The following is a 101,033-nucleotide window of genomic DNA, read 5'->3' as shown; positions in this document are numbered from 1 at the left end:
CAATAGACCGACCCTGCTGGCTATAAGATTTAACATCCTTGTGTTAATCTTTCATCATTGATATAATGTAGATCCAATATTAATTTATCATGATATTTACTAATACTAATCACACACTAATTACTTCATAATTATTATTCCAGTTTCAATAATTCAAGACTAATCATGATGTACTTTATGGAGTACGTAATGACAATTTGCATCATGATCATATAGCAATAGCCCTCGATTAAAACATGTTAATATGCCCTAATAACATGTTAATTTCTATCTTTGAGTAATTACCCTATGATAATTTGAAACTTGTAAATAAGTGCTTAAGTAGGGTTCATGTGAACTTTCATGATTTTGAAATTGATCCATACAAATGAAAATGATTGGGGTGTTACCTTGTTTTTTCCTTTAATAATCATAATCCCTTTGATTTGATCTTAAATTTGGATTAAGAGCATTCACCTAGTTTTCTCAGCAAGAGCACACATACATGACTTTAGGAAGTGTTTTTTTTAATTAAACGAACTGAAACAGGGCATCAATAAGGTTAATTAGGTAGTTAAATGAGGTCAGCGTGGTACACATAGCATATGAACTTGTAGGTAAGCCTTGGAATTTTGAAATAACCTCTAAAGTTAGTACGTTGGAATTTTGAAATAACCCATAACTTATGAATGAATTGTCTTTTAACTTTGCAAACTCATAATTTGCTCATTGTTTTACCAATTAAGTTGATTCATTTTTCATTGTTTAGTATTATACGTCCTCTTTCAATTTCAACCTTGTTTGTTCCTTAACACCTTCATTTGATTAGCCTCCCATTGCTCCAAATTTAATACTTTCATTATTTCAAGTAAATTTTAATTTTTCACAATTCTTCTCATTTTACCCTCATTTCCATGAAACTCATTTCTAATAAATTATACGACTTATAATAATAACATATATAAAGGTAATAACAATCATACTTTCTTATTTTTGTCGCTTTTGACCAAATTACACTTTTTGTAGTATTACACATATATAAGACTAGAATTTTCATTCCATTTCATATTAACCATTTATGACACAACTAGAACATAACCTGTTTTTTGGTGCGGTAGGGTTTTTTTTGGTGCGGTGGTAGCCTAAAACTTTTTGGTGTGATAGGGTTTTTTTTGGTGCCGTTGTAGCTAAACCGTACTAGTAAACGAATTTTGCATCAGTACACCAACCAACCACACCATTTAAAGCATTTATCGTTGCCGTTCCTATAACCGCAATAAAAAGCATTAAAAGCGTATTTATTGGTGCATTAGATCTATATCACACCATTTTATCATAGAAACCGCACCAAAAAATCATGTAATCATCCCTCTAAAAGTTTCATTCAAAACTTTCATTTCGCGCTAGTTCCCTCCGTATGTATAGATAGCATTCCCAAATCTTCCCTCTTAATTCTAATATTTCATTCAAGCTTAGGCAGACAAGCTCTAGTCACCACGACCATTCGTTTACCAACATTTGAAGCACCATCACTACCACCCTCATCACTATATTCTGTCTGGTTCATGTTGTAAGTTAGTTGTTTTTTTTTATATCTGTGTACTGAATTAAGTCTTACACTTTGGTTAAACATAAGATGGGAAGCGTTTTAGCATTTTTCGAGTTATAACCCAACAATATTGTTAATGATCCAGAAGTCGGGGAACCAAATGAAATCCTTTATTATGTCTATCTTTTCGTTACTAGTTTTTTGTGGTTCAAAATTTTATCATATGAACTAATGTTTTGGAGGTGAAAATGATGGATCCAGTGTAGGAGCATATTCAAAGCCAAAAGAGTCACCGGCTAGTAATGATGTCCTTTCTCATTTGGGTGGTAAAAGTAAAACACCCATAAAACATGAAACATATTCGAGTAGCCACCTCTCCTGCATTGATCTAAGGTCAAACACAATGACGCCATTCTAAATCTTTTGAGATCTTGAAGAGTATCGTCTATGGAGGCTTAATGGAGGTGATTGCAAGTTTAATTGGTGCGGTTATAAAAGGTGTGGTTCCATACTCACACTAGTTAATCATGTTAACCACATAAACAAATGCTTTCTGTAATAGTGCAGCTAACTTTTACAAAAAGAAAAAAAAAACAAAAAAAAGCTATTTCTCCAGCTAACTAGCTAGCTAACCAACAGACTAATTTTCCTTTATCTTCGCTTTTGGCTCCTTCGCCCTTGGTCTATGGAAATGAATGTATATGAAGGGAGGATTTTAAAAAAGATTTATTGAAATGCGAGTTTGAGTAACTCTTTAAAAACCTAGCTTATAAACTAGTTTGTAAGATTTTTTTTGACATTGCGAAAATAACAATTAAAAATAAAAAGTCGAATTGTGACGTGTCAAAAAGAACCTTCATATGTCATCTTTGTCCTACTAGTTTTTAGCAAGCCTTTCACAATAATATTCGTTAAAAATGAACAAAAATAATAAAGTTTATCAATATTGGTAAAACTCAGTCGAAGTTTAAAGTTCCAAATAATCGAACATGCATCTTCATATGATTTGATAATCCAAAATAATACCTCCAATGTATGGAACCAATACTATGTAAATGAGAATCAACAATAATTAGTAAAAATATTGATATTAAGACAACATCACCAAGATTTTTTTAGAAAGCCCAAAGCATGAAGACCATGGGCAGAGTAAATTAATCATCAAGAGATTCAAAAATCATATATGATATTTACGGTCCAAAGAAAATGGAGAAATACAAGCGTTTAAGGCCTGATTTTGATGGAATTGAATTTTAAGTGAAAAATGGTCTTAAATCCCTGTGACTGCCTATAACGCGAATTGGAAGGTCGTGATGATGTCGTGCCGATGAGATTGTGGAATGTGGATCACACGAGGAAGCCGCACAGTATATCTATCTGGAGGAGTCTGTGTGTTCAGTTCAGCGAAATTGGGCGCTTGATTGAAATCGTGTGGCTGTCTTATCGCAGAAGAAATGTAGTATTAACTATATAGAAAAAGATGTGAAATAAACACCATTTTTGAACACTTGTGAGATCGATGTAGAAAGTTTGAAGTATGTGATTTTGAGCACCTTATAATAGTACATTAATAAAGGAAGGTGGCATATGGATATATACATAAACAATTTTGAATGATGTTCTTTATTGCTATGTTAATAGTCAAAATAGTGTTGGTTATCGTACAATTTGGAGTCTGCTTTACAAATACTTAGGTTTCATGGTGGTTTCTACTGTACAAAATTATGTATATGTTATTAAATACAATGCAAAATTCTGGGTCATAATGAGCAGATCCGGCCAGATGCAAGTTGAATGAAGACATCCTCACGACATGGAATTGTGAGGCCACCCATTGGATGATCATAACCAAATTCTTCCTCTGATTGACGTAGCAGATCTTGGAATGAAGGCTGGTCTAATAACGATAAAGGAACAACCAATCGTCTTTTTTCTTGATCACCAACATAAACTGCAAAATGTCCTTTGGGGATGATGTCTACCGATGATGATGATGAGCGGATTCCATTGGAGAATGATCGACAGAGAACTTTTTTGGCCTGAATGATTCGAGGCATACGAATGGCCATTTTTATATGAAGGCTACGGTCTCTTTCTTCTGAAAGGATTTCTTTTATGTGAAAGATGTTGTGATGGATTTTGGTAGGAGTTGTGCTTCATATCAGCCCAATTGTATCCATTTTATAGGTCTATGAAGATTTCAATGAAGATCAAATAATAGTAGGAATTTCAAAGAAGAGATGGTGACACATTCTACCAAAAAGAAAAATCACATGGTTTTGTCTTCCAACTTGTTATTGGCCCCAACGAATTATATATGTACAATGAAGTATGCCACAAAATTTCAGTAATGCTGAGTGGCCAAGCTTGAGCTACACTATGGGCCCATGTACAAGTGAGTCTTATGGACACACATCATTATTTCTCACATGGCCATGTTTGTAAAAAATATCAGAAGGTTAGGCATCTTTTTTTCAAGTGCAACAAGTCCACAATTTCAGGTCCTGAAATCAATAAAACATCCAAAAAAAATCAATGCTCATATCTAATCTGATATATGAATTAAACACATAGTATGCACTTAAATATTTTGCTTTTCCCTCCTGAAGAAAATCAGATATATATCTTCTGAAGGTTGTTCTGTTATCAATGATCGATACAAAAGGATCCGCTATTTGACTTTAACTGATAGCCGATTGGCTGTTTGCTTTTCCGTAACTCTGATATCAACTAATTAAGTGACCCATTGTGTTTTTATATTATTCATTTATTGATTACAAGCAGTAACTTGTGATGTTGAAAACTTGATATATATAGGTCCATGTATTGTGGGGTCTTTCTAACTATTTTGGTAGGTTGTCAGTGATTGCCATGTTGCTTGAGTAATTAAGATTTGTAGCGGAATAAATCTCTTGGGAAGAAAGTAGGATGTGATGATGTTTAGGATGTTCCAAGAGGGGTCTCTGTTGGAATTCTTTTGTGATTATAATATTTGAAACTCAATGCCTTGCCTTTTTCCTTAGTTTTCATGATATCTATACAAGAGTTGTAGCTAGACTTTATATTGAAACCTTCCTAATTAGTAATATGGTCATGATCTAATACAAATATGCCTAATAGTTTGCCATCAGAAGAAGCTAAGTACCATGGTATTCGCAATATGAGTTCTTTTCTTTAAACTTCCGAGCTTCCTCAAGAAAGACATTAGCATGCCCTTTACAAAGTCGTTCCCTTGAGTTAATACACTAACATGTGAGATCCTACCATGAATTTTTATCTAACTATTGATCATTGGTCATCGGCCGATTTCTCTTCACCAATCAGTCCCTATCATAACAGGTTAGAGGAAAAGAACAATAACTGATAGCACTTGGGTAGGTGGTGTTATAGAAACAACTGATCCAGGCCTTAAGGCTATAGTATATGGAGAAAGATGTGGCATACACACTTTTTTTGAACAGATTGAAAATACAAGCTAAAGAACAAAAGTAAGTACGTGGTTCTGGTGGGCTTAGAGGACATTGATAAAGAAAGCCCTAATGGCATAGACATAAACACCATAAGTTGAACTATGCTCGTCATTAATGTATTAATGCTGAAACTAAATTTTGTTATCATACAATTACTTTGGAAACCACATTACTCCCTCTGATTTACAAGTAATTAATCATCATGGTGATTTTGACTGTACAAAACTGTTAGCAAACACGATGCATGCCAAGCTCTTCATCATAACGAGTTAAGGCGGCAGGCAACATCAATGAACACTTCCTCACGGCACGGAATTGTGAGGCCGCCCATTGGATGATCAAATCCAAATTCTTCCTCTGCTTGATGTAGCAAGTCTTGGAAAGAAGGCTGGTTTAATAATGATAAAGGAACAACAAATCGTCTTTTCTCTTGATTACCAACATAAACTGCAAAATGTCCTTTAGGGATGATTTCTGTAGATGACCATGGACGGCTTCCGTTGGACAATGATCGACCAATAACTTTCTTTGCTTGAATGATCTGAGGCATACGAATAGCCATGTATATATGAAGGGTAAGGTCACTTAATTTGTTATGGTAAAGAAATGCAATATGAAAGGATTTCGTTTTTGTGATAGGTGCTGTGGAGAGTTGTGCTTGATATCTGCACAATTGGATGCGTTATATAGGTGTAAGAAGATTTCAATAAGATTGGGTAATAGTAGGAATTTTAGCGAAGAGATTGTGACACATTCTAGCAAAATGCAAGATCACATGGTTTTGTCTTCCAATTTGTTATTGGACCCAAAGGATTAGACGTTGAATGAAGTATGCCACATATTTTCTGCAATGTAAGCGGAAAAGAGTGAGCAAAACTATGGCCCATATGTATATTTTCACATGGCTATGTTTCATTAAAAATCGTAATATTTTGCATCTTTATAATTAATTTATTTTTTGAAGTACATGTTGAATGTGAAGCCACAATTGTTGAATGTGAAGTTTTTTCAAAGGTTGGCTGAAGACCCGGTTGTGTTTTTTGACTACTTCTGATTTCCATCTCTATATAAGAGATTCATCTGTATTTGTAAAACTTGTATCTAGAGTAACACAGAAAGAGTGCAGATTAGCACCAAGAAATATAAATTCCTAGTTACCGGTGGACGTAGGTCAGAGAAGGACCGAACCACGTTAAATCCCTCGTGTTCATCCTTGTGTTCTTGTTTTTCGTGAGCTGTGTGTGTGTTTAGAGTCGTGTGTTAAGTGTCTCGATCCTAACAAGTGGTATCAGAGCCTTGGTTTAGCTCCAGAGGGTGATTTTCTGTTTTTTGGTCGAAATTTTTTTTCGTCAAAAACGATTTTGGTGTATACCGTTGGAAAGGTCTCGTTCCGAAGATTCCGAAAATATTTTTTTCTAAATTTTTTGACCACCGGAAGACGTCCAAATCGCCGGTCAAAGGTTTGCCGGAATAGTGACCGGGAAAGCCAGTTCGCCAGAGAAGACGACACTGTAGCACCAGACACTGTAGCAGTCCGCCGAGAAGACGACACTGTAGCAGGCACTGTAGCACGACGTCAGCGGTGACATCAGCAGCACTGTAGCAGGCACTGTAGCACGACGTCAGCAGTGACGTCAGCAGACACTGTAGCAACACTGTAGCAGATTTGAAAATTTGCAATTTGGCCCCTGAATTTCCAGAAAATTGCAAGATAGGTCATTGTTCTTTCAGAAAATGGCAGAAAGCAGTAAGCATCAGATTGAGAAGTTTGATGGGAAAGATTTTGGTTGGTGGAACATGCAAATTGAAGATTTGCTCGTGCAGAAAGACTTGGACGCAGTTTTAGGTGAAAAACCGGAGGCGATGACACAAGCAAACTGGGAGACTTTGGATAAGAAGGCCAAGGCATTTATTAGACTGACGTTGTCAAAGGATGTTGCCTTCAATATTTTGAAGGAGACCTCGGCAAAGGGAATCATGGAGGCATTGTCTAATATGTACGAGAAGCCGTCGGCAGCAAATAAAGTCTTCCTGATTCGGGAACTAGTCAACACGAGGATGAGGGAAGGAAGTTCAGTTACAGTACACATCAACAATTTGAACTCGATTTTATCCAGACTTGGGTCAGTGGGAATAAAATTTGAGGACGAAGTTCAAGCTTTACTACTGTTATCATCATTACCTGACAGTTGGTCCGGAACAGTTACAGCCGTTACTAGTTCCGCAGGATCGAAAGAGCTCACTTTTGAGGGCATTTGGGATTTATATCTAGGCGAAGACGTCAGACGAAGAAATTCCGGGGAATCATCAAGTGAACAATTGAATGCGGTCAGAGGTAGAAGAAATAACAGAGGTAGTGGGAGCGGGAAAAGGAGAAGGAGTCAGTCGAGGACTCGAAATGATGTGACTTGTTGGAACTGTAAAGAGGTTGGACATTTCAGGAATCAATGTCCAAAAGACAAGAAAGAAGTTAACGTTGCAGTAGACCATTCAGATGATGATGTTTTGATCTGTAGTGTGGAGAACAATGTGGATTCCTGGGTTATGGATTCGGGTGCTTCATTTCACGCTACCCACATCCGTGAAGCACTGCGGAATCTGAAAGAAGGGGATTTTGGTAAGGTAAGACTGGCGAACGATGAGGTTCTTGATGTGATGAGCATAGGTGACTTAGATCTGAAGACTCCAGTCGGTCCATGGACTTTTAAGGATGTCCGGGTAATTCCAAGTCTGAAGAAACAGTTGATTTCTGTTGGGCAGTTGGATGAACAGGGACACGAGGTTAAATTCAGGAATGGGCAGTGGAAGGTTGTCAATGGAAATCTTGTGATAGCTCGTGGACATAAGAGGGGTTCATTATATATGGTCAGTTTACCGTCTGAGGGAGTAACCGTCCCAGTTCAGAAGAAAAACAAAATCCGGTTCATAGAGTCTCGTGGACAGAAGAAGGTTTGCTTTGCAGATGGCAAACCCAGAGTCATAGGTCAGATTCAGGTTGAACGTGTTTGGAACGGTTCAGAAAAACCAGTCAAGGGCATTCATAGCAGTGGGAGCATGGGCTTTGTTTCAGCTAGAATACCCGGAACACAGTGGGTTAAGAGAACCAGTATTCCATCTGTAAAAGTCTCTCCAGATTATCTGCTTCACATGGAGAGTGTCGTTTGTTCTCAGGATGTTCCAGGATCGGGCAGTTCATTTCAGTGGGAGCCGGTGGAGACAGCGAACAGGTAAATTGAAGAGAAGGCCGGGTAACTAGGAAGGAGTTAAGATCAAATTTTTTAAAATACAGATGCACAGTTGAAGCACAGGTGAAGATTGTTCCGTGGCTTCAAGTGGGATATTGTTGAATGTGAAGCCACAATTGTTGAATGTGAAGCCACAATTGTTGAATGTGAAGTTTTTTCAAAGGTTGGCTGAAGACCCGGTTGTGTTTTTTGACTACTTCTGATTTCCATCTCTATATAAGAGATTCATCTGTATTTGTAAAACTTGTATTTAGAGTAACACAGAAAGAGTGCAGATTAGCACCAAGAAATATAAATTCCTAGTTACCGGTGGACGTAGGTCAGAGAATGACCGAACCACGTTAAATCCCTCGTGTTCATCCTTGTGTTCTTGTTTTTCGTGAGCTGTGTGTGTTTTTAGAGTCGTGTGTTAAGTGTCTCGATCCTAACAGTACAACCATTCCACCATTTTAGGTGGTGAAGTGGTTAACACTATCAAAAATGAAAAGGGATCAAATCTAATTAGGAATATTAATAAACCACCTACTAATATGCTTTTGAAGAAAATGTTCCACTCTAACTAAATGGGAATCGAGAGTGTCATTGGATGTATTTATGGGGAATTTGGCCATTCAAGAAGAAAATGTCGTTTCTTTCATCTAACCTGAAAAAGGAAGAGTTGTTTGAACGTGGTTTATTTTTATATTTTTTATTTCTTGTAGATGCTGAACAGAAAGAAAATGTTAATCTTAATTTGGTAGCTTAGGTTAAAAATCTTGTTATCTCTCAAAACTCCATGTAACTATTATAGCTGGCATATTTGTTAGCCCATTTCGGTTTGTATATCTATGTACTTATACATACCCGGCCCATTAATGTTGACATACGGCTTATGTATGTTTTACAAGTATATATTCTTTTTCTTTAATGAGAATTGGGACAGGTTTTTCCTGATCATCTCACTTCAGCCTCCAATCCATATCTTCTCCTTTTCTTCTTGTTAGTCTTCATTCTCGGTACAACCATAGTCACCACCTTCTCTTCTCACCGATGTCTTGAACTTTTTGAGACCGACCGCATCTTGTTTTGCGTCGTTGATCATCTCTTGACCATCCCGACAGAACCCCACAGAGCAATGAAAAAAAATGACTCTCTTCTCAAGTTTTAGATTTATGCTGAAAGACGGGAAAAGTCTTCATATTGAGACCGTGAACGTTTTGATATTGAAAAATCCCAAAATTTTGATTTTCTCTTTCTCAATATACCAACTTGCACTTTAGTCGATCGATGTTGACTTTGGTACCTTTTGACGAAGGACGTTCTAATTGATATCCCAATTTGGTTTCCCTCTCGACTCTTTTATTATGAGGTTATTATATCATAGTTATTAATTTTTTGGCTTTCAAACTAACTGCGTGGGCAAGACGTATCCAACCTTCGATTTGCATAGCTATAAGTTCGAAATTTCAATGGTTTTTGAAACGATTTATAATATCCAAATAAAAACTCTTTGAGATTGTTATTATTATTATTATTTTAAGATTCTATTTACGGTGTGGTTGAATTAAAGTTTTTGTCCCATTTTTTTTCTTTTATTTTTAACTTTGTGACTTCCCTAATTGATAAAGTTGCTAGAAATTTTCGGTGTTTGTCAATAAAATTATAAAAATGTTAGAATTAATATTGTCATTTTAGCAAATAACCTTATATTTTAATACAAGTATACCTTTTAACCGATTGATGTGGATTCAAATAAGATTATTTACCATTTCATTCGTTGATGTTGTTATGTTGTGAATCTTTCTTTCGTTCTTAACTTTTGATGTTTATGTGGTGTGAATCGATTTTTTGTTATCTTGTTGTATCTCAAATTGTTCTTTTGAAAACTACAATACCTTGCCAAGGAAGATGCTTATAGGATAACACAAGAGCCCTTCATCATCTATAATTACCGGTTTGGAAAACTTTGTGTTTAGAAACTTTTGCTCTTAAATTGCCTTTCCTTTTTAATTCATAAAGACACAATAAATGTGCTTGATTATGTCATGATTAATTCAATTTGGTTACCATCATATGTTAAACATATGTAAATGGTGTTTAATTTAAGTAATTGAATATATTGGTGATTAAATATAGTTACATTTATATATTGTTGTTTGAAAAAAAATTTAATTTATACATCTATTATGTTGACGATTTGATATTTATCATCATTCCCAATTATACAGGTAAAATCATCATCTACTTATATCCAGACAGTTGAATAAGTTAATAAGACAGTTGAATAAGTTAATAAAATAGACATTCTTAATGTATATGACACTTTATCCACACTCGTTTGTGAGAGTTCAAACCCTAAAAATGGCATATGCATTTTGGATTGTGTCTTTTTTTTTGTATTTTCTTTTATTATAAAGTTGTCTTGCTCTTTTATTAAAAAAAATTATAAATGTGCTGGGCCTGTCATAAGGTACAAACATAGGGGCTTTTTTTTCTTATCTTGTTGTAGGCATGGAATACCAATAGACCGACCCTGCTGGCTATAAGATTTAACATCCTTGTGTTAATGTTTCATCATTGATATAATGTAGATCCAATATTAATTTATCATGATATTTACTAATACTAATCACACACTAATTACTTCATAATTATTATTCCAGTTTCAATAATTCAAGACTAATCATGATGTACTTTATGGAGTAGGTAATGACAATTTGCATCATGATCATATAGCAATAGCCCTCGATTAAAACATGTTAATATGCCCTAATAACATGTTAATTTCTATCTTTGAGTAATTATCCTATGATAATTTGAAACTTGTAAATAAGTGCTTAAGTAGGGTTCATGTGAACTTTCATGATTTTGAAATTGATCCATACAAATGAAAATGATTGGGGTGTTACCTTGTTTTTTCCTTTAATAATCATAATCCCTTTGATTTGATCTTAAATTTGGATTAAGAGCATTCACCTAGTTTTCTCAGCAAGAGCACACATACATGACTTTAGGAAGTGTTTTTTTTAATTAAACGAACTGAAACCGGGCAGCAATAAGGTTAATTAGGTAGTTAAATGAGGTCAGCGTGGTACACATAGCATATGAACATGTAGGTAAGCCTTGGAATTTTGAAATAACCTCTAAAGTTAGCACCTTGGAATTTTGAAATAACCCATAACTTATGAATGAATTGTCTTTTAACTTTGCAAACTCATAATTTGCTCATTGTTTTACCAATTAAGTTGATTCATTTTTCATTGTTTAGTATTATACGTCCTCTTTCAATTTCAACCTTGTTTGTTCCTTAACACCTTCGTTTGATTAGCCTCCCATTGCTCCAAATTTAATACTTTCATTATTTCAAGTAAATTTTAATTTTTCACAATTCTTCTCATTTTACCCTCATTTCCATGAAACTCATTTCTAATAAATTATATGACTTATAATAACATATATAAAGGTAATAACAATCATACTTTCTTATTTTTGTCGCTTTTGACCAAATTACACTTTTTGTAGTATTACACATATATAAGACTAGAATTTTCATTCCATTTCATATCAACCATTTATGACACCACTAGAACATAACCTATTTTTTGGTGCGGTAGGGTTTTTTTGGTGCGGTGGTAGCCTAAAACTTTTTGGTGTGATAGGGTTTTTTTTGGTGCCGTTGTAGCTAAACCGTACTAGTAAACGAATTTTGCATCAGTACACCAACCAACCACACCATTTAAAGCATTTATCGTTGCCGTTCCTATAACCGCAATAAAAAGCATTAAAAGCGTATTTATTGGTGCATTAGATCATTATCACACCATTTTATCATAGAAACCGCACCAAAAAATCATGTAATCATCCCTCTAAAAGTTTCATTCAAAACTTTCATTTCGCGCTAGTTCCCTCCGTATGTATAGATAGCATTCCCAAATCTTCCCTCTTAATTCTAATATTTCATTCAAGCTTAGGCAGACAAGCTCTAGTCACCACGACCATTCGTTTACCAACATTTGAAGCACCATCACTACCACCCTCATCACTATATTCCGTCTGGTTCATGTTGTAAGTTAGTTGTTTTTTTTATATCTGTCTACTGAATTAAGTCTTACACTTTGGTTAAATGTAAGATGGGAAGTGTTTTAGCATTTTTCGAGTTATAACCCAACAATATTGTTAATGATCCAGAAGTCGGGGAACCAAATGAAATCCTTTATTATGTCTATCTTTTCGTTACTAGTTTTTTGTGGTTAAAAATCTTATCATATGAACTAATGTTTTGGAGGTGAAAATGATGGATCCAGTGTAGGAGCATATTCAAAGCCAAAAGAGTCACCGGCTAGTAATGATGTCCTTTCTCATTTGGGTGGTAAAAGTAAAACATCCATAAAACATGAAACATATTCGAGTAGCCACCTCTGTTGCATTGATCTAAGGTCAAACACAATGACGCCATTCTAAATCTTTTGAGATCGTGAAGAGTATCGTCTATGGAGGCTTAATGGAGGTGATTGCAAGTTTAATTGGTGCGGTTATAAAAGGTGTGGTTCCATACTCACACTAGTTAATCATGTTAACCACATAAACAAATGCTTTCTGTAATAGTGCAGCTAACTTTTACAAAAAGAAAAAAAAAACAAAAAAAAGCTATTTCTCCAGCTAACTAGCTAGCTAACTTTTACAAAAAGAAAAAAAAAACAAAAAAAAGCTATTTATTGAAATGCGAGTTTGAGTAGCTCTTTAAAAACCTAGCTTATAAACTAGTTTGTAAGATTTTTTTTGACATTGAGAAAATAACAATTAAAAATAAAAAGTCGAATTGTGACGTGTCAAAAAGAACCTTCGTATGTCATCTTTGTCCTACTAGTTTTTAGCAAGCCTTTCACAATAATATTCGTTAAAAATGAACAAAAATAATAACGTTTATCAATATTGGTAAAACTCAGTCGAAGTTTAAAGTTCCAAATAATCGAACATGCATCTTCATATGGTTTGATAATCCAAAATAATACCTCCAATGTATGGAACCAATACTATGTAAATGAGAATCAACAATAATTAGTAAAAATATTGATATTAAGACAACATCACCAAGATTTTTTTAGAAAGCCCAAAGCATGAAGACCATGGGCAGAGTAAATTAATCATCAAGAGATTCAAAAATCATATATGATATTTACGATCCAAAGAAAATGGAGAAATACAAGCGTTTAAGGCCTGATTTTGATGGAATTGAATTTTAAGTGAAAAATGGTCTTAAATCCCTGTGACTGCCTATAACGCGAATTGAAAGGTCGTGATGATGTCGTGCCGATGAGATTGTGGAATGTAGATCACACGAGGAAGCCGTACAGTATATCTATATGGAGGAGTCTTTGTGTTCAGTTTAGCGAAATTGGGCGCTTGATTGAAATCGTGTGGCTGTCTTATCGCAGAAGAAATGTAGTATTATATATATAGAAAAAGATGTGAAATAAACACCATTTTTGAACACTTGTGAGATCGATGTAGAAAGTTTGAAGTATGTGATTTTGAGCACCTTATAATAGTACATTAATAAACGAAGGTGGTATTATAATTACAAAAGAATGGATGCCTTTCACTGATAATCAAGGGAACCCATGAGAACTTTTTCGCGAACGAAATGGATGTCGATCTCAATATGCTTCTTGCGTTGGTGCTGAACCGGGTTTTGAGTAAGATATACAGCTGAAATGTTGTCACAATAAATAATCATTGCCTGGCGAAGCGGAAGATGGAGCTCGAGGAGTAAGTTGCGTAGCCATGTAGTTTCAGCTGCGGCGTTGGCAACGCCTTTATACTCGGCTTCGGCACTGGACCGGGAGATAGTTGGTTGTCGTTTGGACGACCATGAAACGAGATTATCACCGAGAAATACACAGTAGCCGGATGTGGACCGTCGAGATTCGGGATATCCCCTCCAATCTGCGTCGGAGTATGCAGTGAGTTTTGTAGATTTGGAGGGAGAAATATGGAGTCCATGATGACGGGTGCCTTGGAGGTATCGTAGAATACGTTTCAGAAAGTTAAAATGTGGATCGCGAGGGGCATGCATAAAGAGGTATACTTGTTGGACAGCATACGCAATGTCGGGGCGAGTGAAGGTTAAGTACTGTAATGCTCCAGCGAGGCTGCGATATAGAGTCGTGTCTGGCATTAGGTCGCCGGCAGGTGTGCTGAGTTTAGAGTTAGTGTCGACAGGAGTGGCATAAGGTTTACATTGTTGCATGTTCGCCCGGTGAACAATATCATCCACATATTGTTCTTGGGTAAGAAATAATCCTCCATTTTGATGTTTCACTTGGATGCCGAGGAAGTGATGAAGTGGCCCAAGGTCCGACATAACAAACTCTTTGGATAATAGAGTGATGAAGTGTCGAAGAGTTGCGTCGTCAGAAGCGGTCAAGACGATGTCATCCACATAAAGAAGAAGATATGCCATTTTTGTGCCTCGTTGGAAGACAAAAAGAGAGGTATCACTTTTGGTGCTTTTAAAACCGCATGTGTGAATGAATGTTGCAAAGCGATGATACCAAGCTCTCGGGGCTTGTTTAAGCCCGTATAAAGATTTTCGTAACCGACAAACATGTGTTGGGTGTTGTGGGTCCGTGTAACCAGGGGGTTGGAACATATACACGGTCTCGTTGAGATTCCCATGTAAGAATGCATTCTTTACATCTAGTTGGTGTATAGGCCATGATCGGGAAACGGCAAGACTAAGAACTGTGCGGATTGTGGAAGGTTTTACTACGGGACTGAATGTTTCATCGCAGTCTACTCCGACTTGTTGGCATTTTCCATTAATCACTAAGCGTGCTTTATATCGTGCAAGCGTCCCGTTTGCATGAAATTTGTGCCGGTATATCCACATACAACGTATGACATGAGCCTCGGGGGGACGAGGTACAAGTTCCCATGTGTTGTTATCTATTAGAGCTCTATGTTCATCGGTCATGGCGGAGTACCAGTTTGGATCAGATAGGGCATGTTTGTGGGATTTGGGAAGAGGTGAGATGGTGGAGGTGTTGGTGTTGGTGTTGGTGTGAAGGTTGAGTGGTGGGTTTGGTTTGGTGATTCCAGCTTTGGAGCGGGTGGTCATGGGATGACAGGATGTAGGTGGGGGTGGCGGAGGTAGAGGGGTTGGTTGGGTTCGCCGGGAGTAAGTAAATGGGTAGTATGAGGGTGGGGGAGGGGTAGGTTGGGACGAAGTGGTGCCGGGGGTTTGGTTGGAAGAGGGAGAGGAAAAAGTGGTTTCGGTGGGAGCGGAGATTGATGTGGTTGGTGGGTGGAAGAAGAGAGGAGAGGGTTCTGTTTCAAGGAAAGAGTAATTGTGTGGTGGGTTTAGTGTGTGAGATGCATAAGGAAAAGAAGTTTCATCAAAGGTTACATGTCGGGAGAGAATGACTTTACCCGTGGACATGTCAAGGCATCTATATCCTCGGTATTGGGCTGGGTAACCTAGAAAAAGACAAGGTGTAGACCGAGGTGCTAGTTTGTGTTTGCGGGTGGCGGTTAGGTTGGGAAAGCAGGCACAACCAAAGGTTCGTAGGTGGTTGTAAGTTGGATGTTTGAGGTAGAGGACGGAGGTAGGAGTTCGGTTGTCAAGTAATGGAGTAGGACGTATGTTGTGCAAGTAGGTAGCAGTATGAAGGGCCTCGACCCAAAAGGAAGGTGGTAAAGAAGCATGGGTAAGTAAGGACAACATGATTTCGTTTATGCGACGGATCATTCGTTCTGCTGTGCCATTTTGTTGAGAGGTGTGTGGGCACGAGAAGCAAATGTGAAGACCGGTGGTGGAAGCAAAATTATGGAAGTGGTGATTGTCGAATTCACCGCCCTTGTCACATTGGAAAGTTTTGAGGGTGATATTGAATTGAGTGTGGATATATTTGCAGAAGGCTTTGATTTTGGGAAAAGTTTCTGATTTGTATTTTAAGGGAAACACCCATGTAAAATGGCTGAAATCGTCAATGATGATGAGGTAGTATTTAAAATTAGTTTTGCTGTGGATGGGTGAGGTCCAAAGGTCAGCGTGAACTAGATCAAATGGTTTGAGAGTGAAAGATGTGGAGTGTTTGAATGGTAGGCGTTTGTGTTTAGCAAGTTGGCAAGAATGACAAACTGATAAACGATCATTTTTATTGCAAGAAATATTTTTATTTTGACTAATAAAATTTATTACATGATGACCCGGATGACCGAGTCTAAAATGCCAAAGAGGCGAACTAGAAGAAACATAAAAGGATGAAGCTGTAGTGTTGACTTGTTTGGTGAAGGGGTAGAGATTGTCGGAACTTTCGTGTCTAGAGAGGTGCTTCTTGGTCTTGTAATCCTTTATAAAAAAACCAAAGGAGTCAAATTCAACAGAAAATGAATTATCATGACAAAATTTACGAACATATATAAGATCTTTAACGGTATGAGGTGTGTGGAGTATATCTTTCAGATGAATAGGTTTGGATGGATGGGGTAATGTTGTATGACCTGATCCAATAACTGGTACTTGATTTCCATTTGCCACAAACACATATTTAATAGAAGACAAACTATGGACCGAGATTTTACCTTCGTTGGCTGTGAGATGAGATGTAGATCCGGTGTCCATGTACCAATCATTTTCTTGGTCCAGAGTCATAGCTAAAAAGGCAGCCCCGAGTTCCGAATGTTCAAGTGGGTTTACTTCTGTAAGATTGGCTTCAGCTAGTGGTTGCCGTGGTTGCTGCTGGGCAGAAGAGGTAGGCCAGGGAGAAGCCCATCCAGCTTGAGTGGGATATGGACAAGGTGGTGGTGAAGCCCAATATGGGTGGGCCCAGAATGGTGGTGGGTATCCGGCCCAGGTAGGGCGTGTTTGATTGGACATAGGGCTTCTGCGATTATTTGACTGGGTTTGTGTTGGCCGACCAGAAGACGTATAACCAGGTCGAGAAGGAGATGCAGATACAGGTGCTCGACGATTTGTGTTGCGTTGCTGGTTAGGGCGGCCTCTGTTTCCAGATTCGCCACGTCGGAAATTAGAGTTTGCTGGTGGGTTGTGTTCAACAGCAGCAACGATCTCTGTGGATGAGTGTGAGTCTCGAGCACGTTGTCGCTGGGTTTCAAGTTGAAGCATGGAGCACGTGGTATCCCATGGAGGTAGGGTCTGATTGATGTAGGCGCCGACTGTGTCAAATTCAGATGGCAACCCGCGGATAAGTTGAAGAACCAAACGTTTCTCGTTGACAGGGCAATCGACGTCATTTAGTTGACTTGCCAGATCTTTGAGACGTTGGCAATAAGCTTCAAGGGACGACATTGCTCGAAGGGTAAGGTTTGTGAACTCGTGTTCAAGAGCAGCAGCACGAGATCCTTTGTTGTTGAGGAAGATATTCTGAATTTTGAACCAGGCTTCATATGCTGTAGAGTCCGGTTCAAGTACTCGCGCAAGGAGATCATCTGAAATCGTTCCATAAATCCATTGGAGGACGATGGCATCAATCTCTGACCAGTTTTCATAGGTCGGGTCAGTCTTGGATGGAGGGTCGGAACCATCGATATGGGCAAGGACTCTGTAACCTCTAGCATGAAGTTTGAACAAGCGAACCCATGAAGAGTATGATACCTTGGTACCATCAAGGGTGCGGATCTTGTTCTGTATGTTCGTGACCGTGTAGACGGGATGGAGGGCTTTGACAGGAGTTGGGTCTTGTTTGTCTGACATCGTGAATAGAGAGGATGATCAGAAACAAAGTAAAGATGTCCAGCTGTAGCTGCGATGGCAGGGAGAGATTTTGGGGTAAGGAGCACTTGGCTCTGATACCATATAATTACAAAAGAATCGATGCCTTTCACTGATAAAGGAGGGGATTAAATACCCAATGTACAGAGAGATTACAGGAGGAAATTGGGGAAAATCTAGGCTAAATAAGGAAGTAGTAATCTACATTAATTACACAGTAAATATAAGATCGGAAATATACAGAAGGTGTATATTTTGGTTAATAGGTATATGGATTAATGGATATATAGATAAAAAAAATTTAAATGTGGTGGGATGTCAAGTCCACCAAGCAAATTACACCCTTTGTTTGCAAATAAAACGTAATATAATGGTAAAAAGGGGTATCGATCCTCGGGGAAATGGTTGTATTCAATCACCAATGCAATCTAAAAGAACTATTGTAAATAAACTAACTAACTACAATTAAACTAAAAGGGGGGGGGGGGTGTTATGATTGCTTGAAAACTAAAAGACTTGAATAACTAAAGACTTGCAATTAAGCAAGATAGTGAGATGCTCAAATGTTGGGAACAATTGGTCAACCAAGGCAATTCAACACAATGAACATTTGTGTGCTTATCATTAGGATCCAACATGAAGCTTATCATTCATCCCAAATTGGTTATAGCAATCATGAAGCATGATATGCCAAGATTCCTCTTAGGTAGTATGGAGGTTGGGGAAGCCCACAACACACCTTCTTAATCAAGATCAAGGGTTTAATTGAAGCAATTGAACCCAAAAAGTTAATTAGCCTTAAGAGAGAAGGAATCCCCAATTCCTAGAGGATGTCAATGCTTACACGTCCATAAAGGAGCTATGATTCATAAACTAGAGATGATTTTTACCATCATAAAGCCCTTGTTCTAAGTTAATTCAATGATTCGATGCAAAACCAAAGAAATAAACCAACAATAGCTCATTCAAGTGCCAAGCTCATGATCAAAGCATTAAACAAGCATAAGAAATATGATCTAGAACCATAAACATAAGATAATTGATAATCTAGCATGAATCCTTCAAAAACCCACAAACATTCAAAGGTTTTAACCAAAGTTAACCAATATAAAGAGTTTAACCACTCATGGCAATAGAACAACAATCACAAAAGTCTAATTGCATAAAGAAACTACCAAAAATCTTGGAAAGATGAAGAGAAATGAGTCTTCAGCTTCAAAAATCGCCTCTCTCAGCTCTCCAATGGTGTCAAATCAAAGTTATGGCTGCTAGATCTGATCCCCCAAGGTTATGGCAAGCCAAATGACCAAAATGCCCAAAATGGGCAGTTGCACGGGTACCCGCGCGACGAAAATTCCACCCGCACAAATGTTGTTGTGATGCTATTGGTCCTTCATTCCACCACTCCACCCTTCCACTACCAAAGATTCCTTTGGTCCCCTCTATATCCATGAGATTTAAATCAACCAATCATCTTTTAGCTTCAAATATGGATGCTCCAAACCCAAATTAGTTATCCATGATCCATCTTCACAAGTCCACTTCATCCAAGCCTTCAATTCTTTAAGGCCCAATTCTTCTCTTATCGATCCGCCAAGCCCAATAGCGCCTCGAGAACCCACAAATCCGTCTTCACTGTAATCCACAATCGCAATAAGCTCCAAAACCCTGCAGAATTCCTCATGCAGCATAAAAAGCACCCGGTACGATCCATACTAAAGAAAATAAAGAATATACAATGCAATACTAATAAAAAGAGCTAAAAAATCTAAAATAAACTAATAAAAATAAGGAAATAAAATAAGCTATCAAATCACCCCAAGCTTAAACCTAACTTGTCCTCAAGTTAGAACAAGACTAAAATGAGCTCGGGATGAGCTAAACTAAAAAGGAAAAAGAAAGGTACCATAGAACTTGGTCAACATCAGTCAACATGGTCAGAATTAGTCCTTCATGGACCCTACGCATCTTCAAAATGTTCCCCGCTTTACAGCCATAAACCACATTCTCAACCACTTGATGGGCGAATAGATCACGGCTGGATGTAGTCGCGGTGTGCAAGACAAAGGAAACAGAGATGCGCCCAGTGGGGGCACTTTAAATCACCAATGCAGATCATAATGCACGAAGGAAAGGCGCCTCTTCACACACTATGATTCCTACATTTGTCAGGCTAAAGTGTATAGTACGAAATAGGGCTTTGCAGCGCGGCCTCCGGGCAAACATCCGGTTTCAGAGGTTTCTCCCTTGTACTGTCCTTTACAGTCTACTGTCTCATCGTCAAGGCCTTTTCTCACCAAAAATAAAAAAAATTAAATAAAATAATAAAAAATTCTACTTAACCTAAACTTAAACCTAACAGCTTAAATCTTCAATCTTGAACTTCTGTTATTTGGTCTTCAGCCTCTTTGTTGTTTGATATTCAACCCTTTTTTTTTGAACTAAAGCCTTGAACTTGGATTCTTGTTCTTCTTTTTGTGTTGCTCTTTTTCTTCATTTTTTTCTTCTTTGATTTTGTTGCTTTTCTTTAATTTTTTTTTTTCACTTTTCCAATTTCTTCATTTTTTTTGTGTTTTCTTCTTTGAAGGTCTAAGGAATTTCACCATGTAACATAGGATGGAGGCTAACATGAACACCTAATGATCATTGACAATGTGCCAAGATCAACTAAAAATGGTGGGGAATGACTCAAAAAATGGGTGTTATCGAAAAGACTTGGTCCCAAAAAATGTGAATTGGGGGACCCACTTCAAAGTTCATCAAGCACCTCAATGCAAGGTGTGATAAACAAAATCTATCTAACTATCTACTCTAGACTCCTAAAAAAAATAACCTATCTTAAAAAGGTGGTAAGAATCTAACTAAGTAAGGCTCAGACGAGACTCGGGAGTACTATGGGGTACTCCCCCCAAAACCAAGATGCGAGTCTTCAATATCTTCAATGTACCTTACCGGGCTAATCTTTGCTCGCACACATCGGTTTGACCAACCACATCCCTCCGCACCTAGACCCAATCAAGCTACCTGCATCTGACCCCCACACAAGCGGTCTTAAAATGGTCTGTGAGGCTCAAAACGTGTCCCACTTATCAAATACAAGGAATTCCATATCAAGACCCGGGACCAATCTATGATTCAATACTTATGACTCGGTGCTCTGGTACCTGTTAAGATGAGAAGACAAGAGAGAACAAAAATGCATGAACTTAAACTAGAATGCATCTAAAAAGTATGAAAATTAGAAAAGAAAGAAACAAAATATGCAATATTTTTGAAATTTTTATGCAATTTTTATGAATGACCTAAATGAGTTACTCTAAATGCAACTATATACAACCTAAATGCAATAAAAATAAAAATATAAGAATACCTCACCCCAAGCTTAAAATTAAGCATTGTCCTCAATGCTTAGGATGAGAGTAAGGAAGGATCATACCAGGATCAAGGTGGAGGAGGCCCACGAGGGGGGTAACCGTCGTCGGGCCGAAAATGATACCAAAGATCCTCCATATAGTTGTTGGCGCGGGCTTGCTGCTCCTCGATGCGGCGAATGGCCGCTGTATTCCGATTGCCCTGGAGGCGCAAGGAAGCAAGCTGACTGTAGATATCAAGAGGAAACTCATGTTCGGGATCGGGATCATTGTGCTGCGGTTGAGAGTGGTACTCATGTTGTGGCTCAAAATGTGCTCCCGAAGGCTGACCATAAAGGGGTGGTGGCAATTGTTGGATCGGGAGGTCATAATGGTCTTCGGTTTCAAATGGACTACCAGCATTGGAATGGTCGACCTGCATTTCATCATCATCGTCTAACTCGCCAGGTAAGAACCAAGTTTCAGGGTCGCTGGTGGAAAAGGCGGAGATGCTAGGGTTAGGTAAGATGTAAACTGGGTCTTTTACATGATTGAGCCAAGAATAATGGTTAGGACGGGTAGGATGAGGTGTCAATAATTCCATCCGGGTGAGAGTGATGTAGTCAAGGAGATAGAGAGGTGGGTCATCCACTGGCACATACTCAGACTCGGGAAATTGAAGGCCCACACCCAAACCAATTAGGGTAATGAGACCTTCAATGCAAATGTCGCCAGTGGTCTTCATGCGAATGCTGTCACATTTATCCAGAAAAAAGGTGGTGAAACCGGGCAAAGACCAACGCCGATGGCTCATGCAATAGAGGAAATAGAGCTCGACTGTGTTGATTTGTCCCGGCTCGTGACGGGCAAAGATGGAAGTTGAGAGGATCCGGTGGGCAATTCTCCAACAAGGATGGATGATGTAAGTATCTTTTTGTCGACTTGGATTAAAGTTTGGAAGACTTGTGATTTGAGTCCAAAACTCTATTTTGGGCGAGCTCTTGAATTGAGTCCATTGATAGCTATAGATGTCGGTGTTGTAGTTATCGTATGTGCCCATGATAGTGTTTAGGGTGTCGTATGTGAGTCGGTGCTGTCGACCCTGGAGTTTAAATGTGAGCACCCCTGCCGTGTCATCCCGTGCATAAGTGGAAAGGAACTCTAGTGTGGGTTGTTTGTATGTACGCGCGGAAAGAGCGAGGAACTCGTGCCAACCGATGTTGAAGAACAGCTGTTTCAGGCAATCGTCAAGGCCAAGGTACGTCATTGAGTCTTGGTGGTAAAATTTGGTGGCTCGAATTGCACGTTTTTGGAGGTTTGACTTGAATTGTTTGATTTGCGCGCTAGTGAGGACAAGGTTGCCCTCACGATCGGTATTCTCGGTTGACGCTTTTTGTGTGGATCGTGAGGATGAAGCCGCACGGGAAGAACCATGAGAGGCGTGAATGGTTTTGTCCCTTGCCATTGTACCTGTTAATAAACCTAGCAAACACAAAAACTTGGCCAAAATTATCCCTCAAACTCGCCTCACACCAATCCAAACAAACTAAATAATAAGAATATAAACCGGGCAAATATTCCAAATCTGCAATTTGGTACAATTCAATGCAATTCGATCAATTCAAAGCAAACTAAGTCCAATTCAAATCAATCTAATGCATAGCACAAGCTAATTGGAATTAGAAGTTGAATGCAATAAAATTAAAGAAATGTACCGAATTCGTGTGTTGAAACCCAAAAAGAAATTCGCTAAAATCGCAGCCCAAGCTTGAAGTTGACCCGAAAGATTGAATCTTTTGAATCTCCGGTGAGAAACAAAAATTTTGAAATTTTTGGTCAAAACGAGTGGCGGCGGCGACAGACGGCGGCCGGCGGCGGAGCGTGGATTCCGGCGACGAGATTGTCCCGAATTAAAAGTAGATCGGTGTGTGGTGGAGTGTTTGGTTAATAATGCCCCAAGAAATTTTGGATTTGACTGAGATTTGGCTTCGGAATCGGGTTTTGAATGATTTTCCGGCGAGGGGATAATGGTGGCTGCGGTTGGCTGTTCTCGGAGTTAAAAGGGTGGGGTTTAGTCGGAATTAGGTGGGGAATGTGGTGGTGGGGGAGCACCGGCGAAGGGAGCAGCGGTGAGTTTCGCTTTTCCGACGACGAGAGTTGGACGAGATCGGGCTGCCGACGGTTGCTGGAGGGAAGCGCTGGCCGGCGGAACTTGCTGGACGGAGGCGCTGACCGATGGCGCTGATTGATTGCGGCGGCGACAGACGGGATCGTCGGTGGTGCAGGGGGGTTTCGTTGACGGGAGGCAAAAGGGGGGGGGGGGGAAGGGGTCAGACGGGTTAAGTGGGGGTATAAGGTGGGGTTAAGGAAGAATGGGTCGGGTTTTCGGGTCGGAAGCGGGTGTGGATCGGACTGGAGCGGGTCGGGGGCGGTCTTCCGGGTGCAGTTATAAGGGGGGGGGGGTCGCGCAACTTGAAAGCGGAATTTTCTTCTTAGCCGCGCAAACATCTGCGAGGGTGGATTTCGGTTGCGCTCAACTCACAGTTTGCATCCCATGTTGGTGCAATTTGGAACTCGGAACTTGCGCGGCTGGGGGTCGGTCACGCAGAGGTTGCGCGGGTACCCTCGCAAAAGTCAAATTTTTTTGAATTTTTCAAACTTCACCAAAATCACTGGAAGACTTCTATATGCTTATTTTTAGGCCAACTTCAAGTTTAGAAACACCCAAAACTTCAAGCGGAGATTATTTATTCACAATGCATTTATTTAACATCTTTGCCAAGACATAGCCCCGTCTCCGTCAATCTTCGTAATTCGGGTTTTCCAATGTTACTTTGTCGAATTCTCCCGTGTCGAAGCCTTCATAGAACGGTTTCAAGCGGTGCCCATTCACTTTGAATATTTGATTTGTGTCCAAACTCTTTATTTCAACCGCACCGTGATCAAACACTTTTATAACAATAAAAGGTCCGTGCCATCGAGATCGCAGCTTTCCCGGGAATAGCTTTAAGCGTGAATGATAAAGAAGGACTTTTTGGCCCGGAATAAAATGCTTACGAGTGATGTGTTTGTCGTGAAACGCTTTGGTCTTATCTTTGTAGATGCTTGCATTTTCATAAGACTCGTTCCTCAACTCCTCGATTTCTTGAAGTTGCATTTTTCGGTGCTTTCCACTTTCTTCAAGATTGAAATTGCACTTTTTAACCGCCCAATATGCCTTGTGTTCCAATTCCACCGGTAAATGACAAGACTTTCCATAGACGAGGCGGAATGGAGACATACCAATTGGAGTTTTGTAGGCGGTCCGATACGCCCACAATGCATCTTCTAACTTCAAGCTCCAATCTTTTCGTGTAGTGTTGACCGTCTTCTCGAGAATTTGTTTGACTTCTCGATTTGACACTTCGGCTTGGCCGTTTGTTGGTGGATGATAAGCGGTCGATATCCGGTGTGTGACACCATATCTCTTTGTCATGGCTTCCATCATTTTATTGCAAAAATGAGTGCCCCTATCACTCACCAAAGCTCTTGGTACACCATATCTTGCGAAAATGTTGGACTTCAAGAAGTTAATTACCGTTTTAGAATCATCATGCCTTGTTGCCTTTGCTTCCACCCACTTTGAGACGTAATCAACCGCCAAGAGTATATAAGTATATCCAAAAGAAACGGGGAAGGGGCCCATGAAATCGATTCCCCATACATCAAAGATCTCACAAATGAGGATGGGATTTTGAATCATTTCGTTTTTCATGGATATGGTGCCCATTCTTTGACATCTATCACAACTCTTGCAAAATAGATAAGTATCTCTTGACATTGTTGGCCAATAGAGTCCACATTCGACCACCTTTCGCATGGTTTTGTTTTGACCAAAATGTCCTCCGCATGCATACTCATGGCAAAACTTCAAGATAGACTCGACCTCATTTTAGTGAACACACCTCCGTATTAGTTGATCCGGACAATGCTTCCAAAGATAAGGGTCGTCCCATACGTAGTATTTGGAATCACTCTTTAACTTGGCCTTTTGGTGCTTGCTAAACGCGTGGGGAATTTCTTTCGTAACCAAGTAATTCACAATATCCGCATACCATGGAATAGTGTTTGAAATGTAGAGGAGGTGTTCATCCGGGAATTCATCAAGGATGGGAGAAGAAGATTCACCAATATTCAACCGACTTAAGTGGTCCGCAACTAGATTTTCGGCACCACTTTTGTCCTTTATCTCAAGATCGAATTCTTGTAAAAGAAGAATCCACCGAATCAACCGTGGTTTGGCATCTTTATTGGTCATGAGATACTTCAATGCGGCATGGTCGGAGTATACAATCACTTTTGTCCCGAGAAGGTATTGCCGGAATTTCTCCAAGGCGAATACAATGGCTAGAAGTTCCTTCTCGGTGGTTGAGTAATTGGCTTGAGCATTATCCAAGGTTTTGGAGGCATAGTAGATGACATGTGATGCTTTGCCTTCCTTTTGACCTAAGACCGCTCCAATTGCAAAATTGCTTGCATCACACATTATTTCAAAGGGAAGCACCCAATTTGGAGGTTGGATTATTGGAGCGGAAGTGAGCAAGGCTTTGAGTTTATCAAAGGCTTCTTGACATGCAACATTGAAGTCAAAATCAACATCTTTTTGGAGAAGGAGGCACATTGGACGCGTAATCTTCGAGAAATCTTTGATAAATCTTCTATAGAATCCCGCATGGCCCAAGAAAGATCTTACTTCTCTAACACATGTTGGGTAAGGGAGGGTTTGGATGACATCAATTTTGGCTTTATCAACTTCAATTCCCCTTTTGGAGACAATATGACCCAAGATGATGCCTTGATTGACCATAAAGTGACACTTCTCAAAGTTTAACACCAACTTTTTCTCAATACATCTTTTCAAAATCTTTTCAAGATTATTCAAGCATTCATCAAACGAATTGCCATACACTGTGAAGTCATCCATGAATACTTCAATGATATTCTCAACATACTCGGAGAAAATGCTCACCATGCATCTTTGGAATGTGGCGGGGGCATTGCATAATCCAAATGGCATCCGCTTATAAGTAAACGTGCCAAAAGGGCATGTGAAGGTTGTCTTGTCTTGATCTTCGGGGGCAATGGGTATTTGATGAAAACTCGAGTATCCATCGAGACAAAAATAGTGTGACTTACCCGCCAATCTCTCGAGCATTTGGTCGATGAAAGGAAGACGAAAGTGATCTTTTCTTGTGCTTGAATTCAACTTTCGATAATCAATGCATACCCTCCATCCATTTTGAACTCGAGTGGGTACCATTATCCCTTTGTTATTCTCAACAACCGTGATTCCCGTTTTCTTGGGAACCACTTGAACCGGACTAACCCACTTTGAGTCGGAAATCGGGTAAATCATATCAGCATCAAGGAGTTTGATTATCTCTTTCTTGACAACTTCCATCATGGGAGGATTTAATCGTCTTTGAGCTTCCCTCCTAGGCTTACAATCGTCTTCCATGAGTATCTTGTGAGTGCATACATTAGGGCTTATTCCCTTAATGTCTGCTATTGTCCACCCCATGGCCTCTTTATGATCTTTCAAGACTTCAATCAATTGGTTTTCTTCAAAGTCTTTTAATTGAGAAGAGATGATCACCGATAGAGTTTCATCTTGACCTAGATAAGCATATTTCAAATGGCTAGGTAAGACTTTCAATTCAAGTGTGGGTGGGTGGATTATGGAAGGTGGCATTTTGTTTGGAGAATGAGATAAGGCAACTTGAGAAACATCCTTTTTTGTTGAGTTGTTAAGTTCTAAAGTCTTCACAATCTCTTCAACTTCGGAGTCCAATGTATACATGTCCAATGTTTTCTTCAAACTTTCAACATCAAAACTCATGTTGAGCACCATCTTCAAAAGATCCCCATGTGATAACTCGAATAATTCTTGGGTGATTGGTTCAATCACATCAACCCGATATAAAGGAGAAATGTTGCTAGGGTATCTCATGGCTTCAAAGATGTTGAAATGAATGATCTCTCCATCAAATTCCATTGTGATCTTCCCATTATGGACATCAATAATTGTGTGAGCGGTATTCATGAAAGGTCTTCCAAGAAGGATCATAGATGACTTGGAAGGGGTCTTCTCTTCAAGGTCAATGACATAGAAGTCCGCGGGAAATACTAGTTGATTGACTTGAACTAGTACATCCTCCAACACGCCTCTTGGAAATACACTTGACTTGTCCGCTAATTGAATGATGACTCCGGTTTCTTCCAAAGGTCCAACATTAAGAGATTGAAAAACCGAGTAAGGCATTACATTGATTGAGGCTCCAAGACCTAACATGGCACTTTCAACATGTAAGTCACCAATGGTACAAGGAATAGCAAACATGCCCGGATCCTTTGCATTTGGGTGGAAGCTTCTTTTGGATAACCGCGGACACATTGGCATTGACTTGGATCTTTTCATTCGCCTTAAACTTCCTCTTATTAGTGCACAAATCCTTAAGAAATTAGGCATAGCGCGGAATTTGCTCTATGGCATCCAATAGTGAAATGTTGATTTGAACTTTGCGGAAAGTCTCAAGAAATTCTTTTTCTTCCTCTTGTTTCTTTGAGGAAGCCAACCGAGATGGGAAAGGTGGTGGTATGACCAATGGCTTGATGTTCTTGTTGGAAGAGTCGGGTTGATCAATGTTTGGAACAACCGGTTCCTTTGGAGGAACTACAACCTTCGGGGGATCAACAATGATAACTTCATCTTCTTCTTCTCTTGAAACTCTTTTGGGGTTGCTTTCTCCAAGGGTTTTCCCACTTCTTAAGGTTATGGCACTCACATTGGGATTCTTCTCGGTTTGAGATGGAAGTTTTCCCATTTGTTCCATCTTGTTGAGAGCGGTGGCCAAGTCTCCAATTTGTGCTTGAATGTTTGAGAAAGTGTTCTTGGTCTCTTGTTGAAATTGGGTTTGGCTTTGAGCAAGAGAAGTGACAAGTTTTTGAAGGCTCATTTGGTGGGTACCACTTGATTGGCCTTGTTGATGAGGTTGTTGGTAATTTGGAGGGAGGTGAGATGTTTGTGGATATGGAGGTTTTTGTGATGGATATTGCGGATGTTGAGGTCTCATCAAAATGTTTGGTGGATTTTGCTTTGGTGGGTATGGATTGTTTGGGTTATTCCTCCAATTTGGGTTGAAATTGTTTTGAAATCCCGTGGGTCTTGGTTGACCTTGATATCCGCCCATTGCATTCACATCCTCCGGTTCACTTCCAAGTATGGGGCATTTATCTGTATAATTCCCCGTCATGGCACAAATACCGCATACCATCAATTGTTGACCACTTCCCACCACCATTTGACTTAGCACATTAGTCAAATCCAAGAGCTTTGATTCCAAGTGTTGAGTGTTGCTAACTTCACCAACCACTTGTGGAGAATTTCTCTTCATTTCATTCCGAGTCCCAAAGTTCCTTTGATTTTGAGAAATGGTTCCAAAAAGTGATCTTATCTCTTGAGGGGTTTTGTTGAAGATGTCACCACCACTTGAAGCATCAATCATCCTTCGATCTTTTTCATTCATACCCTCATAAAATTGTTGAAGAAGTAGTTGTTCGGGAATGTTGTGTTGAGGACAACTTGTACATAAGTTGTTGAATCGCTCCCAAAAATCATGAAAAGTCTCATTCTCCCCTTGACGAATCCCCAAAATGTCACTTCTTTGGCTTGAAATTCGGGAGGTGGGATAGAACTTGCTATTGAAGGCCTTGAGTAACTCTTCCCATGTGTGGATAGATCTCGGTGGTAAGTTGAATAACCACTCTCTAGCTTTATCTTCCAAGGTGAGCGGGAAGGCGGTTAGCTTGAAATCATCCAATGTCACATTTTCGGGCAACATGCTAACACATATCATGTGAAAGGACTTCAAATGCCTTTGAGGATCTTCTCTATCCAAACCATGGAACTTGGTGAGTTGATGTATGAAACTTGACTTCAATTCAATCCCTCGGCGGTTTGCGGGATAAACAATACCAAGAGGTGTGTGAGTAACATCTGTCTTCATCATTTGTCGAAGTGTCAACTCTTGAGGGGGGTTGGGTGGATTGGGGTTATTGGGATAATGTTGCAAGTAATTGGGTGGTTGTTGGTAAGGTGGGTATGGGTAGTGTTGGGGATTGTAGATCGGTGGTGGATAAGGTTGGTAGTTAGGGTATTGGTTGTAGGGAGGTTGTTGTTGGGGGTACATTGGGTTTTGATACATTGGAGGGTGTTGGTAATTGGGTTGATTTGGGTAATGTACTCGTTGTTGAACTTGAAAAGCATTGTTTTGAGGTTGGTTGTTTTGGTGGAATTGTTGGTTTTGTGGTTGTTGATAATTGGGTTGGTTTTGAGGAGGGGCTTGATTCCAAGGTGGCATATCAATGAGAGGTTCTTGTTGTTGTCTTGGTTGTTGGGGTGGTGTATTGGCATCTTGATTGTTTGGGTTGGGATTGTGAGGTGGAGTGTGATTCATGGCTATGTAGTTTTCAAACGGAATATCTTCAAAGGAATGACCAACAATTGGAGAACTCGGCTCGGTGTCGGTATCACTTGAAGTATGAACTTGATCTTCTATGTTGATTAGTGGAGAAGATGAAGAAGCTTGAACTAGTTGTTGTTGCTTTGCTTGTTTAGCTAACTTTTTCAACCTTTTTGCTTCTTTTTCAATTTCCGGATTGTAGAGTAGTTCACCGGTTCTTGTAGACCTAGGCATAAACAATCAAATAACAATAACCAAGTTCCCCGGCAACGGCGCCAAAACTTGGTGGGATGTCAAGTCCACCAAGCAAATTACACCCTTTGTTTGCAAATAAAACGTAATATAATGGTAAAAAGGGGTATCGATCCTCGGGGAAATGGTTGTATTCAATCACCAATGCAATCTAAAAGAACTATTGTAAATAAACTAACTAACTACAATTAAACTAAAAGGGGGGGTGTTATGATTGCTTGAAAACTAAAAGACTTGAATAACTAAAGACTTGCAATTAAGCAAGATAGTGAGATGCTCAAATGTTGGGAACAATTGGTTAACCAAGGCAATTCAACACAATGAACATTTGTGTGCTTATCATTAGGATCCAACATGAAGCTTATCATTCATTCCAAATTGGTTATAGCAATCATGAAGCATGATATGCCAAGATTCCTCTTAGGTAGTATGGAGGTTGGGGAAGCCCACAACACACCTTCTTAATCAAGATCAAGGGTTGAATTGAAGCAATTGAACCCAAGAAGTTAATTAGCCTTAAGAGAGAAGGAATCCCCAATTCCTAGAGGATGTCAATGCTTACACATCCATAAAGGAGCTATGATTCATAAACTAGAGATGATTTTTACCATCATAAAGCCCTTGTTCTAAGTTAATTCAATGATTCAATGCAAAACCAAAGAAATAAACCAACAATAGCTCATTCAAGTGCCAAGCTCATGATCAAAGCATTAAACAAGCATAAGAAATATGATCTAGAACCATAAACATAAGATAATTGATAATCTAGCATGAATCCTTCAAAAACCCACAAAAATTTAAAGGTTTTAACCAAAGTTAACCAATATAAAGAGTTTAGCCACTCATGGCAATAGAACAACAATCACAAAAGTCTCATTGCATAAAGAAACTACCAAAAATCTTGGAAAGATGAAGAGAAATGAGTCTTGAGCTTCAAAAATCGCCTCTCTCGGCTCTCCAATGGTGTCAAATCAAAGTTATGGCTGTTAGATCTGATCCCCCAAGGTTATGGCAAGCCAAATGACCAAAATGCCCAAAATGGGCAGTTGTGCGGGTACCCGCGCGACGAAAATTCCACCCGCGCAAATGTTGCTGTGATGCTATTGGTCCTTCATTCCACCACTCCACCCTTCCACTACCAAAGATTCCTTTGGTCCCCTCCATATCCATGAGATTTAAATCAACCAATTATCTTTTAGCTTCAAATGTGGATGCTCCAAACCCAAATTAATTATCCATGATCCATCTTCACAAGTCCACTTCATCCAAGCCTTCAATTCTTTAAGGCCCAATTCTTCTCTTATCGATCCGCCAAGCCCAATAGCGCCTCGAGAGCCCACAAATCCGTCTTCACTGTAATCCACAATCGCAATAAGCTCCAAAACCCTGCAAAATTCCTCATGCAACATAAAAAGCACCCGGTACGATCCATACTAAAGAAAATAAAGAATATACAATGCAATACTAATAAAAAGAGCTAAAAAATCTAAAATAAACTAATAAAAATAAGGAAATAAAATAAGCTATCAAAATGAAGTTCTTCATTGATATGTTAATAGTCAAAATAGTGTTGGTTATCGTATAATTTGGAGACTGCTTTACAAATACTTAGGTTTCATGGTGGTTTCTACTGTATAAAATTATGTATAGGTTAACAAATACAATGCAAAATTCTGGGTCATAATGAGCAGATCAGGCCAGATGCAAGTTGAATGAAGACATCCTCACGACAAGGAATTGTGAGGCCACCCATTGGATGATCATAACCAAATTCCTCCACTGATTGACCTAGCAGATCTTGGAATGAAAGCTGGTCTAATAACGATAAAGGAACAACAAATCGTCTTTTTTCTTGATCACCAACATAAACTGCAAAATGTCCTTTGGGGATGATTTCTACAGATGATGATGATGAGCGGCTTCCATTGGAGAATGATCGACCGAGAACCTTTTTGGCCTGAATGATTTGAGGCATACGAATGCCATTTTTATATGAAGGCTACGGTCTCTTTCTTCTGAAAGGATTTCTTTTATGTGAAAGATGCAATGATGGATTTTGGGAGGAGTTGTGCTTCATATTATCCCAATTGTATCCATTTTATAGGTGTATGAAGATTTCAATGAAGATCGATTAATAGTAGGAATTTCAAAGAAGAGATGGTGACACATTCTACCAAAAAGAAAAATCACATGATTTTGTCTTCCAACTTGTTATTGCCCCAAAGAATTATATATGTACAATGAAGTATGCAACAAAATTTCAGTGTAATACTGAGTGGCCAAGCTTCAGCTACACTATGGACCCATGTACAAGTGAGTCTTATGGATACACATCATTAATTATTTCTCACATGGCCATGTTTGTCAAAAATATCAGAAGGTTAGGCATCTTTATTTCAAGTGCAACAAGTCCACAATTTCAGGTCCTGAAATCAACAAAACATCCAAAAAGAAATCAATGCTCATATCTAATCTGATATATGAATTAAACACATAGTATGCACTTAAATATTTTCTTTTTCCCTCCCGAAGAAAATCAGATATATATCTTCTGAAGGTTGTTCTGTTATCAATGATCGATACAAATTAAAGGATCCGCTATTTGACTTTAACTGATAGCCGATTGGCTGTTTGCTTTTCCGTAACTCTGATATCAACTAATTAAGTGACCCATTGTGTTTTTATATTATTAATTTATTGATTACAAGCAGTAACTTGTGATGTTGAAAACTTGATATATATAGGTCCATGTATTGTGGGGTCTTTCTAACTATTTTGGTAGGTTGTTAGTGATTGCCATGTTGCTTGAGTAATTAAGATTTGTAGCGGAATAAATCTCTTGGGAAGAAAGTAGGATGTGATGATGTTTAGGATATTCCAAGAGGGGTTTCTGTTGGAATTCTTTTGTGATTATAATATTTGAAACTCAATGCCTTGCCTTTTTCCTTAGTTTTCATGATATCTATACAAGAGTTGTAGCTAGACTTTATATTGAAACCTTCCTAATTAGTAATATGGTCATGATCTAATATAAATATGCCTAATAGTTTGCCATCAGAAGAAGCTAAGTACCATGGTATTCGCAATATGAGTTCTTTTCTTTAAACTTCCGAGCTTCCTCAAGAAAGACATTACAATGCCCTTTACAAAGTCGTTCCCTTGAGTTAATACACTAACATGTGTGATCCTACCATGAATTTTTATCTAACTATTAATCATTGGTCATCAGCCGATTTCTCTTCACCAATCAGTCCCTATCATAACAGGTTAGAGGAAAAGAACAATAACTGATAGCTCTTGGGTAGGTGGTGTTATAGAAACAACTGATCCAGGCCTTAAGGCTATAGTATATGGAGAAAGATGTGGCATACACACTTTTTTTTAACAGATTGAAAATACAAGCTAAAGAACAAAAGTAAGTACGTGGTTCTGGTGGGCTTAGAGGACATTGATAAAGAAAGCCCTAATGGCATAGACATGAACACCATAAGTTGAACTATGCTCGTCATTAATGTATTAATGCTGAAACTAAATTTTGTTATCATACAATTAATTTGGAGACCACATTATTAATCATCATGGTGATTATAGGAAAGACTAGGATCCGGCCCCTAGAAATTATAGGAAAGACTAGGATCCGGCCCCTGACACTTGTATGTAAGAGCAAGGTATGTAAGAGCGGGATTTGTCCCATGGCAGGAAGTGACTATAAGACTATGATTTGACCCATAGCATTTTCTTATGGTTGGAAAAGACCCGTTAGTTGTGTATGTATGTTACATATGTTATATGCATGTTGTTAGGTCGACGCTAGAGCTGAACTCTTGTGTGGATGCATTGTATATATGATGAAATATTTGTTTTACTGGCGAACTCACTAAGCCTTATGATTACAATTATGGATTAAATATTTCTGCAGGCCATTCGTGAGGAGAAATCGGCGGGACTATACACACGCATTGAACATATTTGCTTCCCCGGTTTTGTAAACTTAACTCTGATAATGTATGGTTCCAATCAAATGAATGTTACTTAATGGTTTTTGAAATAAAGGTTTTAAATGGTTATTATATTTTAAAATTGAAAAATCTCTTGAAATTTTTGGGACATTATAGGAGGGGCATTTCGGTAGAGATTGCAAGCAGAGCAGGAGGGTTTGTTTCTATCACGACTAGGAGGGCCACATTAGAGCTCATTGCCCCCTTCTTGTGTTTGGTGAAGTGCAGAATCCAACACCTTTGGCATGGCAGATGCCAGATGGACGTCAAGGGAAGACTGAGGTGCCTAGGGCAGAAGAAAGAGCATACCAGTTTCTTATAGAGGATCCAAGAGTGGAAACCATGTCAATTGCGGGTATTTGTTCAATTTATTTATTTATATCTTGCATTTATGAATTAAGTTTTTCTTTTAGAAATTGTGTTGAAATATCTTGAAATATGTTTTCATGTTCATGAAATTATGTTGGTCTTGTCTCAAGGTCTTCGGTGGGCGGTATTGTTAGGGTGGCTTAGACGCATGGATATCTTCTCCTTTTCGGTAATTTCCTTAGGGAATGAATAAGTAGTGCCTCGGTTGGTTCGATATGGAGCCTTAGTCTAGTATAGGGTTGCATTAAGGTGATTGGTATATTTCAAGTGGGGGAGAGTGGAGATTTCATAGCAGAGGGACTTCGTGCCAAAATGTGGTGTTCAACCGGATTGTTCAATTTCAAGACGTGCGTGCAATTGCTTAATCTTCTGATTTTCACGCCGGGGTCATCGCTAGTTGTTGAATTCCTTTGTGGTTGTCTTAGTTAAAGTTGTATTAGTATCCCATATGGCATCTTCGTGTTTAGGGTCCTAGGATGTTAGGAGCTCAGGTTGAGGGTTGTGAGGAGGACTTCCATGTCAGTTCTTGTTTGATAGGGACTTGGAGGTCCGAGTGACGACCCAAAGGTCTGATATTGATATTAGGACAAAATCACCAAGATTTTTGTAGAAAGCCCAAAGCATGAAGACCATGGGCTAAGTAAATTAATCATCAACAGATACAAAAATCATATATGATATTTACAGTCCAAAGAAAATGGAGAAATACAAGTGCTTAAGGCCTGATTTTGATGGAATCGAATTTTAAGTGAAAAATGGTATTAAATCCCTGTCACTGCCTATAACGCGAATTGGAAGGTCGTGATGATGTCGTGCCGATGAGATTGTGGAATGTGGATCACATGAGGAAGCCGCACAATATATCTATCTATCTAGAGGAGTCTTTGTGTTCAGTTCAGCGAAAATGGGCGCTTGATTGAAGTCATGTGGCTGTCTTCTCGCAGAAGAAATGTAGTATTAACTATATAGAAAAAGATGTGAAATAAACACCATTTTTTAACACTTGTGAGATCTATGTAGAAAGTTAGAAGGTCGTGATTTTAAGCGCCTTACAAGAGTACATTAATAAAGGAAGGTGGCATATGGATATATACCAAAATTTGAATGATGTTCTTCATTGCAATGTTAATGGTCAAACTAGTGTTGGTTATCGTACAATTTGGAGACTGCATTACAAATACTTAGGTTTCATGGTGGTTTCTACTCAACAAAATTATGTATATGTTATCAAATTGAATGCAAACTTCTTGGTCATAATGAGCAGATCAGGCCAGATGCAAGTTGAAAGAAGACATCCTCACGACATGGAATTGTGAGGCCACCCATTGGATGATCATAACCAAAATTTTCCTCTGATTGACGTAGCAGATCTTGGAATGAAGCCTGGTCTAATAATGATAAAGGAACAACACATGTCTTTTTTCTTGATCACCAACATAAACTGCAAAATGTCCTTTGGGGATGATGTCTACCGATGATGATGATGAGCGGCTTCCATTGGAGAAAGACATTAGCAAAGCCATTAGCAAAGCCCTTTACAAAGTCGTTCCCTTGAGTTCATACACTAACATGTGTGATCCTACCATGAATTTTTAGCTAACAATTGATGATCATTGGTCATCGGCCAATTTCTCTTCACCAATCAGTCCCTATCATAACAGGTTAGAGGAAAAGAACAATAACTGATAACTCTTGGGTAGGTGGTGTTGAAGAAACAACTGATCCAGGCCTTAAAGCTATAGTCACATTCAGTATATGGAGAAAGATGTGGCATACACACTTTTTTTGAACAGATTGAAAATACAAGCTAAAGAACAAAAGTAAGTACGTGGTTCTGGTGGGCTTAGAGGACATTGATAAAGAAAGCCCTAATTGCATAGACATGAACACCATAAGTTGAACTATGCTCGTCATTAATGTATTAATGCTGAAACTAAATTTTGTTATCATACAATTAATTTGGAGACCACATTATTAATCATCATGGTGATTTTGACTGTACAAAACTGTTAGCAAACACGATGCATGCCTAGCTCTTCATCATAACGAGCAAAGGCGGCAGGCAACATCAATGAACACTTCCTCACGACACGGAATTGTGAGGCCGCCCATTGGATGATCAAATCCAAATTCTTCCTCTGCTTGATGTAGCAAGTCTTGGAACGAAGGCTGGTTTAATAATGATAAAGGAACAACAAATCGTCTTTTCTCTTGATTACCAACATAAACTGCAAAATGTCCTTTAGGGATGATTTCTGTAGATGACCATGGACGGCTTCCGTTGGACAATGATCGACCAAGAACTTTCTTTGCTTGAATGATCCGAGGCATACGAATAGCCATGTATATATGAAGGGTAAGGTCACTTAATTTGTTTTGGTAAAGAAATGCAATATGAAAGGATTTCGTTTTTGTGACAGGTGCTGTGGAGGAGTTGTGCTTGATATCTGCACAATTGGATGCGTTATATAGGTGTAAGAAGATTTCATTAAGATTGGGTAATAGTAGGAATTTTAGTGAAGAGATTGTGACACATTCTAGCAAAATGCAAGATCACATGGTTTTGTCTTCCAATTTGTTATTGGACCCAAAGGATTAGACGTTGAATGAAGTATGCCACATATTTTCTGCAATGTAAGTGGAAAAGAGTGAGCAAAACTATGGCCCATATGTATATTGGATTCTGAAGGACATGCACCATTATTATTCACATGGCTATGTTTCATTAAAAATCGTAGTATTTTGGATCTTTATAATTAATTTATTTTTTGAAGTACAACCATTCCACCATTTTAGGTGGTGAAGTGGTTAACACTATCAAAAATGAAAAGGGATCAAATCTAATTAGGAATATTAATAAACCACCTACTAATATGCTTTTGAAGAAAATGTTCCACTCTAACGGGAAGTGATTTTTCCACAGCAGATTTTACTCCATCCACTGAAATATATTTGTATTGTCAAATATGCCCTTCATTTAAATTTGTAGATATTAATGCGAGAGAACGATTCCAAGGTTATTTCCAAACGACAATGACGCTCTTTCCTTATTCTTACTTCCACATCGAGTCATCGGTGATGCCTTTTCAATATCTGATTCTCAAACAGCTTCATTGCTATAGAATGAATTGTCAATTTTTGATCGATTAAACCTATTGAATGTATGACACCGTAGATCATATGAAGTTTCAATTTCCTATGGCTTACACAGCAGTCGAACAATTACAATCCGCTAAAAACTCACTCAAATGGCTCACCGACTACTTCATCAATGCTCATACTGAACCTAATGTGCTCTACATTCAGATCGGTGATCCAGATCTTGACCACAAAATTTGGGATCAATCTGAATATATACTAAAAAAGATCTGTGATACAAATAAATGTATCTTCCCCAGGATCAGAAGTTGCAGCTACAATTGATGTAGCAATGGAAGCTGCTTCACTGGTGTTTAAGTCTACTAACTCTGTTTATTCAAGCTCGCTTCTTAAACATGCTAATTAAAGAGTAGTTTTTACATTTGCGGATCAACATAGAGGTCTTCACAGTATAAACCTTTACTTGATCAACACAGGAAAAAGAACCAAAAAAAATGTGGGAGATTGCAGTCCATAACCCTATACGATTACCAACCTTATGAAATACAACACACATCAAAAACACATATGACTGCAAACTAGCATACACCAAGGATACCGAAGCTCACTAAAATTGATACTGAAGCTCTCCAAACAACGATGGATGACTGCAAACTAAAATTAACCCAAACCCAAACCATTTGAATGTTTTTCTTACTTCTAACTACAACTATGGATGACAGCTTAAAAGTTTCAGGCAACTTTCATGGAATCTTATTAAGTGCAACATCCTAATGGGATCGAGCAGGCTGACAATTCGAAACTGAGAAGCTGCATGGAATTGGTTAATAACACTGCAATAAAAACACATGTCTGAGATTGAGCCTTCCCCAATAGTCCCAGGAGGAAGCAAGATGCGTCGTTGTTTGAGAATCAGAAAAAGCAATGCAGTTGTCATATGTGTGTTTGGTGTGTGTTGTATTTCATAAGGTTGGAAATCATATAGGGTTATGGATTGCAATCTCCCATGTTTCTTTCTTTGGGTGCTTTTTCCTGTACATGTTGATCAGGTAAATGTTCATACTTGATTGTGTGTGTTTTCCTCTTGGGTTATTAACTAAATCAATGCAGGTTTCACTTTAAGATCATCAATCAGTTTCAGTCTCATTTGGTTGCTGTTAAAATCTCAGCTTCTATCAACATATTGGAAAACTCCAGCTCTTATTAATATAGTAAAAGGTAAAGCAGGCCTAGCCTTTCAAGTTATAAAACCGCAAGACAAGATCTTTTGGAGCAGTGCAGACACAAAGTTATTAGTTTCAAGCCTTATTTTAAGTATTAAAATGGCTAAATGAGTGTCGATCTTTGGTTCAAAAAAAAGAATTAAGTATAAAAATGAGAATGGTGTATAGAATAACACACAAGAAAAAAAAGAAGCTAGTTTTAATTTTGGCTTGGGTGTAGAAAAAAGAGGTGGACCATGCGTGTTCTCTCTCTTTCAATATTAAATGAGGGGCATAATTGGTAATAGATATAAATTTCAGTGTATGGATCAAAATTTTGATGTGGAAGAATCACCTCCCCTAACTAAATGGGAATCGAGAGTGTCATTGGATGTATTTATGGGGAATTGGCCATTCAAGAAGAAAATGTTGTTTCTTTCACCTAACCTGAAAAAGGAAGAGCTGTTTGAATGTGGTTTATTTTTATATTTATTTTTTTGTAGATGTTGAATAGAAAGAAAAATGTTAATTTTAATTTGCTAGCTTGGGTTAAAAATCTTGTTGTCTCTCAAAACTCCATGTAACTATTATAGCTGGCATATTTGTTAGCCCATTTCGGTATATATCTATGTATTTATACATACCCGACCCATTAATGTTGACATTCGGCCTATGTATGTTTTACAAGTATATATTCTTTTTCTTTAATGAGAATTGGGATTGACGTGGAAACACATTTTAATATAATATCGAATTATGGAACAGATTTTTCCTGATTATCTCACTTCAGCCTCCAATCCATATCTTCTCCTTTTCTTCTTGTTAGTCTTCATTCTCGGTACAACCATAGTCACCACCTTCTCTTCTCACCGATGTCTTGAACTTTTTGAGACCGACCTCATCATGTGTAGCGTCGTTGATCATCTCTTGACCATCCCGACAGAACCCCACAGACCAATGAAAAAAATTGACTCTTTTCTCAAGTTTTAGATTTATGCTGAAAGACTGGAAAAGTCTTCATATTGAGACTGTGAACGTTTTGATATTGAAAAATCCCAAAATTTTGATTTTCTCTTTCTCAATATACCAACTTGGACTTTAGTCGATCGATGTTGACTTTGGTACCTTGTGATGAAGGACGTTCTAATTGATATCCCAATTTGGTTTCCCTCTGGACTCTTTTATTATGAAGTTGTTATATCATAATTATTAATTTTTTTGGCTTTGAAACCAACTGTGTGGGCAAGAAGTATTCAACCTTCAATTTGCATAGCTATAAGTTAGAAATTTTAATGGTTTTTGAAATGATATATAATATCCAAATAAAAACTCTTTGAGATTGTTATTTTTTTTAAGAATCTATTTACGGTGTGGTTGAATTAAGGTTTTTTTTCCTCTTTTATTTTATTTTATTTTTAACTTTGTGACTTCCTTAATTGATAAAGTAGCTAGAAATTTTCGGTGTTTGTCAATAAAATTATAAAAATGTTAGAATTAATACATTATATTTTAATACAAGTATACCTTTTAACCGATTGATGTGGATTCAAATAAGATTATTTACCATTTCATGTGTTGATGTTGTTGTGTTGTGAATCTTTCTTTCGTTCTTAACTTTTGATGTTTAATTATGTGGTGTGAATCGATTTTTTGTTATCTTCTTGTATCTCAATGTTGAATGTGAAGCCACAATTGTTGAATGTGAAGCCACAATTGTTGAATGTGAAGTTTTTTCAGAGGTTGGCTGAAGACCCGGTTGTGTTTTTTGACTACTTCTGATTTCCATCTCTATAAAAGAGATTCATCTGTATTTGTAAAACTTGTATCTAGAGTAACACAGAAAGAGTGCAGATTAGCACCAAGAAATATAAATTCCTAGTTACAGGTGGACGTAGGTCAGAGAAGGACCGAACCACGTTAAATCCCTCGTGTTCATCCTTGTATTCTTGTTTTTCGTGAGCTGTGTGTGTGTTTAGAGTCGTGTGTTAAGTGTCTCGATCCTAACAAGTGGTATCAGAGCCTTGGTTTAGCTACAGAGGGTGATTTTCTGTTTTTGGTTGAAATTTTTTTTTCTCAAAAACGAATTTGGTGTAGACTGTTGGAAAGGTCTCGTTCCGCAGATTCCGAAAATAATTTTTTTGAAATTTTTTTTTCTCAAAAACGAATTTGGTGTGGACTGTAGCTGACGGATTCACTGTAGCAGTTTGCCGGAGAAGACGACACTGTAGCACCAGACACTGTAGCAGTCCAACGGAGAAGACGACACTGTAGCAGGAACTGTAGCACGACGTCAGCAGTGACGTCAGCAGACACTGTAGTAGGCACTGTAGCAGATTTGAAAATTTGCAATTTGGCCCCTGAATTTCCAGAAAATTGCAAGATAGGTCATTGTTCTCTCAGAAAATGGCAGAAAGCAGTAAGCTTCAGATTGAGAAGTTTGATGGGAAAGATTTTGGTTGGTGGAAGATGCAAATTGAAGATTTGCTCGTGCAGAAAGACTTGGACGCAGTTTTAGGTGAAAAACCGGAGGCGATGACACAGGCAAACTGGGAGACTTTGGATAAGAAGGCCAAGACATTTATTAGACTGACGTTGTCAAAGGATGTTGCCTTCAATATTTTGAAGGAGACCTCGGCAAAGGGAATCATGGAGGCATTGTCTAATATGTACGAGAAGCCGTCGGCAGCAAATAAAGTCTTCCTGATTCGGGAACTAGTCAACACGAGGATGAGGGAAGGAAGTTCAGTTACAGTACACATCAACAATTTGAACTCGATTTTATCCAGACTTGGGTCAGTGGGAATAAAATTTGAGGATGAAGTTCAAGCTTTACTACTGTTATCATCATTACCTGACAGTTGGTCCGGAACAGTTACAGCCGTTACTAGTTCCGCAGGATCGAAAGAGCTCACTTTTGAGGGAATTCGGGATTTAATTCTAGGCGAAGACGTCAGACGAAGAAATTCCGAGGAATCATCAAGTGAACAATTGAATGCAGTCAGAGGTAGAAGAAATAACAGAGGTAGTGGGAGCGGGAACAGGAGAAGGAGTCAGTCGAGGACTCGAAATGATGTGACTTGTTGGAACTGTAAAAGGTTGGACATTTCAGGAATCAATGTCCAAAAGACAAGAAAGAAGTTAACGTTGCAGTAGACCATTCAGATGATGATGTTTTGATCTATAGTGTGGAGAGCAATGTGGATTCCTGGGTTATGGATTCGGGTGCTTCATTTCACGCTACCCACATCCGTGAAGCACTGCGAAATCTGAAAGAAGGGGATTTTGGTAAGGTAAGACTGGCGAACGATGAAGTTCTTGATGTGACGAGCATAGGTGACTTAGATCTGAAGACTCCAGTCGGTCCATGGACTTTGAAGGATGTCCGGGTAATTCCAAGTCTGAAGAAACAGTTGATTTCTGTTGGGCAGTTGGATGAACAGGAACACGAGGTTAAGTTCAGGAATGGGCAGTGGAAGGTTGTCAAAGGAAATCTTGTGATAGCTCGTGGACATAAGAGGTATTCATTATATATGGTCAGTTTACCGTCTGAGGGAGTAACCGTCCCAGTTCAGAAGAAAAACAAAATCCGGTTCATAGAGTCTCGTGGACAGAAGAAGGTTTGCTTTGCAGATGGCAAACCCAGAGTCACAGGTCAGATTCAGGTTGAACGTGTTTGGAACGGTTCAGAAAAACCAGTCAAGGGCATTCATAGCAGTGGGAGCATGGGCTTTGTTTCAGCTAGAATACCCAGAACACAGTGGGTTAAGAGAACCAGTATTCCATCTGTAAAAGTCTCTCCAGATTATCTGCTTCACATGGAGAGTGTCGTTTGTTCTCAGGATGTTCCAGGATCGGGCGGTTCATTTCAGTGGGAGCCGGTGGAGACAGAGAACAGGTAAATTGAAGAGAAGGCCGGGTAACTAGGAAGGAGTTAAGATCAAATTTTTTAAAATACAGATGCACAGTTGAAGCACAGGTGAAGATTGTTCCGTGGCTTCAAGTGGGAGATTGTTGAATGTGAAGCCACAATTGTTGAATGTGAAGCCACAATTGTTGAAGGTGAAGTTTTTTCAAAGGTTGGCTGAAGACCCGGTTGTGTTTTTTGACTACTTCTGATTTCCATCTCTATATAAGAGATTCATCTGTATTTGTAAAACTTATATCTAGAGTAACACAGAAAGAGTGCAGATTGGACGTAGGTCAGAGAAGGACCGAACCACGTTAAATCCCTCGTGTTCATCCTTGTGTTCTTGTTTTTCGTGAGCTGTGTGTGTGTTTAGAGTCGTGTGTTAAGTGTCTCGATCCTAACACTCAAATTGTTCTTTTGAAAACTACAATAGCTTGCCAAGAAAGATGCTTATAGGATGACACAAGAGCCCTTCATCATCTATAATTACCGGTTTGGAAAACTTTGTGTTTACAAACTTTTGCTCTTAAATTGCCTTTCCTTTTTAATTCATAAAGACACAATACATGTGCTTGATTATGGCATGATTAATTCAATTTGGTTACCGTCATATGTTAAACATATGTAAATGGTGTTTAATTTAAGTAATTGAATATATTGGTGATTAAATATAGTTACATTTATATATTGTTGTTTGAAAAAATTATTAATTTATACATCTATTATGTTAACAATTTGATATTTATCATCATTCCCAATTATACAGGCAAAATCATCATTTACTTATATCCAGACAGTTGAATAAGTTAATAAAATAGACATTCTTAATGTATATGACACTTTATCCACACTCGTTTGTGAGAGTTCAAACCCTAAAAATGGCATATGCATTTTGGATTGTGTCATTTTTTTGTATTTTCTTTTATTATAAAGTTATCTTGCTCTTTTATTAAAAAAAAACTTATAAATATGTTGGGTCTGTCATAAGCTACAAACATAGGGGCTTCCTTTTTCTTATCTTGTTGTAGGCATGGAATACCAATAGACCGACCATATATAGACCGACCATGTTGGCTATAAGATTTAACATCCTTGTGTTAATCTTTCATCATTGATATAATGTAGATCCCATATTAATCTATCGTAATATTACTAATCACTACTAATCATACACTAATTACTTCATAATTATTATTCCAGTTTCAATAATTCAAGACTAATCATGATGTACTTTATGGAGTACGTAATGACAATTTGCATCATGATCATATAGCAATAGCCCTTGATTAAAACATGTTAATATGCCCTAATAACATGTTAATTTCTATCTTTGAGTAATTACCCTATGATAATTTGAAACTTGTAAATAAGTTCTTAAGTAGGGTTCATGTGAACCTTCATGATTTTGAAATTGATCCATACAAATGAAAATGATTGGGGTGTTACCTTGTTTTTTCCTTTAATAATCAAAAGCCCTTTGATCTGATCTTAAATTTGGATTAAGAGCATTCACCTAGTTTTCTCAGCAAGAGCACACATACATGAGTTTAGGAAGTGTTTTTTTAATTAAACGAATTGAAACCGGACAACGATAAGGTTAATTAGGTAGTTAAATGAGGTCAACGTGGTACACATAGCATATGAACGTGTAGGTAAGCCTTGGAATTTTGAAATAACCTCTAAAGTTAGTACCTTGGAATTTTGAAATAACCCATAACTTATGAATGAATTGTCTTTTAACTTTGCAAGCTCATAATTTGCTCATTGTTTTACCAATTAAGTTGATTTATTTTTCATTGTTTAGTATTATACGTCCTCTTTTCATTTCAACCTTGTTTGTTCCTTAACACCTTCGTTTGGTTAGCCTCCCATTGCTCCAAATTTAATACTTTCATTATTTCAAGTAAATTTTAATTTTTCACAATTCTTCTCATTTTACCCTCATTTCCATGAAACTCATTTCTAATAAATTATATGACTTATAGTAACATATATAAAGGTAATAACAATCATACTTTCTTATTTTTGTCGCTTTTGACCAAATTACACTTTTTGTAGTATTACACATATATAAGACTAGAATTTTCATTCCATTTCATATCAACCATTTATGACACCACTAGAACATAACCTATTTTTTGGTGCGGTAGGGTTTTTTTGGTGCGGTGGTAGCCTAAAACTTTTTGGTATGATAGGGTTTTTTTTGGTGCCGTTGTAGCTAAACCGTACTAGTAAAAGAATTTCGCATCAATACACTAACCAACCACACCATTTAAAGCATTTATCGTTGTGGTTCGTATAACCGCAATAAAAGGTATTAAAAGCGTATTTATTGGTGCATTAGTTCAATACCGCACAAATTTTATCATAGTAACCGCACCAAAAAATCATGTAATCATCGCTCTAAAAGATTCATTCAAAAATTTCATTTCGCTCTAGTTCCCTCCGTATATATAGATACCATTCCCAAATCTCCCCTCTTCATTGTAATATTTCATTCAAGCTTACGCAGACAAGCTCTAGTCACCACGACCATTCGTTTACCAACATTTGAAGCAGCATCACTACCACCCTCATCACTATATTCTGCCTGGTTCATGTTGTAAGTTAGTTGTTTTTTTTTATATCTGTGTGTACTGACTTAAGTCTTACACTTTGGTTAAATGTAAGAAGGGAAGCGTTTTAGCATCTTTCGAGTTATAACCCAACAATATTGTTAATGATCCAGAAGTCGGGGATCCAAATGAAATCCTTTATTATGTCTATCTTTTCGTTACTAGTTTTTTGTGGTTAAAAATCTTATAATATGAACTAATGTTGTGGATGTGAAAATGATGGATTGAGTGTAGGAGCATATTCAAAGCCAAAAGACTCACCGACTATTAATGATGTCCTTTCTCATTTGGGTGGTAAAAGTGAAACACCCATAAAACATGAAACATATTCGAGTAGCCACCTCTCTGGCATTGATCTAAGGTCAAACATAATGACGCCATTCTAAATCTTTTGAGATCTTGAAGAGTATCATCTATGGAGGCTTAATGGAGGTGATTGCAAGTTTAATTGGTGCGGTTATAAAAGGTGTGGTTCCATACTCACACTAGTTAATCATGTTAACCACATAAACGAATGTTTTCTGTAATAGTGCAGCTTACTTTTACAAAAAGAAAAAAAAGCAAAAACAAAAAAAAGGTATTTCTCCAGCTAACTAGCTAACCAACAAACTAATTTTCTTCTATCTTCGCTTTTGGCTCCTTGGCCCTTGGTCTAGGGAAATGAACATATATGAAGGGATGATTTTAAAAAAGATTTTAAAGTTTATTGAAATGCGAGTTTGAGTAGCTCTTTAAAAACCTAGCTTATAAACTTGTTTATAAGATATTTTTTTACATTCCGAAAATAACAATTAAAAAAAAGTCGAATTGTGACGTGTCAAAAAGAACCTTCGTATGTCGTCTTTGTCCTACTAGTTTTTAGCAAGCCTTTCACAATAATATTAGTTAAAAATGAACAAAAATAACAAAGTTTATCAATATTGGTAAAACTCAGTCGAAGTTTAAAGTTCCAAATAATTGAATATGCATCTTCATATGGTTTGATAATCCAAAATAATACCTCCAATGTATGGAACCAATACTATGTAAATGAGAATCAACAATAATTACTAAAAATATTGATATTAAGACAACATCACCAAGATTTTTGTAGAAAGCCCAACGCATGAAGACCACGCGCTGAGTAAATTAATCATCAAGAGATTCAAAAATCATATATGATATTTACGGTCCAAAGAAAATGGAGAAATACAAGTGTTTAAGGCATGATTTTGATGGAATCAAATTTTAAGTGAAAAATGGTCTTAAATCCCTGTGACTGCCTATAACGCGAATTGGAAGGTGGTGATGATGTCGTGCCGATGAGATTGTGGAATGTGGATCACACGAGGAAGTCGCACAATATATCTATCTGGAAGAGTCTTTGTGTTCAGTTCAGCGAAATTGGGCGCTTGATTGAAATCGTGTGGCTGTCTTATCGCAGAAGAAATGTAGTATTAACTATATAGAAAAATATGTGAAATAAACACCATTTTTGAACACCTGTGAGATCGATGTAGAAAGTTTGAAGTACGTGATTTTGAGCACCTTATAAGAGTACATTAATAAAGGAAGGTGACATATGGATATATAGATACCAAAATTTGAATGTGTAAAGAGAAGGGTTATCCAAGTAATTCAAATAATAAATAGATAACTAGATTAGATTGTTGTAATTATCTAGAAGCTGTTTTGTAGTTTCAGAGATCCGATTCTTATGGATCTTCCTATGTAATTGTTATATATATATATATATATATATATATATATATATATATATATATATATATATATATATATATATATATATCAATAATATACCTACGGGAAACTTTAAGCCAATTCATTCTCCTTTTTAACTTGGTATCAGAGCCTACTCGGGTTTTTTTTTGTTTTCAATTAACGCTTCTCAAATCATCGACAGCCATGGCCACTACATTCATCAATTCTTCAAAAATTGCTGCAGCAATAACGTGCAAACTGACCCGCACAAACTTTTTGCTCTGGAAAGCATAGGTTGTCCCAATCTTGTGTGGTGTTAAACTGTTCGAATATCTGGATGGAACCACAATCATGCCGGCAACTAAGATCACTGTCGGTACCGGAGATGCAGCACATCAAAGCGACAACCCTGAGTATGACGCCTGGGTCACCCAGGATCAAGCTATTCTTGGTGGACTACTATCCTCCATGACTGAAGAAGTCCTCTCTCAACTCACGCATTGCTCAGACACGTCTAATCAGTTGTGGACTTCTTTTTAAACAATGTTTCGGCTCAACACAAAGGTAACTCTATCCAGATTCGTACTCAACTCTCTAACACAAAGAAAGGCGACATGAGCGCTTCTGAATATTATCAAAAGATGACATCATTGGCAGATACCATGGCCAATATTGGTCATCCCATGACTGATGAAGAAGTCATTGGGTATATCCTAGCTGGTTTAGGCCCAGGGCATGGAGACTTGTTTACAGCCATCACAGTTCTAAGCAACAATCAAGAAGTTAAACTTTCAGAATTTTACTCCTACCTGATCGCCCATGAAGCTCAAACAACAGCAATGAATGGGTCAACAGATTTTGTATCCTCTGCAAACTCTGCAACCAAACAGGAATCCAACAATCCTCGAAAACCCCAAGCAAATCAGGGGCACAACAACAGTAACCAACGCAACAATCATTACTGAAACAATGGTAATCGTGGACGAGGACGTGGCAGAGGAAGGTATGGAGGAGGCCCGAGATGTCAAGTGTGTGGAATACCGGGACACACGGCCCTGAATAGTCGCAATCGCTTTAATCATTCATACCAAAGCGAGAATACCGTGGTGGAAACAGTGCCACATTTGGAAGTTATACCAATGATCAAAATTGGTACCTCGATACAAAGCAACGGACCATCTGACAAGTGATCTTGATCGCCTTTCCATACCTGAACGCTATCATGGCAAGGATCAAGTCCAAGTGGCTAATGGCACAGATTTGCATATCTCTCATGTTGGTCATTTAAAAATTCCAAGTCTAGGACGACCACTTGTTCTCAAAAATATATTACATGTCCCACAAATTAACAAACATCTTCTTTCTACCAATAGACTTGTCAATGATAATCATGTGTTTATTGAAATTTATCCTGATGTTTTCTTTGTTAAGGACATTCTCATTAAGAAAATTCTACTAATCGGTAGAAGTAAACGAGGCTTGTTCCCGGTGCCTATTCGTCATTCTCCTCGTTATGTTGGTTCAACCACCAAGGTTTCATCATTTCAGTGGTACAAACGTCTTGGTCATCCTACACCAGCAATTGTCAAGTCGGTTTTGAAGTCAATAATTTAGGTTTTTCGTTTAGCAATGAGTCATTAGTTTGTGATGCGTGTCAACGTGCAAAGAATCACCAACTTCCTTACAATAATTCTGTTCATGTTACTTCATCACCTCTTGAGCTTGTCCACACTGATGTTTGGGGACCAGCTGAAGTTTCTAGTGGTGGTTTTTGATATTATGTTAGTTTTTTGGACGATTTCAGTCGTTATACTTGGATCTATTGCATTAAACAAAAGTCTGATGTTGAACAAGTTTTTTATACCTTTCAAAAACATGTTGAACGTTTGTTAAACACCAAAACTCGTATTGTACAATCAGATTGGGGGGGGGGGGGGTGAATATCACAAAATCCATAAATACTTTCAGCAATGTGGAATTTCTCATCGAGTATCGTGCCCGCATACCTCCCAACAAAACGGTATGGCGGAACGAAAACACCGTCATATTGTCAAAACCGGCTTGACTTATTAGCACACTCCTCACTTCCTCTTAAATATTGGGACGAAGCTTTCCTAACGGCTTGTTATTTAATTAATCGCATGCTTAACCCCGTTATTCATAATTCTACTCCTATCACACGCCTTTTAAATATCATACCTGATTATAATTTCTTGCGCACCTTTGGCTGTGCTTGCTGGCCAAGTCTTCGAAAATACAACACACACAAACTTTCTTTTCGATCTACTATATGTGTTTTCTTGGGTTACAGTTCTATGCACCAAGGGTACAAATGTCTCGATAAGCAAACTGGTCGAATTTATATTCCTAGGGATGTGATCTTTGATGAGTCTAGGTTTCCTTTTGCAACTACTGTGTCAAACACTCCATCACAATCGTTGCCGAGTGTCGAGTTTCCTCAAACAGAACTTAATATCATGAACGACCACATGAGAAAATATGATATATCCTTGTTATTAGCTAATCCTGTTCATGCAGCTACAGTTCCAATGAATAGCTCAATGTCTGGAATGTCTATTGATACACATACAATGCCAATCCCCACGATTTCACCACCATCTACAAGTGAACCTGCAGCTTCAGATACAGTACCCACTGTCACAGCCACTACTCACGGTACAACTTCTACAGCCGGTGGTACAGCTTTCAATGAACCCCAATCTATGTTTCCTGCTCCGACCACTCCACCAAGCACTCTGGTCAGCCCACCAGTTGTCCCATCTGGTATCGTCACACGAGGACGAGCTGGAAAATCTTTTCCTAAACGGTTTAATGATGGTACAATTCTCTATAATCCCAACAGGCGGGCCTTCTTTGCTGAACCAACATCACATCAGTTGGCCTTAGCTGATCCAAAGTGGTGCAGTGCTATGGAAGACGAATTTGCAGCCCTACAAAGGAATAACACCTTGTCCTTAGTACCGCGACCAAATGGGGTTAACATTGTTGGATGCAAATGGATTTTTAAAACCAAACTAAATCCGGATGGTTCACTAGACAAACACAAGGCACGCTTGGTGGCACGTGGGTTTACCCAACAATACGGTATTGATTACCAAGACACGTTCAGCCCAGTTGTCAAGCCATCTACGGTTCGATTGGTACTTGCTCTGGCTGTCTCTAAAAATTGGCATCTCCGACAGATTGACGTCAACGACGCGTTTTTGCATGGATTCTTAAATGAAGATGTTTATATGAAACAACCTCCTGGTTTTGAAGAGGCCACACATCCGCATTATGTCCGCAAGCTTCGAAAATCTATCTATGGGCTAAAACAATCACCCCGTGCGTGGTTTTCTCGTCTCAATGAAAAACTTCATCATCTTGGTTTTCGCTCCTCCAGAGCTGATAATTCGTTGTTTTTGTTTCATCATGGTCATCATACTATCTACATGTTGGTGTATGTCGATGATATAGTTATCGTTGGCTCCTCTCAACACATTGTTGACCAACTTATTAGTAATCTTTCATCGGCTTTTCCACTCAAAGATCTTGGTCGCCTCAAGTATTTTCTTGGGATTGAAGTCACTCACAATTCAGGGGGGATCAACATGTTTCAACAAAAATATGCTAATGATCTCATACATCGAACTCACATGGAGAATTGTAAGAGTGTCTCAACCCCCATGTCTGTCATAGATAAACTTTTAAAAGATCATGGGAAGTTGTTGAGTGATGATGATGCTTTCAAGTATAGAAGTATGGTTGGAGGATTGCAATATCTTACTCTAACTCGGCCTGATATTTCGTTTGCAGTTAACAAGGTATGTCAATATCTTTCCAAACCAACAGATATGCACTGGGAAGCGGCAAAACGAATACTTAGATATGTAAAGGGCACGATCAATACTGGGCTCAATATTCGAAAGTCTAGTTCCACACTATTAAGTGTTTTTACAGATGCCAACTAGGCTGGCTGTTTGGATTATCGTAGATCTACCGGAGGATTTGTTGTGTTTCTAGGTCCAAATTTGATTTCGTGGAGTTCTCGTAAACAACCCACAGTGTCACGCTCAAGTACGGAGGCTGAGTATAAGGCGTATAAGGCATTGGCTAATGGTACAGCGGAAGTGATATGGGTACAGTCATTACTCAAGGAGCTTGGAGTTTGTCAACCAAGACCACCTGTTCTATGGTGTGATAACTTGGGTGCCACCTATCTAACAGCGAATCCGGTATTCCATGCAAGAACAAAACACATTGAAGTCGATTTCCATTTTGTCAGAGAGAAGGTAGCCATGGGAGCACTTGATGTTCGTTTTATTTCTTCAAAAGATCAGATAGCTGATGGATTCACTAAACCGGTTACTCGTCAGATGTTGGATCGTATGAAGTCCAATCTTAACCTTGTAGTCGTTAAGATTGAGGGGGAATGTAAAGAGAAGGGTTATCCAACTAATTCAAATAATAAATAGATAACTAGATTAGATTGTTGTAATTATCTAGAAGCTGTTTTGTAGTTGCAGAGATCCGATTCTTATGGATCTTCCTGTGTAATTGTTATATATATATATATATATATATATATATATATATATATATATATATATATATATATATATATATCAATAATATACCTACGGGAAACTTTAAGCCAATTCATTCTCCTTTTTAACTGAATGATGTTCTAGATTGCTATGTTAATAGTCAAACTAGTGTTGGTTATCGTACAATTTGGAGACTACTTTACAAATACTTAGGTTTCATGGTGGTTTCTACTGTACAAAATTATGTATATGTTATCAAATAGAATGCAAAATTCTTGGTCATAATGAGCAGATCAGGCCAGATGCAAGTTGAATGAAGACATCCTCACGACATGGAATTGTGAGGCCACCCATTGGATGATCATAACCAAATTCTTCCTCTGATTGACGTAGCAGATCTTGGAATGAAGGCTGCTCTAATAACGATATAGGAACAACAAATCGTCTTTTTTCTTGATCACCAACATAAACTGCAAAATGTCCTTTGGGGATGATGTCTACCGATGATGATGATGAGCGGATTCCATTGGAGAATGATCGACAGAGAACTTTTTTGGCCTGAATGATTCGAGGCATACGAATGGCCATTTTTATATGAAGGCTACGGTCTCTTTCTTCTGAAAGGATTTCTTTTATGTGAAAGATGCTATGATGGATTTTGGGAGGAGTTGTGCTTCATATCAGCCCAATTGTATCCATTTTATAGGTGTATGAAGATTTCAATGAAGATTGAATAATAGTAGGAATTTCAAAGAAGAGATGGTGACAAATTCTACCAAAAAGAAAAATCACAAGGTTTTGTCTTCCAACTTGTTATTGGCCCCAAAGAATTATATATGTACAATGAAGTATGCCACAAAGTTTCAGTAATGCTGAGTGGCCAAGCTTGAGCTACAGTATGGGCCCATGTACAAGTGAGTCTTATGGACACACATCATTATTTCTCACATGGCCATGTTTGTCAATAATATCAGAAGGTTAGGCATCTTTTTTTCAAGTGCAACAAGTCCACAATTTCAGGTCCTGAAATCAACAAAACATCCAAAAAGAAATCAATGCTCATATCTAATCTGATATATGAATTAAACACATAGTATGCACTTAAATATTTTGCTTTTCCCTCCTGAAGAAAATCAGATATATATCTTCTGAAGGTTGTTCTGTTATCAATGATCGATACAAAAGGATCCGCTATTTGACTTTAACTGATAGCCGATTGGCTGTTTGCTTTTCCGTAACTCTGATATCAACTAATTAAGTGACCCATTGTGTTTTTATATTATTCATTTATTGATTACAAGCAGTAACTTGTGATGTTGAAAACTTGATATATATAGGTCCATGTATTGTGGGGTCTTTCTAACTATTTTGGTAGGTTGTTAGTGATTGCCATGTTGCTTGAGTAATTAAGATTTGTAGCGGAATAAATCTCTTGGGAAGAAAGTAGGATGTGATGATGTTTAGGATGTTCCAAGAGGGGTCTCTGTTGGAATTCTTTTGTGATTATAATATTTGAAACTCAATGCCTTGCCTTTTTCCTTAGTTTTCATGATATCTATACAAGAGTTGTAGCTAGACTTTATATTGAAACCTTCCTAATTAGTAATATGGTCATGATCTAATATAAATATGCCTAATAGTTTGCCATCAGAAGAAGCTAAGTACCATGGTATTCGCAATATGAGTTCTTTTCTTTAAACTTCCGAGCTTCCTCAAGAGAGACATTACAATGCCCTTTACAAAGTCGTTCCCTTGAGTTAATACACTAACATGTGTGATCCTACCATGAATTTTTATCTAACTATTGATCATTGGTCATCGGCCGATTTCTCTTCACCAATCAGTCCCTATCATAACAGGTTAGAGGAAAAGAACAATAACTGATAGCTCTTGGGTAGGTGGTGTTATAGAAACAACTGATCCAGGCCTTAAGGCTATAGTATATGGACAAAGATGTGGCATACACACTTTTTTTGAACAGATTGAAAATACAAGCTAAAGAACAAAAGTAAGTACGTGGTTCTGGTGGGCTTAGAGGACATTGATAAAGAAAGCCCTAATGGCATAGACATGAACACCATAAGTTGAACTATGCTCGTCATTAATGTATTAATGCTGAAACTAAATTTTGTTATCATACAATTAATTTGGAGACAACATTACTCCCTCTGATTTACAATTAATGGCTTAGAGGACATTGATAAAGAAAGCCCTAAGGCGGCAGGCAACATCAATGAACACTTCCTCACGACACGGAATTGTGAGGCCGCCCATTGGATGATCAAATCCAAATTCTTCCTCTGCTTGATGTAGCAAGTCTTGGAACGAAGGCTGGTTTAATAATGATACAGGAACAACGAATCGCCTTTTCTCTTGATTACCAACATAAACTGCAAAATGTCCTTTAGGGATGATTTCTGTAGATAACGATGAACGGCTTCCATTGGACGATGATCGGCCCAGAACTATCTTTGCTTGAATGATCCGAGGCATACGAATAGCCATGTATATATGAAGGGTAAGGTCACTTAATTTGTTTTGGTGAAAAAATGCAATATGAAAGGATTTCGTTTTTGTGACAGGTGCTGTGGAGGAGTTGTGCTTGATATCTGCACAATTGGATGCGTTATATAGGTGTAAGAAGATTACAATAAGATTGGGTCATAGTAGGAATTTTAGCGAAGAGATTGTGACACATTCTAGCAAAATGCAAGATCACATGGTTTTGTCTTCCAATTTGTTATTGGACCCAAAGGATTAGACGTTGAATGAAGTATGCCACATATTTTCTGCAATGTAAGTGGAAAAGAGTGAGCAAAACTATGGCCCATATGTATATTGGATTCTGAAGGACATGCACCATTATTATTCACATGGTTATGTTTCATTAAAAATCGTAATATTTTGCATCTTTATAATTAATTTATTTTTTGAAGTACAACCATTCCTCCATTTTAGGTGGTGAAGTGGTTAACACCATCAAAAATGAAAAGGGATCAAATCTAATTAGGAATATTAATAAACCACCTACTAATATGCTTTTGAAGAAAATGTTCCACTCTAACTAAATGGGAATCGAGAGTGTCATTGGATGTATTTATGGGGAATTTGGCCATTCAAGAAGAAAATGTTGTTTCTTTCATCTAACCTGAAAAAGGAAGAGTTGTTTGAACGTGGTTTATTTTTATATTTTTTTTTCTTGTAGATGTTGAACAGAAAGAAAAATGTTAATCTTAATTTGGTAGCTTGGGTTAAAAATCTTGTTATCTCTCAAAACTCCATGTAACTATTATAGCTGGCATATTTGTTAGCCCATTTCGGTATGTATATCTATGTATTTATACATACCCGACCCATTAATGTTGACATACGGCCTATGTATGTTTTACAAGTATATATTCTTTTTCTTTAATGAGAATTGGGATTGATGTGGACACACGTTCTAATATAATATTTAATTTGTAACAGGTTTTTCCTGATTATCTCACTTCAGCCTCCAATCCATATCTTCTCCTTTTCTTCTTGTTAGTTTTCATTCTCGGTACAACCATAGTCACCACCTTCTCTTCTCACCGATGTCTTGAACTTTTTGAGACCGACCGCATCATGTTTAGCGTCGTTGATCATCTCTTGACCATCCCGACAGAACCGCACAGAGCAATGAAAAAAATTGACTCTCTTCTCAAGTTTTAGATTTATGCTGAAAGACGGGAAAAGTCTTAATATTGAGACCGTGAACGCTTTGATATTGAAAAATCCCAAAATTTTGATTTTCTCTTTCTCAATATACCAACTTGCACTTTAGTCGATCGATGTTGACTTTGGTACCTTTTGACGAAGGACGTTCTAATTGATATCCCAATTTGGTTTCCCTCTGGACTCTTTTATTATGAGGTTGTTATATCATAGTTATTAATTTTTTCTCTTTCAAACCAAATGTGTGGGCAAGAAGTATTCAACCTTCGATTTGCATAGCTATAAGTTCGAAATTTCAATAGTTTTTGAAACGATTTATAATATCCAAATAAAAACTCTTTGAGATTGTTATTATTATTTTTTTTAAGATTCTATTTACGGTGTGGTTGAATTAAAGTTTTTGTCCCCTTTTTTTCTTTTATTTTTAACTTTGTGACTTCCCTAATTGATAAAGTTGCTAGAAATTTTCGGTGTTTGTCAATAAAATTATAAAAATGTTAGAATTAATATTGTCATTTTAGCAAATAACCTTATATTTTAATACAAGTATACCTTTTAACCGATTGATGTGGATTCAAATAAGATTATTTACCATTTCATTTGTTGATGTTGTTGTGTTGTGAATCTTTCTTTCGTTCTTAACTTTTGATGTTTATGTGGTGTGAATCGATTTTTTGTTATCTTGTTGTATCTCAAAGTGTTCTTTTGAAAACTACAATAGCTTGCCAAGGAAGATGCTTATAGGATGATACAAGAGCCCTTCATCATCTATAATTACTGGTTTGGAAAACTTTGTGTTTAGAAACTTTTGCTCTGAAATTGCCTTTCCTTTTTAATTCATAAAGACACAATAAATGTACTTGATTATGTCATGATTAATTCAATTTGGTTACCATTAACATATGTAAATGGTGTTTAATTTAAGTAATTGAATATATTGGTGATTAAATATAGTTACATTTATATATTGTTGTTTGAAAAAAATATTAATTTATACATCTATTATGTTGACAATTTGATATTTATCATCATTCCCAATTATACAGGTAAAATCATCATCTACTTATATCCAGACAGTTGAATAAGTTAATAAAATAGACATTCTTAATGTATATGACACTTTATCCACACTCGTTTGTGAGAGTTCAAACCCTAAAAATGGCTTATGCATTTTGGATTGTGTCTTTTTTTTTTTTTTTGTATTTTCTTTTATTATAAAGTTGTCTTGCTCTTTTATTAAAAAAAAATTATAAATGTGTTGGGTATGTCATAAGGTACAAACATAAGGGCTTTTTTTTCTTATCTTGCGGTTTTTTTTTCTTATCTTGCTGTAGGCATGGAATACCAATAGACCGACCCTGGTGGCTATAAGATTTAACATCCTTGTGTTAATCTTTCATTATTGACATAATGTCGATCCAATATTAATTTATCATGATATTTACTAATCACTACTAATCATACACTAATTTCTTCATAATTATTATTCCAGTTTCAATAATTCAAGACTAATCATGATGTACTTTATGGAGTACGTAATGTCAATTTGCATCATGATCATATAGCAATAGCCCTCGATTAAAACATGTTAATATGCCCTAATAACATGTTAATTTCTATCTTTCAGTAATTACCCTATGATAATTTGAAACTTGTAAATAAGTGCTTAAGTAGGGTTCATGTGAACTTTCATGATTTTGAAATTGATCCATACAAATGAAAATGATTGGGGTGTTACCTTGTTTTTTCCTTTAATAATCATAATCCCTTTGATTTGATCTTAAATTTGGATTAAGAGCATTCACCTAGTTTTCTCAGCAAGAGCACACATACATGACTTTAGGAAGTGTTTTTTAATTAAACGAACTGAAACCGGGCAGCGATAAGGTTAATTAGGTAGTTAAATGAGGTCAGCGTGGTACACATAGCATATGAACATGTAGGTAAGGCTTGGAATTTTGAAATAACCTCTAAAGTTAGTACCTTGGAATTTTGAAATAACCCATAACTTATGAATGAATTGTCTTTTAACTTTGCAAGCTCATAATTTGCTCATTGTTTTACCAATTAAGTTGATTTATTTTTCATTGTTTAGTATTATACGTCCTCTTTCCATTTCAACCTTGTTTGTTCCTTAACACCTTCGTTTGGTTAGCCTCCCATTGCTCCAAATTTAATACTTTCATTATTTCAAGTAAATTTTAATTTTTCACAATTCTTCTCATTTTACCCTCATTTCCATGAAACTCATTTCTAATAAATTATATGACTTATAATAACATATATAAAGGTAATAACAATCATACTTCCTTATTTTTGTCGCTTTTGACCAAATTACACTTTTTGTAGTATTACACATATATAAGACTAGAATTTTCATTCCATTTCATATCAACCATTTATGACACCACTAGAACATAACCTATTTTTTTGGTGCGGTAGGGTTTTTTTTGGTGCGGTGGTAGCCTAAAACTTTTTGGTGTGATAGGGTTTTTTTTGGTGCCGTTGTAGCTAAACCGTACTAGTAAAAGAATTTCGCATCAATACACGAACCAACCACACCATTTAAAGCATTTATCGTTGTGGTTCGTATAACCGCAATAAAAGGTATTAAAAGCGTATTTATTGGTGCATTAGTTCAATACCGCACCATTTTATCATAGTAACCGCACCAAAAAATCATGTAATCATCGCTCTAAAAGATTCATTCAAAAATTTCATTTCGCTCTAGTTCCCTCCGTATATATAGATACCATTCCCAAATCTCCCCTCTTCATTGTAATATTTCATTCAAGCTTACGCAGACAAGCTCTAGTCACCACGACCATTCGTTTACCAACATTTGAAGCACCATCACTACCACCCTCATCACTATATTCTGGTTCATGTTGTAAGTTAGTTGTTTTTTTTATATCTGTGTACTGAATTAAGTCTTACACTTTGGTTAAATGTAAGAAGGGAAGCGTTTTAGCATTTTTCGAGTTATAACCCAACAATATTGTTAATGATCCAGAAGTCGGGGAACCAAATGAAATTATTTATTATGTCTATCTTTTCGTTACTAGTTTTTTGTGGTTAAAAATCTTATCATATGAACTAATGTTGTGGAGGTGAAAATGATGGATCGAATGTAGGAGCATATTCAAAGCCAAAAGAGTCACCGGCTATTAATGATGTCCTTTCTCATTTGGGTGGTAAAAGTAAAACACCCATAAAACATGAAACATATTCGAGTAGCCACCTCTCCTGCATTGATCTAAGGTCAAACATAATGACGCTATTCTAAATCTTTTGAGATCTTGAAGAGTATCGTCTATGGAGGCTTGCTTAATGGAGGTGATTGCAAGTTTAATTGGTGCGGTCATAAAAGGTGTGGTTCCATACTCACACTAGTTAATCATGTTAACCACATAAACAAATGCTTTCTGTAATAGTGCGGCTAACTTTTACAAAAAGAAAAAAAAAACAAAAAAAGCTATTTCTCCGGCTAACTAGCTAGCTAACCAACAGACTAATTTTCCTCTATCTTCGCTTTTGGCTCCTTCTGTTACACCCCAAAACCAGAATGGCGGAAACGTTCTGGGGTGGAGGACGTCATGTGTAGCATCACAACCAATGAATAATAGCAATCATAGCAACACAACCATTACAATGAATAAAAATGTTTACATCAGTTTGAAAATTTGTCTGAAAATTTGTTTGAATTACATCCAATAGCTTTGTATAGTAAAAACATAAAACTCTTATTGCTCCAGTTCCTCAAAAATCCAGCAAGTGTCTGTTTAATGATTTCCTGAGAATACAAGCAGTTTGAAAGAGTATCAGCATAAAGCTGGTGAGTTCATAAGCGGTGGTTTGTAATGAAAATCGTTGATGAATTCGTAAAAGTGTTTTGCATTGTTTCAAGAAAATCCGATATTTTATTTAGTGAAGATGTAGTGTTCTCAATTCTGTATGAAATCGTGATTGTTTGTTACTGAAAACTGTGGTCATGCGCGAAAGTAATACTTCATGTGACTAGAAAATGCTAATCACGATGTATAAGTATTTCGTACGTGAAACCATTGTATGTTCAGTTCTGTTTGTAAACTCTGAAAGTTTTCCAGTTGTAGTGTGTATTAGTTCTATTTAGCGTAAATAAAACTGTTCAAGAGTGTCAAGTAGTAAACTAAAGGTGATTTATACATATTGTGAGTTGTATAACCATGCTCGATATGACTAGAGACCTTTCCAACGTTCGTCAGGCGTCGAGTTAAATGACATTTGTCACCCTAGGCATGCCTGCCCAACTGTAGCTAGCAGTCCGGGTGTGGGATTGTCAGTCCAGAATAGATCTATTCACAAATCTCACGCTCTCCCTCCAGGAGACTCTGGTTATACTATGATAGGATTTATCCCTGTACACCTAAGGGTACAGTAGTGAAGTAGCGCCTCACAGTATCGTACAATCTAGTTTACATGTAGTGTAGTAGCGTTCTACCATAGTGAAAATCCGTATTTATACCGTTTGTAGTGAAAATTTTAGTTATGAATACCATGAATAAGTAGCGATGTAATTTGTAAACTGTTTCTGTCTTAGTGCACATGTTCAGTAGTGAAAGTTTATGTGCTTGTTATGTTTAGAAAATCCCAAACTATACCGATTATAGTTTGCATGTAAAACGTAGCGAATAGCGTGTCCGGAAAAACTACGCAATTTTAGTGAAAACGTCCCTTATGCTCAGCATAGTACAAAAGGGATTTAAAGTATGAGATTTGCATAAGTTTTGTGTATATTCTTGAAAACATTTATGTTTAGCTTGTATTCCCCCCCATGAAAACATTAAAAATACAGAAAATGTGGGTGTATGAACTCACAGTTGTTGCGTGAAAGCGCTGACTGAAATGAAGATCGTCGAGTTGTTGCACGTGACACTTAACGGAATCCTATTATCAAATAAATACGTATATGTATCTAAATTAGCGATTTCGTTAGATAAAGTGTTAGAGGAACACTTGTGTTCGGTTGAGGAATGTTACCGGGACTTGATCGAATCGAGGAAAGTGGGTTTTCAGCCAAAAGCACCACTTAGAAAGGTGTTTACGGCCGTAAACAAGAGTTTACGGTCGACTGGTAGTTTACGGTTTCTGAAGGCTTGGTGAGTTTACGGCCGTAAACTCAAGAACAGGGTTTACGGTCTTTGAAGATGGACCGTAAACTCAAGAACAACGGTGCTGATTTCGAAGAGATAAGTGCTTCAGACGTTCCAAAATGACTCCAAACGGTGCTTCTCGATGTTTCCCGAAGTTTGAAGGTGTTTTTAGGTGTTTACGGTCAAGGTTCTTAGAGAGAGAAAGATAGAGTTTTCGGCCAGAAGTGTTCAAATGAAGGTGGAGGTCTCGTATTTATAGGGGTTTTGTGGTCGGTGGTGGGGTCCACTCTTTACTGGCCGTAAACGGGTTTACGGCCGTAAACGCGTTTGCGGTCGTAAACTAGTTTACGGTCGTAACCCTACTTAGGCCAAAATTGTTTGATTTTTTGAGATATTCGGGTTTCCGCACGATTTTTGGTTCCAACTCGTAAATAATTTAATTTTATATAACTAGATTATTTTCTAAACCAAGAAGTTTGATGGAAAAGTTAATGAATTCGAAATTTTATTAACGGAAATCGCGTAACGGAAACAGACAAAAATTTCGGGTTGTCACATCATCCCCCCGTTAGAGGGAATTTCGTCTCGAAATTCGAACATAGAATACAAATCATGGATCAGAAAAGAGATGCAGATACTTCTGTTTCATCTGATCTTCGCACTCCCAAGTGTATTCAGGTCCCCACTTGGCATTCCAGCGAACCTTCACAATCGGGATGCGACTTTGTTTCGTTCGTTTGATCTCTCTGTCCATGATTTCGACCGGTTCTTCCACGAAGTTGAGGTTCTCGTTGATTTCGATCTCGACGAGAGGAATCACAAGTGTCTCATCAGACAGACACTTCTTTAGGTTCGATACGTGGAAGACAGGATGGATGTTGCTGAGCTCCCGTGGTAACTGAAGTTTGTGTGCTACGGGACCGATCCTAGCAAGGATCTCAAACGGTCCAATGTACCTTGGGTTTAGCATTCCACGCTTCCCAAAGCGTATCATGCCTTTCCAGGGTGAGACCTTCAGAAGGATGCGGTCACCAACCTGGAACTCCAAGGGTTTTCGTCTCTTATCGGCGTAGCTCTTTTGTCTATCTCGTGAGGCTTTCAGTCGTTCCCAGATTTGTACAATCTTCTCAGTTGTCTTTCGGATGATCTCAGGACCAGTGAGAGTACTGTCGGGGACTTGACCCCTGGCTAGCTGTGTGTCACCCACCTCAACCCAGCACAGAGGGGATCTGCACTTACGGCCATAGAGGGCTTCAAACAGCGCAACCTTGATGCTGGTATGGTAGCTGTTGTTGTAGGAAAATTCAACCAAAGGAAGATGAGTGTCCCATGATGCGCCGAAATCGATGACACAGGCTCTCAACATGTCTTCCACTGTCTGAATTGTTCTCTCACTCTGTCTGTCAGTCTGTGGATGATAAGCCGTGCTCATATCCAATTTAGTCCCAAGAGCAATCTGTAGTGACTGCCAGAACCTTGATGCAAACCTGCTATCTCGATCGGAGATAATGGATGCAGGTACACCATGAAGGCGTACTATCTCTTGAAGGTAGATCCGTGTGAGTCTCTCCATCTTGAAGCTTTCTTTGATTGGCAGGAAGTGGGCGGACTTCGTCAACCGATCGACAATTACCCAGATGGCATCATGCCCACTCGGAGATCTGGGTAACTTGGTGATAAAATCCATGGTTATCCTTTCCCACTTCCACTCAGGTATTTCCGGCTGCTGAAGTAAACCTGAGGGCTTTTGATATTCTAATTTTACCTTGGCACAAGTCAGGAACTTGCTCACGAAAGTAGCAATTTCCGCTTTCATGTTTGGCCACCAATAGAGTTGTTTGAGATCCAGATACATCTTATCCGAACCTAGGTGAACGGAGTATTTAGTCTTGTGAGCTTCGTTCATGACAACTTCTCTGTAACCATCGTACTTTGGGGTCCAGATCTGGTTCATGAAGTAGTACACTCTGTTTCCCTTGAGCTCCAAGTTCTTGTCCATTCCTCGCAGTGACTCATTTGCCACGTTCTTTGCTTTCAAAGCTTCCACCTGAGCCTCTCTAATTTGCACGGACAAATGGGAATGGATGCTCATTGTTAGTGCCTTCACCTTACGTCCTGAATACTCCTTTCGATTGAGGGCATCTGCTACCACATTGGCCTTGCCGGGATGATAGCGAATTTCGCACTCGTAGTCACTGAGTAGCTCTACCCATCGCCGTTGTCTCATGTTTAACTCCTTTTGATCAAAAATGTGTTGCAAGCTCTTATGGTCGGTGAAGATAGTGCACTTGGTTCCATAGAGATAGTGTCTCCAGATCTTTAACGCAAATATCACTACTCCCAACTCCAAATCATGAGTTGTGTAATTGACCTCGTGTGTTTTCAACTGCCTCGAGGCATAGGCGATGACCTTTCTGTTGGATATAGTGTCTAAGTCCATAACTTTATTTGGTATGAACTTGACCCAACCCGACATGGTCCATTTGGGTTGCATGGCATTGCAATACTTGGATAGACTAAATGAGAGAATAAGGCACTTATGATTATTAATATATTATAAGTTCTAATATATTAATAATAGTATTATTTAATTAGTATTGATCAAGTATTAATCTAGTATTAATTTGGTGATCAAAATGAGACTAATTAAATATATAGGGTTGATTATGACAATCATCAATTCTTTTATGGTGGATTAATGATCCATGGTTTATGCGTTTGGTTGTAACCATATGGAGCTCCATGGATAGTCTATGGGAGTTACAAACCCATTGGTTATGAGAAATGAAGAGTCATGAGAATTAGGGTTTACATTTGTAACTCCTAATTATGACACACTATAAAAGAAACCCTATAGCATGCAAAATGTGCACAAAGGTTTTCTAGAGAGGGCATAACCGATTTTGAGGCTAAGTGACATTCTCTCAAGTTATTCCAAGTTTTGTGGTGTTGTGTGAAGCATTTGAGGCACAACATTTGGGGTGCTAGGCTCACAAAGTCTTGAAGGAATCCAAGCAACAACAAGGTATGTATTTCTACTAGTTTTTATGTTTTATGTAATCCCCATGTCATGCTAGTTAGGAAATAACCTTGAAAAACAAATTTGCATGTATATAGAGAAAACATAGATTCAAGGTTATTAGGGTTGCATGTACACTTAGGAAGTGTTAGAATGCTCAAAACCCATCAGTGGTATCAGAGCCTAGGATTGTTTTCTGTATACTTGATGCAAAACTGCTTGAAAATCGAAAATTCTGCATTCTGACGACTGGACTCGCCGAGTTCATGGGGAGGACTCGCCGAGTCCATGAACAAATTCATCCTACTCGTCGAGTAGGATAATGCACTCGACGAGTAGGAGTGTGCTGAGTAGTTTTTTCGAGTTTTGTTGCTGGAAATGGATTAAAATCATTATCCCAATCTGTTTTGGACTTGTAAAATCTGTTTTTCAAAATGATAATGATTATGTTAACCCATTTTACATGACTTTTATCAATTTTCAAGTATTGTATATGTTTATATGATTTATTGAAATTGCTTGACATGAAATTGTGTTCTTATGAGTTTTAGAAGATCATAGGAATTATGTGTAACCTCCATGTGTGTTTAATTCATGATCTTAATGGCAATGATGGTGTCCATAACTTGTCCTCAAGTTATGGATAACCAAAAGTCACTTCTTTAAATTGTGATTAAAGAAATAAAGAGGTTTCATAAAATGAAGAGTCTTCATTTTTATGAACCATTAAAACTCATAAGTTACAAATTGAAGAGACTTGGAATAGTTTCAAATCTTGCCCTCAAGTTTTGGAATTTGAAAAGTCTTACACTTTAATACTTTAATTCCAAATTAAACCTTAGATTTTTAAAAAGTTTAAAAATCAACACTTATACTATTATTATAATTTTATTATATAGATAGGTATAAGAATATGTCATTCTTACCGCAAGTAGGCCTCATTCACGAAGCCGGTCTATAAGGGGGGTATAAGGTTGTTGCCTATAAAATGGTGACTTAATGGGTGTCCACTCTCACTCACCGCTTCCTTGATCGGTGGAGGGTCGTTAGCCGAACGGGTAGGATACGACTTTAAATACTCATTAAAAGTATAATGAATTATAAAGTAACTATACATTATAAATTCCCAATCTTAGTTACTTTAGGAAAATGTGAAATTGGTGCTAGCCCATAAAATTACACTTTGTACCTTACCAAGTCGTTAGTGGAGCGTGTGTGGTTAACCGGCACACTAACATGGACTAGTAAGTGTGGCAAAGGGTAACTTGACTTTATTATAGATCGGTGGAGCGTGTATGGTTAACCGGCACATCGATTAGGTAATATTGTTGAGGGTACCAAGTCAATTTGTATGGTTATTCACACCTTGTTTGTGATCCTCGGCATCCCAGTCACAAACTTGAGAGGGCACAATCGAGATTCAAACATGCCATTGAAAAGTTCAATGTATCTCAAAAGATCTAGGAGTTTCAAAACCAATAAAACCTAATAATAAAATATTTCGTTCTTATGGTGGAAATTGGTAAATCGTCATTTACCTACCTTCAAATATTTTATAGTGTGGATTACGGCATCCCTCTTCCAACTATAAATAGTTTGTTGGATCCTAGCCTTAATATTTCATTTGGGTGAATTATTAAGGATTCTTAATATAATGAAACTTGTCTTTCTTTCCTTTCAGATGTCTTCCAACAATGCTTCTGGTTCAAACCCAACAGGCTCCTTTTCCCTTATGAACTTGTGTGGTAAGGTCATCTTTGATGGATCCAATTTCAATGAGTGGATCAGAAACATCAGAATGATTACCCGCTATGAGGACAAAGAATATGTCCTTGATAGGGAGCTTAAGGTTGTGGATGAAGCCACTGCTACTCCTGAAGAGTTTACGGAGTTTGTTGCACATGAAAAGGATCCTACTAAAGTAGCATGCATCATGATGGCCACCATGACTCCCGAACTTTAAAAATCCTATGAAGATTTCTACCCCTATGAGATGCAACTGGATCTGATGGAAAGGTACCATCAGAGCGCGCGTCAGGAAAGGTATGAAATCATCTCATCCATGATAACCGCAAGGATGAAGGATGGTGAACCCATCACCGGTCACTTGCAGAAGATGCAAAGGTTCGTTGACCGGTTGCTGAAGCTAAATGTTGACTTCCCTGAGGAACTGGCGATTGACATCATTCTCCATTCCTTACCTCCAAGTTATGATCAGTTTCGTATGACTTATCACATGAACAAGGAGGAAGTCACACTTAGCAAACTTCAAGGACTCTTAAGGACATCTGAAAATGGCCTTAAGGGTAAAGCGGTTGCTACTTCTACTCCTTCAACAGCCCCTGTTTTGGCTATTGGGCAGGGAAAGGGTAAGAAGAGGAAAAGCCCTTCAAAGGGTACCAAGGGTAAGACTCTTGATGGTTCCTCTTCAAGTGGGACAAAGAAAGGTCCCATTACTCCTTCTTCAAACCCAAAGGAAGCACAGTGCTTCTATTGCCAAGATAAGGGACACTTCAAGCGAAGCTGCCCCAAATATCTGCAAGATGTAAAGGATGGGAAGGTTAAACCCACCCATGCAGGTATTTACACAATATTGTCTAACAACTCATCCAATGCTAATTCTTGGGTGCTTGATACAGGTTGTGGTATTCACATTTGTACTGATTTGCAGGCACTAAGAAGAAGTGAGCAAGTGGAGCACGGGAAGATAAACTTAGTCATGGGCAACAGGAAAGCATCACCTGTTACCAAGATAGGAGTTTATTCTTTATTGCTTAATAATGGGTTAATGTTAGATTTGAATAAGTGTTGTTACTCGCTCGAAATGGCGAGAAATATTATTTCTTTTCATGGCTTGTACAAACAAGGTTTTTCATTTTCATTTGATAATAAAAATGGTGCTATTAATGTTTATTACAATGATGTATTTTACTTTAAAGCATTACCTTGTGATGGTGTATATGAAGTTGTGAATGTTGTAGACAATCTAGGAAATAATGTGTTGTGTATTGATTCTTCAGATAGCTTGGATAAAGCATCCTTGTGGCATTGTCGTCTTGGACATGTTAACAAGAAGCGCATAGGCCAACTCCAAAAGGCTGGAGTCTTGGAATCATTTGACCTCAAGTCAGATGATAGTTGCGAATCTTGTTTACTTGGAAAAATGACAAAGTCACCCTTCACAGGTACTTGTGATAGGGGTGAAGGTTTGTTGGACCTTGTATACACAGATGTGTGTGGGCCCTTCAGAGTTGCTACAGAGGATGCTAATCGCTATTATGTGACTTTTACTGATGATTACAATAGATATGGATATATTTACTTAATCAAGCATAAGTCAGAAACCTTTGAAAAGTTCAAAGAGTTTAAACAGGAAGTTGAGAATCAATTGGGCAGGAACATCAAGATGCTCCGATCCGATCGGGGAGGAGAGTATCTTAGCATTGAGTTCCTTGACTATCTTAAGGAATGTGGGATTGTCTCACAATTGACACCTCCCAGGACACCACAGTTGAATGGTGTGGCTGAGAGGCGCAATCGAACCTCGTTGGATATGGTTCGTTCCATGATGAGTCGAGCTTCGTTATCAATCTCTTTCTGGGGGTATGCTTTAGAGACTGCCGCCCATATCCTTAATCTAGTCCCTACTAAAAAGGTTGCCAAAACACCTCACGAGATGTGGACTGGGAAAGTTCCCAATTTGGAACACATCAAGATTTGGGGTTGTGAAGCTTTCGTGAGGCGTGAGACCCATGATAAGCTTGAACCTCGAAGTGAGAGGTGTATTTTCATCGGCTACCTACAGAGATCCTTTGGTTACCTCTTCTACAGACCCAGTGATAATGTGGTCTTTGTAGCGAGAAGAGGAGTCTTTCGTGAGAGAGAATTTATAAGCCAAGGGGACAGTGGGAGGCAAATTGACCTTGAAGAACTTCAAGAGTCAAGCGGTGAAGGAACCTCAAATACTATCGACCAACCTGAGGAGGAAACTCCTGTTGAGCCGATAGATGAGTCTGTACCTCCAAGACGTTCCACTAGGGTGAGGAACACACCTAATTTTTATTATGGTTATCACATCACCACTGAAGGTGATACATTTATTAGTGATAGTACACTAATAGATTTGGATGAACCTAATAATTACAGGGAAGCCATGGCAGGCCCTGAGCCTGCTAAATGGAAGGAGGCTATGGACAGCGAGATTCAGTCCATGTATGACAATCAAGTGTGGAACTTGGTTGACAATGTACCAGGTCGTAAGACAGTTGGGTGCAAATGGATCTTCAAGAAGAAGACCGACATGGATGGGAAAGTACACACTTATAAAGCACGACTGGTTGCGAAGGGCTTTACTCAAACTCCGGGAGTTGACTATGATGAGACCTTCTCACCAGTAGCTAAGATTAAGTCTATTAGAGTGTTGTTAGCCATAGCTGCATTTCATGATTATGAAATATGGCAAATGGATGTCAAAACTGCTTTCCTTAATGGGAAGTTGGCTGACTACATGGCTCAGCCAGAGGGTTTTGTTGATCCAAAATACCCTAATAGAGTGTGTAAGCTTGAGAAATCCATTTATGGATTGAAACAAGCGTCTCGCAGATGGAATCTTTGCTTTGATGAGAAGGTCAGAGAGTTTGGCTTCTCTAGGAGTGAGGATGAGTCCTGTGTGTATGTTAGGGCCAGTGGGAGTATAGTCAGCTTTTTGGTGTTGTATGTGGATGACATACTTCTCATAGGAAATGACATCCCACCTTTGCAAGAGGTTAAGTCTTGGCTTGGGAAGTGTTTCGCTATGAAGGACCTTGGGGAAGCTGCCTATATCCTAGGGATAAGGATATTAAGAGACAGGAGTAAGAGACTAATTGGACTTAGTCAGAGTACTTATGTGGATAAGGTACTGAAGAGGTTCAGTATGCAAGATTCCAAGAAAGGAGAATTACCAATCCAGAGTAATGTCAAGCTGAGTAAGACTCAAAGTCCGAGTACAGAGGCTGAGATAGCTGAAATAAGTCATATACCATATGCTTCCGTTGTGGGCTCGATCATGTATGCTATGACTTGTACTCGCCCTGATGTGGCCTTTGCTTTGAGCATGGTCAGTAGATATCAAGGGAACCCTGGCAAGGCACACTGGACAGCGGTAAAGAACATTCTCAAGTATCTGTGGAGGATTAAGGACTGGGTCCTTACCCTCGGGGGCAGTGATGACTTGAGAGTGGAAGGATATAGTGATGCTACCTTTCAGACTGATAGGGATAATTTCCGCTCTCAGTCAGGCTGGGTCTTTATCCTAAATGGAGGGGCAATTACTTGCAAAAAGTTCCAAGCAGGAGACAGTAGCTGATTCAACTTGTGAATCAGAGTACATAGCAGCAAGCGAGGCAGCAAAAGAGGAGATATGGCTAAAGAACTTCATCGGAGACCTTGGAGTTGTACCAGCTATAAAGGAGCCAATGGAAATTTTCTGTGACAGCGAAAGTGCGGTTGCTTTGGCTAAAGAACCAAGAGATCACTGGAGATCTAGGCACATTGACAGAAAATACCATTTCATCAGACATAGAATAGAAGAAGGACTCCTCGTGGCAAAGAGGGTATCATCAGATGAGAACCCGGCAGATCCCCTCACGAAGGGACTGAGCAGGGTTAAGCATTTACAGCATGCGAGGCGCATTGGGCTGAAGGATGATATTAGTTTCAATAATTAGATTCTTGAAACTTGTAAAATGTAATTGACATTTGATGATAAATAAAATTTGTTATTTATTTATGAGTAAGGTGTTACTATCTTGTGTTGATTGTTTACTATGTTTCAATTTTGCATGTTTTTACTTCCAGAATAATTATGTTATTATTCAAACCATCCACAGTCAGTCAAACTTTGGAAGTAAGTATTGATTTAAGACTGTCATGAATTTGGCTTGTATGATTTGTCTAAAGTGCTTTAGACAATGCAGTGGTTGCTACAACATTCATGAGTACTCATAAGGGCTGAGTATTGGATCCAACCCACGCTCACTTGCATCACGTCATGGAATTTATCTCGAGTAATCGTGAGACGGTAATATCATATGAATCTTCAAACCTAGAGATATGAGTTGTTGACTATGAGTTGGTTATTCATTGATTGTACGAAAACGCATTGGTAACTCGATGTTATAAAACGTGCCTTTATGAATAATTCAACAAGTAGTTAGTACAAGCATATCAGTCGAAGTTTATCTGTTCCTTCTAGAAATAGAAGCGATATCTGGGCCCCTCGATGATTTGGTTTTGACTTATGTACCGGGCCCGGTCAGAACCTAATTGATGTGTTCAATTTAGTTCTATGTCGAAACAAATCAGAGATCGAGAAACAAATGCTGGACAATAAGTAAGACCATGTTCCATGTGTTTGTCCGGCTGACATCATGAGAACAGAGGATTATATGATCACTTATCTTAAATGGCGTATCATCATCACCTCAGTTCCGAGAGACTTTGAAAGAGCTACGATTGCTAGTCGGGTTTTGAAGTCATATTTGCAAATATAGTTATTAGACTTATCCAAGTGGGAGACTGTTGGATATAGTGTCTAAGTCCATAACTTTATTTGGTATGAACTTGACCCGACCCGGCATGGTCCATTTGGGTTGCATGGCATTGCAATACTTGGATAGACTAAATGAGAGAATAAGGCACTTATGATTATTAATATATTATAAGTTCTAATATATTAATAATAGTATTATTTAATTAGTATTGATCAAGTATTAATCTAGTATTAATTTGGTGATCAAAATGAGACTAATTAAATATATAGGGTTGATTATGACAATCATCAATTCTTTTATGGTGGATTAATGATCCATGGTTTATGGGTTTGGTTGTAACCATATGGAGCTCCATGGATAGTCTATGGGAGTTACAAACCCATGGGTTATGAGAAATGAAGAGTCATGACAATTAGGGTTTACATTTGTAACTCCTAATTATGACACACTATAAAAGAAACCCTATAACATGCAAAATGTGCACAAAGGTTTTCTAGAGAGGGCATAACCGATTTTGAGGCTAAGTGACATTCTCTCAAGTTATTCCAAGTTTTGTGGTGCTGTGTGAAGCATTTGAGGCACAACATTTGGGGTGCTAGGCTCACAAAGTCTTGAAGGAATCCAAGCAACAACAAGGTATGTATTTCTACTAGTTTTTATGTTTTATGTAATCCCCATGCCATGCTAGTTAGGAAATAACCTTGAAAAACAAATTTGCATGTATATAGAGAAAACATAGATTCAAGGTTATTAGGGTTGCATGTACACTTAGGAAGTGTTAGAATGCTCAAAACCCATCACTTTCCTCTCTGCATGAGCACACACCCTAGGCCCTGATTGGATGCATCACAATAGACTACGAAGTCTTCCGTCCCTTCGGGCAGGGCCAAGATAGGTGCGTTGCATAGGGCCTGTTTCAAGGTTTGAAACTCAGTGTCTTGCTTAACTCCCCAACTAAAGGTTACACCTTTTTGTGTCAGGGTAGTTAAAGGCTTTGCGATTTTGGAGAAATTCTGAATAAACCGGCGATAATAGCCCGCGAGACCCAAGAATTGCCGGATTTCTGTGGGTGTCTTTGGTGTAGACCAATTCTCAATTGCTTTGATCTTGGAAGGGTCCACGTGTATTCCTTCCTTGCTAATCACGTGTCCAAGGAAATTTACCTTCCTGATCCAGAATTCGCACTTCGAAAATTTCGCGTATAGCTTTTCTACCCTTAATGTTTCCAACACCTGCCTTAAGTGCTGTTTATGATCATTCTCACTCCGCGAATAGACAAGTATATCGTCGATGAACACAATCACGAACTTGTCTAAGAAAGGGCGGCACACCCGATTCATCAGGTCCATGAATACTGCCGGTGCGTTGGTTAGACCAAAGGGCATTACTACAAACTCGTAGTGTCCATAGCGAGTTTGGAATGCTGTTTTGGGCACATCATTCTCATGAACCCGCAACTGATGGTATCCTGATCTTAGATCTATCTTCGAAAAATAGCTGGCTCCCTGAAGTTGGTCGAAGAGATCGTCGATTCTGGGTAAGGGATATCGGTTCTTGATGGTAAGCTTGTTCAGCTCTCGGTAGTCGATGCACATCCGGAAGGATCCGTCTTTCTTCTTCACGAATAAGATCGGAGCTCCCCAGGGTGAGGAACTCGGCCTTATGAATCCTTTGCTAATCAGCTCATTGACCTGGCTGGATAATTCCTGCATTTCAGCTGGCGCTAAACGGTAAGGAGATTTAGCTACATGAGTAGCTCCGGGGATTAAGTCGATACGAAACTCGACTTGGCGCTCGGGAGGGATTCCTGGAAGATCTTCGGGGAAAACCTCAGGAAAGTTACAGACTTCGGGGATGCTCTCGAGGTCTCTAACTTTTTGCGTCTCGTCGACAACATGAGCTAGGAATGCATGGCACTCCTTCCGCAGATACTTCTGAGCTTTGATGCACGAAATGATACGGAGGTTCGAACTGAGTTTATCACCATAAATCATAAGGGTTTCACCAGAGGGAAGATTGAGACGGATAGCCTTCTCGAAGCAAAGAATATCAGCACGATTGGAACTCAACCAATCCATGCCGATAATGACATCGAAGCTCTTGATGGACACATGCATAAGATCGATGGGAAAGGAATAATTGTCTAGGGTAAGAGTACAGCCTATGAATATGTCGTTAGTGCTCTCTTTCTTTCCGCTAGCCATCTTGATGGTAAATGTTTCGGTTAAAGGTTAGGATTTACATTTTATTAGGTGTTTGAATGCATGACTAACAAAACTCCTCTCCGCACCAGAATCGAATAGAATGCATGCATGAGAGTTATCAAGGAGGAACGTACCCGTAACAACGGTAGGATCAGCAACTGCTTCCTCCTGGCCCATCACCAGAACTCTTCCTGTATTGCCACCAGTTGTTTCCTTGGGGCAGTTTCTCCTGAAGTGCCCAGTCTCTCCACATCCATAACAAGTTTGACCAGCGCCCGCTCCCGGAGCCTGGTTGGTTGGTTGAACCGGTGTCTTGCAGTATCGAGTTGTGTGTCCCTTCTTCCCACAGCTGTTGCAATTCAACTCACGGCAGGGCCCGTGATGATGGAAGTTACACTTGTTGCACAGGGGTAGTTTCCCATCATAACCACCGGTAGGAGATTGGGTGGTTGGAACAGCAGTGGGAGCAGCAGGAGGAGCAGTAATAGCATGAACTGCCACTGTTTGTTGTTTCTTGGAGGGCTCCTGCGAAGACTGACCCTTCCGTTTGTTACCAAACTTCTTCTTCTACCCACTGCTTTCCTTTTGTGGCTCGGAAACAGCTGCAACCTCATCCAGATCGATTCCATGATTGATCAGAGTCTGTGCCAGATCCTTGGCGCTTTCAAAAGTAATCGGTCTAGCAGCCAAAACATTCCTTTTTGTTGGTTGTGTCAGTCCCCAGATGTACCTTTCGATTTTCTTGCTTTCCGGGGTGACCATTCCCGGACAGAGGAGAGCCAGATCATAGAATCTAGCGGTGTAGGCAGCGATGTCGGAACCCTTCATCTTCAAGTTCCAGAGTTCGTGCTCCAACTTTTGCACTTCGCCCCTCGGGCAGTACTCCGCGAGCATGAGCTCCTTCAGTCTTTCCCAACCCGTGGCATTAGCCACTGGCAGGGTTAGGGTTTTGACTCGACCATTCCACCAGGTCAAGGCTCTGTCGGTGAAGGTGCAGGCGGCGAACTTCACCTTGTTTGCTTCAGAACAGATGCAAATTTTGAAGATGGATTCGATCTTCTCGAACCATCGAGTCAGGGCGATGACACCTTCATTTCCGTCGAAGGACTTGGGTTTTGCAGTCATGAAGTCCTTGTAGGAACATTCTTTTTGATGTCCCTGACTTCCATCTTGTCTCTGAGGGTCGGTTCCACCTCCAGCCCCACCAGCATTCACTTGTGCCATTGCTGCAGTCACGGCAGCTGTAACTGCTGCCTGGAACATGACGAGATCGAACTGAGGGGGTGGTAGTGGTGGCGGAGTGTCGTCGTTCCTTCTGATGGGTCTTGGTCGGGGAGACATCTTGTTCTAGAAATCAATCAAGAAGAAGAGGATGGTAAGTCCTCGAGATATATATAAAACAAAATATATCTCATCCTGATAATAAAAGTATACTACCGAGCGATAAGCACAGAAAGGTTACTAACGCAAGTAAGTTATCGCTTAAGGAAGAAGAGGTAGCAACGCTTAGAGTGAATCTGTATACTGAGTTTGGCTCTAGCTAAAATACTCCTATAGTATTTTATGTATAATGATTTTGGTAAGTTTTTAGGCCTGCTGTAATACCACAGTCACTCCCAAGCACATGTTGGTCATGTCTCGACTGAATATAGTTGATCAGGCTATATTCACCCTAGACATGATTACATAACTGCCCAGGTTTAACCGTAGTGTTCCAGCATCCAAATACTTTTGTTCTGTTCTACTAGCGACACGAATTTTGTTATGTATGCATGCTCGTATACTTTTTATAAAAAAAATATTTTATATTTTGAAAGTATACTTTTAGCGTAGAGCACTTAGGCCCCTTAGTGTTTATAGTTGTATACCACGTAAGGTTCTGTATACTAGTTCGCTATAAACAAGGGCTCTAATACCAATCTGTCACACCCCAAAACCAGAATGGCGGAAACGTTCTGGGGTGGAGGACGTCATGTGTAGCATCACAACCAATGAATAATAGCAATCATAGCAACACAACCATTACAGTGAATAAAAATGTTTACATCAGTTTGAAAATTTGTCTGAAACTTTGTTTGAATTACATCCAATAGCTTTGTATAGTAAAAACATAAAACTCTTATTGCTCCAGTTCCTCAAAAATCCAGCAAGTACCTGTTTACTGATTTCCTGAGAATACAAGCAGTTTGAAAGAGTATCAGCATAAAGCTGGTGAGTTCATAAGCGGTGGTTTGTAATGAAAATCGTTGATGAGTTCGTAAAAGTGTTTTGCATTGTTTCAAAAAAATCTGATATTTTATTTAGTGAAGATGTAGTGTTCTCAATTCTGTATGAAATCGTGATTGTTTGTTACTGAAAACTGTGGTGATGCGCGAAAGTAATACTTCATGTGACTAGAAAATGCTAATCACTATGTATAAGTATTTCGTACGTGAAACCATTGTATGTTCAGTTCTGTTTGTAAACTCTGAAAGTTTTCCAGTTGTAGTGTGTATTAGTTCTATTTAGCGTAAATAAAACTGTTGAAGAGTGTCAAGTAGTAAACTAAAGGTGATTTATACATATTGTGAGTTGTATAACCATGCTTGATATGACTAGAGACCTTTCCAACGTTCTTCAGGGGTCGAGTTAAATGACATTTGTCACCCTAGGCATGCCTGCCCAACTGTAGCTAACAGTCCAGGTGTGGGATTGTCAGTCCAGAATAGATCTATTCACAAATCTCACGCTCTCCCTCCAGGAGACTCTGGTTATACTATGATAGGATTTATCCCTGTACACCTAAGGGTACAGTAGTGAAGTAGCGCCTCACAGTATCGTACAATCTAGTTTACATGTAGTGTAGTAGCGTTCTACCGTAGTGAAAATCCGTATTTATACCGTTTGTAGTGAAAATTTTAGTTATGAATACCATGAATAAGTAGCGATGTAATTTGTAAACTGTTTCTGTCTTAGTGCACATGTTCAGTAGTGAAAGTTTATGTGCTTGTTATGTTTAGAAAATCCCAAACTATACCGATTATAGTTTGCATGTAAAACGTAGCGAATAGCGTGTCCGGAAAAACTATGAAATTTTAGTGAAAACGTCCCTTATGCTCAGCATAGTACAAAAGGGATTTAAAGTATGAGATTTGCATAAGTTTTGTGTATATTCTTGAAAACATTTATGTTTAGCTTGTATTCCCCCCCCCCCCATGAAAACATTAAAAATACAGAAAATGTGGGGGTATGAACTCACAGTTGTTGCGTGAAAGCGCTGACTGAAATGAAGATCGTCGAGTTGTTGCACGTGACACTTAACGGAATCCTATTATCAAATAAATATGTATATGTATCTAAATTAGCGATTTCGTTAGATAAAGTGTTAGAGGAACACTTGTGTTCGGTTGAGGAATGTTACCGGGACTTGATCGAATCGAGGAAAGTGGGTTTTCAGCCAAAAGCACCACTTAGAAAGGTGTTTACGGCCGTAAACAAGAGTTTACGGTCGACTGGTAGTTTACGGTTTCTGAAGGCTTGGTGAGTTTACGGCCGTAAACTCAAGAACAGGGTTTACGGTCTTTGAAGATGGACCGTAAACTCAAGAACAACAGTGCTGATTTCGAAGAGATAAGTGCTTCAGACGTTCCAAAATGACTCCAAACGGTGTTTCTCGATGTTTCCCGAAGTTTGAAGGTGTTTTTAGGTGTTTACGGTCAAGGTTCTTAGAGAGAGAAGGAGAGAGTTTTCGGCCAGAAGTGTTCAAATGAAGGTGGAGGTCTCGTATTTATAGGGGTTTTGTGGTCGGTGGTGGGGTCCACTCTTTACTCGGGTTTACGGCCGTAAACGGGTTTACGGCCGTAACCCTACTTAGGCCGGAATTGTTTGATTTTTCGAGATTTTCGGGTTTCCGCGCGATTTTTGGTTCCAACTCGTAAATAATTTAATTTTATATAACTAGATTATTTTCTAAACCAAGAAGTTTGACGGAAAAGTTAATGAATTCGAAATTTTATTAACGGAAATCGTGTAACGGAAACGGACAAAAATTTCGGGTTGTCACACCTTCGCCCTTGGTCTAGGGAAATGAACGTATATGAAGGGAGGATTTTAAAAAAGATTTATTGAAATGCGAGTTTGAGTAGCTCTTTAAAAACCTAGCTTATAAACTTGTTTGTAAGATATTTTTTGACATTGCGAAAATAACAATTAAAAATAAAAAGTCGAATTGTGACGTGTCAAAAAGAACCTCCGTATGTCATCTTTGTCATACTAGTTTTTAGCAAGCCTTTCACAATAATATTCGTTAAAAATGAACAAAAATAACAAAGTTTATCAATATTGGTAAAACTCAGTCGAAGTTTAAAGTTCCAAATAATCGAACATGCATCTTCATATGGTTTGATAATCCAAAATAATACCTCCAATGTATGGAGCCAATACTATGTAAATGAGAATCAATAATAATTAGTAAAAATATTGATATTAAGACAACATCACCAAGATTTTTTTAGAAAGCCCAAAGCATGAAGACCATGGGCAGAGTAAATTAATCATCAAGAGATTCAAAAATCATATATGATATTTACGGTCCAAAGAAAATGGAGAAATACAAGCGTTTAAGGCCTGATTTTGATGGAATCGAATTTTAAGTGAAAAATGGTCTTAAATCCCTGTGACTGCCTATAACGCAAATTGGAAGGTCGTGATGATGTCGTGCCGATGAGATTGTGGAATGTGGATCACACGAGGAAGCCACACAGTATATCTATCTGGAGGAGTCTTTCTGTTCAGTTCAGCGAAATTGGGCGCTTGATTGAAATCGTGTGGCTGTCTTATTGCAGAAGAAATGTAGTATTAACTATATACAAAAAGATGTGAAATAAACACCAGTTTTGAACACTTGTGAGATCGATGTAGAAAGTTTGAAGTATGTGATTTTGAGCACCTTATAATAGTACATTAATAAAGGAAGGTGGCATATGGATATATAGATAAAAAAATTTGAATGATGTTCTTCATTGCTATGTTAATAGTCAAAATAGTGATGGTTATCGTACAATTTGGAGACTGCTTTACAAATACTTATGTTTCATGGTGGTTTCTACTGTACAAAATTATGTATATGTTATTAAATACAATGCAAAATTCTGGGTCATAATGAGCAGATCTGGCCAGATGCAAGTTGAATGAAGACATCCTCACGACATGGAATTGTGAGGCCACCCATTGGATGATCATAACCAAATTCTTCCTCTGATTGACGTAGCAGATCTTGGAATGAAGGCTGGTCTAATAACGATAAAGGAACAACAAATCGTCTTTTTTCTTGATCACCAACATAAACTGCAAATTGTCCTTTGGGGATGATGTCTACCGATGATGATGATGAGCGGATTCCATTGGAGAATGATCGACATAGAACTTTTTTGGCCTGAATGATTCGAGGCATACGAATGGCCATTTTTATATGAAGGCTACGGTCTCTTTCTTCTGAAAGGATTTCTTTTATGTGAAAGATGTTGTGATGGATTTTGGTAGGAGTTGTGCTTCATATCAGCCCAATTGTATCCATTTTATAGGTCTATGAAGATTTCAATGAAGATCAAATAATAGTAAGGAATTTCAAAGAAGAGATGGTGACACATTCTACCAAAAAGAAAAATCACATGGTTTTGTCTTCCAACTTGTTATTGGCCCCAACGAATTATATATGTACAATGAAGTATGCCACAAAATTTCAGTAATGCTGAGTGGCCAAGCTTGAGCTACACTATGGGCCCATGTACAAGTGAGTCTTATGGACACACATCATTATTTCTCACATGGCCATGTTTGTAAAAAATATCAGAAGGTTAGGCATCTTTTTTTCAAGTGCAACAAGTCCACAATTTCAGGTCCTGAAATCAACAAAACATCCAAAAAAAAATCAATGCTCATATCTAATCTGATATATGAATTAAACACATAGTATGCACTTAAATATTTTGCTTTTCCCTCCTGAAGAAAATCAGATATATATCTTCTGAAGGTTGTTCTGTTATCAATGATCGATTCAAAAGGATCCGCTATTTGACTTTAACTGATAGCCGATTGGCTGTTTGCTTTCCGTAACTCTGATATCAACTAATAAAGTGACCCATTGTGTTTTTATATTATTCATTTATTGATTACAAGCAGTAACTTGTGATGTTGAAAACTTGATATATATAGGTCCATGTATTGTGGGGTCTTTCTAACTATTTTGGTAGGTTGTCAGTGATTGCCATGTTGCTTGAGTAATTAAGATTTGTAGCGGAATAAATCTCTTGGGAAGAAAGTAGGATGTGATGATGTTTAGGATGTTCCAAGAGGGGTCTCTGCTGGAATTCTTTTGTGATTATAATATTTGAAACTCAATGCCTTGCCTTTTTCCTTAGTTTTCATGATATCTATACAAGAGTTGTAGCTAGACTTTATATTGAAACCTTCCTAATTAGTAATATGGTCATGATCTAATACAAATATGCCTAATAGTTTGCCATCAGAAAAAGCTAAGTACCATGGTATTCGCAATATGAGTTCCTTTCTTTAAACTTCCGAGCTTCCTCAAAAAAGACATTACAATGCCCTTTACAAAGTCGTTCCCTTGAGTTAATACACTAACATGTGAGATCCTACCATGAATTTTTATCTAACTATTGATCATTGGTCATCGGCCGATTTCTCTTCACCAATCAGTCCCTATCATAACAGGTTAGAGGAAAAGAACAATAACTGATAGCTCTTGGGTAGGTGGTGTTATAGAAACAACTGATCCAGGCCTTAAGGCTATAGTATATGGAGAAAGATGTGGCATACACACTTTTTTTGAACAGATTGAAAATACAAGCTAAAGAACAAAAGTAAGTACGTGGTTCTGGTGGGCTTAGAGGACATTGATAAAGAAAGCCCTAATGGCATAGACATAAACACCATAAGTTGAACTATGCTCGTCATTAATGTATTAATGCTGAAACTAAATTTTGTTATCATACAATTAATTTGGAAACCACATTACTCCCTCTGATTTACAAGTAATTAATCATCATGGTGATTTTGACTGTACAAAACTGTTAGCAAACACGATGCATGCCAAGCTCTTCATCATAACGAGCTAAGGCGGCAGGCAACATCAATGAACACTTCCTCACGACACGGAATTGTGAGGCCGCCCATTGGATGATCAAATCCAAATTCTTCCTCTGCTTGATGTAGCAAGTCTTGGAACGAAGGCTGGTTTAATAATGATAAAGGAACACCAAATCGTCTTTTCTCTTGATTACCAACATAAACTGCAAAATGTCCTTTAGGGATGATTTCTGTAGATGACCATGGACGGCTTCCGTTGGACAATGATCGACCAAGAACTTTCTTTGCTTGAATGATCCGAGGCATACGAATAGCCATGTATATATGAAGGGTAAGGTCACTTAATTTGTTTTGGTAAAGAAATGCAATATGAAAGGATTTCGTTTTTGTGACAGGTGCTGTGGAGAGTTGTGCTTGATATCTGAACAATTGGATGCATTATATAGGTGTAAGAAGATTTCAATAAGATTGGATAATAGTAGGAATTTTAGCGAAGAGATTGTGACACATTCTAGCAAAATGCAAGATCACATGGTTTTGTCTTCCAATTTGTTATTGGACCCAAAGGATTAGACGTTGAATGAAGTATGGCACATATTTTCTGCAATGTAAGCGGAAAAGAGTGAGCAAAACTATGGCCCATATGTATATTTTCACATGGCTATGTTTCATTAAAAATCGTAACATTTTGCATCTTTATAATTAATTTATTTTTTGAAGTACAACCATTCCACCATTTTAGGTGGTGAAGTGGTTAACACTATCAAAAATGAAAAGGGATCAAATGTAATTAGGAATATTAATAAACCACCTACTAATATGCTTTTGAAGAAAATGTTCCACTCTAACTAAATGGGAATCGAGAGTGTCATTGGATGTATTTATGGGGAATTTGGCCATTCAAGAAGAAAATGTTGTTTCTTTCATCTAACCTGAAAAAGGAAGAGTTGTTTGAACGTGGTTTATTTTTATATTTTTTATTTCTTGTAGATGCTGAACAGAAAGAAAATGTTAATCTTAATTTGGTAGCTTGGGTTAAAAATCTTGTTATCTCTCAAAACTCCATGTAACTATTATAGCTGGCATATTTGTTAGCCCATTTCGGTATGTATATATATGTACTTATACATACCCGGCCCATTAATGTTGACATACGGCTTATGTATGTTTTACAAGTATATATTCTTTTTCTTTAATGAGAATTGGGACAGGTTTTTCCTGATTATCTCACTTCAGCCTCCAATCCATATCTTCTCCTTTTCTTCTTGTTAGTCTTCATTCTCGGTACAACCATAGTCACCACCTTCTCTTCTCACCGATGTCTTGAACTTTTTGAGACCGACCGCATCATGTTTAGCGTCGTTGATCATCTCTTGACCATCCCGACAGAACCCCACAGAGCAATGAAAAAAATTGACTCTCTTCTCAAGTTTTAGATTTATGCTGAAAGACAGGAAAAGTCTTCATATTGAGACCGTGAACGTTTTGATATTGAAAAATCCCAAAATTTTGATTTTCTCTTTCTCAATATACCAACTTGCACTTTAGTCGATCGATGTTGACTTTGGTACCTTTTGACGAAAGACGTTCTAATTGATATCCCAATTTGGTTTCCCTCTCGACTCTTTCATTATGAGGTTATTATATCATAGTTATTAATTTTTTGGCTTTCAAACCAACTGTGTGGGCAAGAAGTATCCAACCTTCGATTTGCATAGCTATAAGTTCGAAATTTCAATGGTTTTTGAAACAATTTATAATATCCAAATAAAAACTCTTTGAGATTGTTATTATTATTATTTTTTTAAGATTCTATTTACAGTGTGGTTGAATTAAAGTTTTTGTCCCATTTTTTTCTTTTATTTTTAACTTTGTGACTTCCCTAATTGATAAAGTTGCTAGAAATTTTCGGTGTTTGTCAATAAAATTATAAAAATGTTTGAATTAATATTGGCATTTTAGCAAATAACCTTATATTTTAATACAAGTATACCTTTTAACCGATTGATGTGGATTCAAATAAGATTATTTACCATTTCATTCGTTGATGTTGTTATGTTGTGAATCTTTCTTTCGTTCTTAACTTTTGATGTTTATGTGGTGTGAATCGATTTTTTGTTATCTTGTTGTATCTCAAATTGTTCTTTTGAAAACTACAATAGCTTGCCAAGGAAGATGCTTATAGGATAACACAAGAGCCCTTCATCATCTATAATTACCGGTTTGGAAAACTTTGTGTTTAGAAACTTTTGCTCTTAAATTGTCTTTCCTTTTTAATTCATAAAGACACAATAAATGTGCTTGATTATGTCATGATTAATTCAATTTGGTTACCATCATATGTTAAACATATGTAAATGGTGTTTAATTTAAGTAATTGAATATATTGGTGATTAAATATAGTTACATTTATATATTGTTGTTTGAAAAAAAATATTAATTTATACATCTATTATGTTGACAATTTGATATTTATCATCATTCCCAATTATATAGGTAAAATCATCATCTACTTATATCCAGACAGTTGAATAAGTTAATAAGACAGTTGAATAAGTTAATAAAATAGACATTCTTAATGTATATGACACTTTATCCACACTCGTTTGTGAGAGTTCAAACCTTAAAAATGGCATATGCATTTTGGATTGTGTCTTTTTTTTTTGTATTTTCTTTTATTATAAAGTTGTCTTGCTCTTTTATTGAAAAAAAAATTATTAATGTGTTGGGTCTGTCATAAGGTACAAACATAGGGGCTTTTTTTCTTATCTTGCTCTAGGCATGGAATACCAATAGACCGACCCTGCTGGCTATAAGATTTAACATCCTTGTGTTAATCTTTCATCATTGATATAATGTAGATCCAATATTAATTTATCATGATATTTACTAATACTAATCACACACTAATTACTTCATAATTATTATTCCAGTTTCAATAATTCAAGACTAATCATGATGTACTTTATGGAGTACGTAATGACAATTTGCATCATGATCATATAGCAATAGCCCTCGATTAAAACATGTTAATATGCCCTAATAACATGTTAATTTCTATCTTTGAGTAATTACCCTATGATAATTTGAAACTTGTAAATAAGTGCTTAAGTAGGGTTCATGTGAACTTTCATGATTTTGAAATTGATCCATACAAATGAAAATGATTGGGGTGTTACCTTGTTTTTTCCTTTAATAATCATAATCCCTTTGATTTGATCTTAAATTTGGATTAAGAGCATTCACCTAGTTTTCTCAGCAAGAGCACACATACATGACTTTAGGAAGTGTTTTTTTTAATTAAACGAACTGAAACAGGGCATCAATAAGGTTAATTAGGTAGTTAAATGAGGTCAGCGTGGTACACATAGCATATGAACTTGTAGGTAAGCCTTGGAATTTTGAAATAACCTCTAAAGTTAGTACGTTGGAATTTTGAAATAACCCATAACTTATGAATGAATTGTCTTTTAACTTTGCAAACTCATAATTTGCTCATTGTTTTACCAATTAAGTTGATTCATTTTTCATTGTTTAGTATTATACGTCCTCTTTCAATTTCAACCTTGTTTGTTCCTTAACACCTTCATTTGATTAGCCTCCCATTGCTCCAAATTTAATACTTTCATTATTTCAAGTAAATTTTAATTTTTCACAATTCTTCTCATTTTACCCTCATTTCCATGAAACTCATTTCTAATAAATTATACGACTTATAATAATAACATATATAAAGGTAATAACAATCATACTTTCTTATTTTTGTCGCTTTTGACCAAATTACACTTTTTGTAGTATTACACATATATAAGACTAGAATTTTCATTCCATTTCATATTAACCATTTATGACACAACTAGAACATAACCTGTTTTTTGGTGCGGTAGGGTTTTTTTTGGTGCGGTGGTAGCCTAAAACTTTTTGGTGTGATAGGGTTTTTTTTGGTGCCGTTGTAGCTAAACCGTATTAGTAAACGAATTTTGCATCAGTACACCAACCAACCACACCATTTAAAGCATTTATCGTTGTCGTTCCTATAACCGCAATAAAAAGCATTAAAAGCGTATTTATTGGTGCATTAGATCTATATCACACCATTTTATCATAGAAACCGCACCAAAAAATCATGTAATCATCCCTCTAAAAGTTTCATTCAAAACTTTCATTTCGCGCTAGTTCCCTCCGTATGTATAGATAGCATTCCCAAATCTTCCCTCTTAATTCTAATATTTCATTCAAGCTTAGGCAGACAAGCTCTAGTCACCACGACCATTCGTTTACCAACATTTGAAGCACCATCACTACCACCCTCATCACTATATTCTGTCTGGTTCATGTTGTAAGTTAGTTGTTTTTTTTTATATCTGTGTACTGAATTAAGTCTTACACTTTGGTTAAACATAAGATGGGAAGCGTTTTAGCATTTTTCGAGTTATAACCCAACAATATTGTTAATGATCCAGAAGTCGGGGAACCAAATGAAATCCTTTATTATGTCTATCTTTTCGTTACTAGTTTTTTGTGGTTCAAAATTTTATCATATGAACTAATGTTTTGGAGGTGAAAATGATGGATCCAGTGTAGGAGCATATTCAAAGCCAAAAGAGTCACCGGCTAGTAATGATGTCCTTTCTCATTTGGGTGGTAAAAGTAAAACACCCATAAAACATGAAACATATTCGAGTAGCCACCTCTCCTGCATTGATCTAAGGTCAAACACAATGACGCCATTCTAAATCTTTTGAGATCTTGAAGAGTATCGTCTATGGAGGCTTAATGGAGGTGATTGCAAGTTTAATTGGTGCGGTTATAAAAGGTGTGGTTCCATACTCACACTAGTTAATCATGTTAACCACATAAACAAATGCTTTCTGTAATAGTGCAGCTAACTTTTACAAAAAGAAAAAAAAAACAAAAAAAAGCTATTTCTCCAGCTAACTAGCTAGCTAACCAACAGACTAATTTTCCTTTATCTTCGCTTTTGGCTCCTTCGCCCTTGGTCTATGGAAATGAATGTATATGAAGGGAGGATTTTAAAAAAGATTTATTGAAATGCGAGTTTGAGTAACTCTTTAAAAACCTAGCTTATAAACTAGTTTGTAAGATTTTTTTTGACATTGCGAAAATAACAATTAAAAATAAAAAGTCGAATTGTGACCTGTCAAAAAGAACCTTCATATGTCATCTTTGTCCTACTAGTTTTTAGCAAGCCTTTCACAATAATATTCGTTAAAAATGAACAAAAATAATAAAGTTTATCAATATTGGTAAAACTCAGTCGAAGTTTAAAGTTCCAAATAATCGAACATGCATCTTCATATGATTTGATAATCCAAAATAATACCTCCAATGTATGGAACCAATACTATGTAAATGAGAATCAACAATAATTAGTAAAAATATTGATATTAAGACAACATCACCAAGATTTTTTTAGAAAGCCCAAAGCATGAAGACCATGGGCAGAGTAAATTAATCATCAAGAGATTCAAAAATCATATATGATATTTACGGTCCAAAGAAAATGGAGAAATACAAGCGTTTAAGGCCTGATTTTGATGGAATTGAATTTTAAGTGAAAAATGGTCTTAAATCCCCGTGACTGCCTATAACGCGAATTGGAAGGTCGTGATGATGTCGTGCCGATGAGATTGTGGAATGTGGATCACACGAGGAAGCCGCACAGTATATCTATCTGGAGGAGTCTGTGTGTTCAGTTCAGCGAAATTGGGCGCTTGATTGAAATCGTGTGGCTGTCTTATCGCAGAAGAAATGTAGTATTAACTATATAGAAAAAGATGTGAAATAAACACCATTTTTGAACACTTGTGAGATCGATGTAGAAAGTTTGAAGTATGTGATTTTGAGCACCTTATAATAGTACATTAATAAAGGAAGGTGGCATATGGATATATACATAAACAATTTTGAATGATGTTCTTTATTGCTATGTTAATAGTCAAAATAGTGTTGGTTATCGTACAATTTGGAGTCTGCTTTATAAATACTTAGGTTTCATGGTGGTTTCTACTGTACAAAATTATGTATATGTTATTAAATACAATGCAAAATTCTGGGTCATAATGAGCAGATCCGGCCAGATGCAAGTTGAATGAAGACATCCTCACGACATGGAATTGTGAGGCCACCCATTGGATGATCATAACCAAATTCTTCCTCTGATTGACGTAGCAGATCTTGGAATGAAGGCTGGTCTAATAACGATAAAGGAACAACCAATCGTCTTTTTTCTTGATCACCAACATAAACTGCAAAATGTCCTTTGGGGATGATGTCTACCGATGATGATGATGAGCGGATTCCATTGGAGAATGATCGACAGAGAACTTTTTTGGCCTGAATGATTCGAGGCATACGAATGGCCATTTTTATATGAAGGCTACGGTCTCTTTCTTCTGAAAGGATTTCTTTTATGTGAAAGATGTTGTGATGGATTTTGGTAGGAGTTGTGCTTCATATCAGCCCAATTGTATCCATTTTATAGGTCTATGAAGATTTCAATGAAGATCAAATAATAGTAGGAATTTCAAAGAAGAGATGGTGACACATTCTACCAAAAAGAAAAATCACATGGTTTTGTCTTCCAACTTGTTATTGGCCCCAACGAATTATATATGTACAATGAAGTATGCCACAAAATTTCAGTAATGCTGAGTGGCCAAGCTTGAGCTACACTATGGGCCCATGTACAAGTGAGTCTTATGGACACACATCATTATTTCTCACATGGCCATGTTTGTAAAAAATATCAGAAGGTTAGGCATCTTTTTTTCAAGTGCAACAAGTCCACAATTTCAGGTCCTGAAATCAATAAAACATCCAAAAAAAATCAATGCTCATATCTAATCTGATATATGAATTAAACACATAGTATGCACTTAAATATTTTGCTTTTCCCTCCTGAAGAAAATCAGATATATATCTTCTGAAGGTTGTTCTGTTATCAATGATCGATACAAAAGGATCCGCTATTTGACTTTAACTGATAGCCGATTGGCTGTTTGCTTTTCCGTAACTCTGATATCAACTAATTAAGTGACCCATTGTGTTTTTATATTATTCATTTATTGATTACAAGCAGTAACTTGTGATGTTGAAAACTTGATATATATAGGTCCATGTATTGTGGGGTCTTTCTAACTATTTTGGTAGGTTGTCAGTGATTGCCATGTTGCTTGAGTAATTAAGATTTGTAGCGGAATAAATCTCTTGGGAAGAAAGTAGGATGTGATGATGTTTAGGATGTTCCAAGAGGGGTCTCTGTTGGAATTCTTTTGTGATTATAATATTTGAAACTCAATGCCTTGCCTTTTTCCTTAGTTTTCATGATATCTATACAAGAGTTGTAGCTAGACTTTATATTGAAACCTTCCTAATTAGTAATATGGTCATGATCTAATACAAATATGCCTAATAGTTTGCCATCAGAAGAAGCTAAGTACCATGGTATTCGCAATATGAGTTCTTTTCTTTAAACTTCCGAGCTTCCTCAAGAAAGACATTAGCATGCCCTTTACAAAGTCGTTCCCTTGAGTTAATACACTAACATGTGAGATCCTACCATGAATTTTTATCTAACTATTGATCATTGGTCATCGGCCGATTTCTCTTCACCAATCAGTCCCTATCATAACAGGTTAGAGGAAAAGAACAATAACTGATAGCACTTGGGTAGGTGGTGTTATAGAAACAACTGATCCAGGCCTTAAGGCTATAGTATATGGAGAAAGATGTGGCATACACACTTTTTTTGAACAGATTGAAAATACAAGCTAAAGAACAAAAGTAAGTACGTGGTTCTGGTGGGCTTAGAGGACATTGATAAAGAAAGCCCTAATGGCATAGACATAAACACCATAAGTTGAACTATGCTCGTCATTAATGTATTAATGCTGAAACTAAATTTTGTTATCATACAATTACTTTGGAAACCACATTACTCCCTCTGATTTACAAGTAATTAATCATCATGGTGATTTTGACTGTACAAAATTGTTAGCAAACACGATGCATGCCAAGCTCTTCATCATAACGAGCTAAGGCGGCAGGCAACATCAATGAACACTTCCTCACGGCACGGAATTGTGAGGCCGCCCATTGGATGATCAAATCCAAATTCTTCCTCTGCTTGATGTAGCAAGTCTTGGAAAGAAGGCTGGTTTAATAATGATAAAGGAACAACAAATCGTCTTTTCTCTTGATTACCAACATAAACTGCAAAATGTCCTTTAGGGATGATTTCTGTAGATGACCATGGACGGCTTCCGTTGGACAATGATCGACCAATAACTTTCTTTGCTTGAATGATCCGAGGCATACGAATAGCCATGTATATATGAAGGGTAAGGTCACTTAATTTGTTTTGGTAAAGAAATGCAATATGAAAGGATTTCGTTTTTGTGATAGGTGCTGTGGAGAGTTGTGCTTGATATCTGCACAATTGGATGCGTTATATAGGTGTAAGAAGATTTCAATAAGATTGGGTAATAGTAGGAATTTTAGCGAAGAGATTGTGACACATTCTAGCAAAATGCAAGATCACATGGTTTTGTCTTCCAATTTGTTATTGGACCCAAAGGATTAGACGTTGAATGAAGTATGCCACATATTTTCTGCAATGTAAGCGGAAAAGAGTGAGCAAAACTATGGCCCATATGTATATTTTCACATGGCTATGTTTCATTAAAAATCGTAATATTTTGCATCTTTATAATTAATTTATTTTTTGAAGTACATGTTGAATGTGAAGCCACAATTGTTGAATGTGAAGTTTTTTCAAAGGTTGGCTGAAGACCCGGTTGTGTTTTTTGACTACTTCTGATTTCCATCTCTATATAAGAGATTCATCTGTATTTGTAAAACTTGTATCTAGAGTAACACAGAAAGAGTGCAGATTAGCACCAAGAAATATAAATTCCTAGTTACCGGTGGACGTAGGTCAGAGAAGGACCGAACCACGTTAAATCCCTCGTGTTCATCCTTGTGTTCTTGTTTTTCGTGAGCTGTGTGTGTGTTTAGAGTCGTGTGTTAAGTGTCTCGATCCTAACAAGTGGTATCAGAGCCTTGGTTTAGCTCCAGAGGGTGATTTTCTGTTTTTTGGTCGAAATTTTTTTTTCGTCAAAAACGATTTTGGTGTATACCGTTGGAAAGGTCTCGTTCCGAAGATTCCGAAAATATTTTTTTCTAAATTTTTTGACCACCGGAAGACGTCCAAATCGCCGGTCAAAGGTTTGCCGGAATAGTGACCGGGAAAACCAGTTCGCCAGAGAAGACGACACTGTAGCACCAGACACTGTAGCAGTCCGCCGAGAAGACGACACTGTAGCAGGCACTGTAGCACGACGTCAGCGGTGACATCAGCAGCACTGTAGCAGGCACTGTAGCACGACGTCAGCAGTGACGTCAGCAGACACTGTAGCAACACTGTAGCAGATTTGAAAATTTGCAATTTGGCCCCTGAATTTCCAGAAAATTGCAAGATAGGTCATTGTTCTTTCAGAAAATGGCAGAAAGCAGTAAGCATCAGATTGAGAAGTTTGATGGGAAAGATTTTGGTTGGTGGAAGATGCAAATTGAAGATTTGCTCGTGCAGAAAGACTTGGACGCAGTTTTAGGTGAAAAACCGGAGGCGATGACACAAGCAAACTGGGAGACTTTGGATAAGAAGGCCAAGGCATTTATTAGACTGACGTTGTCAAAGGATGTTGCCTTCAATATTTTGAAGGAGACCTCGGCAAAGGGAATCATGGAGGCATTGTCTAATATGTACGAGAAGCCGTCGGCAGCAAATAAAGTCTTCCTGATTCGGGAACTAGTCAACACGAGGATGAGGGAAGGAAGTTCAGTTACAGTACACATCAACAATTTGAACTCGATTTTATCCAGACTTGGGTCAGTGGGAATAAAATTTGAGGACGAAGTTCAAGCTTTACTACTGTTATCATCATTACCTGACAGTTGGTCCGGAACAGTTACAGCCGTTACTAGTTCCGCAGGATCGAAAGAGCTCACTTTTGAGGGCATTTGGGATTTATATCTAGGCGAAGACGTCAGACGAAGAAATTCTGGGGAATCATCAAGTGAACAATTGAATGCGGTCAGAGGTAGAAGAAATAACAGAGGTAGTGGGAGCGGGAAAAGGAGAAGGAGTTAGTCGAGGACTCGAAATGATGTGACTTGTTGGAACTGTAAAGAGGTTGGACATTTCAGGAATCAATGTCCAAAAGACAAGAAAGAAGTTAACGTTGCAGTAGACCATTCAGATGATGATGTTTTGATCTGTAGTGTGGAGAACAATGTGGATTCCTGGGTTATGGATTCGGGTGCTTCATTTCACGCTATCCACATCCGTGAAGCACTGCGGAATCTGAAAGAAGGGGATTTTGGTAAGGTAAGACTGTCGAACGATGAGGTTCTTGATGTGATGAGCATAGGTGACTTAGATCTGAAGACTCCAGTCGGTCCATGGACTTTTAAGGATGTCCGGGTAATTCCAAGTCTGAAGAAACAGTTGATTTCTGTTGGGCAGTTGGATGAACAGGGACACGAGGTTAAATTCAGGAATGGGCAGTGGAAGGTTGTCAATGGAAATCTTGTGATAGCTCGTGGACATAAGAGGGGTTCATTATATATGGTCAGTTTACCGTCTGAGGGAGTAACCGTCCCAGTTCAGAAGAAAAACAAAATCCGGTTCATAGAGTCTCGTGGACAGAAGAAGGTTTGCTTTGCAGATGGCAAACCCAGAGTCATAGGTCAGATTCAGGTTGAACGTGTTTGGAACGGTTCAGAAAAACCAGTCAAGGGCATTCATAGCAGTGGGAGCATGGGCTTTGTTTCAGCTAGAATACCCGGAACACAGTGGGTTAAGAGAACCAGTATTCCATCTGTAAAAGTCTCTCCAGATTATCTGCTTCACATGGAGAGTGTCGTTTGTTCTCAGGATGTTCCAGGATCGGGCAGTTCATTTCGGTGGGAGCCGGTGGAGACAGCGAACAGGTAAATTAAAGAGAAGGCCGGGTAACTAGGAAGGAGTTAAGATCAAATTTTTTAAAATACAGATGCACAGTTGAAGCACAGGTGAAGATTGTTCCGTGGCTTCAAGTGGGAGATTGTTGAATGTGAAGCCACAATTGTTGAATGTGAAGCCACAATTGTTGAATGTGAAGTTTTTTCAAAGGTTGGCTGAAGACCCGGTTGTGTTTTTTGACTACTTCTGATTTCCATCTCTATATAAGAGATTCATCTGTATTTGTAAAACTTGTATTTAGAGTAACACAGAAAGAGTGCAGATTAGCACCAAGAAATATAAATTCCTAGTTACCGGTGGACGTAGGTCAGAGAATGACCGAACCACGTTAAATCCCTCGTGTTCATCCTTGTGTTCTTGTTTTTCGTGAGCTGTGTGTGTTTTTAGAGTCGTGTGTTAAGTGTCTCGATCCTAACAGTACAACCATTCCACCATTTTAGGTGGTGAAGTGGTTAACACTATCAAAAATGAAAAGGGATCAAATCTAATTAGGAATATTAATAAACCACCTACTAATATGCTTTTGAAGAAAATGTTCCACTCTAACTAAATGGGAATCGAGAGTGTCATTGGATGTATTTATGGGGAATTTGGCCATTCAAGAAGAAAATGTTGTTTCTTTCATCTAACCTGAAAAAGGAAGAGTTGTTTGAACGTGGTTTATTTTTATATTTTTTATTTCTTGTAGATGCTGAACAGAAAGAAAATGTTAATCTTAATTTGGTAGCTTAGGTTAAAAATCTTGTTATCTCTCAAAACTCCATGTAACTATTATAGCTGGCATATTTGTTAGCCCATTTCGGTTTGTATATCTATGTACTTATACATACCCGGCCCATTAATGTTGACATACGGCTTATGTATGTTTTACAAGTATATATTCTTTTTCTTTAATGAGAATTGGGACAGGTTTTTCCTGATCATCTCACTTCAGCCTCCAATCCATATCTTCTCCTTTTCTTCTTGTTAGTCTTCATTCTCGGTACAACCATAGTCACCACCTTCTCTTCTCACCGATGTCTTGAACTTTTTGAGACCGACCGCATCTTGTTTTGCGTCGTTGATCATCTCTTGACCATCCCGACAGAACCCCACAGAGCAATGAAAAAAAATGACTCTCTTCTCAAGTTTTAGATTTATGCTGAAAGACGGGAAAAGTCTTCATATTGAGACCGTGAACGTTTTGATATTGAAAAATCTCAAAATTTTGATTTTCTCTTTCTGAATATACCAACTTGCACTTTAGTCGATCGATGTTGACATTGGTACCTTTTGACGAAGGACGTTCTAATTAATATCCCAATTTGGTTTCCCTCTCGACTCTTTTATTATGAGGTTATTATATCATAGTTATTAATTTTTTGGCTTTCAAACTAACTGCGTGGGCAAGACGTATCCAACCTTCGATTTGCATAGCTATAAGTTCGAAATTTCAATGGTTTTTGAAACGATTTATAATATCCAAATAAAAACTCTTTGAGATTGTTAGTATTATTATTATTTTAAGATTCTATTTACGGTGTGGTTGAATTAAAGTTTTTGTCCCATTTTTTTTCTTTTATTTTTAACTTTGTGACTTCCCTAATTGATAAAGTTGCTAGAAATTTTCGGTGTTTGTCAATAAAATTATAAAAATGTTAGAATTAATATTGTCATTTTAGCAAATAACCTTATATTTTAATACAAGTATACCTTTTAACCGATTGATGTGGATTCAAATAAGATTATTTACCATTTCATTCGTTGATGTTGTTATGTTGTGAATCTTTCTTTCGTTCTTAACTTTTGATGTTTATGTGGTGTGAATCGATTTTTTGTTATCTTGTTGTATCTCAAATTGTTCTTTTGAAAACTACAATAGCTTGCCAAGGAAGATGCTTATAGGATAACACAAGAGCCCTTCATCATCTATAATTACCGGTTTGGAAAACTTTGTGTTTAGAAACTTTTGCTCTTAAATTGCCTTTCCTTTTTAATTCATAAAGACACAATAAATGTGCTTGATTATGTCATGATTAATTCAATTTGGTTACCATCATATGTTAAACATATGTAAATGGTGTTTAATTTAAGTAATTGAATATATTGGTGATTAAATATAGTTACATTTATATATTGTTGTTTGAAAAAAAATTTAATTTATACATCTATTATGTTGACGATTTGATATTTATCATCATTCCCAATTATACAGGTAAAATCATCATCTACTTATATCCAGACAATTGAATAAGTTAATAAGACAGTTGAATAAGTTAATAAAATAGACATTCTTAATGTATATGACACTTTATCCACACTCGTTTGTGAGAGTTCAAACCCTAAAAATGGCATATGCATTTTGGATTGTGTCTTTTTTTTTGTATTTTCTTTTATTATAAAGTTGTCTTGCTCTTTTATTAAAAAAAATTATAAATGTGCTGGCCTGTCATAAGGTACAAACATAGGGGCTTTTTTTTCTTATCTTGTTGCAGGCATGGAATACCAATAGACCGACCCTGCTGGCTATAAGATTTAACATCCTTGTGTTAATCTTTCATCATTGATATAATGTAGATCCAATATTAATTTATCATGATATTTACTAATACTAATCACACACTAATTACTTCATAATTATTATTCCAGTTTCAATAATTCAAGACTAATCATGATGTACTTTATGGAGTACGTAATGACAATTTGCATCATGATCATATAGCAATAGCCCTCGATTAAAACATGTTAATATGCCCTAATAACATGTTAATTTCTATCTTTGAGTAATTATCCTATGATAATTTGAAACTTGTAAATAAGTGCTTAAGTAGGGTTCATGTGAACTTTCATGATTTTGAAATTGATCCATACAAATGAAAATGATTGGGGTGTTACCTTGTTTTTTCCTTTAATAATCATAATCCCTTTGATTTGATCTTAAATTTGGATTAAGAGCATTCACCTAGTTTTCTCAGCAAGAGCACACATACATGACTTTAGGAAGTGTTTTTTTTAATTAAACGAACTGAAACCGGGCAGCAATAAGGTTAATTAGGTAGTTAAATGAGGTCAGCGTGGTACACATAGCATATGAACATGTAGGTAAGCCTTGGAATTTTGAAATAACCTCTAAAGTTAGCACCTTGGAATTTTGAAATAACCCATAACTTATGAATGAATTGTCTTTTAACTTTGCAAACTCATAATTTGCTCATTGTTTTACCAATTAAGTTGATTCATTTTTCATTGTTTAGTATTATACGTCCTCTTTCAATTTCAACCTTGTTTGTTCCTTAACACCTTCGTTTGATTAGCCTCCCATTGCTCCAAATTTAATACTTTCATTATTTCAAGTAAATTTTAATTTTTCACAATTCTTCTCATTTTACCCTCATTTCCATGAAACTCATTTCTAATAAATTATATGACTTATAATAACATATATAAAGGTAATAACAATCATACTTTCTTATTTTTGTCGCTTTTGACCAAATTACACTTTTTGTAGTATTACACATATATAAGACTAGAATTTTCATTCCATTTCATATCAACCATTTATGACACCACTAGAACATAACCTATTTTTTGGTGCGGTAGGGTTTTTTTGGTGCGGTGGTAGCCTAAAACTTTTTGGTGTGATAGGGTTTTTTTTGGTGCCGTTGTAGCTAAACCGTACTAGTAAACGAATTTTGCATCAGTACACCAACCAACCACACCATTTAAAGCATTTATCGTTGCCGTTCCTATAACCGCAATAAAAAGCATTAAAAGCGTATTTATTGGTGCATTAGATCATTATCACACCATTTTATCATAGAAACCGCACCAAAAAATCATGTAATCATCCCTCTAAAAGTTTCATTCAAAACTTTCATTTCGCGCTAGTTCCCTCCGTATGTATAGATAGCATTCCCAAATCTTCCCTCTTAATTCTAATATTTCATTCAAGCTTAGGCAGACAAGCTCTAGTCACCACGACCATTCGTTTACCAACATTTGAAGCACCATCACTACCACCCTCATCACTATATTCCGTCTGGTTCATGTTGTAAGTTAGTTGTTTTTTTTTATATCTGTCTACTGAATTAAGTCTTACACTTTGGTTAAATGTAAGATGGGAAGTGTTTTAGCATTTTTCGAGTTATAACCCAACAATATTGTTAATGATCCAGAAGTCGGGGAACCAAATGAAATCCTTTATTATGTCTATCTTTTCGTTACTAGTTTTTTGTGGTTAAAAATCTTATCATATGAACTAATGTTTTGGAGGTGAAAATGATGGATCCAGTGTAGGAGCATATTCAAAGCCAAAAGAGTCACCGGCTAGTAATGATGTCCTTTCTCATTTGGGTGGTAAAAGTAAAACATCCATAAAACATGAAACATATTCGAGTAGCCACCTCTGTTGCATTGATCTAAGGTCAAACACAATGACGCCATTCTAAATCTTTTGAGATCGTGAAGAGTATCGTCTATGGAGGCTTAATGGAGGTGATTGCAAGTTTAATTGGTGCGGTTATAAAAGGTGTGGTTCCATACTCACACTAGTTAATCATGTTAACCACATAAACAAATGCTTTCTGTAATAGTGCAGCTAACTTTTACAAAAAGAAAAAAAAAACAAAAAAAAGCTATTTCTCCAGCTAACTAGCTAGCTAACTTTTACAAAAAGAAAAAAAAAACAAAAAAAAGCTATTTATTGAAATGCGAGTTTGAGTAGCTCTTTAAAAACCTAGCTTATAAACTAGTTTGTAAGATTTTTTTTGACATTGAGAAAATAACAATTAAAAATAAAAAGTCGAATTGTGACGTGTCAAAAAGAACCTTCGTATGTCATCTTTGTCCTACTAGTTTTTAGCAAGCCTTTCACAATAATATTCGTTAAAAATGAACAAAAATAATAACGTTTATCAATATTGGTAAAACTCAGTCGAAGTTTAAAGTTCCAAATAATCGAACATGCATCTTCATATGGTTTGATAATCCAAAATAATACCTCCAATGTATGGAACCAATACTATGTAAATGAGAATCAACAATAATTAGTAAAAATATTGATATTAAGACAACATCACCAAGATTTTTTTAGAAAGCCCAAAGCATGAAGACCATGGGCAGAGTAAATTAATCATCAAGAGATTCAAAAATCATATATGATATTTACGATCCAAAGAAAATGGAGAAATACAAGCGTTTAAGGCCTGATTTTGATGGAATTGAATTTTAAGTGAAAAATGGTCTTAAATCCCTGTGACTGCCTATAACGCGAATTGAAAGGTCGTGATGATGTCGTGCCGATGAGATTGTGGAATGTAGATCACACGAGGAAGCCGTACAGTATATCTATATGGAGGAGTCTTTGTGTTCAGTTTAGCGAAATTGGGCGCTTGATTGAAATCGTGTGGCTGTCTTATCGCAGAAGAAATGTAGTATTATATATATAGAAAAAGATGTGAAATAAACACCATTTTTGAACACTTGTGAGATCGATGTAGAAAGTTTGAAGTATGTGATTTTGAGCACCTTATAATAGTACAAAAATAAACGAAGGTGGTATTATAATTACAAAAGAATCGATGCCTTTCACTGATAATCAAGGGAACCCATGCGAACTTTTTCGCGAACGAAATGGATGTCGATCTCAATATGCTTCTTGCGTTGGTGCTGAACCGGGTTTTGAGTAAGATATACAGCTGAAATGTTGTCACAATAAATAATCATTGCCTGGCGAAGCGGAAGATGGAGCTCGAGGAGTAAGTTGCGTAGCCATGTAGTTTCAGCTGCGGCGTTGGCAACGCCTTTGTACTCGGCTTCGGCACTGGACCGGGAGATAGTTGGTTGTCGTTTGGACGACCATGAAACGAGATTATCACCGAGAAATACACAGTAGCCGGATGTGGACCGTCGAGAGTCGGGATATCCCCTCCAATCTGCGTCGGAGTATGCAGTGAGTTTTGTAGATTTGGAGGGAGAAATATGGAGTCCATGATGACGGGTGCCTTGGAGGTATCGTAGAATACGTTTCAGAAAGTTAAAATGTGGATCGCGAGGGGCATGCATAAAGAGGTATACTTGTTGGACAGCATACGCAATGTCGGGGCGAGTGAAGGTTAAGTACTGTAATGCTCCAGCGAGGCTGCGATATAGAGTCGTGTCTGGCATTAGGTCGCCGGCAGGTGTGCTGAGTTTAGAGTTAGTGTCGACAGGAGTGGCATAAGGTTTACATTGTTGCATGTTCGCCCGGTGAACAATATCATCCACATATTGTTCTTGGGTAAGAAATAATCCTCCATTTTGATGTTTCACTTAGATGCCGAGGAAGTGATGAAGTGGCCCAAGGTCCGACATAACAAACTCTTTGGATAATAGAGTGATGAAGTGTCGAAGAGTTGCGTCGTCAGAAGCGGTCAAGACGATGTCATCCACATAAAGAAGAAGATATGCCATTTTTGTGCCTCGTTGGAAGACAAAAAGAGAGGTATCACTTTTGGTGCTTTTAAAACCGCATGTGTGAATGAATGTTGCAAAGCGATGATACCAAGCTCTCGGGGCTTGTTTAAGCCCGTATAAAGATTTTCGTAACCGACAAACATGTGTTGGGTGTTGTGGGTCCGTGTAACCAGGGGGTTGGAACATATACACGGTCTCGTTGAGATTCCCATGTAAGAATGCATTCTTTACATCTAGTTGGTGTATAGGCCATGATCGGGAAACGGCAAGACTAAGAACTGTGCGGATTGTGGAAGGTTTTACTACGGGACTGAATGTTTCATCGCAGTCTACTCCGACTTGTTGGCATTTTCCATTAATCACTAAGCGTGCTTTATATCGTGCAAGCGTCCCGTTTGCATGAAATTTGTGCCGGTATATCCACATACAACGTATGACATGAGCCTCGGGGGGGCGAGGTACAAGTTCCCATGTGTTGTTATCTATTAGAGCTCTATGTTCATCGGTCATGGCGGAGTACCAGTTTGGATCAGATAGGGCATGTTTGTGGGATTTGGGAAGAGGTGAGATGATGGAGGTGTTGGTGTTGGTGTTGGTGTGAAGGTTGAGTGGTGGGTTTGGTTTGGTGATTCCAGCTTTGGAGCGGGTGGTCATGGGATGACAGGATGTAGGTAGGGGTGGCGGAGGTAGAGGGGTTGGTTGGGTTCGCCGGGAGTAAGTAAATGGGTAGTATGAGGGTGGGGGAGGGGTAGGTTGGGACGAAGTGGTGCCGGGGGTTTGGTTGGAAGAGGGAGAGGAAAAAGTGGTTTCGGTGGGAGCGGAGATTGATGTGGTTGGTGGGTGGAAGAAGAGAGGAGAGGGTTCTGTTTCAAGGAAAGAGTAATTGTGTGGTGGGTTTAGTGTGTGAGATGCATAAGGAAAAGAAGTTTCATCAAAGGTTACATGTCGGGAGAGAATGACTTTACCCGTGGACATGTCAAGGCATCTATATCCTCGGTATTGGGCTGGGTAACCTAGAAAAAGACAAGGTGTAGACCGAGGTGCTAGTTTGTGTTTGCGGGTGGCGGTTAGGTTGGGAAAGCAGGCACAACCAAAGGTTCGTAGGTGGTTGTAAGTTGGATGTTTGAGGTAGAGGACGGAGGTAGGAGTTCGGTTGTCAAGTAATGGAGTAGGACGTATGTTGTGCAAGTAGGTAGCAGTATGAAGGGCCTCGACCCAAAAGGAAGGTGGTAAAGAAGCATGGGTAAGTAAGGACAACATGATTTCGTTTATGCGACGGATCATTCGTTCTGCTGTGCCATTTTGTTGAGAGGTGTGTGGGCACGAGAAGCAAATGTGAAGACCGGTGGTGGAAGCAAAATTATGGAAGTGGTGATTGTCGAATTCACCGCCCTTGTCACATTGGAAAGTTTTGAGGGTGATATTGAATTGAGTGTGGATATATTTGCAGAAGGCTTTGATTTTGGGAAAAGTTTCTGATTTGTATTTTAAGGGAAACACCCATGTAAAATGGCTGAAATCGTCAATGATGATGAGGTAGTATTTAAAATTAGTTTTGCTGTGGATGGGTGAGGTCCAAAGGTCAGCGTGAACTAGATCAAATGGTTTGAGAGTGAAAGATGTGGAGTGTTTGAATGGTAGGCGTTTGTGTTTAGCAAGTTGGCAAGAATGACAAACTGATAAACGATCATTTTTATTGCAAGAAATATTTTTATTTTGACTAATAAAATTTATTACATGATGACCCGGATGACCGAGTCTAAAATGCCAAAGAGGCGAACTAGAAGAAACATAAAAGGATGAAGCTGTAGTGTTGACTTGTTTGGTGAAGGGGTAGAGATTGTCGGAACTTTCGTGTCTAGAGAGGTGCTTCTTGGTCTTGTAATCCTTTATAGAAAAACCAAAGGAGTCAAATTCAACAGAAAATGAATTATCATGACAAAATTTACGAACAGATATAAGATCTTTAACGGTATGAGGTGTGTGGAGTATATCTTTCAGATGAATAGGTTTGGATGGATGGGGTAATGTTGTATGACCTGATCCAATAACTGGTACTTGATTTCCATTTGCCACAAACACATATTTAATAGAAGACAAACTATGGACCGAGATTTTACCTTCGTTGGCTGTGAGATGAGATGTAGATCCGGTGTCCATGTACCAATCATTTTCTTGGTCCAGAGTCATAGCTAAAAAGGCAGCCCCGAGTTCCGAATGTTCAAGTGGGTTTACTTCTGTAAGATTGGCTTCAGCTAGTGGTTGCCGTGGTTGCTGCTGGGCAGAAGAGGTAGGCCAGGGAGAAGCCCATCCAGCTTGAGTGGGATATGGACAAGGTGGTGGTGAAGCCCAATATGGGTGGGCCCAGAATGGTGGTGGGTATCCGGCCCAGGTAGGGCGTGTTTGATTGGACATAGGGCTTCTGCGATTATTTGACTGGGTTTGTGTTGGCCGACCAGAAGACGTATAACCAGGTCGAGAAGGAGATGCAGATACAGGTGCTCGACGATTTGTGTTGCGTTGCTGGTTAGGGCGGCCTCTGTTTCCAGATTCGCCACGTCGGAAATTAGAGTTTGCTGGTGGGTTGTGTTCAACAGCAGCAACGATCTCTGTGGATGAGTGTGAGTCTCGAGCACGTTGTCGCTGGGTTTCAAGTTGAAGCATGGAGCACGTGGTATCCCATGGAGGTAGGGTCTGATTGATGTAGGCGCCGACTGTGTCAAATTCAGATGGCAACCCGCGGATAAGTTGAAGAACCAAACGTTTCTCGTTGACAGGGCAATCGACGTCATTCAGTTGACTTGCCAGATCTTTGAGACGTTGGCAATAAGCTTCAAGGGACGACATTGCTCGAAGGGTAAGGTTTGTGAACTCGTGTTCAAGAGCAGCAGCACGAGATCCTTTGTTGTTGAGGAAGATATTCTGAATTTTGAACCAGGCTTCATATGCTGTAGAGTCCGGTTCAAGTACTCGCGCAAGGAGATCATCTGAAATCGTTCCATAAATCCATTGGAGGACGATGGCATCAATCTCTGACCAGTTTTCATAGGTCGGGTCAGTCTTGGATGGAGGGTCGGAACCATCGATATGGGCAAGGACTCTGTAACCTCTAGCATGAAGTTTGAACAAGCGAACCCATGAAGAGTATGATACCTTGGTACCATCAAGGGTGCGGATCTTGTTCTGTATGTTCGTGACCGTGTAGACGGGATGGAGGGCTTTGACAGGAGTTGGGTCTTGTTTGTCTGACATCGTGAATAGAGAGGATGATCAGAAACAAAGTAAAGATGTCCAGCTGTAGCTGCGATGGCAGGGAGAGATTTTGGGGTAAGGAGCACTTGGCTTTGATACCATATAATTACAAAAGAATCGATGCCTTTCACTGATAAAGGAGGGGATTAAATACCCAATGTACAGAGAGATTACAGGAGGAAATTGGGGAAAATCTAGGCTAAATAAGGAAGTAGTAATCTACATTAATTACACAGTAAATATAAGATCGGAAATATACAGAAGGTGTATATTTTGGTTAATAGGTATATGGATTAATGGATATATAGATAAAAAAAATTTAAATGTGGTGGGATGTCAAGTCCACCAAGCAAATTACACCCTTTGTTTGCAAATAAAACGTAATATAATGGTAAAAAGGGGTATCGATCCTCGGGGAAATGGTTGTATTCAATCACCAATGCAATCTAAAAGAACTATTGTAAATAAACTAACTAACTACAATTAAACTAAAAGGGGGGGTGTTATGATTGCTTGAAAACTAAAAGACTTGAATAACTAAAGACTTGCAATTAAGCAAGATAGTGAGATGCTCAAATGTTGGGAACAATTGGTTAACCAAGGCAATTCAACACAATGAACATTTGTGTGCTTATCATTAGGATCCAACATGAAGCTTATCATTCATTCCAAATTGGTTATAGCAATCATGAAGCATGATATGCCAAGATTCCTCTTAGGTAGTATGGAGGTTGGGGAAGCCCACAACACACCTTCTTAATCAAGATCAAGGGTTTAATTGAAGCAATTGAACCCAAAAAGTTAATTAGCCTTAAGAGAGAAGGAATCCCCAATTCCTAGAGGATGTCAATGCTTACACGTCCATAAAGGAGCTATGATTCATAAACTAGAGATGATTTTTACCATCATAAAGCCCTTGTTCTAAGTTAATTCAATGATTCGATGCAAAACCAAAGAAATAAACCAACAATAGCTCATTCAAGTGCCAAGCTCATGATCAAAGCATTAAACAAGCATAAGAAATATGATCTAGAACCATAAACATAAGATAATTGATAATCTAGCATGAATCCTTCAAAAACCCACAAACATTCAAAGGTTTTAACCAAAGTTAACCAATATAAAGAGTT

At 37.9% G+C, this 101,033-nt stretch overlaps 10 protein-coding genes across 10 annotated transcripts; all 10 read right to left on the bottom strand.

Annotated features, from left to right (window-relative positions):
* Nucleotides 1-3,152: 3,152 nt before the first annotated feature.
* On the bottom strand, nucleotides 3,153-3,675 carry LOC145168495 (auxin-induced protein 15A-like). Its single transcript, XM_079087292.1, has one exon. It carries the CDS (start codon nucleotides 3,595-3,597, stop codon nucleotides 3,289-3,291), a length of 309 nt encoding a protein of 102 aa, XP_078943418.1. The 5' UTR covers nucleotides 3,598-3,675; the 3' UTR covers nucleotides 3,153-3,288.
* A 1,582-nt stretch (nucleotides 3,676-5,257) lies between these two features.
* On the bottom strand, nucleotides 5,258-5,560 carry LOC145105067 (auxin-responsive protein SAUR23-like). Its single transcript, XM_079042202.1, has one exon. The coding sequence runs from the start codon at nucleotides 5,558-5,560 to the stop codon at nucleotides 5,258-5,260; it is 303 nt and encodes a 100-aa protein (XP_078898328.1).
* A 26,179-nt stretch (nucleotides 5,561-31,739) lies between these two features.
* LOC145105066 (auxin-responsive protein SAUR22-like) lies at nucleotides 31,740-32,036 on the bottom strand. The gene has a single exon (XM_079042201.1). The coding sequence runs from the start codon at nucleotides 32,034-32,036 to the stop codon at nucleotides 31,740-31,742; it is 297 nt and encodes a 98-aa protein (XP_078898327.1).
* A 3,564-nt stretch (nucleotides 32,037-35,600) lies between these two features.
* On the bottom strand, nucleotides 35,601-36,939 carry LOC145168494 (auxin-responsive protein SAUR23-like). The gene has a single exon (XM_079087291.1). The coding sequence runs from the start codon at nucleotides 36,769-36,771 to the stop codon at nucleotides 36,469-36,471; it is 303 nt and encodes a 100-aa protein (XP_078943417.1). The 5' UTR covers nucleotides 36,772-36,939; the 3' UTR covers nucleotides 35,601-36,468.
* A 14,734-nt stretch (nucleotides 36,940-51,673) lies between these two features.
* LOC145168493 (auxin-induced protein 15A-like) lies at nucleotides 51,674-52,274 on the bottom strand. Its single transcript, XM_079087290.1, has one exon. The coding sequence runs from the start codon at nucleotides 52,085-52,087 to the stop codon at nucleotides 51,779-51,781; it is 309 nt and encodes a 102-aa protein (XP_078943416.1). The 5' UTR covers nucleotides 52,088-52,274; the 3' UTR covers nucleotides 51,674-51,778.
* Nucleotides 52,275-53,569: 1,295 nt separating this feature from the next.
* LOC145168490 (auxin-responsive protein SAUR24-like) lies at nucleotides 53,570-54,089 on the bottom strand. Its single transcript, XM_079087287.1, has one exon. The coding sequence runs from the start codon at nucleotides 54,002-54,004 to the stop codon at nucleotides 53,687-53,689; it is 318 nt and encodes a 105-aa protein (XP_078943413.1). The 5' UTR covers nucleotides 54,005-54,089; the 3' UTR covers nucleotides 53,570-53,686.
* A 22,966-nt stretch (nucleotides 54,090-77,055) lies between these two features.
* On the bottom strand, nucleotides 77,056-77,617 carry LOC145168491 (auxin-induced protein 15A-like). The gene has a single exon (XM_079087288.1). The coding sequence runs from the start codon at nucleotides 77,524-77,526 to the stop codon at nucleotides 77,218-77,220; it is 309 nt and encodes a 102-aa protein (XP_078943414.1). The 5' UTR covers nucleotides 77,527-77,617; the 3' UTR covers nucleotides 77,056-77,217.
* Nucleotides 77,618-79,062: 1,445 nt separating this feature from the next.
* LOC145168489 (auxin-responsive protein SAUR23-like) lies at nucleotides 79,063-79,567 on the bottom strand. The gene has a single exon (XM_079087286.1). The coding sequence runs from the start codon at nucleotides 79,488-79,490 to the stop codon at nucleotides 79,188-79,190; it is 303 nt and encodes a 100-aa protein (XP_078943412.1). The 5' UTR covers nucleotides 79,491-79,567; the 3' UTR covers nucleotides 79,063-79,187.
* Nucleotides 79,568-85,163: 5,596 nt separating this feature from the next.
* On the bottom strand, nucleotides 85,164-85,637 carry LOC145168488 (auxin-induced protein 15A-like). The gene has a single exon (XM_079087285.1). It carries the CDS (start codon nucleotides 85,557-85,559, stop codon nucleotides 85,251-85,253), a length of 309 nt encoding a protein of 102 aa, XP_078943411.1. The 5' UTR covers nucleotides 85,560-85,637; the 3' UTR covers nucleotides 85,164-85,250.
* Nucleotides 85,638-87,219: 1,582 nt separating this feature from the next.
* Nucleotides 87,220-87,588, bottom strand: LOC145105065 (auxin-responsive protein SAUR23-like). Its single transcript, XM_079042199.1, has one exon. It carries the CDS (start codon nucleotides 87,520-87,522, stop codon nucleotides 87,220-87,222), a length of 303 nt encoding a protein of 100 aa, XP_078898325.1. The 5' UTR covers nucleotides 87,523-87,588.
* Nucleotides 87,589-101,033: the final 13,445 nt, after the last annotated feature.

Source organism: Lactuca virosa, chromosome 4, assembly GCF_052849685.1.
Source record: "Lactuca virosa cultivar CGN04683 chromosome 4, Lactuca_virosa_CGN04683_v6, whole genome shotgun sequence".
In the NCBI taxonomy this organism is placed as follows: Eukaryota; Viridiplantae; Streptophyta; class Magnoliopsida; order Asterales; family Asteraceae; genus Lactuca; species Lactuca virosa.
This window is presented reverse-complemented; position numbering and strand designations above follow the sequence as displayed.

What these genes read in the sequence shown, in the direction of transcription:
- LOC145168489 (XM_079087286.1), bottom strand. Translation starts at nt 79,490, where the DNA reads ATGGCTATTCGTATGCCTCGGATCATTCAAGCAAAGAAAGTTCTTGGT.
- LOC145105067 (XM_079042202.1), bottom strand. Translation starts at nt 5,560, where the DNA reads ATGGCTATTCGTATGCCTCAGATCATTCAAGCAAAGAAAGTTATTGGT.
- LOC145168488 (XM_079087285.1), bottom strand. Translation starts at nt 85,559, where the DNA reads ATGGCCATTCGTATGCCTCGAATCATTCAGGCCAAAAAAGTTCTCTGT.
- LOC145168491 (XM_079087288.1), bottom strand. Translation starts at nt 77,526, where the DNA reads ATGGCCATTCGTATGCCTCGAATCATTCAGGCCAAAAAAGTTCTATGT.
- LOC145105065 (XM_079042199.1), bottom strand. Translation starts at nt 87,522, where the DNA reads ATGGCTATTCGTATGCCTCGGATCATTCAAGCAAAGAAAGTTATTGGT.
- LOC145168494 (XM_079087291.1), bottom strand. Translation starts at nt 36,771, where the DNA reads ATGGCTATTCGTATGCCTCGGATCATTCAAGCAAAGAAAGTTCTTGGT.
- LOC145168493 (XM_079087290.1), bottom strand. Translation starts at nt 52,087, where the DNA reads ATGGCCATTCGTATGCCTCGAATCATTCAGGCCAAAAAAGTTCTCTGT.
- LOC145168490 (XM_079087287.1), bottom strand. Translation starts at nt 54,004, where the DNA reads ATGGCTATTCGTATGCCTCGGATCATTCAAGCAAAGATAGTTCTGGGC.
- LOC145105066 (XM_079042201.1), bottom strand. Translation starts at nt 32,036, where the DNA reads ATGCCTCAAATCATTCAGGCCAAAAAGGTTCTCGGTCGATCATTCTCC.
- LOC145168495 (XM_079087292.1), bottom strand. Translation starts at nt 3,597, where the DNA reads ATGGCCATTCGTATGCCTCGAATCATTCAGGCCAAAAAAGTTCTCTGT.